Source organism: Microtus oregoni, unplaced genomic scaffold, assembly GCF_018167655.1.
Source record: "Microtus oregoni isolate MIOR12 unplaced genomic scaffold, Mior012 000019F_ref0000042, whole genome shotgun sequence".
Classification (NCBI taxonomy): Eukaryota; Metazoa; Chordata; class Mammalia; order Rodentia; family Cricetidae; genus Microtus; species Microtus oregoni.
In genome coordinates this window covers 39,887,746-40,029,674 of record NW_024543078.1, presented here as the reverse complement: position 1 = coordinate 40,029,674, position 141,929 = coordinate 39,887,746, and the positions used below count along the sequence as shown (strand labels likewise).

General features: G+C 51.0%; 3 protein-coding genes across 4 annotated transcripts; 1 reads left to right on the top strand and 2 right to left on the bottom strand.

The window, feature by feature from the left end:
* Nucleotides 1-73,914: 73,914 nt before the first annotated feature.
* Nucleotides 73,915-87,947, top strand: LOC121459575 (alpha-2-macroglobulin receptor-associated protein). The gene is made up of 8 exons (XM_041669472.1): nt 73,915-74,177; nt 78,225-78,369; nt 80,890-81,011; nt 81,797-81,917; nt 82,392-82,550; nt 84,948-85,030; nt 86,249-86,425; nt 87,551-87,947. Exons 1-8 carry the CDS (start codon nt 73,965-73,967, stop codon nt 87,611-87,613), a joined length of 1,083 nt encoding a protein of 360 aa, XP_041525406.1. The 5' UTR covers nt 73,915-73,964; the 3' UTR covers nt 87,614-87,947.
* Nucleotides 87,948-100,938: 12,991 nt separating this feature from the next.
* Nucleotides 100,939-125,642, bottom strand: LOC121459457 (protein Dok-7). The gene is made up of 7 exons (XM_041669242.1): nt 125,533-125,642; nt 125,384-125,429; nt 117,255-117,485; nt 115,489-115,689; nt 107,330-107,449; nt 104,683-104,802; nt 100,939-102,877 (listed from the first exon to the last, which is right to left on the bottom strand). The coding sequence occupies exons 1-7, from the start codon at nt 125,584-125,586 to the stop codon at nt 102,135-102,137; spliced, it is 1,515 nt and encodes a 504-aa protein (XP_041525176.1). The 5' UTR covers nt 125,587-125,642; the 3' UTR covers nt 100,939-102,134.
* Nucleotides 125,643-134,192: 8,550 nt separating this feature from the next.
* On the bottom strand, nt 134,193-140,850 carry LOC121459579 (hepatocyte growth factor activator-like). Of its 2 annotated transcripts, none has more exons than XM_041669480.1 (14): nt 140,682-140,850; nt 139,946-140,117; nt 139,751-139,847; nt 139,503-139,582; nt 138,793-138,915; nt 138,539-138,670; nt 138,255-138,365; nt 137,993-138,167; nt 137,633-137,736; nt 136,985-137,240; nt 135,947-136,086; nt 135,587-135,727; nt 135,351-135,499; nt 134,193-134,436 (listed from the first exon to the last, which is right to left on the bottom strand). In XM_041669480.1, exons 1-14 carry the CDS (start codon nt 140,796-140,798, stop codon nt 134,257-134,259), a joined length of 1,977 nt encoding a protein of 658 aa, XP_041525414.1. In that variant the 5' UTR covers nt 140,799-140,850; the 3' UTR covers nt 134,193-134,256. The 2 variants fall into 2 exon arrangements, with proteins under 2 accessions (XP_041525414.1, XP_041525415.1); XM_041669481.1 differs by having other exon boundaries at nt 137,651-137,736; nt 140,682-140,849.
* Between the last annotated feature and the right edge of the window lie 1,079 nt (nt 140,851-141,929).

Here is a 141,929-nt window from a genome sequence, read left to right as displayed (position 1 = left end):
CCCAGTCGCCGGTTAGTAGTCATTGGATCGCATCCCCACTCCTCACCACGGTCCTCAGTTCCCCAGAAGCAGCTTTGGTGACTGTCGCTTTGACAGCCTCTTCCTACTTGTTCACACTGAACAGTGACTACTGGCTGCTTCCGGCCATGATCTTGCCAGCTCTGGCCTTCATCCCTGCCTTCTTGAGGGTGAACTGAGCTGTGGTTAGGTCTTGTCCTGTCTCTTCTGCTGGTCTATAAGCAAGCTCATCTTGATTGGTGGCCAGGCAGCCTCTCTGGCCAGTGACCTTGTTCTTTAGAGCTCCTGCCCTCCATGGTGGCTCTCCATGCTGAATGGCAGTGGTGTCCTGAACACCATGGGATCATACAAACTTGATTGAGCAGTCTGCCATCAACAACCCCTAAGGACCACACACACACACACACACACACACACACACACACACGCACGCACACAGACACACACACATGCACACAGACACACACACAGACACACACACATGCACACACACACGCACACACACACCTTAGCCACCGCCCTCGTCCAATCACCCTTTAGACCTCAGCTCCTTGTGGGCACCTCCATGCTCCACACGTGTGATGCGTTCTTACTTCTCAAACAGCTCACCCCCTGCTCCTGCACCACACCAGACCTGGGCTTCACTAAGAGCCCAGCTATGTCCCCGACCTGGTGCAGGATACAGTGAATGCTGAGAACAAGTTAGCTGATCCGTGTGATCTGGGACCTTCCTGCTGGGAAAAACATGCACGGTGGGAAGCAAAGCACCCTGGCTTAAGTAGGCTCATAGGCGAGTCCCAGCTCCGCAAGTGCCCAGCTGTGGAAACAGGAGAACACAGTGCGAATGCTGACACCGGGGTCAGCATGCAGGGGTCAGAGTACAGGGGTCAGCATGCTGGGGTCGGCGTGCTGGGATCAGCGTGCAGGTGATGAGCCAGCCACATGGACCCCAGTCAAGTGGCCTAAGAAACTTCTTCATCTGTGTGGCGTTGCTAGGGGCCACCTCCCTGGGTTTCTCTGCAGACTCAATAAGCAGGTGTGTTTTGGGGTCCCCCCCCTCTTCTCCTTGGTTTCAGTGTCCTCCGCTCCTCCTGAGTCCTGCTGTGGATCAGTGAACAGGCGTCTGGCACAAGCCGTCAAGCAGTCAGTGATTGGGCACGAGAAGTGACAGGTTATGGAGGTCTTTGGCATGGAGTAAGGAAGCACCGTGGGGAAGATGGGGAGGGCCAATCGGAGTGACTGTGTAGCTTGCTTCACAAGGGCTTGGGCACAGACTCTAAGGAAGTAGCTGTGGTCATACCTGCCTGTCAGAAAAGCTGCTTGGTGGACTGTGACAATGAGGCGGGGGAGGAGGGTTACTTGGGGTCATGGCTGGGGGCAGTAACTTGTCCCAGAGACTGCAGACAGGATGGGCACTGACCTGGTTGCAGGCAGAGATTTCTTTCATGACAGCTGTGATGGGGATGGGGGGGTAGGGTATATGTATATACCCTCTTCCTTGCCTTTGACACAACACCCTTAAAGTCTTTGCAATCTCCAAAGATGCAAGAGTATCTTGAGTACCAGTAAGGTGGCAGGTGACTGGACTCAAAGTGTCTACAGGATGTTGTTGGTATTTCAGGATCAGAGGACTGGATGTTGAAGCCCTCTTCCTCCTAGAGGCTGAGCAGACCAGTGGGGGGGGGGGTAGGATGAGTGGACCTCCCAGGTCACTGATATAATCATTGGTGCCTATGAAATAAAATCACAGGAAACCCCAAAGTAGTTCCCTGTGAGTTTCAGGCTGTCTGAACAGCTGGGAAGTGTCTGGGGTGGGTCCCAGAGTGGGTGTAACCTTACTCTGTTCATCTCTTGTGCGAGATCCTTAGCAGCCAGCCAGTGGGTAAAGATAGATAATACGTTTCCCTAGGGTTTGAGACCGGCTCTAGAAAATTAATCCTGGACAGGGAACCCCTATTTGTCACTTATGATGCAGAGGACCTGACCCTCACCCTGTGATGCTTGGCATCATCTCCAGTGGGTGGTGTTGGGACTATAGCAGATGTGGGGCACCACTGGGCTGCTAGACATGGCGGTTTGGTGGTCAGGCAAAAATGGGAGCAACGGCTTGGGTTGTTTTCCTTGCTATCTACAAGGGTCTGTGGTTCACCATTCCAGGGAAGATCCAGCTTCCACCATCAGCCTCTGCCCCTTGGCCGCAGCCTCTACTGTGAGGTTCAGATCCTGGGAGCTGAGTTGTTTTGTTTGGTCCTGAGTCGAACGTGCCTTTCAGATTCATAGAGACAGGTTTGCAGACTAGAATTCCACAGCTTGTTCCTAGAAATGATTGTGTTATTACATAACACGGAGTCGGCATCTTTAGACACAGAGAGCAGCCTGCACCTCACTCTACCCTACAAGTTATGCCCCTACCTCTTGGAACCCCTCTGTCTGGACCCCATCTCCAGCCTCTAAGGTGGCTCCAGGCAGGTAGCCTGGTGGACCCAGGCTTGTCTCGGTCAGAACTCAGAAGCCAATGGGAGGACCCCTGAGGAAGCCAAGACCAGCCCCCTCACCTCCTCATCTGGTGAGCTGAAGCCTGTCCCTTTGGGTGTGAGAGGACAGGAAACTGTGAGATGCAGATGAGGGGTGTGCTCAGTGGGAAGATGGGGGAAGGAGGCAGAGGGTCTGTGCACAGCTCCTAGCAGCACAGTGCCCCTGACGGAGGGCCACTGCCCTGGCACTACAGGCTTCTGAGTGCCCTTTAGAGCGCTCTGTTTTCAGCCCCAGCCTCCGAGATGTGTTCGCCTAGGTCCCCCTAGCCAGTGCAGCTCTGATAACTTGGGAGGCAGGTGAAGCTCACAGAAACGTCTGTAGAAAGGGCCACACAGGGTCAGAGTGACAGTGACCAGGGACATGCATGGAAGCTTCCCTTGTGTCACAAAAGCCTCCAAGCGTCTCCTTGTCCAGGAGCCTGACCCAAAGGGTTTTGTCATGGGTGAACACTGGATGTCTTCAGTTTTAAGGAAAACATGGAGATTCCAGGAGATCAAGAGAGAATGTTCCAGGCCTAATCAGTGACTGTGGCATAGACTCCAGCCTACCTGCTCTAGGCTCACAATCATGGCCTCTGAGTGCTTGCTTGTCCATCACCCAGCCCCAAGGGAGAGACCTCAGGACACAGGCTCAGGACACAGGGTGACAATGCTGTGAGATGCTTGACACGGAGGTCCTAGAAGCCCCAGATGCCAGAATTGTCACTCTGGGGAACCAGGCACCACCAAATTCCACCACCCGGGGTGGGAGACACATAGGGGGGCACCAGTTAGCAGCTCTGTTTAGTCCACCCCCACTGGTCAGTGTGGACCCCCATCTTCAGAGAGCAGTGGTCTAGGGATGAGAGCATGGAACACCGTCAGATGAACAGTGCCCAGCAAATCACAAATAATATGCAAAATGGCAGGGGTGGGATTACCTTAGGCTGCAGTGACCAAGACAGAGTGCCAGCAGCAGGGAGACCAGACCAGCACAGACACCAGCAACCTGGGGAAGGGAGGGGGCTGCTCCTTAGGAACCTCCAGCCAGCTAGAGCTGAATTCTTGGCTGCTGCAGAAAAGAACTTCAGGACAAGCCTGGCAGAGTTTACTGCACTTCTGAGTCGTCTAAAGAAAAGACCCACACGGTCCCACATAGGCATGGGTTCCTCGAGAGAAAGTTGTGCTTAGGGTCCTTTGTCGGGGTTGGATATGTGGTCTGTGGCTTTCTCCATTACAGTCCTTAAAGCACATGACCTAAGAAGTTTTAAAGATCAAGCAGAGCTTAAAATTCATACAAAGGTTAAAAATTAAGTGAAAATACACAAGCTTGTTCACTTATTTTTTCTTATCTTAAAAAAAAAAATGTCCTAGGCTGGCGAGATGGCTTATCCATTAAATGCACTTTCCACCAAGGAGAATGACCCGAGTTCAGTCCCCAAGATCCACATGAAGGAAGGAGAGAAGCAGCTCCCCCACGTGGTCCTCTGGTCTCTACGCTTGTGATACAGCTAGTGTTGCCATGGGAACTCTCTGTGTGCAGGTGCACACATGCACGTGTACACACACACACACATACACACAATAAATCAATTAAAATAATAATTTTTTTCTTAGTGAAATTGCAAGGAAGTGTTTATGAGGAGCAGTGTTTGGACTTAGGAATGACAGATGCTAATGTGGTTAAACGCTGGGCTGTAGTCACACGGCCCTAAGTAGGCATAGCTCAAGCTTGTGTCCGGGTTGTGTCCTGCTCTAGATGACTCCTCAATGCATGGAACAATGGCTTTCAGGCTGTGCCCTCCTCTGGGTGATCTGTTTTGAGAGCCGGTGCAGAGGCGGGAGTACTGTGCTCCTCCTTCCAGGTGTAGCAGACACATGTCCAGCACCACCCATGAGACACAGACTGAGAGGTGACTTACTTCTGTAAGTAGAAAGTATGTATCCGTTACTTCTCTGTTGCTGTCACAAAACACCTTGACCAAATTAAGAAACAACTTAAAAAACAAAGCATATGTTTGGCTCACAGTTTCAGAGGGTGCAAGCCCATCACTTGGGGGAAGGGCTGGCAGCAGGAAGCTGGGCTGGGTGGCCACATCTCATCTGCACACAGGAAGCAGAAAAACAATAGGAAGTGGGGGTGAGGCTGTAAACCCCCAAAGCCCATCTCTAGGTACATACTTCCTCCAGCAGGGCTGCACCTCCTAAGGGTTCCATAACCTCCCACTAACTGAGAACCAAGCTTTCAAATACATGGTTCTTGGGGGCATTGTCACTCAAGCCACCACAAGGGGCAGAGCAGAAACTCGGGAGAGGAGTGGGGCTAGCATGCACACACGAGAACTGAAGCCATGCAAGAAAATCAGGGCTGAGAACCTGGCAAACACATCAGGCCAACACATTCACCTGCATCCCATAAAGAAAAGGACACCTCACCCACATGTCATCTGACCACCCAGCGCATGTGACCATCAAGGGACCAACAGGTAGAGAACTCCAATTGTCCCAGAGACTTCACCTTGTCTCGGAGATCTTCCCCACTGCAGCCTTCTTGAATCACCATCAGTCTCTCCATCCCTCTGTCCTTCTGGACCTGGTCTTTCCCCTAACCTCTACCCTCCTGTCTCCGGCAGCTCTATTCAATGCCCAGCATCCCTGACTCCAGCTGTTCTCTGACTGGGCTGTCAGTGTCATCTGACCCTGACCGTGGCTCTCTGCATCTTTTAGTTTTCTGCCTCTGAGGCGCCTTGGGCCTCCAGAAACTCTCCCACAGTCTCTTTAACCCTCTGAGTCCATTCTATGCATACATACATATATAGATACATTTGCCATGTGATGTGTCGTGTGTGATCTCAGAGTTTATATTAGTAATTAAGATTGGACTAAGAAAAAATGTTCTCCTCAGCCAGTGACCAAGGAAAATGGAAACTGCTTAGCACATTGTCACAGAGGAAACCTGGAAACTCGTGAGCTCACTGTTATTCAATTAATTGTTATTCAATCAATGACACTATGGGAACACACAGATGTGTCTTTATTTCCGCCATTGTGTGCTCACCAAGTTTTGTTGTTCTTAGCATGCTTGTCCATGAGGTTTTTCAGAAAATAACCATTCCTTGTAGCAGCAATCTCGGCCTTAACGGATTGTACTGAAGCTCCATGGCTCCCATTTAGCAGGGAAATCTTTCCCTTCCCGTGTTCCTGAAGAACACACCTGTCTCAGATCAGGGTCACCTCTGCTCAGAGCTTGCAAGGAGGAAGAGGCCTTGGGGGATCGCACACTCTCATCTCCTCAACCTGGGCAGACCAGCCATGGAGGCAGCAGGCTGAGCTGACTCTAACCAGGAGAGCATGTGACATGGGTGGCTGTTTCTCGATTCCAACTTCAAGAAACGAACTCCACTATGCAAGGACAGAGCAGATGCCGAGAGCCAGGAGGATGGGCTCCTGCCTAGAGCAGCATAATCAGAGCTGCCCGAACCTGACACAAAGGTCTTCCCCTGACGTTCTAAAACTAGAAACTCAAAATCAAGGTGTTGGCAGAGTCACCTACCTTCTGGAGCTCTGAGGCTCCTTCCTTTCCCAGCCTCCAGGAGCTCCAGGTGTTCCTGGCTCCTGGCCACATCCCTCCTGTCTCTACCTCTGTCTGCAAATGACCTCCTGCTTCTCTGTGACTCTGTATAATCCTCCCTCCTGTGAGGACATCTGTCACTGGATCAAGGGCCAGCGCAAACAAGTTTCTCATTTTCACTCATTTCATCAGCAAAGATTCCATTTCTAAATAAGGTCCAGTGAGTTCGAGGGACACACAATGAATCTGAGGCCAAACTGGCTCCCACCTTTCTGCACTTCCTGTGCCAGCTGAGAGCCACAGGATGCCCCCACCATGCCCGGCTAAGCAGAAACCATGGGCAGAGGTCCTGTCAGGCCAGACAGTGGCTGGAGGCAGAGGCTACTTTCTCCTCTCTTCCTCTTCCTCCTCTCCCCTGCTGATGGAAAGTTCCAGGTGAGTATCATTTATAGGTGAGTAAGGATACCCTGGGGAAGCTGCTCTGGGAGTGGAGGGCAGGGAGGGAGCCTGCGGCCCACTCTCTGCTCTCAGGAGGCCCTCAGGAGTGGGAGTGGAGTGTCTGGGAAGAGAGACTATCTCCAAACCATGCAGAAGTCTCCAAGGACCCATTGTTAAAAGGCAGTCACTTTGCTCCAGTTCCAGACTTGGCTTGATGATGCCAGGCACTCAGAGGCATGTTTATTTCCTGTCTGGATCACAGAGCCTTGAAGCATGGGCAATGTCAGCGCTGGTAGCTATACCTGTGGCAGCTTAGTGTAGGGGGCTTCCCCTTACAGGTGCACGGGACAAGGTTCAGAGGCTCCATGTTACTGTGAGGTTCAGTGGCTCAGGACTGACGGCAGTTCTCATCTGTCACCACACAAAGTAAGTTTGGATCTCAATGAGCTATTTCACTGTGGGAATGTCGTCCCCCATCAAAGGACACCAATCTCACTGGCTCGTAACCTCTTGGTCTTACTGGTTTCTGCCCTAAATAAACAGTGACCACTGGCTTGGGCCACAATCAGGTTATGACCCAGATTTATGTGTCCACCCTCAACCCCACCCTCCTTCTCCCACAACAAGACTTCCCAAAGCAACATGAGACCATCCCAAGCCCTTGAAACTTCTGGAAGCCATAAGACCCTACTCCACTTTGCTCCACCCTGCCAACCCCCAGAGGACTTTAAACATGACTGTTGCTTAGTGAGTCTGACTCACTAAGGACTCTCTAGATCCAAGAACTACCTGCAGGAAACTAACCCCGTTCCCACTACCCACCTTCACCCCTTACCCTATCTCCATTGCACCTCAGCTCATCCTCACGAGGGTCCCACTCTGACCCACTGCCTAGAACAAATCCACAGGCCCCCAAGTGAACACCTCTACCCTCTAGGACTACCAGCCCAGCAGAGGGCAATCCAAGGGCATACAGCCAGGATGAGCGTTGGATGGAAAGCAAGGAGCCGCTAAGAGCCACCGCCTGGGTGGACCCCTCCTTGGGCTTGTCTGAGCAGGTCATAGAAGCCCACCTGTCACAAAGCATGTTAGGTCTGGGAGCATCGAGCCTTCAGTAGGGTCTTGGCCAGTGTGTAGAACTTCTTCTTGTCCTGATTCCCAGCCACTTGTACTTAGACCGGATCCCTGCTCTGTGTGCCTCTCTGCATGTGCTGAGTGTGTCCTTCTCCATGGGGTCATCAACGGCTCTGACCTCTGAGGGCAATTTCAAGCCTGCTGTCCTGTCCCCAGGAGGTCTCCCCCTTAGGATTCTCTTGGCTTGCATCAGCAATGCTCACAGACCCTCCCATACTCCACTCCCTCCCTCACCCCTTCCTTAAAAAGCTGGGCTCAATCTTTTCTTTTAAAAATTCTTTTATTTTTATTTTATGTGTCTAGGCATATAGCTTGTGTGTGTGTGTGTGTGTGTGTGTGTGTGTGTGTGTGTGTGTGTGTGGTGTGTGTGTGTGTGTGCCTGACGCCCATGGAAGCCAGAAGAGGAAGTCAGATCCCCTAGGACTGGAATTACAGAAGGTTGTAAGCACCATGTTGGTGCTGAGAACTGAACTCATACCCTGTGGATGAGCAGCTGGTGTTCTTAATCTCTCCAGTCCCCCAACAGTTTTCTTACAGCCTCGTGAACCCTCTGTCACAGCTCTGACCTCCCAGAATTGCCACAGCCCATGGTGCCGTGCCCACATAGGGTCTGTTTTTCTCTCACAGCAGACTGAAGACTTGAGAAATGGGGGTCAGGAACAGCCTCTCCCTGTACTCCTGAGGAAGGCCTGGGCCAGGATGGGACCCAGGGAGGAATGCCGTGGGGCTCGTCTCAAAGTTGCATGGTTGAGTCAGCACAGCTGCTGCGGCTGTACAGTCAAAACTCCACCTGGGGAATATTCTCTTTCTGTTCTGGCCCAGTTATGTCCCTGGTTTCTGGAAAAGCTGCTGAGTGATGTTCTGAAGATCTCTGTGGTACCAGCTGATAGCTGGCAGCATGTGCGCAGTGGGGGTTGTCTCCCCACATGCTGCCTGGTGGCACCCCATGTCACAAGGCCCCTCCTCACATCCCCTGCCTCTGCCTGTGACACCTTTACACCCTGGGGCAAGAGACGAGCCTGTCTGAATCCCTGTGTCCTTTGAGGTCAAGACAGGACTGGTTTTGAGGTCATGAGATCGTTCATGAATTAGCACATGGCAGACTCAAGTGGAGATGCCAGAAATGGACTCTGTGGATCCAGAGAGCTGTTTCTATAAGCTAAGTGGTCTGCCTGGAGGCAGCCATATGCCCCAACTGAACCCCAGCTTCCGTATAACTAGCACCTTTCCCAGCTAAGAAGATCCAAAGGCAACAGCTCAAGAATAATCTAGATACTAGGAGGGCCAGGGTAGCTGAGAGGTTGTCCTGAAGCTAGGGTCGTGATAAGGACAATAGTCCTTTATCCTTTGACACTTCGGGCCTCAAGGAGCCCAAGATTGGCATAAGAGACACACGTGTCCTAAGAGACTTGTGCACAGAGGCACCTGATGCACTTGCACACATGCTCACACATGCACAGGCACACTAGCCAGCTCTCTAGAGCTAACAGGTGAGAGCCAGCCTTGCCTGGACAGCCTGGGAGGAACCCCAGGGAGGAAACAGCATGTTTAGGACTTAGGGGCTCCCAGGACAGGGCACTATCCTGGACCGGGCCAGCCTACTCTAGTCAGAAGGAGATGGGACAGGGGCTGCCCCTGTCAGGGCAAAGCCCCTTCCATGTAGAGGAGGTGACTTTCAGTGCTCGGAGAGAGGCAGCTCAGGGACAGTCACACACGTGTAGAAGGTCAGGAAGGCCCCACAACTCTGGCTGCTGCGGGAGGAATCGTCGAACAGTCTCTGAGAGCAGGTGGGGGAGGAATCGTCGAACAGTCTCTGAGAGCAGGTGGGGGAGGAATCGTCTAACAGTCTCTGAGAGCAGGTGGGGGAGGAATCATCGAACAGTCTCTGAGAGCAGGTGGGGGAGGAATCGTCGAACAGTCTCTGAGAGCAGGTTCCTGACCCTTTGGCAACTGTGATTTGCAGCAAAATGACGACTCCAGTTTCACCCCCTAGTTCCCGGGCAGCTCAATCTCCGGCTCAGAAAGCTGAGGAACACTATTTCTGGGTAACCAACAGTCACCTAATGTGGCCTGGTCACGGCTGTCTGAGCAGGCCCACTCCCTGATTCCCCATCGCTTGGGTCAGGACCTTGCCAACAGTCAAGCAGGGCTAGGGAAAGGGAGTGGGGAGGCAGAATGTCCCATCCAGGTGCTGTAAACCCTGAGGTACAACAACCAGGCAGACTGTATGGTGGATCTGCTCCTGCTGGGACAGCTGGCCAGCTCCACAGCCGGCTCCCTCTCTACCAATCTTCTCACCCAACATCTATCCCTATGGCCCGTAGCCCACTCCCCACACATCCACTTAAAGCCTGTACTCTCGGTCTTAACTGTCAGGCACCCTTCACCAGCCCTACTCCCCAGTCCCCCCGCCACCCATTATGGCCACATTTCCCTCCAAATATTTCCACCCACATATACACAAACCTATCCATCCTCATATGTTCCGACAGCCACACCCCCAAACACCATGAATATGCAACCTATCTATTCAATGCTCACCTAAAAACTCACTAGCCAGTCACTGGGCACAGCACCCACCTAGTGACAGTATGCCATCCCACCACCAAACAGTCCGCTGGTGCTCTCAGGCATCCACAGACTTGTGTGCCCCAGTTCTGACCACCAGGACAGCCATCTCCTGAAGAACACAGAGACATACCAATTAACGCACCTCCCCATTAGCCCAAGCGGTACCTACCCATCCTGCCACCCACACCCATTCAGACAACTGTCACCTTTTCACCAGCTACTTACCCACCCATCAACCCATGTCTTTCCTACACTTGGCCACTCAACACGCATTCTGTTTATCCATCTTCCAGAACCTGTTTGTTTGACCGTTTGCTCACTTGTTTTGGTTTTGAGACAGGATTTCTCCATGTTACAGCTCTGGTTGTCCCAGAACTCACTTTGTAGACCAGGCCGGTCTTGAACTCACAGAGATCCACCTGCCTCTGCCTCCCAAGCACTGGGATTAAAGGCATGTGCCACCTTTACCCAGCAGAGAGCCTGCTTTGAAATCCCCCAGGGGGTTAGCAGGTCTGCCCCCACTGAGCTATGTATCAGAACAGAATGACCTGCTTTTCTCTATGCAGCAAAAGGCAAACTCTCTCCAGCGTAGACGGCAAAACGTGACAGATCTCAAGGAGTCTTTGGAAGCGGTAAGCATCTGCCTTTAGCTGCAGAAATGAAAAACTGGGGAAAAATAAAAAATAACATTTCTAACTGGAACTGAAACAAAAGATGCCTCTGGGCTTGGTTGTACATTCCTATCAGCCTAGCAGTTCGGAGCCCAAAGCAAGAGGCTCAGGAATTTGAGTCCAGCCTGGGCTATAGCACAAACCTTGTTGAGGAGGGAGGAGGAAGGGAGGGAGAAAAGAAGGAGGGAGCAGAGAAGCAGGTGAAACAGGCACTTAGCAGACAAGGTAAAGTAAGAGAACAAAAAGAATGACCACAGACATAATAAAAGAAAACTTTGTAGCTGGGCAGTGGTGGCGCACGCCTTTAATCCCAGCACTTGGGAGGCAGAGGCAGGCAGATCTCTGTGAGTTCGAGACCAGCCTGGTCTACAAGAGCTAGTTCCAGGACAGGTTCCAAAACCACAGAGAAACCCTGTCTCGAAAAAGCAAAAAAAAAAAAAAAAAAAAGAAAAAGAAAAAGAAAACTTTCCAACTCTTGGAACGTAAATTCTGGGAAGAATAATGTAGAGAGCAGTGTGGGACAGCACTCGCGTTTCATGAAAAAGGCCTATGAAAAATCAAAGGCAAACACAAATAAGTTTCCTTAAAATCAGCCAAAATGAAGCCTAATCATATGTCCTCCACTGAAAGGTACCTGGAGACTGCGGGGTAACTGACCCTGGTATAGCAGGCCTATAAAGGATCCAGAAGGATGCCCATTCCAGAGGGGTTGCTTGGCCAGGGAACCCACTTAAAGGAACCACTCCGGGCAGTCTCTCAAGCAACGCCATTGGGATTCCTAGGCTAGAAACAGACTAAAGCAGCAGAAACAGGGAGAAGGCTTGCAGCTGACACAGTTAAGTAAAATAACAGCAAAGCCAGCAAACTGGAATTCATTATACAAGAGCAGTGGGCTTAAATCTGAGGCAAGAGGGTTTGTAGATCTGTGGAAATCGGCACACCTAGAAAGGGGAGGGCGGGCACAGAAAGGAGAGGGGCTGGCTCCTGCTTCCTGCAAAATGGAACCCGAAATAGCTGCTTGGATTTTGATTATTAACTAAATAAAGACTTTAGATTATTTTAAAAATAAGAGTAGAATCATGGATAGAAAGGAGAATGATAGAAGCCGTAAGTCTACAAGATGGAGAAGCAGAGAAGGAGGGAGGGAGTGGGAGGGAGGGAGTGGGAGAGAAGGAGGAAGAGTGGGAGGGAGAAAGGGAAGGAGGGAGAGAGGAAGAGTGGGAAGGAGGGAGGGAAGGAAGGAGAAAGGGAGGGAGGGAGGGAGGGAGGGAGGGAGGGAGGGAGGAAAAGAGGCAGAGAGGAACAGCATACCACTTAGACAATTTCAATTCAGACTCAATCCATGACCTCCCACCTGTGAGAGACACCAGAAAACAAAAGAACACCAAGAGTTTAATATGAAAAGATGGTAAAAATCAAGAAGACTGGTCAAGGAATTTACATCACGAAATTGAGGGTCCTTCTCCATTTTCCAAATAAAGGTGGTAACCAACCATTGTGAGCTAATTAAGTCACAGAAACACACAGAGGGAAGAGAAAGGGAAATAATGATTACAAACACAGTCCCCCTCTCTATCCTCTTTCTATTCTCAATTCTGCTCTTATGTCAGACGCAGGCCGAGACAAACAAACCAGGCTTGAGGTAGGAGGTGAGACGCAACGCAGTGCCATGCTGCAGAGAAGAGGCCCGGGTGCTGCAGCATCGCCACACACAGCCGTTCAGATGCAAAGGAAGTCGCGATAAATATTTAAAATGAAATTTTACACAGCTCCTGTTTTCCTAACACAACAAAGCTACAAATAATAAACATGAAAACAAAACCCTAAAAGATCCACCCACCTAGAAAAGTAGGGGTTTCAGAGCACGGCAGATATAAAATGATATATTTATAATAAAATAAACATAAGGTTGTCCCTCAAGGAAGCATGAGAAATAGAGCCAAGACTGTAATTAGGCCCCATCCGCAGCTTCAGCAGCTAATGCGCTTTTGAAAGGATGCACTTGGCATTCACCTTGAGAACTCAGGGAACTTCTGTCTTAAAGGGAGTCTGGCAAGAGATTCCGACACAGACCAGCTTCACGGGACCTCGCAGTCCTCAGGGATCTGAATGACATGAAAAGAAACAATGAGATGGAGCAAACCACTCCTCTATGACCACATACCACAGTCAAGGGCAGAGAGAAAAATCGCCTTGCTAGGGATGCCGCACATGCTTCCCAATCTAAGTGTTTTTAGGGAGACGGAGAGAGGGCTCAGTGCTTACGAGTGCTTGCTGCTCTTGCAGAGGGCCAGAATGTGGTTCCCAGGACTCACATCAGGCAGTTGACAGCTGTCTTTCACTCCAACTCCAAGGGATCCACTGCCCTCTTCTGGCCTCCATGAGCACCTGCACTCATGTTCTCATACCCACACTCAGACACTGACAAACACATAAATAAAAAAAGCAGAACAGGCTGGGCGGTGGTGGCGCACGCCTTTAATCCCAGCACTCGGGAGGTTGAGGCAGGCGGGTCTCTGTGAGTTTGAGGCCAGCCTGGTCTAGAAGAGCTAGTTCCAGGACAGGAACCAAAAAGCTACGGAGAAACCCTGTCTCGAAAATCAAAAACAAACAAACAAACAAAAAAGCAGAACAGCCAACAGTGAGGCAGCAGAGGGATAGGTGGGCTGGTGGGCAGAGAGAAAGAGGAGGAGGAGGAATCTAGACTCAAGGAAAAGAGAACAAGGGAGAGAGAGAGGGAGACTCTGGGGGCCAGGCAACCATCAGACAGAAGACAGACATGGAAGAAGCAGGAAAAGCAGGACATACAGAATGAAAGAAAGGTGAAAAGCCCCCTCCGAAGCAAAACATAGATGAAGAGAAACAGGTTAAACTAAATTATAGGAGCTAGCATTAGATAAGGCCGAGCATTCATAACTAATACTAAGTGTCTGTGTCTCGATTTGGGACAATCAAGGTTGTTGGCCCAAAGAGAAAGCCTGCTACCGGAGTCAGGACCGAAGAAAGGCCCTTGAGGCGGGAAGAGGTGGGCCCAAATTGAGGCTTCTCTCTTGGGAAAGTGCAGGCTGCCAAGGGAGCCGAAGCCTGGTGGAGGCTGAGGCCCAAGGCCTTTTACCAGTCATTCCTGCTGCATGACAAGGACTGGGTGTGGCCTGAAGAACTGCTGATACCAGCACGTGAGGCCAGGTCAGGTTTTTCTCTCTGTGGACGGTAGGCAGGTGAGATACCTATTGGCTCCTCGCCCCGTGTTCTTCATGATTGAACGAGTTCTGGGCCCAGAGTGTGTCCTCTTCCCCCAGGACTTTGAAGAGTTCTCTGGCAGAAGACCTGGATACAAGAAAGATCATCTCTGTCTATGTGCCACCTGTCATACAGCCTGGATAAAGCTGGACTCCATCCTAGAGGCAGCAAGAATCCACTAACAAGTGTCATGGGAAAAGGATGGCAGAGCAGAAAGTTGGGGACTGGGAGCAACTGCAGTCATCCCCAGGGTGGGGGAGCAAATGGGAAGCCTGGATCAGGGTGATGGGCTGCATGAAGGACATAGAAAGAGTGGCTTGATGGGATAAAACTGGACTCGCTGAACATAACGGACAGTGAGGACTACTGAGAACTCTAGAAAAATGGCACTGGGTTTTTGATCCTAGTGCACTTACTGGCTTTATGGGAGCCTAGGCAGTTTGGATGCTCACCTTACTAGACCTGGATGGAGGTGGGTGATCCTTGGATTTCCCACAAGGCAGGGAACCCTCATTGCTCTTCGGGCTGACGAGGGAGGGGAACTTGATCGGGGGAGGGGGAGGGAAATGGGAGGCGGTGGCAGGGAGGAGACAGAAATCTTTAATAAATAATAAATAAATAAATAAATAAATAAGAAAAAAAAGAAAGAGTGGCTTAGAAGGCAGGGGCCTCTGTATTAGAGAATGGCTGGAGGCCAAGTGGTACAGGCAAGGCCAGGCCAAGAATCTGGAGAGAGGACACAGGCCAAAACAACAGGCAGTGTGAGCGGCCCTGCTCTCTGGTGTCCTGGGGTTCCTGTATCTGCAGTGGAGCCTGCACTGGGGTGGGCAGTGGTAGTGGTGGTGATGCCTGCCCAGGACACCATCCCAGAGCATGCCGAGTCTCAAAGGGACCGCAGCCCTGACTGCCTCCTCAGAGAAATACTCAGAAAACCAGCAGTGGGTTTCCACAGCAACCTGAAAGTCAGCTAGACCTCGCCCAGCAGCCTGGCTGCAGGATCCTAGGTGGGCAGGGGATGGCACACACAGGTCCCTGTCACTAGGGAACTACCGCGTGTGTGCCCGTGTATGCTCTGATGATAACAGCAGGGTCTCCACAGAGCTTCAGTCTCACAGGAAAGCAGAGTCCAGAGTCAGGGGCAACAGCACTGTCCCCTCTGTCCTGGTCACCTCTATACACCGAGGTACTGCCCTTCATACATGTTCCCAATCTTCAGAACCACTGCATGCATGTATACATACATACACACACACACCTTTAGAATAACTCAAACACACATGCATGCACACACACACACATACACCTTTAGAATAACTCAAATAGTTTTTATGTCTATTTATGGCAAAATAATCCAAGTCTTGAGAGGTCTATGAGACCCTAGGGTTCCCCACATGCAAAATATGACACTAGGGAGCCCAGTGTCCTCAGAGCATCCCTTTCACCAAAGAGGGTCCCATTTCTCCCCAGTTCACATAGACACATGTTCCTACAGAGCTACAAGGTCCTTTTATGGCCAGATTTCCTTGCCAGGCCTCTGTCTTAGGTGGATTTCTACTGCTGAGACAAAGCAGTGGCCAAAGCCAAACTGGAGGAGGAAAGGGTCTGTTTGTCTTACATTTCCCTGTTACAATCTATCACTGAAGGAAGCCAGGGCAGGGACTCGAGCAGGAGCAGGAACCTGGAGGCAGGAACGGAAACCAAGCCCACAAGGAGTGCTGCTTACTGGCTTCCTCTCCGCAGCTTGCTTTCTTTTATACAAACCAGGACCACCTACCCAGAGATGATACTATCCTTAGTGGGTGGGGCCTTCTCACACCAATCATTAATCAAGAAAACACCCCCACAGACATGCTCACGGGCCAATCTAAAGGAGGCTATCCCTCAAGGGAGGCTCCCTCTTCCCAGGTGACTCTAAACTAACTGGCACACTCTAGCGCTCTCTGAGGATGCCTCTCTGTCTCAGCTCCAGCTCTCCCATCTGCACTCTGGCCTGCCTGCCTCTTCAGTCCCCGGGTCTGGTGCCTGAACCATTCCCGTGGGATATGCCCCAACACAAAAGAAGATTCAATACCTCCATTCTCTTCCTGGTCCTCACACACTGCAGAGCTTCTGACGTTGGCTATGCCCCTCCTCTGTCCTGTCCAACCCTTGGTGCAGTAACGGCAAAGAGTGCTTTGCCGGGCAGCTCTACACTCAGCCCTGATTTGGAGAGGTCATCAAGAGGGGGCCCACCATACTCACCTCAGAACCAATACAGCTCAACAAGGTCAGTGTGGACTCCTTCCACACCCACACAGGGTCATTCCTGGTAGGAGAATCCATAGAATAGTGGCTGCCAGTTAGATAGGGATCCATGCGAGGGAGAAAGAAATACATAGATGGTGGAGAATGGACAGTCAGATGTACGGTGAAGGAAGGTAGACGGGGAGTGGATAGGAGCAGATAAACAGGGTGATGCTCGGGTAGTGGGTGAGTGGCCAGGACGGAAAGGAGGGCAGGAGGCTGGATGGGAGGCTGATGGACCATACATAAATATGTGATTGATGTATGAGAAAGCACTTGGCAGTGAATCCATCAGAGACCCAAACTGCAGCTGCATCCCATCTGCCCATAGTATCTCAGTGTGGTCAGAGAGCAAGGCCTGTCCAAGTAGCTCTGGTGGAGATGCTCAGCTATCAGAAACACCCCCGAGGGGCAGCTGGGGGCTAAAGGAGTCAGGATGAATGGCTGACTTTCACCTGCTCATGGTTTTCTGTGTTACAATATAGGTGAGAAGGTGAGAATGTTTAAGTTGGGTTGGTGTGTCCTCATGTGCATGTCTGTGTGCCTTGCCCATGTATGTGCCTGTATCTGCAGGGGTGTGTGTGTGTGTGTGTGTGTGTGTGTGTGTGTGTGTACCTGTGTCTGGATGTCTCTGTGGGAGTTTGTGCATCTTGGTGACTCTTCAGTGTCTGCATGAATCCGTCTGTCTGTCTGTCTGTTTGTGTCTATTTGTGTTGCTGTCTTCACGCTCCATAGCTGGAATATCTGCTGTGTTTGTCACCAGTTTCTACTGGTGCTCAGGGCTGGTAAATGTTTGACAACTGGCTCTCAGAGCAAGGGCTGGGGAGCCCTGTGCCTTATGTTTGCTGATCTTCATGAATCAATCGCCCCTGGCACTCTCCATGGATCTCCAATCTCTCCACCCAGAAGGCAGAGTTGATGGTCAGAGCAGGTCCCGCCTGCCTCCAGGGTGCTTTGGTCTAGGCTTAGCTCCTTGTCTGACAAGCCTCTGTCACCCCATTCTCCATTGGCTTCCTGCCCAAGAGCTCCTCTTGTAGCCTCAGCCCTGTCATAACTGTGCAGTCAAAACCAGTCTAGACAGTTCTTTCCAGCCTGCCCCATGTAGTGGGCTGCAGAAACGTGGGCGAGTCTTCAAGGGGAGGGCACAGCTCTGCCGCAGGACCCGGGGCTCTCCAAGGACTGAGCATGCACCTGGCCATCTCCCTCACTGTCTCCTTCTAGTCCCCCCTCAACAGACAGCTGCTGTCCCACCTCTTACCAGACAGCAGCACTTCCCATGAAGTATATGCAGAGAGTAGGATCTCGACATGGTGCCACCATTTGTTCACCCATTCCAAAAACCAAATCTTCCCTCCTGGATCCCGCCTGCCGTGTTAGACACAGAGCTGTAGAAACAGGGGCACAGCCTCACCCAGAAAGAGAGCCTTGACTCCGGCCAACCTATCCACAGGCGAGCAGGAGCCCTGGGCTCTCTGTTCCTTGGTCACAGAGATAAGGAACATGCCCACTCTCAGCAGGAGAAGGTGGACCAGGCGCAAATAGAGGAGGGCCCTCTCTCTTCTCCACGCCCTATCTGTTCCTTTGGGCTAGCATCTCACCATCTTCAATCACTTGGCTGCCAGTTCTCCTGCCTTAGCCTACCCAGGTGAACTTCATCCTGTCCTCCCTACTCACTTCACCTTCAGTAGCCACCTCTTCCACTGGGGTGGCCTCATATACCTTTCCATAGCCCTCCATGGCTCCCCAGGCCTGGTAACCTAAGCTTCCCTCCTGGGCCCAGGCTGACTCTGCCCTCCCTTCCCAGGCTCTGGAGAACTTGGCTTTTGTATTCTGTGGGTCTCCCTGGTCAATTTCACCTGGCTAAAGCAGCTGTCATTCCCCCCCCCCCCCGCGCCCTTCTCCACATACTTTAAGTGCTCAGCATATCCAGGAAGTACTGAAGGAGGGAGCCAAGAACCAAGGTCCAACAACAAGGCATCCTGGAAGCAAGGCCACAAGTAATGAAGAGCTCAGGCTGGCGGTGGCCAAGGGCACAGAGGAGGATGGAGGGAGGAGAGGAAAGGGGAAAAGCCTGTGAGTTGGGGGTTGGAGACAGGGTGGAAGTCACCTGGAACGGTTCAAGATTGCAATCGGAGGAGACCTCATCTGGAAGATAGAAGGAAACAGACCTAAGAGGAGAAGCAGGCAGCAAGCCAAAGAACGGGGCTACTGAGCCTGCCAGCCAAAGGATGGGGACAGTGTCTCAGGCAGCCAGCAAGCCAAAGGATGGGGCTACTGAGCCTGGGAGCCAAAGGATGGAGACAAGTGTCTCAGGCAGCCAGCGAGCCAAAGGACGGGGGCTAGTGAACCAGTGAGCCAAAGGATGGGGATGAGTGTCTCAGGCAGTAAGAACAAAGGACTGGGGCAAAACTTTTCGAAAGAAATCACTGAAGAGCCAGAAAGTCAGAGGAGAGTGAGGCAGGGTCTACAGAGGCCACGCTTAGGAGATGATGGACAGCTGGGAGGCTGGCTGAGCGCCTAAGAACACTCAGCAGACATTTTAGCTGCCCGACTCCCTCCCTCCCTCTTCTCTCATTTACTGACTCCCTCCCTCACTCACCTGATCCCCTACTTGACTGCTCCTTGTGACCCTGGCTCCCTTCGCTGTCCCTTGCAAGGCTGAACCCTGGGGACACAGAAGACATGGGAGCATGGGGAACACAGGTCTATATGTGCTTTGAAAGCATCTCTCTGACGGTTCTGTGGGTGGGGTGAGGTGCCTCTGAAGCAGCTGCAGCTTCTGTCACCGCTGGGCCCCTGAGCACAGGACCGTTGTCACGTGACCTCCTGCTATGCATGCCCTGGGCACCTGTGTCTCTCAGATGCACAAACTCCAGGAAGGGATCTGGATTTGAGAGGCAGGAATGGGGACGTTAGCTTTTTATCTATACCCTGGCTGGTCTGGAGCTGAGCTCCTGCCATCCCCAGGAACGCTGAAGCTGCCCCTTGGAGGTGGACAGGGATGAAGGACAGGTGGACCCCGCCTCCCCTAATCCGGGAGCCCCCAAAGAGCATCGTGAACTGTGTGGTGTGGTTGAGCATTGTCTGCAGGGATCACACTACCAGCAGTGTGACTTTGGCCATTCAGTGAGATGCCAGTTCAAGACCCTTGGGAACCTTCTGGGGGACAAGACAAGAGGGGTCTGCTAGGACCTAAGACCTAAGGCCAGGCTGTGCAGGATAGGGACCAGGCCTGAGAGTTTCAGAGAGGCTGGGAAGACTGGGATCTTCATGGGTAGAGAGAGGAAGGCTGGGAGGGACCTGGTGCCTCCATTGCTCTCCCAGAAGGCCCATGGATCCTGGCAAATCCAGCTACCCTACCAGTCTGCCATACTGGCCCCCCATTCTTCATTGCACTTGGTGGGTGGTCACATTTCCCTTGTCCCAACATGGTCCCTTGTGCTGGACCGTGAGGGGTTTGGAGGCCATGTTGTAGGGGACTATAGGCCGCTCTGAGCACAGTCTCAGTGTATGAATCCTGCAGACCTAGCAGTGAATTTGAGGCTGGAAGTGGCAAGTGATAATCAGGAAGCCAAAGTGTTCAGTCACGGCACCATGTCAAGCACTCCCGCCGCCATCCTGAGCAGTCCTCCACAGGGTGGGCTCCCTCTGGCTTCGGCTCCTGGCCTAGAACCCTCTTGGTGAAACAAACTTAGCTGTGGCCCACTTGGCCACCTTTGCTTTCCTGTTGGGCAGAGGCCAGGTCATCTGGCCCCTTCCCACTTCCAATTGTCTTGGCCGTGAGACTGACCCAGTCCCTGCCTGAAATCTGGCCTAGACAGACCCTGCCTTCAGGCATCTACCGAGTGTCTGCCAGGTTCTGCTGGACCCACCTGTCTGACTAGTCACGGCTTTAGTGGTTCAGACAGGTGGGCTGAATGCCATCACCATATGCGTGGAGCCAGACTAGGGACACATAGGAGGATGCATTTGGAGCAGGTATCCTCAGAATCTCCAGTGTCCCTTAGACACCCAGGAGAGTGACCTCTGCCTAGAGGAGAGCCCTTCTCTGAGTTTAGCTACACCTGGACTTTCCATCCTGTTGGCCTTGTCTGATGTCACCAGGCAGGCTGGGGGAAAGAATGATGTGTCCCAGTGTCTCCTGCTGACCCCAGGAAATGGACTGGGTCAGGATGGTCTGGGTGAATGAAAGATGAGCAAGTACGTGAATGGATGAATGAATGAATGAATGAATGAATGGGTGAATGAATGAATGGGTGAATGAATGAATGAATGAATGAATGAGTGAATGAATGAGGGAGGGAGCGAGAGAGTGAATGAGCCAATTCACATGCGGTAACAGATTCTGTTCACAGGTTCAGAACCAGCTCTGGGTGACCCACTAGGCTCTGGGCAGGGAACTGACCATGCTCCATCCATTCAGCCTTCATCACTGGTCTGCTGCCAACTGAGGGCTCTGCCCCTGGGTCCCTCTTGCTGCTGTGACTTTGTACAGATCAGCAGAGAATTGGGGGTACAGCATCTAGAGGACTCAGCAGGATTTGACCCAGAGGCCCCCAACCTTGGAAATACCACTTGGCCCTGTGCACAAATCCCCACACACATTCTGGCTCCCCCACAGAACCCTCCCTCTGCTTGCAGAGACTCAGACTTCAGCACAGAGGGCCACGTCCCCCAGGAAGTCTTCCCTGACTGCCTGTCCACATGGACTTACTTGGGCAGCTGTGTCTCACATCCCCCTACACCAGCAAAGGCCCTTCCAAGGAGAATAACTCACTTATTAGACACAGTGTGTACCACACATGCCTCTTCCTCCTGGCCACCCCCTGTGCACAACAGGCTGGCACCCCGCTGGTGGCCCTGCTAGATTTGTCCTGATCTGAATAGCTCCCATCTTTGGGTGGCTGTAAGTTTCCAAGCCCAGACTTCAGCCAAAACCCTTTCATTAGCTATGTTTGTTTGGGCTGTTTTCTGCCCTTTTAAAGTGAAAATAGTTTATTTTTAACATATGGATGCTGTTGCCTTCTTTTTAAGATTGGTGTAAAAATAAAGAAGCTCCGGCCTGCTTCTTTTCTTGGCCTGAGTGTCTGAGCAGCCTTCTTCATCAGACACCCTGGGCTCTTTCAACCCCACCCCCTCCCCCAGTCCACCTCACCCCACCCCCAGCACCCACTGCTCCACTGGCTTCTCAGAGAATAGTTTCTTAGGTACAAAAGAAGGTAGGAGATCAGAGGGGCCCAGAAGAAGTCCAGGGACAGAGGCCTATGAGCAAAACTAAGTGTTGGAGCTGTCATGTGGCTACCACAGCACAGAGCCCAAGGGAACAGGCCTGCCTCTGCCCTCGAAACCACAGGGCAGAGGGCAAAGGGGACAGGGAAGAAGAGAACAAGGAGTGGAAACAGAAGACACAAGAGGGCAAAGGGGCAGCTCCTGAGCTGAGTCCTGAAGGTTGAGTGGCATGGGTGGATCAGCCAGGCCCAGGCCCAGGACCAGGACAGGGCCATGGGGCCAGTCCAAAGGGGAAACAGTACCACTCATGTGCCAAGCATGAGGGGGCATCCTTGTAGTACCAGCCTTTAGGAGGCAGAGGCTGGAGTCGGAGGCCAGTTGGGATACATACAGAGCAAGAAAGCAAAAAGGCCCTGATGGGGATGGGAGGCAAAAGACAGAAACAGCCAAGCCAGAGAAAGAGCCGTGACCAGGTACACACATGGCCCTCATAGCCCATGGGTTGAGCCTGATTTCTAGTGTGGCACTCACCTGGGAACACAGAGGGCAATGCTTCAGGGAGTGACTGAAGCACAAACACAAAGGCCTCCTGGTGCCAGCGTCTCCAATCTCCCCTAAAGATGCCTGGCTTCAGTAGGAAGAGCACACACCAAGGACAGCCATAGCCATGTTTGTAGTGGCAGCACAATGGATTTGCCTCCGCTGTCCTTCAGCAGATGACCAAGATGCAGCCACACAATGAGGCTCATAGAGCAGAGGGGACATCGGCTCTACCTGTGTCCTTACACTGTGTTCTCTGGAATGTCGTTCAGGGAAAAGCATAAGGTGCAGACTGAGGTGTGCGGAATGCCACCATCTGAGAAGAAGAACACACCTGACATACAGTTCCTGCTATGGCAGGCACTGGTGGCACCTCCCACACAGCGGAAAACCTGACAGTACATTGCAGGTAGTAGAGACTATGCTCATGTTTTACCATTTCCTGCCCAGAACATTTCTAACACATCAGAAACAGAGGTGGCCCCAGGAAGGCAGGGTGGTACTAGTGAATAGAATGGGGGAGACTAATTCAGCTGGGGGAGGAAGGTGCTGAATAGGTCGAGGATTCTGATCTGTGTACAAGGGCCCCCAAAGTTCTTTACACAAAGCTGCCTGATCAAGCGAATATGGAATGGATCTCAGTGTGTTCTGGGAGCAGGGGGCAGTTTGGAGGCTGCACAGTGCTGAGAGACACTTGCACCCTGGCCTGTTGGCCCCAGGTACTCATCAGGAAGGCCAGGCATGAGGAAGAGGCCACTGGCCACAGAGCAAGAAATATACCAGTTCCTCCCCCTTGGGAGTTGCTAACAAGGCTCCAAAGGGCAACACTGACCGGAGGGCAAACAGCAACCAGAGGGACTCACTGCAGCTAACCCCAGACTACGGTTAGCATCCAGCAGTCCAGCCAGAGGAAAGAACAACTGTGAAGACCCAGAAACCGTGAGCATGCCTGGGAGGCAAGCTGCCCAAGAGGGGCGCTCAGAGATGTGGGAAGCAACTTCTTCAGCTAGGCTCAACGCGGAACGGTTTTTCAAAGAATTCCGAAAACCAGATGGTCACAATGAGAGAGCAGATGGAGGCTGTCAGCAGAGAGGCGCAGTGCCCCAAAGAACAAAACAGGAATTCTAACCTGCAAAGTTCAGTGTCTAGAATGGAAATACCACTGGGTGGGCTGCAAACAGCAGACAGCATGCTGGGCACAGCAGCAGCAGAGGGCCTGTCTAGAGGGCACCAAGCTACAGAGCCATGGGCGGGTTCCACAACACTGGGAAAGAGACAGAGAAGTGCAAGTGATCCCATCTTAGAAATTCAGAAAATAAAGCCAAGTGTGTTGTGGAACTGACCTCTGAGCAGAACACGGCTATCCTAGACTGGACCTATTAGCATGTCCTCATGGAAACGGAGGGCTTAGCACACAAGGTTGTGTGTGAGATCTTGCTCTTCCCAAAAAACATACAAGCAGTTAGTGATTGATGGCGGGGATGCTTTTCTTAAGTACTGTAGCCTCATGCATGTAGCCCAGTGCACATGTGGAGGTCAGGGGACAACTTTTGGGAGGGGGACATATGGAGGTCAGGGGACAACTCCTTCCACCATGTGAACCCAGGGGATTGAACTCAGATCATCCGGCTAACACACGTGTCACTGGTGTCTCAGAAGGAGAAGAAATAGAGAAGGGATAGGAAGGAATAGAAGGACTCATGACTAACATTTGCCAAGTTGGTGACAGACACCAGATCACAGAGCCAAGAAACCGAGGGAACCCCAACAAAGATAAGACACCAAGAAAACAGTGGCATGCCTGCACATATTTTCATGCCACCGAAAACCAGAGACAGAAAACCTTCAAGGCAGACAGCAAGAAAGGCCGTGTTATCTACACAGAAACAAAATCAGGGCTTTACAGATTTCCCATCACCAACTGTGCAGGCAAACATGAAAGAGAAACCAGCTTTCTCCAGCAAAAACTGGGGGTGATCATTACCGGAAGATCCACTGGAGGGGAAATGCCTCCACCCTCCAGACAGGGGCAATGCTGAGTGGAAGGGCTGGGAACTGGAGGCCCTGGAGGTGGAGTCACAGCAGTAAAACAGACCCATGTTTTATTTTAATTGCTTTGAGGAGTCCTGACTATTCAGGATGCGTTTACAGCAGAGGTCAGACTTTATGCTAGCAACAGCACAAGGACAGCAGGAAGGAAGCCCTAGTGCTGCCCAGGGAGAGACATGATACCCTTTGACTGTCTGCATGAGACGGGCCTTTTACCCAGCCCCTCCACAAGGGTCTATAGGTAGTTAACAGTTAATGGCAGAAGAGACATGTTCTATGATGGTGTAGCTACTGACAAGGTGTCCATGCTCCTGAAAGAAACTCTAATTAAACTCATAGAGGGGGGGACACATGAAAGTAAAAAGCAGTCTACTTAGGAAGAAGGAAACATGAGGGCAGGAGAGCCATCAAATACATTGCAAACATGTATGAAAATGTCATAATGGAAACCATTGTTGTAAACAATTAATGGATGCTAATAAAGACATCTTAGCTAAGCACCCCTGGAGAAAAGGGTCTCATTTTCATCTGAAGCTTTCCATCTGGAAAGAATGGGGCTATTCTCACCCAAAAGACACTACAGAGACACACCAGTGGCCAGTGTGTGACTCTTGTTGAGCTTTGGTCACAAGAGGATGTGAAGGACTTAAGGACTTGTCAGACACTTGTAACCTGGAGGGATATTATGAGCCTGGAAAACTGTTAACCTGCCTCAGAGTGGAAATGGCTCTGGCTTCTATGAAACGTGATCGTGCTTTTGACAGGGGTGAGCTGATGAGTTAGGGTACCAAGTGCCACAGTGCCTGATACTTATGGTGCCATGCATGCTCCGCCAGTCTCTGGGGAAGGGAAGGGCGCTTCCCTCTCACTAACTGAACCTGGGGTGAGGGGAAGGTCAGCGCGGTTGTATTATTCTTCCATAGTGTTCTACCAGCATGACAATTTTCATAATTAAGAAAAATCCTCTAATTTCCCACAGATCATATTTCCAGGCGGCGCAGCCATCTGGCGCATAGGCATATGCCCAAAAGCAAGCAAGAGAACTGCTGAGCATCCAGCCATGCCACCACAGAGCCTAGCAGGCTGTGAGCCCGTGATGGGCACTTATTGATGGAACCTAGCATCCACCCCTCTTCCATCTGCTCTGATTTCCACTAAAGGATCTGTGTGGTTTGAGAGAGGCTGACTGCACCCCGACCGGGACATTCTGTCCCCCGACCAGAGACTCAAGGACACCGCGCACTCTGGGCCAGCCCAGTCCTTTCAGAGTGGGCATGAATGAAGCTTGCACCACCCAGCAGGTGCTGGCAGACAGCCAGGAAACACAAGGGCCTAAGACAAACCCAACTCCCAAGAAAGTGGAGCCCAAGGGTACAGCTTTGGTTCTGGGGCACTTTGGAAGCTCTGAGCCTACTTCACCTAAAACCAGTATCAATCCACTTATTAATCTGTGGCAGAAGAAGTTGACAGAGTCGCTAAATGATGGCATGAGGGCCTATGATTCTGTAGGAGGTGCCAACCCTCACTGGCAGGCTCCAAGCAGGAGACTGTGTTATGCGTTACACACACACACACTTTACAAATGACCACTCTGAAATCACTTCCTAAGGGTCAGGAGCACTGACCCTGCAAATGAGGAGGTAAAAGGGCAGCTGTAAGCAGGCACGCCACCAACAGCATTCAACATCAAGCCCTGGCGGCACGCGAGCAGATGGGCTCCTGGCGAGGGAGGGAGCCCAGATGCTCAGCCACATGCAAAACTGGGGAAATGCAAATTAAAGCCACAACAAGACGCCTCTTTACGCCCACAGGCTGGCAGAACCCCCAAACTAGGATAATATCAAGTGCTGGCAAAGACACCCAATGCTCAGAATGCATCCATGCTGCTGGGGTAGGGAGGGGTGTATGGAATCCACTAAGACAATAACAATGCACGTGTAGGGGCACGTGCATCCATGTGCATGTGGGTGACAGATCTATACACGTGTCTATACATGGGTGTGCAAATCTGTATATGTGCTATATGTATATGTACATGTGCAAACATACTGAATATGGGTTTGCACAGGAATGTTTGCATTGTCTATATGGATGTGTCTACACACGTGTGTATTAACAAAAGTATATGTGTGTGGATCATGAGTATGTGTAAACAAGTAGACACGGGCATGTGTGCATGCAAGTGTACTCAATAGGTTTGCATATATGTGTATACATAGATATGCCTCTATACAGATGTGGCAAAGCTTTAGCAGCTGCGTATCTGCTTGGAGAGTGTGCAAGTGACCTCTGTTCTAATCTTCCAATTTTTCTGTTTGCTTGAAAACTATCAAACAGAAGCTGTGGGAAAGTAATCTAAAAGAAGACAAAAAGAGAAAGGTGTTGTTCACAGACTCAGTGAATAAAACACAAAAGAAGGCAGAACCTTAACCTCACCTGTGTCTCCCAGTACACTCGATACAACAGACCTATCGCTCTAGTCAAGCCAGCACAAGGCCAACAAGATGTCTAGGTAGGTAAAGCCCTTGTCACACAGCCTGATGACCTGGGTTCAACTCCTGAAACCCATGGTGGAAAGAAAGAACTGTGTGCCATGAATGTACACACACACACACACACACACACACACACACACACACAATGAACTAAGCTAATAAACATAATTTTAAGGCTGTTGTAGGTGGGTTCAGTGGGTAAAGGTATTTGTAGTACAGACCTGATGATCTGAGTTCCACCCAGAGCCCAAGTGGAAGGAGAGCTGGGAAGGGTGGTGTACACCTTTAATCCCAGCACTCAGAAGGCTGAGATGATCTCTGTGAGTTCTAAGACCAGCCTGGTCTACATAGTGAGAGAGACCCTGTCTCAAAACAAGTAAACAAGAAAGTGGAGGGAGAGACAACCCAACTCCACCAAATCGTGCTTTAACCTCCACACATGTATTATCACATGCCCCCACCACACACATCATACCCAAGTACTCACAAACATGCACACGAACAAAAAAAATAAGTGCAATAAAGTGGTTGGCTGTTTTTTTTCTTTGGAAGAGTGCTGTGGGCCAGGCGGTGGTGGCGCACGCCTTTAATCCCAGCACTCCGGAGGCAGAGGCGGATCTCTATGAGTTCAAGGTCAGCCTGGGCTACAAGAGCTGGTTCCAGCTCCAAAGCTATAGAGAAACCCCGTCTCAAAAAATAAAAATAAATAAATAAATAAATAAATAAATAAATAAATAAATGAAAAGTGCTGTCCTCTGCAGCTGTCAGGGAGGGGTGCACTGGTGGGCAGATTCTCCCCAGGTGACATTTGGGACAGTTTTCTCTACAGTGACTAAAACTTCAAAGCCAGTGTTCATAAGCCATGATATCTCAGAAACCATTCCTTACTGATCCTGGAAAAGCCCAACTCCTAAAACAGTCATCAGAGGCAAAGGTAAGAAAGGGGGAGAGATATGCTTGGTATGGCCCAGTCCCTTTGGCCTAAAAAGTTACCTGGGAGTGCAGGTGCACCAGAGACTATCACCTGAGAGGTCAGATGCACCAGGGAGTGTCAGCTGGGAGTGCAGGTGCACCAGGGACTATCACCTGAGAGGTCAGATGAACCAGAGAGTGTCAGCTGGGAGTGCAGGTGCACCAGAGACTATCACCTGAGAGGTCAGTTGCACCAGAGAGTGTCAGCTGGGAGTGCAGGTGCACCAGAGAATATCACCTGAGAGGTCAGATGCACCAGAGAGTGTCAGCTGGGAGTGCAGGTGCACCAGAGACTATCACCTGAGAGGTCAGATGCACCGGGGAATGTCAGCTGGGAGTGCAGGTGCACCAGAGACTATCACCTGAGAGGTCAGATGCACCAGGGAATGTCAGCTGGGAGTGCAGGTGCACCAGAGAATATCACCTGAGAGGTCAGATGAACCAGAGAGTGTCAGCTGGGAGTGCAGGTGCATCAGGAATTGTCAACAGGTACATCAGGAAATCCGGGAGAGAGGATAAACCAGGAATCTCACTTGGAAGAGTGGTCATACTCGGAAGTCAGCACACCTCACCCAAGGTCATTTCTGGTCCCTTTTAGATTCTTCAGCCTGCCAGCCTTCATCAGAAGCTCTCTGCTCGGATCCCATGAGCCCCTCGCTCCTCCTCTGGCCTGGCCTGTGCCTCTTTGCTCCCCGGCAAGAAGCACTGAGGAGCAAGCACTACTTCTTACTATTCGCTGTGGAATGGATCATGAGAAGTTTGATGGGCACAATGCTGGGACATGTGCTTCATATAAAAAAAAAAGAAATTCAGACAGAAAATAAGCAAAAGCGAGGATGTGAAAGCTCATTAGTTCTGGAGAATGTGCAAGCCAGAACCACACTAGCTCTCATCCGCAGCCACAAGATGGTCCAGACTGTTAAAACCTGGAGCCGGAGATCAGAGGCAGAGCTCTGCACGTGTGACAATGTGGGTTCAACTCCCAGCACCTGAAGGAAATGAAAAGGAGCTGTACGCATCTTCGCAGTTTACAATAACCATAGGGCCCAGTTTCACACCAAGCTATCAACGCTGTGAAAGCAAAAGCTCTTCATTATTTAAGATTGATTTTATCATAAGATAAAATAACATGAAGGAAGAAGCTTCATGTTGATTCTCTAAGGTTGCAAAATTCTGGCACCACCAGCTAGGGGTTGGCTGCATTCCCACCCACTACACATGGGTTGGCGTGGCCCTGTTAGGTGCCATTACAGGGACTTCAGGTCATAGAACTGGATCTGGTGCCTTCTGCCTCCTGTTCCTTTCACATGTATCCACCAGCCCTTCCCAGCAGTCCAGGTGGCCTTCACATTAAACAAAGTTCTCTGAGACCAGAACGATCTTCCTGGCAAGCCCAGAGGCCAGCGGTGGGAAGATGACTTCTATTGAACACCGCACATCTCAAGGCTGAGTTTGAATCTGTGGATGAATCATCTAAGATCATACTGCGGATGTGTGGTGCTCAGGCAGATGAATGGAGGGGGTAGATGGGAAGTAGAGAGGCAAATGGTGGGTGTGTAGAGAGATAGACAGGAGAGTGGATGGATGGATGGATGGATGGATGGATGGATGGATGGAGAGGTTTTTGAGTGGGTGAATGGAGAAACAGAAGAGGTGGAGGTAGTGAATGGATGGATGGATGGATGAATGGTGGATGGATGGATGAAGAGGGTGGTGGGTGAGTGAATGGAGAAACAGATGGATGGGTAGATGGGTGGGTATATGCATTGGTGTAGGAAGGTAGGTTGGTGGGTGGGTGGATGTGTGGGTGGAAGATGAATGGATGGATAGGTGGATAGATAGATGGACAGATTGGTGTATGGATGGATGGATGGATGGATGGATGGATGGTGGATGGATAGATGGATGGATGGATGGGTAAATGGGTGGATGGATGGATGGATGGATGGAGGCTAGGTGGCTGATGAAAAAATAAACATTTATGGTTTAGAAGACTATCATCCTCAAAGAACTCTCTCAGAGGCTCTGGGTACCATAAAGTTGCTTTCTAACTCTTCCCTCTCTATGCTCAGTTTCCCCCATCTGCTGCCCCAAGGTGCCAAATCATTTGGGTTGGTTAACTGAGCCTGTTTCCATTCTTCAGCCCAAGCTTAGGTGTCTGGAGTCACTCTCTAAGACACTTGGCTTCTACCACTTGATGTCAAGGTCACCAGCCTCTGGCCAGCACTGTCCTTTTGGGACAAGCTCAGACTGAGAGAAACCCTGGGTCCTGTTGCGGGTTGCCATGGGAACCCTTCATCTCTTGTGTTTGTCCCGGACTGATTAAGGAAGGAGACTTGTCAAATGACAGCACGTTACTGAGCCTTGTCTCAAGCCAGCTCCGATTTATCCCTGACATTTCCCAAGAGCCAGCTAACCTTTCCGCCACAAATAGACTGATGTGAGCTCCTTGGGGCAGTCTAGCAGGGACAGAGTCCTGTCTCCGAGGAGCTGGAGACCCAAGGGACAGAGAGAAAATAAAGGAGCTGCATAAGGATAATAGCCAGGCCAGAAAAGAGGCTGTCCTGTGGGGCCAGGGCCACTGCTCTGCTACACTGTCCATGAGCAGCCCCATCTTTATGGCATCTCCTGGCTGAACCCTGAGGACTCTCAGAGGCCACAGATGTCTGCCTCCTTCTCTGTTTCACTGATTGAGGGCTGGGGTCGGAGAGCTGTCCCACCCCTTGTTGAGACCCGATGCCTGCTTCATTGCACACACACAGATGAGGGCTCCTTCACAAGAGCTCACATCCAGCTACTCCTGGGGCACTGAGGGAAGGGCTGAGTAGGGCGGGGCCTCTTCTCAGAGCCATGTCCTCCGGCCCAGCTTCTCCAACCATTGGCTTTCATGACTGTGCCTCAGTGAGGGGACAGAAAGCTGCCCCTCTCAGGTATGAGGCAAGTTAAGTAAGGATTGCCCTGTTGAGCTAGCTAGTCGTATGTCAACTTGGCATAAGCTAGAGTCATTTGGCAAGAGGGAACCTCAACTGAGAAAATGTCTGAATCAGACTGGCCTGTGCACAAGACTTTGGTGTGTTTTCTTGATTGACAATTGGTGTGTAAGGAAGGGCCCAGCTCACTATGGGTGATACTATCCTGGGCTGGTGGCCCTGGGTGCTAAAAGAAAGCAGGTTGAGCAAGCTATGAGGAGCAAGCCAGTAAGCAGCATTCTCCATGACTCCTGCTTCATTTCCTGCCTCCAGGTTCATGCCCTGATGTCCTCAGTGACAGATTATTACCTGAAAACTGTCGGGAGAAATAAATCCTTCCTTCCCAGTTTATTTCCCTCCAGAGGCTGCACTGGGTCTAGGAACGGGGTGGTGGGCTCACTGAGGTGGGGTGCTGGGACAACATGGAAGGGAGCAGTGCCATCGTCGTGGCAAGAACAGGACCTGGGACTTTCTTAACGAAGGCAGCAGAATAAAGCGGATAGTACAGGCACTGAGCTGAACAGAGAATTCTCAACAGAAGAAGTTCAAATGGCCAAAAGACACTTAAGGTCATGCTCAACTTCCTTAGCGATCAGGGAAATGCAAATCAAGACAACTTTAAGATACCATCTTACACCTGTCAGAATGGCTAAAATCAAAAACACCAATGATAGCCTTTGCTGGAGAGGTTGTGGAGAAAGGGGTACCCTCACCCATTGCTGGTGGGAATGCAAACTTGTGCAACCACTCTGGAAAGCAGTGTGGCGGTTTCTCAGGAAATTCGGGATCAACCTACCCCTGGACCCAGCAATACCACTCTTGGGAATGTACCCAAGAGAGGCCTTATCATACAACAAAAGTATATGCTCTACTATGTTCATAGCAGCATTGTTTGTAATAGCCAGAACCTGGAAACAACCTAGATGCCCTTCAATGGAAAAGTGGATGAAGAAAGTATGGAATGTATACATATTAGAGTACTACTCAGCAGTAAAAAACAAGGACTTCTTGAATTTTGCATGCAAATGGATGGAAATAGAAAACATTATTCTGAGTGAGGTAAGCCAGACCCAAAAAGAGGAACATGGGATGTACTCACTCATATTTGGTTTCTAGCCATAAACAAAGGACATTGAGCCTATAATTAGTGATCCTAGAGAAGCTAAATAAGGAGAACCCAAAGAAAAACATATAGGCATCCTCCTGAATATTAACCTTCATCAGGCGATGAAAGGAGACAGAGACAGAGACCCACATTGGAGCCCCGGACAGAAATCTCAAGGTCCAAATCAGGAGCAGAAGGAGAGAGAGCACGAGCAAGGAACTCAAGACTGCGAGGGGTGCACCCACACACTGAGATAATGGGGATGTTCTATCGGGAACTCACCAAGGCCAGCTGGCCTGAGTCTGAAAAAACCTGGGATAAAACCAGACTCGCTGAACATAGCGGACAATGAGGACTACTGAGAACTCAAGAACAATGGCAATGGGTCTTTGATCCTACCGCACGTACTGGCTTTGTGGGAGCCTAGGCAGTTTGGATGCTCACCTTACTAGACCTGGATGGAGGTGGGTGGTCCTTGGACTTCCCACAGGACAGAAAACCCTGATTGCTTTTTGGGCTGACGAGGGAGGGGGGCTTGGTTGGGGGAAGGGGAGGGAAATGGGAGGCAGTGACGGGGAAGAGACAGAAATCTTTAATAAATAAATAAATTTAAAAAAAAAAAAGAGCTAGTTCCAGGACAGGCTCCAAAACCACAGAGAAACCCTGTCTTGAAAAACCAAAATAAATAAATAAATAAATAATTTTTTAAAAAAAAAAAAAAGCGGATAGTACAGCATTCACAGCTATCTCTGAGCCCAAGGACAAACAGGAGAGCTGCCCAGAAATCTGGAGGGGCCCAAGGGGTGACAGAGACACTGGGGAATCTAGACACTAGAGAGACTGCCCCATGGGACGCTTCCCAACCCTGCAGCTTCATCCAGAGATTTCTCCGGAAAATAGCCCTGTTGTGATTTTGTTTAAAGGGTCAGAAAATAGGGACACGATCCCAGATAGGCCAGTTTCACACTTTGGCACCTTCTCTGCCATCCCAGTGTAAATCAGGAATTTGTGGGAAAGGCAAAGATGGAAGAATAAGTTAAGCGGAGCCTGAGTCTCCCTCCCAGAGCGTGGTTTCAGCATCCAGATAAGAGGCTGAACCCCTGAAGACCCAGCTCACCGTCTGCCTGACAGCCTTCAACTGGGCCTGCTGAGAGAAAAGAGCTGAGGTCTCAAACAGGACACCAGAGGCCTCTGCCAGAAGAGGGCAGCGCTGAGACAGAAGTCAAAACCCACCAGAAGCAGCCTGCGTTGTGTCTAGCCCTCTGCCTTACCAAAGCCAGAGGAGACTGAAGCCAGGCAGGCACTGGGGTGGACAGAGGACAGGAAGGGGTGTGGGAGCGCTTCCCAAGTGGGAAGTGAGTGAACCATGAAGAAAGAAGGAAAGGGGCGGTTCCACAGCCCAGCCCAGCAACTCCTTTGCCTGAATGTTTACTCTCAGCAGGTACAGGCTGCAGGAGCAGGGCTTGGCCTACATGTTCTGGGCTCTTGGTTTTGCCAATAAGGAATCAGGGCTCAGGGCCTCCACAGAAGCAGTGAGGCCAACAGAGCCTTTTGGTATCCTCAGCCAGAACCACCTCTAGTGTATTCAGCAAGAGGCCTTTTTCCCAGCATCTAAGACCCCCCAGCTCCCAGGTCCAGGTAGGCAAGCTGACAGGACTCTGGAAGTGCCCGTTACCCCTGCCTTCTATGGTGGGGAACATGCTAGACCCTGCCAGCTCCAAGGAAGGCTCAGCAAGGCTAGCCTCTACCAGATGGGTCCTGAGCATCTCAGGGAAAGAACTCTTCAATGTGCCTGCCATGCTGAGCACTGGGGACTTGACCACATGCTTTCTACAGCTAGAACACTAAAAATGTGGGTCTCTCGGAGCATTCTGTCTCCCCTCCAAACATACCCTTTGGACACCAGGGCCTTCCTATCTTAGGCCTCTGTGTTGGTCAGCTTTCTGTCATTAGAAAGAATCACCTGGGCAAGGAAGGTGGCTCAGCAGGTAAAGCATTTGCCGCACACCTGTGAGGAGGTGAGTTTGAATCCCTAGAACACACATAAAACCAGGCCAATAGCACATGTTTATAGTCCCAGCCTTCCTACCATGAGAGGAGAGGCAAACAGGAGAATTCCTGGGAGCCCAGAGACCAGCCAGTCCAACATATGCAGCTTCAAACAAGAGACCCCGCCTCAAACAAGGTGGAAGGCAAGGACTGACAATGGAGATTGTCCTCTGACCGCCATGTGTATGTATGTGATATGCATGCATGCTGCACACACACACACACACACATAATATGTGCTGTGGTGTACATGCACGCTGCACACACATGCACACGTATTCACAGAGAGAAAGAGAGAGAGATTTTAAAAAGAAAAGAATTACTTGAGATAACCAACTTAAAACTCACAAAGCATCAGGGCAGCAGAGGGCATCTTACAGGGGCAGGGGAAAATATGGCCACTACAGTCCTCCATCCTCCCAGTAAATCCTCCTCCTCCCTCTTACCACCTCCCAATAATACTGCCATAGTAGCAATGAATTCCCCTCAAGGAATTAACACATTGATTAAATCAGATCCCTCACAGTCTGGTAGACTCTGAGGACAAAGTCACTCAAAGGCTACTCCAAGATAAACCATCACCACCAGGAAAGGGGACTGGGCTCTAGTACCCTCTTCAAGGGGCACCCAGTGAGCTAACTTCCTGCAGATTTACCTCTTACAGCTTCTACTTCCCGGTGGCACTGCTCTGGGGTGTGAGGGGCATGACTTTGTCACGTGGCCTCTGGGAGAAAGTCATCCAATAGCACTACACAGCCCCTGAGCCTAGGACTGAGAAGGCGTGCAAGCAGGTACTTTACTGATGGACAGAATAGAAAAGGTGGCGAGGCAGGCCCCACCCCCACTCAGTGATAGTGCTCCTCCACTGCATGTGGTGAGCACACTGGGAGTGCTGGGGAGTGTGAGGCAGGAAATCCTGAGGTGCATGTAAGGGTCTGTTTCAGGAAACAAAAAGTGGAGTCTTGGGCCTGGGCATAGCTCCACAACAGTGTGCAGCATGCGTAAAGTTGCCTCTTCTTCTGCCCTGGGTGGACGCTCGGCCTGCGACCACTCTAGCTGACGATGGCAACCATGATGCCACAAAAGCATGGGAAGCCCCTGTGCCCAGGGTTGGCTCTCCCTTGCTCCTGCAGAGCCTGGGACACCTCCCTGTGTGAAGATGCTAAGGCTGGTCCCTGCTTGGAGAAACTCCAGCCAAGCTGTCCTCTTCCCACCAGCTGACACAGGGCCCAAAGACGAAGAGTCGTGGAGAACAACCATCTCCAGCTGAGCCACCAGCTGACTAGGAGCGCCAGGCAGTCAGACAAGTTGCCCACTTGGTCTGAACCATCGCGAGGGTTGTTCCCGGCTCCCAAGCCTCCAGAGCATCCGACCGAGTCAAAACTGACTAGCATAGACTTTGTTTCTCCCAAGCTGCCCACAAAGGAGCTGAGCTTAGTGGCAAAGCGTACCACTAGGAGGTATAGACAATGCGGGGTAGACACCTTCCCCCACCTTTGTCTCTTCCCCAAACTTTTCCACCACACCTCCCCTCCATGACTATGGGACAGAGAAGCCATTCCATACCTCCCCTCCATCCTTTCCTTGTCTCCCTGCCTTATCTTCTTTCCAACACCTTCCCTTCTCACCTCCTCTCCACACCTCCCCTCCTCAACTCTCCTGACCACTGCCCTCCTCCCCTCTCTTCTTTTCCTCCCCTCTCCTTCACCTCCCCTCCTGGTCTCACCCCCCCATGTCTCTGCTCCTCATCCCTCCTCCAGCCTACCCTCCTCACTGCCCTTCCCCTCCACACCTTTCCCTCTCACCTTCTGTTTTACCTCCCTTCCCCATTTTTTCCTCCTCTCCTGGATTCCCCTCCATACATCCCTGTCAGGACCAAGTGGGCACCCCACACTCTGCTGCCACATCCCCTCACTGGGAGAGCTCAGTTGCCAGGTTACTCAGCAGAAGAGTCCCACGCTACGACGTAAACATGCTGCCACTTGACGTCCGCCACGTTTTCGCAGCCAAGGACAGATGGTGTAGCGAGTTTTCATTTCCCGGCTCTTCGGTGAAAGCACTGAAGAGGAAGGCAGTGGGAACAGCAGGTGGAGAGGGAAGGGCACCCCACTCAGCCATGCTGGCATGCTGCACATGCCGGAGAGGTGGGAGGCAGCTGCAGCCAAGAAACACACGTGGGCACAGAGCCTTGGGCCAGGCAAACCTGGGCTGCTGCCTGTCTTCCTAGGGTGAGGTCACACACACACACACACACACACACACACACACACACCACTCAGGCTACCAACCCTGACTGCTATGACTAGGCCTTGATCTGGTGGGGTGAGCACACAGAGACCCTTGACAGGAGGGAGCCTCCTCCCTGCACGACCCTCACCCCCAGGAGCCTGCACTGCTCCCATGTACACCCCAGCTCCTCCCCAAATCCTCACTGCAATGCTTCTGCCCCTAGGCCTCCCAGGCTCAGGGTGCCAACTATTTCCTCAGGGCCAGGGCCTGGCCAGACAGAGAAGGCAAATCCCAGAAAGCAGGGAGAGGCCCCAGGGAACAGCACAAACCCATAGCAGCTTAGAGCTGGAGGAGCAGCCCCAGGGTCAGCACCAGACCTAAAGAACTATAGAGCTTCAGATGCCTAAGCAGTCATTGGTTCACACATTATAGTCAAGACACGAGCAGAGGTCGGAGCTGCGAGCAACCTCCCACCCTTGCTTCATATACATAATACAGCTGGCCTCCCCGACACAGGTTCCCCATCTGGATTCAGGCAGCTGAGATTTAAAAAACATCTGAGACTGCCCCCCACTTGAGGCACTCTAAAAATCAGACTGCCACTGTTTACTCAGGGCTGGGGTCACATTGGGTCCCCATTGAGACAGCTTAGAGTCATGGGAAACGAATGTGGGTTTATGTAAACAGGACGCTATCCCTATAGAGGGCTTGGGTTTGTGAATCTTGGTCACTGTGGAGGGTCCTGGACCTTGGGGCTCTGAGGAGTGAGTGTTCGTATATATTGACACATACACGAAACTGCTAAGTCGGTGAGACACAGATCAAGAACAGCATAGAAAACAGGCATTCAAGGGGCTGCAGAGATGCCTCAGGGGTTAAGAGCAGTGGCGTTCCTCCAGAAGGACCAGGATTCGATTGCCACTGCCCACATGGCAGCTCAGAACTGACTGTGGCTCCAGTTCCAAGGAATCTGACATCCTCACTCAGACATGCATGGAAGCAAAACATCAATGCACATGAAAAGCAAAACAAAACAAAAAGGCATTTAAACTTTACAAACATCCCGTCCACCTACGTGTGTACACATAATGTGTGTATGTATTACACACAAGTGTGTGTGCCTGTGTGTGCACATTGATGAGTGTGTGCCGGTGCAAACGTCATGTGCATGTGTGTAGAATACACTAGTGTGTGTGTAGATATTTTGACCCATCAAAGAACACATACCACCTGGTGGTCAGGGCCCCTGGGTCCCCCTCACACTAGAACACCTCTTCTCCAGTGACCCTGATGGCATCAATAGGGCCAGTTCTGGAGGATTCTGGCTCACATGGGGTTCAAGTTAGACATTTGGGGAGCCAACACTTGTAAGAGTCACCATGTCCACATCAGCTCACCACACAGGAACACTTGACATCTATCTAGCCTGTGTGAGGGATGCTAAACAGACTTCTTTGTTTATGTATCCCACTGGCCTCATGCTCCTCTGGTTCTGCTACAGTTTCCTAGCCTGCTGGCTGTCACTGCTGAATGAGCCGCCTGGCTCTTACCTCTCACTGTGGGCTTTCTAAGTTTTCTAGGTCAATTTCAATAGTTCCTGCACAGTGACTTGGAGCAAATCAGATCCGAGCAAAGCCCACAGAAAAGCAGTAACTCCCTCACAGAGGCACAGGAGTGGAACGCATGTCGTTGGCTCTGGAAGCTCTAAAAGAAAAAGGAGAAAGAAACTCTAGAGAGTTCTGGCCACACGCCTGGGTCTGCAGAGTGGGGCACTATTCATACTTGTTGAGTAACCCCAAACACCAAGCCACAAATCTCAGCTGAGAACAGCCTTGACAGCAGTTTTCAGAGAAAAATATTTGAGACTCTGATCTTAAAATTCCCACAGATGTAAGTTCAAGGGGTGGGCTCACGGTGAAAAGCCACAAGGAGAAAGCTCAACATAAGACTATAGAACCAAGCCAGGCAGTGGTGGCACACACCTTTAATCCCAGCACTCGGGAGGCAGAGGTAGAGGCAGGCAGATCTCTGGGAGTTCGAGGCCAGCCTGGTCTACAAGAGCTAGTTCCAGGACAGGCACCAAAGCTACAGAGAAACCCTGTCTCGGGAAAAAAAAAAAGACTATAGAACCACACCCACAGACGGTATGTACAAGATAAGAAATTAGTCTGTTTGATTTGCTTAAAGAACTAAAAAGATATTAAATATACAGACTGTTCAAAACTCCTGAGCAGATTTAGAGGGAGACCAGAAGCTGAAATTAGAAACTCAAATGGATGAAGTAGAAGATAAAAGCTGTCTCGAAAAACAAAAAACAAAAAAAAAAAAAAGAAGAAGAAGAAGAAGATAAAAGCTGGCTGTAGAGAGAACTCAAGAACTAGTTAACAGACCTGAAGAAATCACTCAGAACAGAACAAAAAGGCAGAAGGGTGAAAAAACGAGAGACCTGCAAGGACTGGTCTGAGGGAACTCTCCCTGCGGAGTTCTTCCTGGGCTGATAGTTCACAGACAGACCTCCGTCTGGAGACCCTCTGGGTCGTTTGAATGTGAAATGTCTTCCATGGACTCAGCTGTCTGAACACTGGATCCCCAGCTAACAGTGCTGTTTCGGGGTGTCATGGCACCTTTAGGAGATGGAGCCTCACTGTGAGTCACTAGGAGCATTCACTGAGGTCCCATAGTCTGGCTGCACTTTCTATTCTGACTGAAAACACAGTTTTACCAGCCACCTCACTCTCCTGCCACCAGGTCTTCCTCACTCTTTCCCTTCAGAAACTGTGAGCCAAAATCAACCCTTTTTAGATTGTTTTGTCAGACATTTTTGCCAAAGCAATGAAAAAAGAAACCAAGCCACAAACTGAGACTACCCAGGCACCACCCAGGAACAGACCACACAAAGGAAATTCCTAACCTTCCAACCATTGTAAATAGGATCACCTGCCAGCACACACCCCCATTGCTTTTCACTGGGACACCCCCTAGACAAATGTCAGCCAATCAGGCTGTTACCTGACAAATGTCAGCTGTTACCCCAAACCCTGCTAATATAACTTTCCTGGTTTTTGCCTTTAAATAGTGCTCTCTAGAAGGGTAGACTGCCCCCTCTCACTGCTGTGCTGTGTACAATAATAAACCTTGCTTTTGCATTTCGTTAAAAAGAGAGAGAGAGAGAGAGAGAGAGAGAGAGAGAGAGAGAAAGAAAGAAAAGACAAGAAACCAAGACACTCTCTGAGGATACTTCCCCTTAGGAGGGCTCCCCAAAGAGACTCTCCTTGGAGAGATAGCCCCAGAGAGAACTCTATAAGAGACCTTCTCTGAGAAGACCCACCATGAGGAGCCTTGGAAAAAACTCCCCAGTGAGATCCATCCCCAAACTATAAGCTTGAGACAAACCTCCTTGTTGTGGAATATTACTTTAATTAGACAAAGATGTGTTCCATTTGTTTGTGCTACATTTGTTTAATTATGTAAAGATGTGTTGCATTTGTTTTGCCTTGCCTGCCTGAAGCACCTGATTGGTCTAATAAAAAGCCAGATGACCAATAGCTAGGCAGGAGAGGAATAGAAAGAGCTGGTGAGCAGAGCGAATAAGTAGGAGGAGAATCTTAGACTCTGGAGAGAGAAAGAGAAAGGGGGTAAAAAGGCCCCAAACAAAGCATAGATAAAGAGAAACAGGTTGATTTAAGTTCAAAGAGCTACCTAGAAACAAGCCTGAGCCAGGCTGAGTCTTCATAACTGATGAATCTCTGTTTCATGATTTGGGACCTGGTTGGTGGACCCAAAGAAAGCCTGGTACACTTTCTTAAGGAGGACCTTCCTGGAAATACAACCATATAGAATATTTAACTATAGAGAGTTCCTGGAGACTCTCCTTCAAAGAACACCTTCCCAAGGAAAACCCCTGGAGAACTCTCTCTCTCTACCTTAAGACTACCCTTCCCCCAGACCTCCCCAGTGACACCCTCTCTAAGGAGACCTTGCTGAACAGATGTGCCTAAGGGGACCTGACTAGAATTCCCAGTTTGACCTCCCTCAGTACATCATCCCTGAGGAGACTCTTTCTGGGGACACCTCCCCTGAGAATTCCCTGGTAAGTTCACCCAAAGGAGACCCTTTTAGAGACCTGGTGTTTCCTTTCTTTTTAAGGAAATGGAAATCCTTTTTTTTTTCTAAGATGGGAAAATATACGGAAGAGAAAAAGGGCTTTTTTTTATTGATATTTATTGAGCTCTACATTTTTCTCTACTCCCCTCCCTGCCTCTCCCTCACTTCAACCCTCCCCCAAGGTCCCCATGCTCCCAATTTACTCAGGAGATCTTGTCTTGTTCTACTTTCTACTTCCCATGTATATTAGATCTATGTAAGTCTCTCTTAGTGTCCTCATGGTTGTCTAAATTCTCTGGGATTATGGTTTGTAGGCTGGATTTCTTTGCTTTATGTTTAAAAACCACCTATGAGTGAGTACATGTGATAATTGTCTTTCTGGGTCTGGGTTACCTCACTCAAAATGATGTTTTCTAAGTCCATCCATTTTCCTACAAAATTCAAGCTGTAGTTATTTTTTTCTGCTGTGTAGTACTCCATTGTGTAAATGTACCACATTTTCCTTATCCATTCTTCAATCGAGGGGCATTTAGGTTGTTTCCAGGTTCTGGCTATGACAAACAAAGCTGCTATGAACATAGTTGAGCATGTGTCCTTGTGGCACGATTGAGCATCATTTGGATATATACCTAAAAGTGGTATTACTTGGTCTTGAGGAAGGTTTTTTCCTAATTTTCTGAGAAATCGCCACACTGACTTCTGGGCTGTACCAGCTTGCATTTCCACCAGCAATGCAGAAGTGTTCCCTTTTCCCCACATCCTCTCCAGCATAAGTTGTCATCAGTGTTTTCGATCTTGACCTTTTTTACAGGTGTTAGATGGGATTTCAGAGTTGTTTTGATTTGCATTTCTCTGATGACTAAAGATGTTGAACATTTCCTTAAGTGTCTTTCAGCCATTTTAGATTCCTCGGTTGAGAGTTCTCGGTTTAGGTCTGTACTCCATTTTTTTTATTGGATTATGTGTTCTTTTGATGTTCGATTTCTTGAGTTCTTTGTTTATTTTAGAGATCAGACCTCTGTCTGATGTGGGGTTAGTGAAGATCTTTTCCCATTCTGTAGGCTGTTGGTTTGACTTGTTGACTGTGTCCTTTGCTTTACAGAAGCTTTTCAGTTTTGGGAGGTACCATTTATTAATTGTTTCTCTCAATGTCTGTGCTGCTGGGGTTCTATTTAGGTAGTGGTTCCCTGTGCCAATGCATTCAAGTGTACTTCCCACTTTCTCTTCTATAAGGTTCAGTGTGGCTGGCTTTATGTTGAGGTCTTTGATCCATTTGGACTTGAGTTTTGTGCACGGTAATAGATATGGGTCTATTTTTATTCTTCTACATGTTGATATCCATTTATGCCAGCACCACTTGTTAAATATGCTTTCTTTTTTCCATTTGATATTTTTGGTTTCTTAATCAAATATCAGGTGTGGATTGAAGATGTGTGGATTTATATCCAGGTCTTTTATTCAGTTCCATTGGTCCTTCTGTCTGTAGTAGGTTCAATAATCTACCCTTTTATCCTATCATATCTATACCCCTGCTTTTCTTTTCAAAACAAGAATCCTGAATCTAATCTTCTTTGTTCAATTTTTTTTAATTAATTTATTTATTTAAGGATTTCTGCTTCCTCCCCACCACCGCCTCCCATTTCTCTCCCCCTCCCCCAATCAAGTCCCCCTCCCTCATCAGCTCGAAGAGCAATCAGGGTTCCCTGACCTGTGGGAAATCCAAGGACCGTCCACCTCTATCCAGGTCTAGTAAGGTGAGCATCCAAACTGCCTAGGCTCCCACAAAGCCAGTACATGCAGTAGGATCAAAAACCCATTGCCATTGTTCTTGAGTTCTCAGTAGTCCTCATTGTCCGCTATGTTCAGCTAGTCCGGTTTTATCCCATGCTTTTTCAGACCCAGGCCAGCTGTCCTTGGTGAGTTCCCGAAAGAACATCCCCATTGTCTCAGTATGTGGGTGTACCCCTCGCGGTCCTGAGTTCCTTGCTCCTGCTCCCTCTCCTTCTGCTCCTGATTTGGACCTTGAGATTTCTGTCCGGGGCTCCAATGTGGGTCTCTGTCTCTGTCTCCTTTCATCGCCTGATGAAGGTTAATATTCAGGAGGATGACTATATGTTTGTCTTTGGATTCACCTTCTTATTTAGCTTCTCTAGGAACGTGAATTATAAGCTCAATGTCCTTTATTTAAGGCTAGAAACCAAATATGAGTGAGTACATCCCATGTTCCTCTTTTTGGGTCTGGCTTACCTCACTCAGGATAGTGTTTTCTATTTCCATCCATTTGTATGCAAAATTCAAGAAGTCCTTGTTTTTTACTGCTGAGTAATACTCTAATATGTATATATTCCATACTTTCTTCATCCACCTTTCCATTGAAGGGCATCTAGGTTGTTTCCAGGTTCTGGCTATTACAAACAATGCTGCTATGAACATAGTTGAGCATATACTTTTGTTGTATGATAGGGCCTCTCTTGGGTATATTCCCAAGAGTGGTATTGCTAGGTCCAGGGGTAGGTTGATCCCGAATTTCCTGAGAAACCGCCACACTGCTTTCCAGAGTGGTTGCACAAGTTTGCATTCCCACCAGCAATGGGTGAGGGTACCCCTTTCTCCACAACCTCTCCAGCAAAGGCTATCATTGGTGTTTTTGATTTTAGCCATTCTGACAGGTGTAAGATGGTATCTTAAAGTTGTCTTGATTTGCATTTCCCTGATCGCTAAGGAAGCTGAGCATGACCTTAAGTGTCTTTTGGCCATTTGAACTTCTTCTGTTGAGAATTCTCTGTTCAGCTCAGTGCCCCATTTTATAATTGGGTTGATTAGCCTTTTACAGTCTAGTTTCTTGAGTTCTTTATATATTTTGGAGATCAGACCTTTGTCAGTTGCGGGGTTGGTGAAGATCTTCTCCCAGTCAGTGGGTTGCCTTTTTGTCTTAGTGACAGCGTAGTTGCTTTACAGAAGCTTCTCAGTCTCAGGAGGTCCCATTTATTCAATGAGGCCCTTAATGTCTGTGCTGCTGGGGTTATATGTAGGAAGTGGTCTCCTGTGCCCACGTGTTGTAGAGTACTTCCCACTTTCTCTTCTATCAGGTTCAGTGTGTTCGGACTGATATTGAGGTCTTTAATCCATTTGGATTTGAGTTTTGTGCATGGTGATAGATATGGATCTATTTTCATTCTTCTACAGATTGACATCCAGTTTTGCCAGCACCATTTGTTGAAGATGCTCTCTTTTTTCCATTGTATACTTTTAGCTCCTTTATCGAAAATCAGGTGTTCATAGGTTTGTGGGTTAAAGTCAGGGTCTTCTTTTTTTTTTTAAATTTATTTATTTATTAAGGATTTCTGCCTCGTCCCCACAACCGCTTCCCATTTTCCTCCCCCTCCCCCGATCAAGTCCCCCTCCCTCATCAGCTCGAAGAGCAATCAGGGTTCCCTGACCTGTGGGAAGCCCAAGGACTGCCCACCTCTATCCAGGTCTCGTAAGGTGAGCATTCAAACTGCCTAGGCTCCCACAAAGCCAGTACGTGCAGTAGGATCAAAAACCCACTGCAATTGTTCTTGAATTCTCAGTATTCCTCATTGTCTGCTATGTTCAGCTAGTCCGGATTTATCCCATGCTTTTTCAGACCTAGGCCAGCTGGCCTTGGTGAGATCCCAATAGAACATCCCCATTGACGTAGTGTGTGGGTGCACCCCTCGTGGTCCTGAGTTCCTTGCTCGTGCTCCGTCTCCTTCTGTTCCTGATTTGGACCTTGAGATTTCTGTCCGGTGCTCCCATGTGGGTCTCTGTCTCTGTCTCCTTTCATCGCCTGATGAAGGTTAATATTCCTGAGGATGCCTATGTGTTTGTCTTTGGATTCACCTTATTTAGCTTCTCTAGGAACATGAATTATAAGCTCAATGTCCTTTATTTATGGCTAGAATCCAAATATGAGTGAGTACATCCCATGTTCCTCTTTTTGGGTCTGGCTTACCTCACTCAGGATAGTGTTTTCTATTTCCATCCATTTGTATGCAAAATTCAAGAAGTCCTTGTTTTTTACTGCTGAGTAATACTCTAATATGTATATATTTCATACTTTCTTCATCCATTCTTCCGTTGAAGGGCATCTAGGTTGTTTCCAGGTTCTGGCTATTACAAACAATGCTGCCATGAACATAGTTGAGCATATACTTTTGTTGTATGATAGGGCCTCTCTTGGGTATATTCCCAAGAGTGGTATTGCTAGGTCCAGGGGTAGGTTGATCCCGAATTTCCTGAGAAACCGCCACACTGCTTTCCAGAGTGGTTGCACAAGTTTGCATTCCCACCAGCAATGGGTGAGGGTACCCCTTCCTCCACAACCTCTCCAGCAAAGGCTATCATTGGTGTTTTTGATTTTAGCCATTCTGACAGGTGTAAGGTGGTATCTTAAAGTTGTCTTGATTTGCATTTCCCTGATCGCTAAGGAAGTTGAGCATGACCTTAAGTGTCTTTTGGCCATTTGAAGTTCTTCTGTTGAGAATTCTCTGTTCAGCTCAGTGCCCCATTTTATAATTGGGTTGATTAGCCTTTTACAGTCTAGTTTCTTGAGTTCTTTATATATTTTGGAGATCAAACCTTTGTCAGTTGCAGGGTTGGTGAAGATCTTCTCCCAGTCAGTGGGTTGTCTTTTTGTCTTAGTGACAGTGTCCTTTGCTTTACAGAAGCTTCTCAGCCTCAGGAAGTCCCATTTATTCAATGATGCCCTTAGTGTCTGTGCTGCTGGGGTTATACATAGGAAGTGGTCTCCTGTGCCCATGTGCTGTAGAGTACTTCCCACTTTCTCTTCTATCAGGTTCAGTGTGTTCGGACTGATATTGAGGTCTTTAATCCATTTGGATTTGAGTTTTGTGCATGGTGATAGATATGGATCTATTTTCATTCTTCTACAGATTGACATCCAGTTTTGCCAGCACCATTTGTTGAAGATGCTCTCTTTTTTCCATTGTATACTTTTAGCTCCTTTATCAAAGATCAGGTGTTCATAGGTTTGTGGGTTAAAGTCAGGGTCTTCTATTCGATTCCATTGGTCAACTTCTCTGTTTTATGCCAATACCAAGCTGTTTTCAATACTGTAGCTCTGTAACAGAGTTTGAAGTCAGGGATGGTAATGCCTCCAGACAATCCTTTATTGTATAAGATTGTTTTGGCTATCCTGGGTTTTTTGTTTTTCCATATAAAGTTGATTATTGTCTTCTCCAGATCTGTGAAGAATTTTGATGGGATTTTGATGGGGATTGCATTGAATCTATAGATTGCTTTTGGTAGAATTGCCATTTTTACTATGTTGATCCTCCCAATCCAAGAGCAAGGGAGGTCCTTCCATTTTCTGGTGTCCTCTTCAATTTCTTTCTTCAAAGACTTATAGTTCTTGTCAAATAGATCTTTCACTTCCTTGGTCAGAGTTACCCCAAGATATTTTATGCTATTTGTGGCTATCGTGAAAGGTGATGCTTCTCTGATTTCCCTCTCTGCTTCCTTATCCTTAGTGTATAGGAAGGCAACTGATTTTTTGGAGTTGATCTTGTATCCTGCCACATTACTAAAGGTGTTTATCAGCTTTAGGAGTTCTTTGGTAGAGTTTTTGGGGTCGCTTATGTATTCTATCATATCATCTGCAAATAACAAAAGCTTAACTTCTTCCTTTCCAATACGAATCCCCTTGATCTCCTTATGTTGTCTTATTGCTATTGCTAGAACTTCAAGCACTATATTGAAGAGGTATGGAGAGAGTGGACATCCTTGTCGTGTTCCTGATTTTAGTGGGATGGCTTTGAGTTTATCTCCATTTAATTTAATGTTAGCTGTCGGCTTGCTGTAAATAGGTAAATAGCTTTTATTATATTTAGGTATGACCCTTGTATCCCTAATCTCTCCAAGACCTTTATCATAAAGGGGTGTTGAATTTTGTCGAATGCTTTTTCAGCATCTAATGAAATGATCATATGGTTTTTTTCTTTTAGTTTATTTATATGGTGGATTACATTGATAGATTTGCGTATGTTGAACCAGCCCTGCATCTCTGGGATGAAGCCTACTTGATCATAATGGATAATTTTTCTAATGTGTTCTTGGATTCAGTTTGCCAGTATTTTATTGAGAATTTTTGCGTCAATATTCATGAGTGAGATAGGTCTGTAATTCTCTTTCTTGGTTGAGTCTTTGTGTGGTTTTGGTATCAGAGTAACTGTAGCTTCATAAAAGGAATTTGGCAATGACTCTTCTGTTTCTATATTGTGAAATACATTAAGGAGTATAGGTATTAGTTCTTCTTGGAAGTTCTGGTAGAATTCTGCATTGAAACCATCTGGTCCTGGGCTTTTTTTCGAAGGGAGATTTTTGATAACCGTTTCTAATTCTTCACGAGTAACTGGTCTATTTAGATCGTTCATCTGGTCTTGGTTTAGCTTTGGTATATGGTACTTATTTTTAAAAAATGTCCATTTCTTTTGTATTTTCCAGTTTTGTGGCATATAGGCTTTTGTAGTAAGATCTAATGATTCTCTGAATTTCCTCTGTGTCTGTGGTTATGTCCCCCTTTTCATTTCTGATCTTATTTATTTGCGTGTTCTCTCTCTCTCTGTCGTTTAATTAGTTTGGATAGGGGTTTGTCGATCTTGTTGATTTTCTCCAAGAACCAACTTTTTGTTTCATTGATTCTTTGGACTGTTTTCTGTGTTTCTATTTTGTTGATTTCCGCCCTCAGTTTTATTATTTCCAGTCTTCTACTTCTCCTGGGCGCGTCTGCTTCTTTTTTTTTCTAGAGCTTTCAGGTGTGTTGTTAAGTCCCCAATGTATGCTTTCTCCGTTTTCTTTAAGTGGGCACTTAGTGCTATGAACTTTCCTCTTAGCACTGCTTTCATTGTGTCCCATAGGTTTGAGTATGTTGTCCCTTTATTTTCATTAAATTCAAGGAAGACTTTAATTTCTTTCTTAATTTCTTCCTTGACCCAGGTGTGGTTCAGTAGTTGACTGTTCAGTTTCCATGAGTTTGTCAGCTTTTTGTGGGTAGCATTGTTGTTGCCTTCTAACTTTAATCTGTGGTGATCAGATAGGACACAGGTAGACACTGATATTTTTTTGTATCTGTGGAGGTTTCCTTTGTTTCCAAGTATGTGGTCAATTTTCGAGAAACTTCCATGAGCTGCAGAGAAGAAGGTATATTCTTTCCTATTTGGGTGGAATGTTCTATAGATGTCTGTTAAGTCCATTTGGTTCATTACCTCCAATAATTCTCTTAATTCTCTATTAGGTTTCTGTCTGATTGACCTGTCCCTTGGAGAGAGAGGTGTGTTGAAGTCTCCTACTACTAGTGTGTGTGGTTTGATGTCTGCCTTGAGTTCTAGTACTATTTCTTTTACATAAGTGGGTGCTTTTATATTAGGGGCGTAGATATTCAGGATTGAGACTTCATCCTGATGAATTGTTCCTGTTATGAGTATAAAGTGACCATCTCAATCTCTTCTGATTGATTTTAGTTTGAAGTCAGTTTTGTTAGAAATTAGTATGGCCACACCTGCTTTTTTCTTAGGACCATTTGCTTGAAACACCTTTTCCCAACCCTTTACTCTGAGTAGATGCCTGTCTTTGTGGTTGAGATGTGTTTCTTGCAAACAGCAGAATGTTGGATCCTGTTTTCGTATCCAATCTCTTAGCCTGTGCCTTTTTTTAAAATATTTATTGATTGATTGATTGTATAGGAGTGCTCTAACTGCATGTGCATCTGCACACCAGAAGAGGGCATTAGATTTCACTACAGAGAATTGTGAACCATACCATGTGGGTGCTGGGAATTGAACTCAGGACCTCTGGAAGAACAGCCTGTGCTCTTAACCTCTGAGCCATCTCTCCAGCCCCCAGCCTGTGCCTTTTTATAGGTGAATTGAGCCCATTAATATTAAGTGATATTAATGACCAGTGGTTGTTTACTCCAGTTATTCTTATTGTTTTTTGGTAGTAGAGTTTGTGTGTCTCCCTTCTTTGAGATGTGCTGGTGAAGGGTCGCTAGATGCCTGAGTTATTGTAGGCAATGTTGGCAATGTTGGATTCCTTGGGTTGCGATTTTCCTTCTATTACTTCCTATAGGGCTGGATTTGTGGCTATGTATTGTTTAAATTTGTTCTTATCCTGGAATGTCTTGTTTTCTCCATTGATAGTGAACGATAGCTTGGCTGGGTATAGTAGTTTGGGTTTGCATCCATGGTCTCTTTGCTTCTGCAGTACATCTATCCAGGACCTTCTGGCTTTCATTGTTTCCATAGAGAAGTCAGGTGTAAGTCTGATCAGTTTACCTTCATAAACTACTTGCCCTTTTTCCTTTGCGGCTCTTAATATTCTTTCTTTAACCTGTATATTTTGTGTTTTGATTATTATATGGCAAGGAGATGTTTTTCTTTGATCCAGTCTGTTTGGTGTTCTGTATGCTTCTTGAATATTTAAATGAATATCTTTCTTTATGTTGGGAAAGTTTTCTTCCATAATTTTGTTAAAAATATTTTCTGGGCCTTTGAGCTGTGACTCTTCTCCTTTTTCTATTCCTATTATTCTTAGGTTTGGTCTTTTTATTTTGTCCCATATTTCCTGAATGTTTTGTGTTGAGAATTTGTTGGCTTTGCTGTTTTCTTTGATCTGTGCGTTTATTTTCTCTATGGTGTCCTCAGAATCTGAGATTCTTTCTTCTATCTTTTGTATTCTATTGATTATGCTTGTTTCTGTAGACTCTGCTCGTTGACCTAGATTTTCCATATCCAGCTGGTCCTCAGTTTGTATTTTCTTCCTTGCCTTCATTTCAGTTTTCAATTCTTGAACTGTTTCCATTACCTGTTTGATGGTTTTTTCTTGGTTTCCCAGGGTATCATGTACGTATTTACTCATTTCTTCAAACTTTTTGTTATACTTCTCATCCATTTCTATAAGAGCGTTTTTTACATGTTGTTTAAGGGACTCTATTGCTTTCATAAAGTCAATTTTTTCCACTTCTTCTGTGTTAGGGTGTTCAAATACTTCTGTTGTAAGATCATTGGGTTCTGGTGTTTTCATGTTGTTTTTCAGCTTATTGGGTGAATTCTTGCCTTGGCTCCTGCCTATCTCCTCCTATCGATCCTATCTAATGGTTCTTTTAAAACTGGAACAGGTTTCTCTGCTGGCCAAGGGCTCCGCTTACATAATGCCCTCGCTCTGTTTCCTGGTTCCTGCCGCAGGCCAAGAACCCTCTCACCCCTCCGAAGGGTCTTCAGGACAGAACCAGGCTCCCCGTTTGCCAGTGACCTCGCCAACAAAAGGCCTACCTCTTTCTTTGATTTAATTGTGGTGGGGCAATCTGCTCTCGTTATTGCGCGCCTGTCCCTGCCGCTTGCGTCTGCCGCTGCGCCTGTCCCCCAAAGCCTATTCCTGATTGCTGCACCTCTCTGCTGCATCTGGATGCCGCGCCTCTCCCTTTGTTCAATTTTTTTCTGACCCTTACCAATGACAACTTGTAACCACCTGGCTAAACAAAGACAAATATCCATAACCCAATGAAAGACTAAAAAGCCTACCTCTTGGGAATGTGGGCGTCTGGGGAGTGGTGACATCTTTAGGGGAACCTGAAAAGAAGAATTAGTGTTAATTGTCAAATCCTGGGAGAGGTAACTGTATCATTTGTTGTCCAGTCTCTGCATAATAAGAAACTGCAGGGCTTATCTCACGTCCTGGCTAGAGCAGTCTGTGAGGCTGGATCATCTCAGCTAGCCACCTCGAAATGGTCCTGAGCAGTTTGTAGTCCAAAACCTATTTTTAAGTGGTGGTTTTCAACTTAGTGGTGTTATCATAGTCCTGGTGGAATCGTCATTGTGGGATCCCATCATCTTTTTGGCGACTTCAGAGATCACATTAGGTCAGATTATTCCTTTTCTTGGTGATTTTTTTCTGGGTAGTTTGCAAGTTCTAATTGTTTTGGGGGGGTTTCTTTTTTTTTTTTTAATTTAGGTACCTGGAGGGACAGCCGTGGGTGCTGGGAACCGAACTCTTATATTTTTGGTTGTGAGCCTAGCCTTTAACGGCTGAGCCATCCCTCCAGGCCTGGGGGGTTTCTTGTTTGTTTGTTTGTTTGTTGTTTTTCAAGACAGGGTTTCTCTGTAGCTTTGGAGCCTGCCCTGGAACTCACTGTGTAGACCAGGCTGACCTCGAACTCCCAGAGATCCACCCACCTTTGCCTCCTGAATGCTAGGATTGAAGGTGTGTGCCACCACTACCCAGCCCTAACTGGTGTTAATAAAAACCTAGGACCAGATATTGGGGCAAATGCTAAAAGATCTGAGAGAGAAAGGAGCACACCACAGCCAACTCTTACTAACTCCTCACCCAAAAAAGGGCTGACCTCATGTCTCCTCCTGCATTATATTCCTCTCTTAGTCCAGCCATATCCTGTTTGTACGGTCCTCCAGACCTCTATGATTAACTAGTAGCTAGCTCCACCCTCTTATCTTCAGGCAAGTTTTATTTGTTAGAGTACAAGCAAGATTATCACCACAGGGCATCTCCCTGAGGAGACCTACCTGAGAAAACTCTCCCTGAGGAGATCCTTTGATGATCTGCCAAAAAAGACCATCACCATGAAGTCTCCCCTGAGGAGACCTATGTGTGGAAATTCCATCTCCATGGAAGACCTGTCTGAGAGACTTTCTAAGGCGATCTCTCTGAGGAGAACTTGTCTGTGGACAGTCTCCATAGGACCCCTCCAGGAGGAGGTTTGCCTTGACTAGTCTCAGGAGGGAAAACCTGCTCTTAGGAAAGCTGCATGAGTCCTACCTGTGGATCCCGGTGAGAAGGTAATCCATGACAAGATGTCCTGAAGAGATGGCTATGATTTGAATATATGATGTGCTGAATGCCTGGTGCCCAACTAGTGCCACTATTCTGAATAATTCTGGAAACTTCACCAGGTGGGACCTAGCTAAAGGAAGTAGGCTAGTGGAGGTCCCCCCCGCCCCGTGTATGTGTGTTTGTCTCTCTCTGTTGCTCTGGTCTTTCTATGTGTCTTGTCTGTCTGTCATGGGATCTCCTTCCTATCCCCCGTGAGATAGACAGCTTTTTCTTCTGCACTACATGATGTTCTTCCACAGAATAAAACCTCTGAAACATGAGACAAAATAAATCTTCCCTTCTTTTAGGTGGTTTGTCAGGAATTTGTGTCACACTGATGGCAAAAGCTAGCGCTGAAAACTGATACCCAAGAATTGAGATCATTTCTGTGACTGACCCTGAAGAAAAGATTTGCAAGCCTTTGGAGCTGATGTCTAGAAGAATACAAAAATATTCAGAGATGCAGGCTGGGGAATCCCTACATGGTTGTGAGGACAGCCCCATGGGTGATTCTAGTAGGCGCTCAGAAGAACACCGACAGAAATGTAGATGGGGCTAGAGAGATGGCCCAGCGATTAGGAGTACTTTCCAAAAACTCACATGGCATCTCACAACTGTCTGTAACTCCAGATCCAGGGATCTGATTTCCTCTTTTGGCCTCCACAGGCACAGGCACACATTTGGTGCACATACATAAATACAGGTGAAGTACTTATACATATAAAATAAAATGTTAAGAAAAGACTTCACGTTTCCCTGTGTCTTGAGATCTTGAGACAGAATTAAAAAATAATGGACTCTTGGGCAGAGAAAATTTCAAGGCAGAATATCATGAAGCTGTTGTTTTGTTTGGTTTTGTTTTTTTGTTTTCAGACAACCAATATGTAAGTTTTTGCACCTACCAAGATTTCAAAGGTTGGGGAAGGTTGGCAGGTGATGTATAGCAAGGTCAGGGTCCCTGCAAGCATCCCCTGGGGGCATTGCACAAAGTCATTAGAGTAAACTCCTAAACTTCAGTGGGAGTTCCAGGTCATTAGAAATGCCAGGAATGTGGGATGTCTTTTGAGAGCCAGGGCAGCTGGTAGAGCCAGACCAGGAAAGGGGACGTGTGGATGCAAATCTCGAGGCCATAGAACAGGACTGCCCTTGCCTGTTAGAATCTGCACCACAACATTACAGAGATCCTGGCCATGGTAACCGGGGTAATGTTTACTCTGTTGGGATTTGGGATTACTTTGGTTCTTTTGGAACAGGGACATTTACTTTATTGTGTTGTGGGAGATTATATTTATAAACTTCCTTTATTGTATAGTGGGAGATTATTATATATAATATATGACCTCAGTGTTCTGGTTTGGCTTTCTACTGTCGTGATAAACAGCATGAGCTAAAACAGCCAGGGAAGGAAAGGGCTGATTTGTCTGAAACATCGTGCAGAGCTGACCGCTGAAGGTAGTCGAGGGCAGGAACTCAAACAGGAGTAGAGGCACCAACCATGGAGGAAAGTTGCTGAGTGGCTCGCTCCACGGCCCACGTTCAACTACCTTCCTTATACCACCCAGGATCCCCTGGGCCAGGCCGTCCCACATCAATCACTAATCAATGAGATACCCCACAGTCTTGCCTATAAGGCAGATCTGATGGAGGAAATCCCTGGGTGGAGTGAATCATTCCCTCTTCCTGGATGACACACTCAAGCTCGCGTCAAGTTGACAAAAAAACTAATCGGCACACGCTGCTTTTTTTTTAACCCTTTTTCTTTTTCTGCCTTGATTCTGAGAGGAAACTTTGAACTAACTTTTGTACATTGTTGGGAACTATTAAGACTTCAGATTTCGCTGGGCAGTGGTGGCGCACGCCTTTACTCACAGCACTTGGGAGGCAGAGGCAAGCGGATCTCTGTGAGTTTGTAGTCAAACTCACAGCACAAGTTCCAGGACAGGCTCCAAAGCTACACAGAGAAACCCTGTCTCAAAAAACAAAAACAAAACCAAGCAAAGACTTCAGATCTCAGGGTTTAAAGAGATACTTAAGTGGTCAAGAGCACTTGCTGTTCTTCCAAAGGATCCAAGTTCAGTTCCCAGCACCTACATCTGATGGTTTACAGCCTCCTGTAACTCCAGCTCCCGGGGAGCTCCATCCAGACAGAACATGCCCATTATCCCAGACATGCCACTGTCAGTCCCCACTCCTGCCCCCATTAGAGCTGAAAGCCACCCTGACTCCCCACCATAGACAGTGCGGCCTCTTCTGGAACTTCATGCAGTGTCTCATGGACCTGGCTTGTCGTGGCATGCAGGGGCCAGCTGACAATGTACAGTGGCACATTATAGTGGTTCTTTCTTGTCAGGACAGCCAGCTCCCAAATAAGGACACAGAGACGTACTATTAATTATAAAAACTCAGCCTTAGCTTAGGCTTGTTCCTAACTGTTGTAAGGAGGCTTCTTGTTTGTTCCCGGCTTCTCAGCCCCAAAATAATCACACAGAAACTGTATCATTTAAATCATTGCTTGGCCCATTAGCTCTAGCTTCTTACTGGCTAACTCTTACATCTTAATTTAACCCATTTCTATTCATCTGTATATTGCCATGTGGCTGTAGCTTACTGGCAAGATTCCAGGATGTCTGTCTCTGGCAGGGCTACATGGTTTCTCTCTAACTCCTCCTTCTTTCTTCCAGCATTCAGTTTAGTTTTCCCCGCACCCGCCTAGCTAAATTCTGCCTTGCTATAGGCTCAAGCCATCTTTCTTTATTCATTAATGGTAATCACAGCATACAGAGGGGAATCCCACATCACCTAACTAGTTCCTATAACTTAAATTAACCCATATTTTTAATCTATGTTCTTCTACAAGGCTCATTACCTCATCTCCATACTGCATGTGCTTCCTACTTCCTCCGTGTCTGGCTGGTGACTCTGCCTTTTGTCCTCCCAGAAGTCCCTCCTATCCTCTCCCACCCAGCTATTGGCTGTTCAGCTTTTTATTACACCAATCATAGCAATGCTTCTCCACCAGTGTACAAATATCCCACGACACACACCACAGCTGTAACCCAGGAGATGAGGCCTGAAGATTGAGCCCTTCCGGTTTTCAGGTATATAACAGGTCCCTAGACCTTAGCATAACTGACACATGGTAGAGGCACCAAAGTGCCATTCTGACCTAAGACCCCAGCATGTAGACCCCAAAATCTGCCAAAATGAGAGCAAATATCCAATCCATCATAGTCCACAGTTTTGGGAAAGTCCTTAAATATACTAACCTTATCTTTTGCCTTCCATAGCTTTGCTTATTGCTAACTGTTCTTGCTAATTGGAGTGTGTCAATCAGGACATAGCTTTTGTGCATAAAAATCCAAGAACAGTAAAGCTCAGGACCACATGATTTGGGCCTGTGTAGCCCACTGACCAGTGAATAAAACCTTTCTATTACCTTGCAGCAGGTAGAACCCACTGTCTAAACTATAGTCCCACACTGTTTTCCTGGGCTGCACAAGGATGTGCACACCAGGGATTTGAGGGGTTGATATATAATGATCGATCCAGGACATGCCATGACACATCCCCTGGGTTTTATATGCTAAAGACATAATCCTTTGGGCACTACAGCCCAAAACTGAACGTTATGTAGGGGAAGGAAGCCATGTTGGCATCAGACTCCTGCTCAGTAGCAGTCAGTACCAGGAAGTAAGGAAATGATGCTCTTTTCTCTGAATGACACTTGTCTTGAGTAGAATTATGCTCTCCCTGCCCCCCAAATATGCTTGAGTCCTAACCTCTGGCCCTGTGAATGTGACCTTATTTAGAAATGGGGTCACTGCAGATATAATCGAATTAAGACACAGTCATGCTCCATATCGTGAGTCCTAGTTCCATATAACTGTTGTCCTTATGAAAAAAAAGGGGAAGAGCCACAGATACGGGGAGACAGCATGTGACAACAAAGTAGGTCAGAGTTGATAAGCAATAGGACCCAGAAGGAACACACACAGAATTCAGCACCCCCAGCTAGAGAACACAGTCCTGCTGGTGTTTGGTGGTGGAGCTGTGGCCTCCAGAGAGGGAGGGGAGAGAGTTCTATTATTTCAGGCCCAGAAACTAGCACAGTCCTCATAGGGAAAAGGTGAGGGCTTTGCCTGTCTCTCCTGATCGGCTGTCCTTAGGCACAAAGGTTGCTGTGAGGGTTTTGTGTTTGAGGACATTCAAGAAAGCAAGCCCCAGTGCACATGCATGTTCCTGAAGAGGCGCCCTCCTACTGCCCAGAGCATGGTGGGAAGTTTAGAAAGGGCTGGCAGCAATCGTTAAATGTAATTAATTACACACCAAAAATAAAAATGATCAAAAATAGGGATGTAGGCTGCTGAGATAGCCTGGTGAAGAACACCTGGCTAGCATACATGAGGCCCAGAGCTTGATCTCCAGCACCAGAAAAAAAAAATGATAGAAATATAAAGTAAATGTGAAATAAAAGAGCAAAACAGAAATTGGATAAAAATGTTGCGCAGTCCAATGATACGGGAAACAGTAACAAGACAGCAAACACAGAAGGAGGTGGGACACATTTAGCCAACGGGGCTCCTTGATGACTGCCAAAAATTAGAGGATAACAACATGGACAAATGGAGGACACCAGATGGCCAGTTTACAGCACAGCTCGAGCACTGCAGACAGGAGTGACTAATGGAGGAGAAGGTGGGGCTAGGAGTAACACGTGAACCTCCCCACACACACAGCAACACATATACACAAAGCCTAGATGGGTAAGCCTGGGACAGAATGAAAGGACTGCCCAAGGAACAGAAGGGTAGGCACCACCAAGGTAGGAGATGCACTTGGCAACCTAGGACTTTACCTACAAGCACTAAGCACACACACCCCTCTTCTAACAGCGCACAGCATCCAACTACACACACACCCATCTCTAAACAATGGGAAAGTGCTGGGCGGTGGTGGCATACACCGTTAATCCCAGCACTCAGGAGGCAGAGGCAGACAAATCTCTGTGAGTTTGAGGCCAACCTGGTCTACAGAGCAAGTTCCATGGCAGCCAGGGAAACAACACCACCGCAAACCATGGGAAAAGTTTCTCTATTTCCTAATAACCATCGAACTTGGGCAGTTTCCATAAACATATTCCCAGCATGTCCAGTAGAAATGTATCAGGGCTGATCTGGCCTGAACTAGTTTTGAGCACACGTGCAGCAGAAGGACAAACTGTGTCTTTGAAGTAACTTTTAGGAAAAGTCCCTGTTTACCGTCTTGTGGAGGCCTAGAGTCAGATGAACTGAAGGAAAGGATATGCGCAGGGAGCAAAATCAAACAGAGAACTGCCCACCCTGTACCCCTTGGCAACCAAACTCCTCCTCTCCTGAACCCCATAAAGGGAAGTCCTAAAACAGTAATCAGTGGCCTCGAGTACTCTCTCCCATGTGGCCTTGTCCCTCTTGACAGAAATAATTATTTCTTTTTTTTTTTTTTTTTTTTTTTTTTTGGTTTTTCGAGACAGGGTTTCTCTGTGGCTTTGGAGCCTGTCCTGGAACTAGCTCTGTAGACCAGGCTGGTCTCGAACTCACAGAGATCCGCCTGCCTCTGCCTCCCGAGTGCTGGGATTAAAGGTGTGCGCCACCATCGCCCGGCTAGAAATAATTATTTCTTAAGTTGTAATTTGTTTTTATCTATGTGTCTGTGTTGTGTGCCGTGTATGCAATGCCTGAAGAGACCAGAGGAGGCGTCAGATTCCCGAGAGCTGGAGTTAGTTACAGGGGCTGGGAATTAGGCTTCGGTCCGCTGCAAGAGTGGCATGCTCTGCTCTCTTCATCGCAAGTCAGCTCTCCAGCCCGAGAATATAGGAACTGAACCTTCCCCGAATAGACATCAACACATACACAATGCCTAGATAAGTAAGCCTGGGACAGAACTGCCCAAAGAATAGTAGGGTAGGCACAGCCAAGGTAGGAGATGCACTTGGCAACCTAGGACTTTACCTAGGTCTCACTAAACTTTTCCTTCTGAATTTTCATTTGGGGTGTTATGTGTGCATGTGTGCACGTGCACACAGTGAATGTGTATATGATTTCTTTCTGATCTCATTGCTTTATTGTGACTATAGTTTCCTTGTTACTTTGTAGTCTCTATTAGCTTTTGTTTCAAGTCTTTGAATAAGAGCACAAAATCCTGGAAACAGAGGCTCAGACCCAGATCACCAGTAACGTGGCCGTGAACAAAGACCCGCAGCAACTGGTGCACCACCCCAGTTGTAACCAATGGCATCCCTCCCCAACCCAACTAAACTCTTTGACCCCATCTCTCTATATATGACACTCAGACAAATAACGTTGAGGGGCCCATGGGAACTGAAGAACTGGGGGCTCTCTTGTATAGAATCCTAGCACTGTTATACCTTCAGGACACCAGCAACTCTAGAGTCACAGACCTGAGAAGAACCAGGCATCAACCCTGCCCCCTGACTGGCTCTGCCAGGCCAGCTGGATGGCCTCAGAGCCAACCAGCTGGCCTGGCAGAGCCAACGCTTTCTCTCCGGTGATGGTACGCTGCAAGGCCCAAGGAGCTTGGGGTCTGAGACTCTGGGTAAAGGGTCCTGATGTGGGTAGGAGGCTGGACCCCTACCCACCAGGGCCCAGAGAGTGGACTTGCACTCCGTGTCTCTCCAAGGACAACAGTTTCCAGCTCATTTCCAGAGTAGATACTCAGGAGAAGACAGGGCTCACCGCAGTCCCAAAGCACCATCAGGGATGGAAGGCCCGGAGGGGGACAGATTCCAGATCAGGGTTTCCTGAGACACGCCTGATGCCCACACCCAGCTGCCTTTGCTTTAGGTCAGAAAGCAGTACAGAGAGCAGGCTTAGACCACAGGAAAGGCGCGAGCCCCTTAAGCTTCCACTCGGTCCTGGAATTGATAAACACCAAAGAGAAAGATTCAGAAGCTTTTTTTTTTTTTTTCTTCGAGACAGGGTTTCTCTGTAGCTTTGAAGCCTATCCTGGAACTAGCTCTTGTAGATCAGGCTGGCCTCGAATTCACAGAGATCCACCTGCCTCTGCCTCCTGAGTGCTGGGATTAAAGGCGTTTGCACCACCGCCCAGCCCGGGATTCAGAAGCTTAAAGAAACACAGGTAGGGGGCTGGGCGCTGGAGAGATGGAGCATTTGTTAGGAGCACTGTTTGCTTTTCCAGAAGACCTAGATTCAATTCCCAGCATCAACATGGTGGCTAACCTTGTAATTCAAGTTCCAGTAGATTCTCTGGCCTCTACGGGCTCAGTGGTGCACAGACATACATGTAGCCAAAACGCCCATACACATGAAAAATTTTTGAAAAAACGGAAACACAGCTAGAATGTGGAAAGAGCCAGAAGGTTCTAATGGTGAGAAGAGGGGCCTGGCTTACTCCTCTTCTTGCCCAGGGAGTCTGGGGGCAGGTCTCTGGACTCTGCCTTTTAGAGAGGTGCCAGAGGAGGTCTGTCTCTGTCTTTGTCCTTGTCCCTTCCCAGAGCCATAGGGATTCTCACAGTCAGCTCATGAGGCCATCTCAGTAGATACAAGAGAGTATTGGATAAAATTCAGTTTTTATTCATAAGAAGTGTTACCCATCTAGAAAGAACAAAGATTCACTGTCCCTCTGAAAAAGTCTGTCTGACAAAGGCATAGCCAATAACCATAGTTAATGAGAAAACGCTGAAAGCTCACGGGGTGAGATTGACAAGCAAAGATGCCCATGAGTCCCCTGCTGCCCACTGTCAGCTGGGATGTGGCACACAGCTCAGGGAAGAAGTCAGGGAGAGCCTGTAAAGAAAGCAACAAAAACCCTTTGTTCAAAGCCTGTGTGACTGGGAGAGCAAAAGACCCTAAGGAATTCACGGAAGATTAAAAGGAGAGATTAAGAGCCAAGGTTGTAGACAAGGTGAGACAGCTGGCTCTCTGTGTTGGGCAAACTTGGCTGGCCGGGAATCCACCCTGGCGCTCTGCACGGCCACGCGGAGTCAAGCACAGCAGTTACCTAAAGCCCCAGGTGCAGGACAAGGAAAGGGTGCAGTACAGGAAAAGAAGAGGCGGGATCAGCTGAATGGATGGAGGGAGCCCTGGCAGAAGCCAGAGGTGACACCACAGCAACGGGAAGCACCAGGAAGCCTGCTCTTTAGCTCCTTCAGCTCCTAGGGAGGAATAAAGCTTTGCATTGTGGGAAGAGATGTGTGTGTTGGGGGAGAGGTGAAAATTCATTAGGAGTTTAGCAAACTGATTGGATTGATTGATTGATTGATTGATTGATTGATTGATTTTGGTTTTTCAAGACAGGGTTTCTCTGTGGTTTTGGAGCCTGTCCTGGAACTAGCTCTGTAGACCAGGCTGGTCTCAAACTCACAGAGAAATTTTAAAATCCATAAGCTTGATTCTACTTACTTCTCTTCTATTAGCAACAATGTTAGGAAAGAAACCTCTGGGGAGATGGCTCCAGCAGTAAAACAAACCATTGCCTCCTAGTGTGTGAGGGCTGGAGTTTGATCCCAAGACCCTGAGTTTACAAAGCTGGGCCGTGTGGTAGGAGTGTAGGAGTACTGAAGAGGCAGAGACAGACCCTGAGCCCATTGTCTAGTCCAGCTACCCTACTTTATATGTTCCAGGCCAGTGAGAGCCCTTGTCTTAAAATGCGACCAGAGTGTGCACCCCACAAAACCATCAAGAGACCAGAGTCAATGCAAAAGCAAAGAGTCGTTTTAATTATGAGTTAACTCTGGCCCTCTGTCCGTCTGACACAGCAGGTGAGTAGGAGAGACCCCTAGCTGCAAAAGGGCAGGACATTTATTGCAGAAAGATTGCCATACCTGGAGGCCATTCAGAGACAGTTGCTGTATACCACAGTCCATTATTAGTAAAACATATCCAGAGCCTGCCAGCTAACTTCTGATTGGTTCCTTAATACAAGGAGGATACCTGGCAATTTCTTCCCGGTAATTAAAGCAAGATCAGGCAAGGTTGGGGTCTGGGGGCTACATCTTGTTGGGTCTTATCTGCAGCGTGTCACGGCTGCCAAAGGGGGAGTGGAGGGGAGCTGGGTGAAGGGCTGGGCCCTTCAGAAACACAAAGTGGATGGATCCTAAGGAATCACACCCTAATCTGGGCTGGTGAAGCACAGTTTAAATATTCCAGCATTCAGAGGCAGAGGCAAGAAGATAGCTAGGAGTTTGGGGCCAGCCTGGTATGCACAGTGAGACTCTGTATAAAATAAACAAACAAACAAACTTTTTTGAATGAGAAAAAATAAAACAATATACAGTGGAAGACAAATAATACTTGGAAAAACTAGCAGTTTTCTTTTTCTTTTCTTTTTCTTTTGTTTTTTTTTTGAGACAGGGTTTCTTTGTATTGCTTTGTTGCCTGCCCTGGAGCTAGTTCTTGTAGACCAAGCTGGTCTCTAACTCATAGAGATCCTCCTGCCTCTGCCTTCTGAGTGCTGGGATTAAAGGTGTGTGCCACTACTGCCCAGCCAGTTTTCTTAATTTAATTTTAGTTTAGTTTAATTTTAGGTTTTCAAAACAGTTTATTTGTGTAGCTTTGGAGCCTGTCCTGGACCTTGCTCTGTAGCCCAGGCTGGCCTTGAACTCACAAAGATCCTCCTGCCTCTGCCTCCGCAGTGCTGGGATTAAAGACGGGTGTCATAAGCACCCGGGTAGTTCTCTTGATATTTTACTGCAATAAATATTTTGGAGATACTGGCAGGTTGGGACAATTGGGAAAATGAATTGATGACTAGGGAGGGCTGCATTGAAGGTGACATTTAGGAGACTCTACAGCTAAAACATTCTAGAAGTGATAAAGATGGGGTGTGCTCTGTCGGATATCAGGGTATATTTACAAACCCTTCATAATCAAGACAGTACGGAACTGGGTAGAGAAGCCTGCAAGAAGTCCTTCTCATGACAACTAAGGCAGGCACACATTGGTCAAAAGCCACTCTGCAGGAGTGACTATGGACAACAGGTCTCTGATATGAGGAGAAAGTAAAGTTGTTCTCTGTCCTCGGTGACCAACATCGGGGACAATAAGTCATGGCATGAAAGGCAGAGCCGTAGTTTAGAAGGAAGAAAAAACTGTATTCATGACTTCGAATCTGAAGAGATTTCTAAACGGTGCAAGAGCCAGGCGTGTCGGCCCACACCTTTAATTGCAGCACCCAGGAGTCAAGGGCGGGTGGGTCTCTGAGAGTTCAAGGCCAGCCTGGTTTACACCGTGGATTCTGGGACAGCCAGGTTTATATAGAGAGACCCTGTCTCAAAAAGTTAAAACAAAAAGAAAAAAGGAAGGAAGGAAGGAAGGAAGGAAGGAAGGAAAAAAGGACTCCTGCCAGTTCTGCTCTTGTGCCAAAGCTTGAGTGAGAGCTGCCTTTCCCCGGAGCCACCTCTGCAACCCCATAAGAGCCTCTGGGTGGGCTATCCCAGGCTTTGCTGTGCTGCCGTCCGGATATGGAAGTAACACCTTGAATGTCAAGTCCAGGTTCTCTGTCACCCCACTGACGAGATCCCCAACATGTCTTGTGCACAATATGTGCACATTGTCGATGTGTCTGTGGCAGGAAGCAGAGTGTAACAATTTCAGACATCTTGGTAGTTGCTTTCCACCCCTAAGTGGCCACATGCTCAATACCCCAGCCAGATGTCCCATCAAATTCCTGCTTAAGGACTTCTGCTACGCATGAGAGTCCCAGGACAGACCATGCAGGCTAAAGGGAGTCTGACCAGGGACCTATGCCCCACTGCATCTCAGCACTTAAAGGTCCTTAATTCTTGCCCCAACTGTGAACCACTCTGGAAATACATTCTGTTAATGTTACATTGTGTCTCCTCATTTACCCAGGAGCCTTTCAGTACAGTCTGTCTGTGTCCGAAAGAAGCAATGTTAATGATGTTTCAATTCGTCACCAAGTCACACCTGCATGCCCATCCCTGTTTTTAAGCTGCTTTCACATCTATGCCTTGTAGGTGACCTCAGAGCAGAGCTGGGAAGCAGGAGGCCCACCCACTGGCAGGTGAGGTATGAGAAGCCACAGGGTGGCCAGGGCACTAGTAGAACAGCACTTCCAATCCCTGGGGCAGGATCCCAATAGGGAAGCAGGCTACAGGTCAAAACGGAGCAATACAATTGTCCATGGCTGTTTTCAGCTCCTTAGCAGACACTTTGTATTTTTATACACTGACCTTGGCAAATGAGCATCCCTAGCACAGGACTGATCTCCTTTGTTACTGCCTGGCACACAGGAATGGCAGGAATGTTTGTCTGATACAAAGCAGTGAACCATAGAATGGCCCCAGAAATGAAGATCTTGGCACAGCTGGTGTAGTGTTTGCCATGCAAGTCTGACCACCTATGTTCAGACCCTGGAATTCACGGATAGCTATTCAAAGTTATCCTCTGGTCTCTATAGCTGCAGCCTGGCACACAGAGGCCCACATATATACACCAGACACACACACACACATCATCATCATCATCATCATTTAAAACGAAAAGAAATGGGGACCTTGAGCTAGGATGTAGCTCAGTTGGTAGAGTACTTGACCAACACAAATAAAGTTTTGGGTTTCATGCCCAGTACCACATAAAACCAAAGTTAGTGCTTGCCTGTAATCCCAGCCCTCCAGAAGTTCAAGGTCATCCTCAGAGGTTTAGGCTAGTTTGGGCTAGAGTTCCTATCAAAAAAGCAAAACCAAAAACAAAACGTAAAAATTGGGGGAAAAAAAGTGTGAGGATCCAGGTAGGAATAGGAGGCACGGAGGGAGGCAGGAAGGGATGAGAGAACCCACAGGGTATTTAGTCTTTAGCCTGGAGAGCATCTGCTGGCATGGGTTCAAATCCTGCCTGACCCTGAAGAAATGAGCTCACCTTTCCATCCTTAATTTCATATGTAAATCTGTAAAACTGGGTGTGGGCAAGCCCTTCCCAGAGCACCCCACACTGCTGCCTCTTCGAGCTGCTGCAGTCCACACCTGTGCAAGCTGCAGGCCCATCATTGTTCCTCTATAGCGTGACCTTCCTAGGGCCTCCTAAAGTCACTCCTGGCCTCTGAAAAGGAGCCTTCAGTGCCTGTCTTAGTTACTGGTGTCATAATGAGGTCCTCCCTTTGCTTGGCACAGGAAGGCAGCCCTGGCGGAGGGCAAATTTCCCAAGGGAGTAGTGTAGGCCACTGCCCCCCCCCACACACACACCTAGGCAGAGGGGAGCAGCCAGAGCCAATGTAACTGCAGCTTTGGAAGTCAAGCTCACGCAGAAAAGACCTAAATAGCAGCCTCCTCGGGTAGGCTGGGAGCGGGGGAGGGCGAACTCTCACAGAAACGTCAACTTTTTTAAAAATATGTTTTCAGTAATTGCTGTTCTGTGTCAAGTTTCAGCCTGGTGGGAGTTTCCTGTCAGAATTGCTAAGTAGGTGTTCCTAACAGACAAGATAATCACCCCTATGAAGGGGAGAGATGCTGAGCACCGATCCCGATCCCCATGACCAGGTGAGGTGCCTCCTGCAGGCTCTGGGCCAGCAGAGAGGCCTGTGCAGGGCAGAGGAGACAGGGAGTATGAGAACAACTCCACACCAAAGTGGAGGATGCGGTCACACTCCAGCCCCTCAGGACTTCCTTGCCCGTGTCCCCAGCGTCCTAGAGGAGGAGGGACGTGTGTCCTGAGAGGCCTGGAAGGGCCTTCTTTCCACACCTCAGCCCCAGCTCCTTTCAACAGCAGCAGAGTCCACCTAAGTGACCTCTGCAGTTTCCGAATCTGAGGTAAAGGGGTCACTCACTGTTCAGCCCTCTCTCTGCCACTGGGGACTGGAAGGGGGTTTTTTTTGTTTTGTTTTGTCTTGTTTAGATTTATTTTTATGTATATAAATGTTTTGCTTGTCTGTACACAGGTGCTTGCCTGGTACCCAAAGAAATCAGAAGAGGTCATTCAATCTCCTGGAACCTGAATTGCAGATGGTTGTGAACCACCAGGTGGGTGATGGGAATTGAATCCTGGTCCTCTGCAGGGACAGCCATCTTAACCACTAAACTATCTCTCCAGCCTTTGGAGATTTTTGGGGGGAGGTGGTTTGTTTTTGTTTAGGATACAGGATCTCACTATGTAGCCTTGGTTGGCCAAGTGCTCACTATGTATATCAGGGTGGCTTTAAGTTCATAGAAATCACCTCCCAGTGCCACTGCTGGTATCAAAGGCATGTACCACAATGCCCAACATGGCAAGTTGTTTTTTGAGAAAAGGCAACATACTCTGTGATAGAAATTATAATGAGAGGAATTTATCATTTGTCCTGCCATCTGTCTATCTACCTATCTACCCATCCACACAACCACCTGCTGTCTACTTACCCACCCACTTGAGGATTCATCTGCATGTCTACTTATCTACTAAGCTATCATCCGTCCCTTTATCTATCCACCTTCCTAGCCATCCATCAACCCATTCGCTTACCTGCTATCCATCCACCCACCCATCCATCCACCTATCCATCCACTCACCCATCCACCCACCCACCCACTCATCCACCCACCCGCCCGCCCGCCCACCCACCCACCCATCCATCCACCCGCCCACTTATCAACCCACCCATCCACCCATCCATCCACCCACCCACTTATCCACCCACCCATCCATCCATCCACTCATTCATCCATCTTTGCATTGTTGGGGAATGTTATTTTCAAGTGTGTTACTTTTGTTTACGTTGCATTTGTTTAACTCTGTGAAGCTGTGTTACTGTGCCTGCCTGAAACACCTGCTGGTCCTAATAAGATGAAAAACGGCCAATAGCGAGGCAGGAGCAGGGATAGGTGGGGCTGGCAGGCAAAAATTATAAATAGAAAGAGAACTGAGGAGAACAACAGGGGCCAGCTACCCAGTCAGTCACAGAGTAAGAAGGAAAGTAAGATACACTAAAGTAAGAAAGATAAAAGCCCAGAGGAAAAGGGTAGACAGGAAAATTTAAGTTAAGAAAAGCTGGCAAGAAACAAGCCAAGTTAAGGCCAGGCATTCATAACTAAGAATAAGCCTCTGCGTGTGATTTATTTGGGAACTGGGTGGTTAGACCCTCAAAGAAATAGCCAAAAGAGTAAAAAATGACACAATAATGCATGGATCCACTCAAGCATTCGTCCGTCTGCAACCCTCTCAACCAGCTCTCCACCTACACAGTCATTACCTGCTTATCCATCCACTCATCCATCCCTCATATCCCTTTCCTGAGGAAGCAGCTATAGAACCACAATCCCTGCCCTTGGAGAACACACATGCTAGGAGGAGAAAGACAGACAGAAGCCCCACAGGAAGATGCATAAGGGATATATATATATATATATATATATATATATATATATATATATACATATATATAATCTTGATTTCAAAATATGGGTCTAATGATATGTTGCTTTGGAAAAGAGGGTCTTCTTTTGTTTCCACAGAAGATGAGAACCTATACATTAATTCCAGGCTCATGTAGTTTGATGGACCAAGAGCCCCCGAAAGGTCTCTGGGAACACCCCAAAAAATTACTTTACCCAATAAACAGCAGGAATCAGTTTGGAGAAAAACTATGCCCATATCCCCAAATATTGTTTATAAATGTTTTCTTACATTTAAAGGGGTATATGTTATAGAGATTTGCATTGGTATGAATTTTGGTTTATTGATACAAATTTAAGATCAATTTTATCATACTGTGTATATGTATTTCTGCTTTTGATTATGATATTATGTTTATACAGCTCATTTAAAAATGTAATGTTGGAACCGAATAGAAGACCCGGATATCAATCCACACATCTTTGAACACCTGATATTTGATAACGAAGCAAAAAATATCAAAAGGAAAAAAGAAAGCATATTTAACAAGTGGTGCTGGCATAAATGGATATCAACATGTAGAAGAATGAAAATAGACCCATATCTATTACCGTGCACAAAACTCAAGTCCAAATGGATCAAAGACCTCAACATAAAGCCAGCCACACTGAATCTTATAGAAGAGAAAGTGGGAAGTACACTTGAATGCATTGGCACAGGGAACCACTTCCTAAATAGAACCCCAGCAGCACAGACATTGAGAGAAACAATTAATAAATGGGACTTCCCGAAACTGAAAAGCTTCTGAAAAGTAAAGGACACAGTCAACAAGACAAAACGACAGCCCACAGAATGGGAAAAGATCTTCACTAACCCCACATCAGACAGAGGTCTGATCTCTAAAATATACAAAGAACTCAAGAACCAAAAGAACATATAATCCAATAAAAAAATGGAGTACAGACCTAGACAGAGAACTTTCAACAGAGGAATCTAAAATGGCTGAAAGACATTTAAGGAAATGTGGTTTTTTTTGGGTTTTTTTTGTTGTTGTTGTTGTTTTTGGATTTTCAAGACAGGGTTTCTCCGTAGCTTTTTGGTTCCTGTCCTGGAACTAGCTCTTTTTTTTTTCTTTCTTTCTTTTTTTGCTTTTTCGAGACAGGGTTTCTCTGTGGTTTTGGAGCCTGTCCTGGAACTAGCTCTTGTAGACCAGGGTGGCCTCGTACTCACAGAAATCCGCCTGCCTCTGCCTCCCAAGTGCTGGGATTAAAGGCGTGCGCCACCACCGCCCGGCAAGGAAATGTTCAACATCCTTAGTCATCAGAGAAATGGAAATCAAAACAACTCTGAGATTCCCTCTAACGCCTGTAAGAATGGCCAAGATCAAAAACACTGATGACAATTTATGCTGGAGAGGTTGTGGGAAAAAGGGAACACTTCTGCATTGCTGGTGGAAATGCAAGCTGGTACAACCCCTTTGGATGTCAGTGTGGCAATTTCTCAGAAAATTAGGAAACAACCTTCCTCAAGACCCAGTAATACTACTTTTGGGTATATATCCAAAGGAGGCTCAATCGTGCCACAAGGACACATGCTCAACTATGTTCATAGCAGCTTTGTTTGTCAAAGCCAGAACTTGGAAACAACCTAAATGCTCCTCGACCAAAGGAGGGATAAAAAAAGTGGTACATTTACACAATGGAGTACTACACAGCAGAAAAAAATAACAACAGCTTGAATTTTGCAGGAAAATGGATGGACTTAGAAAACATCATTTTAGCCGGGTGATGGTTTCGCACGCCTTTAATCCCAGCACTCGGGAGGCAGAGGCAGGCGGATCTCTGTGAGTTCGAGACCAGCCTGGTCTACAGAGCTAGTTCCAGGACAGGTTCCAAAGCCACAGAGAAACCCTGTCTCGAAAAACCAAAAAAAAAAAAAAAAAAAAAAAAAAGAAAAGAAAAAAGAAAAGAAAAGAAAACATCATTTTGGGGCTGGAGAGATGGCTCAGTGGTTGAGAGCATTGCCTGCTCTTCCAAAGGTCCTGAGTTCAATTCCCAGCAACCACATGGTGGCTCACAACCATCTGTAATGAGGTCTAGTGGCCCCTTCCGGCCTGCAGACACGCACACAGACAGAATATTGTATACATAATAAATAAATAAATGTTTAAAAAAAAAGAAAACATCATTTTGAGTGAGGTAACCCAGACCCAGAAAGACAATTATCACATTTACTCACTCATAGGCGGTTTTTATTTTATTTTTTTAAATATTTATTTATTATGTATACAATATTCTGTCTGTGTGCATGTCTGCAGGCCAGAAGAGGACACCAGACCTCATTACAGATGGTTTTGAGCCACCATGTGGTTGCTGGGAATTGAACTCAGGACCTTGGGAAGAGCAGGCAATGCTCTTAACCTCTGAGCCATCTCTCCAGCCCCATAGGTAGTTTTTAAACATAAAGCAAAGAAAGCCAGCCTCCAAACACAATCTTAGAGAACTTAGACAACAATGAGGACACTAAGAGAGACATACATAGATCTAATCTACATGGGAAGTAGAAAGTAGAAAAAGATCTCCTGAGTAAATTGGGAGTATGTGGACCTTGGGGGGGGGGGTTGAAGTGGGGAGGGGAGAGGCAGGGGGGGAAGCAGAGAAAAATGGGGAGGGGAAAGGGTGTGGCTTGTCTCTTAAAGAGACCAAAACCATAACATTCCCAGGTCTTCCTTATAATAAAAAGCACGCATGTCAAGGAAGCAGAAAAGGAAGGGCCCAAGATGGCAGCGGGCAGGTCAGAGGTAATGAAAGTGGGCGCGGCTTGTCCCTTAAAGCGACAGGAAAGCACAACAAAAAGGAAAAAGTCAAACCTTTCCCTACAACCCAGGGGGCCGTGGCATGAAATACTAATGGCCCTGGCCTTGAAGTGGGCTGACGGGGAGGTGGATTTGGGTCTCCTCAGTTCCAGTTTGATTAGACTGAGTGGGTCACATCCTGGAAGGAACCTCAAGTTCTTTTTACTTGTTAGTGTCCTCCCTCTCTCCCTCTTTCTTCCTTTCTCCCTCCCCCTCTCTCCCTCATCCCCTCCTTCCCTCTCTCTTTCTTCTTGGGGAGAAATGAGTGGTTCTTCAACTTTCCAGTAAGGAGCTGGAGGCTATCTTTTTGTTTTGGTTTTGTTTTGGGGTTTGTTTTTTTTTTGTTTGTTTGTTTTGTTTTGTTTGAGATAGGGTTTCTCTGTAGCTTTGGTGCCTGTCCTGGAACTAGCACTTGTAGCCCAGGCTGGCCTCAGACTCACAGAGCGCTCCACCTGCCTCTGCCTCCCAAGTGCTGGGATTAAAGGCGTGTGCCACCACCTCCAGGCTAGGAGGCTATCTTTCTGTTTATTTATGTTTTTGCTTTTCGGGATAGGGTTTCTCTGTGTAGCCTTGGTTATCCTGGAATTCACTCTGTAGATCAAGGTGGCCTCAAACTCACAGAGATCTGCCTGCTCTCGAGTTGGAATTAAAGGCCTGCACCCCCGCCCCCAGCTGGCATTCTTTCTTAAGGTTAAAAAATACAGATTAGAAAGACACTAAAGAAAATACTCGGGGGCTGGAGAGATGGCTCAGAGGTTAAGAGCACTGACTGCTCTTCCAGAGGTCCTGAGTTCAATTCCCAGCAACCACATGGTGGCTCACAGCCATCTATAATGAGATCTGGTGCTCTCTTCTGGCATGCAAGCATACATAAAAGGAATGTTGTATACATAATAAATAAATAAATCTTAAAAAAAAATACTCAACATCCTTAGCCATCAGAGAAATGCAAATCAAAACAACTCATATTCCATCTCACACCTGTTAGAATGGCCAAGATCAAAAGCACTGATGACAGCTTATCCTGGAGAGGATGCGGGTTTAGGGGAACACTCCTCCATTGCTGATGGGAGTGAAAACTTGTACAGCCACTTTGGAAGTCAATATGGCGATTTCTCCTAAAATTAGGAAACAACTTACCTCAAGACCCAGCAATACCACTATTGGGTATATACCAAAGTATGCTTAATCATACCACAAGGACATGTGCTCAACCATGTTCATAGCAGTTTTATTCATAATAGCAAGAACCTGGAAATAACCTAGATGCCCCTCAACCAAAGAATGGATAAAGAAAATGTGATATAGTTACACAATGAACAGCCGGGCGGTGGTGGCGCATGCCTTTAATCCCAGCACTCGGGAGGCAGAGGCAGGCAGATCTCTGTGAGTTCGAGGCCAGCCTGGTCTACAAGAGCTAGTTCCAGGACAGGAACCAAAAACTACGGAGAAACCCTGTCTCGAAAAAATCCAAAATAATAATAATAATAATACACAATGAAGTACTACACAGCGATAAAAAAAATGACATCTTGAAATTTGCAGGCAAATGGATGGATCTAGAAAAAAAAACATATTAAGTGAGGTAACCCAGACCTAGAAAGACAAATATAATATGCACTCACTCAAAAGTGGCTCTTAGGAGCTGGGCGGTGGTGGCGCACGTCTTTAATCCCAGCACTCGGGAGGCAGAGGCAGGCGGATCTCTGTGAGTTAGAGGCCAGCCTGGTCTACAAGAGCTAGTTCCAGGACAGGAACCAAAAAGCTTCGGAGAAACCCTGTCTTGAAAAATCAAAAAAAAAAAAAGTGGCTCTTAGATATAAAGCAAAGAAAAACTAGCCTACAGGTCACAACCCCAGAGAAACCCAACAACAAAGGGGACCAGAAGATAGACATATATGGATCTACATAGGAAGAAGAAAAAGCCAGGCAGTGGTGGCTCACGCCTTTAATCCCAGCACTTGGGAGGCAGAGGCAGGCAGATCTCTGTGAGTTCGAGACCAGCCTGGTCTACAAGAGCTAGTTCCAGGACAGGCTCCAAAACCACAGAGAAAACCTGTCTTGAAAAACCGAAGAAAAAGAAGGAGGAGGAGGAGGAGGAGGAGGAGGAGGAGGAGGAGGAGAAGAAGAAGAAGAAGAAGAAGGAAGAAGAAGAAGAAGAAGAAGACAAGATCTCCTGAGTAAATTGGGAGTGTGGAGGTTATGGGAGCAGGCAGAAGGGAAGAGAAGAGGAAGAAAAGGGAGTGGAGAAAAATGTAGAGCTCAATAAAAACAATAAAAATAAATAAAGTGACACCTGAAAAATATCCAGACAACAGCATCGGCAGCACGTGATCTGATTGTCCCTGGAGTGACCTCAGCCCAGCCTGCCATTCCCACCCTCAGGGATTCCTCTTACCCCTCCCTCCAATACTTTCCATCTGGGTCTGAAACCTGTCTGCCTGTTTTTGATTTATTTCCCTACTTTGGCGGAGCACTTGCATCTAGAGTGTAATTATTGACCTTTTTTTTTTAAATATTTATTTATTTATTATCTATACAATATTCTGTCTGTGTGTATGCCTGCAGGTCAGAAGAGGACACCAGACCTCATTACAGATGGTTGTGAGCCACCATGTGGTTGCTGGGAATTGAACTCAGGACCTTTGGAAGAGCAGGCAATGCTCTTAACCACTGAGCCATCTCTCCAGCCCTGTAATTATTGACCTTATATCATGAAGTTCTCTCATGTTTCTTAGTAGTTTGACTGAGTATAAAATTCTAGGTCAGAAGTCATTTTCCTTCTAAATACAAAATTATTGTTCTACTCATCTCTCTGTCTTTCTCTCTCTTTCTTTTTTTAGTTTAAAGACAGAGTCTCGCTGGGTGGTGGTGGCACACAACTTTAATCCCAGCATTCGAGAGGCAGAGGCAGGGCGGATCTCTGTGAGTTCGAGGCCAGCCTGGTCTAAAAGGGCTAGTTCCAGGACAGGCTCCAAAGCTACAGAAAAACACTGTCATTCAGGTTAACCTCAAACTCACTATGTAGCTGAGGATATCCCTGAATTTATCATCCTCTTTTCTCCACTTCGCAAAGGCTGGAATTGCAGCTTCTGCATGCATGGTGGCACCAGACAAGCACTTAACAACTAAGCTCCTGCCCCTCACCCACCCACCGCCTTTCTGTTGTAAGTATTGTTACTGGGAAACGTAGAGACAGTTTATAGCCTTCTGTTTAGTTATTGTTCTCTTTTTTAAAAGGCTTGCACAGTCTTTCTGCCTCCTACAATGCAGACTTTCACGGTAACGTGTCTGACTGTAAGGTTTATTTTCACTCATTCTACGAGTCATCTCAGGGGCTCTGTTTATCCCTTTGGGGTCTAGATATTGTCTGAAATTAATTTTGTAGTCTACTAGCTCCCATTTCCTCTGTGCTTTCTTAGGGTGGGGTGTAGGTAGGTGCAAACATTCTGAAGGGCACATATGTGGCCATCAGAGGACAGCTAATGGGTAGTTTCTCTCTTTCCACCATGAGGACCCCTGCGTTGGAACTCAGGCAGCACGGCTTGATGGCAAGCACCCTTACCTCCTGGTTCATCTCACCGACCTGTTGTGCTTTCAGAAACTCCCGTTAAGCAAATAGTAGGTCTCTTGGACTGGAAATCATTTTTTTTTCCTTCCTGTTGACCATCTCCTTGAAACTTCAACCCAGTTTCTCAGAGTTTTCTTCAATCATCATTTAGGTTTTTTTTTTTTAAATTTCTGCTCTCAGTTTGTGGGTTGCTAGCTCTGCTCTCTAGCATGTTTTATGTTCCTTATAATTATGTGTCATAGACATCCATGACCATGTTGTGAATTCATTCCACAGTCTCATAGTCTCTTCAAGGGGAACATTTCTTCCCATTTTTTCTTAACTATCTGTGTTTTATCTCCTGTTTCCACTTGTGTTTGTTTTTTTGTTTGCTTGCTTGCTCTGCTCAGGACCAAAGCCCAGGCGCGGAAGGCCCCAGCTTTGACCTTGCTACAGCCCCATGTTCCTCTCTGCTTTTCCGCAGTTGCTTTCCTGTGGTCGCCTGTTTCTGTCAGCTAGGAGCATCCCTCAGCTGTAGGCATCTTAATCTGACTGCACATGCTAAGGGCTGACAGGAAGCTGCTTCCGTGGTACCCATCCCTGTGGATTCTCTTCAGACTATGACAAAAGCCCACAGCTTCCCTTCCTCTCATCCCCTCTTCTCTCAGAACACACCGTTCCCAGCCTTTAAGGCAACCAGGAAGATCTCAGAGGTGAACTCTAACAGGGGTAACATAGCTAGCCTACCAACCGCTTCCCTCTGCCTGTGGGAGGCTGTCTTAGAAACTGTGGTGAAGGTAAGAGGCCTGGCTCCAAATCACCACCGGGAGTGCATCTGTAGAGTGTAGACTGTAGCAGGGGAAAGCAAGATGAATCTCTGTCCTTGTTACAGTTACACTAATCTGAGCAAAGAAGCAAGGGTAGTACATTAAACATTAGCCCAATGAGCAGCTGGGAGTCAACAAAACAGAGGACTAGATACTGACTTTACATTCTTTTCTGAGCCAACTGGAAAAAAATAACTCGGGTGACTGCCCTTAAGATCTGGGAGGTAGATAAGGATGGATCTCTGTGAATTCAAGGCCAGCCTGGTCTACTTAGTTCCAAGACTACTGAGTAAGATCCTGTTTCATCTCAAAAAGCAAGACCAAAAAGTCACCAAACAAAACCCCTTCTATCTGAAGGGGAGATATTTGAGGCCAGCACACCTTTACTCCCAGCACTTGAGAGGTGGAGGCAGACAGATCTCTATAAGTTTGAGGCCAGTTTGGTCTACATAGTGAGTGCCAGAATAGCCACAGCTACATAGTGAGATCCTGTTTGAAAAACAAAACAAAATCTTAGAAAACAAGTGCCAACGTCGGCAAATCGCCAGGGTTCCAGGCATCCTGAATCATTGCTGGGAAAACACAAGATACGGCTTAAAATAAAACAAAACAAAAAAATTAAAATAATAATAAACATTGACTCCCCCAAAGATCCCCTCCCTTTTATCTCTATGTTCCTCCCCATTGGAGACCCTTTTGGGCTATCCTCACAAGATGACTCTTCTGCCTGCATCTCCCGGGCGCTAAACTGAGTTCATATCTGTACCAGACTCTAAGACCTTAAGTACCAGGCAGTCCCCAGGCCAGGCCACGCCCCCAACGGGTTGGCCACGCCTTGTTCTGTACTCTGGATTTTCTTTAGGGTTGCAGGTGGGAGGAAACTAGGTAGGGGCACAAAGCCTTTCAAATAGAAAGTACGAGGAGGGGTAAGAGTCTGGGATGTGTCCCAAAGACTAAGCTGAGATAGCTGCTCCCGGGTCGACGGGCAGAACCGTCTCCCACCGCACTTCTGGCATGATTATATGAGAAGCGGGACGGTGCAAGAGGGTGCAGATGAGACCGAGCAACCCCAGTTCGACAGCAGGGCCCGACTTTCCCAGCTTGCCCTCCTTGGAAGAGACCAGGAGCCTGGCTGATGAGCTCTGCAAGACGCAGCTGCAGGCCAAGAGCAAGGAAACCAGCTGGGACAATTGCGCTCCGCAGGAGGTGGGCGGGGCTTGGAGGAGGGCGGGGTCGGGAAAAAAGAGAAGCGGGGTCTGGAGGCGGGCCTATTTGGTGGGCGGGACTACGGGGCGGTCCTACGCGCTCAGGCCTGTCAGTCGGCGAGACTCTGGCTCTGCAGAGGAAGATGGCGCCGCGACGAAACAGAGTCTCTACGCTGCCTCGGCTCCAGCTGTGGGTGCTGTTGTTCCTGCCGCTGCTGCTCGTGCCTCAGCCCATCGCCGGCCATGGCGGCAAGTACTCGCGGGAGAAGAACGAGCCCGAGATGGTCGCCAAGCGCGAGCCCGGGGAGGAGTTCCGCATGGAGAAGATGAACCAGCTATGGCAGAAGGCCCAGCGGGTAAGCAGGGAAAATGCACGGGGCTGGGGGTGAGGAGCTGCTTGTGCAAAGGAAAGTGGACCCCTGGTCAAAAGGCCGGCGTGGGTTCTAGGCCGGGGGGTGGCCTACCTTTTGACTGCCTCCCCTAAGTGGCAGGTGTGTCACCCTGACTTCACAATAAGGAGAAACCCAAAGGCCCAAGAGAAACTTGGTGCTGATCTCATGGGACTGTAGTTGCCTTTAGCGTAGCTGGGGACCCCAAAGAATGAATGATGCTTACTCTTCCTAGCTGTGCACCCCAGATCGCTCTGTCCGGAAATCCAGTTTTCCAAAGAGCCAGCTATTCAGATGGAGGTAGCCGAGCGCTTTCTACCTGGGGTCTGGCTTGCGAGCCTTTTCTTTTCTCTGTATTCTCCCCATGGAAAGAAGAGCAGTTGACCTGAGAGGTGACAGACCTGGAACAGCAGAAGTCTCAGTGGACCCTTTTCCAAGGGTGTGAGGGGTTAACACCACACAGGTACTACACAGACCTGCAACAGCAGAAGTCTCAGTGGACCCTTTTCCAAGGGGGTGAGGGGTTAACACCACACAGGTACTACACAGACCTGCAACAGCAGAAGTCTCAGTGGACCCTTTTCCAAGGGCGTGAGGGGTTAACACCACACAGGTACTACACAGACAGACCTGCAACAGCAGAAGTCTCAGTGGACCCTTTCCCAAGGGGGTGAGGGGTTAACACCAGTCAGATACACAGACCTGGAGAAGGCCTAAATCAGAGTCCTTTATCTGATTCTCTTCCTTTTGGAATGGAGATAGCCTGAGGGCTGACCTGGAACCTAGGTCCCCTCCCTGATTGTGACTCTAAACAAGTCCTTGGGCTTTTGTTTTTGGTATTTATAAATAGACCCTCAGGGCCACAGTATCTTCCTCTCTAGTTGAGGGTTGCACTTTAGCCCTTTGAGCTTGAACATTCCTAAGGTTGGAAGGATAGTAAATAATTTGCAAACAAAGAGTGAGTTTTTTGTCTTTTTTTTCTTTTTTTTTTTTTTTTTTTTTTTTTTTGAGACAGGGTTCCTCAGTAGCTTTGGAGCCTGTCCTCTTGTAGACCAGGCTGGCCTCAAACTCATGGAGATCCGCCTGCCTCTGCCTCCCGAGTGCTGGGATTAAAGGTGTACGCCACCACCGCCTGGCTGAAGAGTGAGTTTTAAAAGAAAGCTGTGGAGAAACTTTGGCCCTGGAGGATTAGGGCAGAGAGATAGGAGGTTGACTTCTGGGGCCAGGGGCGTGGTACCTTCTGTATAGCTGCTCCACTGGCCCTTCCTGAACTGCCACAGGGTCCAGCTTGAGGCCCAGCCAGTGTCTTTGAGGTGCTGCGGCCAGAGTGGGACAATTGCAGTGTCCAGCCTGCAAAGGTTTGCTCCTGAAGAAGCAGTTCAGCTCCCTGGAGAAACAGGCCAGGAGCACAGCTGGGGGGGGGGGGGGGGATGCGAGAAGAGCAGCAGGGCAATGGGAACCATCTAGAGTAAAAGGGCCTGCTGTCCGTGACAGCTGTCGCTGTGTCCCCACTGTTAGGAACACCATGTGTGCACCTGGGATTACCCAGGATGACAGCGGCCCTGACACACTAATCTGATAGAGTAAGGACTGCTGGGGAAATACAGTCCGGTGCGCATAGATCCTGGGATCCCCTTTTGCTCAGAAGCTGGCCCCCAAGTCCTCCACCTGCATGTCCAGGTACTTTCTCAGACCTACTGTGGCAGGTCACCTGTCCTCATCTGTGCCTATGTGGTTCGTGTCCTTCCCTGTCGTGCCCACTGATCTGTTGGGCATCAGGTTATGACTTTCCTCATTGTTCCCAGCTCCTTGTCACTGCTAGGGTGGCTGCTCTCCTCATCTGTCTAGGCCTTGGGCTGCCTGTCCTTCCAGCCTTCTAGCCTTAAAGCTCTGCAATGAGGGGATTTTCTGCTAAACAGAGAGGGACAATTTTCCAGGTGGCTTTCCCTTTTAGGATGTCTTGTGTCTACTCCCCACTTCCAAAGAGCCTAGGCCTTAAGGACACAGGTTGAGTATAGCTGCTTTTCCTTCCAGATGCAGAGGCTTCCAGCTGCTAATTCCTCTGCTTTGAGGCTTAGCACTGGTTCTTATCTTTCATGTAAACCTTTAGAATTGGCCTTCTGTTCCTTCAGGAGGAGATGGTTATCAGTGCTGTCTCTTCTGTGCCCAACCCCACTGCTTTAGGTAGATTGGTCCTCACCTAGGCCCTTCCGGGTTGTCTCAGGTTCCCAATGATCTTCCTTCACCATCCGGGAGGTTTTAACCTTTAAAGTCTGTGTTTCTTTGTTTTCCAAACACAAAACTACAGAGTAGTGACTGGAATATAGTTTATCACATATGAAGCCAAAGAAAACGTAGCAGAGCTGTGTGCCTCACCCCATTTCCAGCCTTTTGAAGACCCGAGGTCTCCTTGAGACCCCAGGGAGTGGAGTGGGCTATGGGAGGGTTCTGCAGAGGCAGGAACCCACCTCCATCTTGTGAGATTGAGCAATTTGAAACTTGGGGGGGGGGGGGGGAGGCTGGCTCATTGCTTCATGCCAGACTAGCCTTCATGCCCTGACTCTGGTATTACCCAGTTCCTGTTTCATAGACATGCTTAGGATGAGCTATGAGCCGTTCAGTGGGGACTCAGGGCACATCCATCCTGACTCAGTGCTGTGACGTGCCTAGTGTGTTGCAAGATGAAGACTCCTGGCAGTGTGGAGATCAAAGGACTGTCCCTGGAGTTGGGGTAGGGAAACCTCTGCAGGTTGTTACATACTCCCAGAGACCGAGTTTTTCACACTTGTAGAGCTGCCAGTATTCAGATGACAGGAGTTGACTTCTCAGGTCTCCTGGGAGCCTGGCCTGGAACTTGGTCTGTAGACCAGGCTGGTCTTGAACTCATAGAGTTCACCAGCCTCTGCCTCCCAACTGCTGGGATTAAAGGCATGGACCACCACTGCCCGACTTTTTTTTTTTTTTGACAGGATCTCTCTGTGGTAGTATGAACAAGGCCCTGGATCAGGGTGTTATGTTTAAAAATAAAACGCTGCAGGTCCCCGAGTGGCGGCAGTGGGCAGCGGGCCGTGAGACCAGGGCGGGAGACAAAGGCAGCCAGGTCCCAGGCTGGGAGCCGCGTGGTGGGTGAGAGAACTTGGTGGGGCAGCCAGTCCCATGAGGAGCCGCAGCCCCTGTGGATGAGAGACAGAGACAGACAGGCACGCCATGCAGAGTGAGGTTGGTTATTTAGTGCCTTATGGAAGGGAAAAAGAAAGGAGAGAAGGGAGGAGAGTGGAGAGAGAGAAGGAGGAGGGTGGGAGAGGAGCCACGGCAGCAGCTACCTCTTTGGGAGAGAGACCGAAAAGAAAAGAGCTCAGACTGGGAGCAGAAGGAAGATCTGCCTGCCTCGGCAGTGGAGGGGGGGGGGGGAGTGGGTGGGGCTTGTTTCTTAAGGACAGGACAGTCCTAGTACCTCAAAAAAAAAAAGATTAAGGCTGGGCGGTGGTGTCACACATCTTTAATACTGCACTCGGACGCAGAGGCAGGCAGATCTCTGTGAGTTAGAGACCAGCCTGGTCTATAAGAGCTAATTCCAGGACAGGCTCCAAAGCTACAAAGAAACCCTATCTCGAAAAACCAAAAGAAAAAAATTAAAATATTATTAGAAAGATATGTATAAATTCCGTCTTCTACTCTGGTGGTTCTTTTTCTTCTCATACTTATTGTAAGAAGACGCCATTTCTTCACAGAGTCAGTGCTTGACTGGTGTACCCTTTACCCGTGTCAGGATAGGAAGGTGCGGTGCCCTGCTGCTGGAGGCTGCTAACAGCTATGAGCTTCTTACCTGGCCCCGGGACTTCCAGACCTTGCTCTACTGTGTCTCTAGCTGGGTTCCTGACATAGGGTCTCAGTCTTTGAAATCCTTGTGTGTCTGTCTGCAACCTCTAGCCCTGCGCACTCCGAACGCCCCCAGGTCTGTTGCCCATGTCTGTCACACAGTAGATTATCTCGTGTTGCTTCTGTCTTGGGCAGCTTCATCTGTCTCCTGTGAAGCTGGCTGAGCTCCACTCTGACCTGAAGATACAAGAAAGGGACGAACTCAACTGGAAGAAACTGAAGGTGGAAGGCTTGGACAAGGATGGGGAGAAAGAAGCAAGGCTGATCCACAACCTCAACGGTACCTTCCTGCTCTCATAGCGGGTGCAACCACAGCCCCCAGGCCAGGCTGAGGGAGGGGGCTGTTGGGACAGCTTCTTCAGAACTAGCCCTCAGAGTCCCTGCCTCAGGCCTGATCCTGAGTGTGGAGCTGGTCCCTCAGGAAAGGAGGCCGGGAGCTGTCAGAAGGAAGTAGGCAGCCAGCTCTAGAGATGGGTGCACTCAGAGATAGAGGAATGCAGATGTCTAAGGAAGTGGGCTAGTGAGCATCATCTGGCTATCTAGTGTCCTGGGCAGGAAGTAGTTTCTTCCAGCTTGGCAGAGCATGACCCACGACTCAGGTAGGGCAAGGTTGCTTAGGTGATGGTTTCTTCTCACCTGTGTGGGTAGCCTGGCAGCAGACTTAGCGGGACTTGGAGTTGACACCTGAAGCTGCCTCTTCTAAGCGCTTAGTAGGTGGGTGTTTACTGAGGCTTCTTCCCACCATGCGGGCCCCTCCCTTCACTGCTCAAGTCATAGTCAGTGCTGGCCCCACACCTAGAGGACCAGAGTGCAGAGTGCAGACCCAGAACCTGGGGGTAAGAAGCAGACACTGCTGGTAATCACTTGAGGAAGGCATTAGGCCTCCAAGCTAGAACCAGCTCCACCCTGGGCCAGAACAGATCCTAGTCCCATGGGAGCGGCCTCATCTGGACCCTCAGCTCTTGTGCAAAACCCTACATGGACTCAGTCCTACGGGGCAGCAATCCTGCTGGTCTGTTCAGGGACATGCCCACTATCAGCCCCAGGGCTACCTCACTCCACACTGGGCCTGGACATTGCAGAGAACTATGTGAGACCTCTTCTGAATAGTCTTGAGCAATTTGTTTTATGAACCCGAGTCTGATAGAGCCCAAGCTCCTCTCCTATCCCGCCCCAGCTCAGGCACCAGGGTTACCCAGGTTGAGGGTGACAGAGACAGCTCTTTTCCATGGTGGCAAGAAATGATCAAGCTTGGGCTAGGCAGCAAAGCTGCAGAGGTGATTCCAGGTACCAGCTCTCTGAGGCTAACAGGCATCTGAGCATACTGATTTACCATGTTGCCCAGGCTGCCCCCGAACTCCAAGACTTAAGCAATCCTCCTGCCTCAGCCTACCAAGAGCAGGGCTTGCAGGCACCAGCCGCTGTCGGCTAACTGGTCTAGGTTAGACTCCAGATCGAGTCATAGTGTATGTACCCACAGTGTCTGCCCACGGATGCCTCCTGACCTGCCAGTAGAAGTGACATGGTCACTGAGAATGCTATAGAGGGGTTGTGACTGGAGCAAGGCCATGTGCTCACAGACTGAACAGTAGGTATGTGTGCCTCACAACACATTATCCCAGCTTCCAGGCAGAGTGAGGTACCATAGTTCCTAGGCCTGTGAAGAGAATAGAAAGCCCCCAAAGACAGGTACAGACTGAGCAACAGGGGCCCTTTGCCTGGCTGGCCATGACTGAAAGCAGACCCAGCAGACGGAACGGGATGGGGGCTGCGTGTTAGCCATGTATTGCCAACTGATCCACTAGAACGCGGAGGCCACAGTGACATGTGAACTGCCCAGTGAGAGTTGTAGGGCCCCAGAGGAATGCTGGGATCGGTGGGTCACCAGCTTAGATACACTAGGGTAACACAACAGAGATTCTGTGCCCTTTCTAGAGAAGACAGGGTTACAGGTGAGGGGACAGATCCCCACAGCTAAGTGAAAATTAGGCCTAGGAGTGTCTGCTCTGAAGAGACAAGCAAACCCTCTAACAGGCTTTATGGGTGGCTGCTCACGGCATGCGAGCTCCATGACAGCCTGTCTGGCGGGGGCATGGAAGTTAGAGGACAGACAGGCATTTTGTTTTTGTTTTTTGTTTTTTTTTTGTTTTTTTTTTTCTTTTTCGAGACAGGGTTTCTCTGTGGCTTTGGAGCCTGTCCTGAAACTAGCTCTGTAGACCAGGCTGGTCTCGAACTCACAGAGATTCGCCTGCCTCTGCCTCCCGAGTGCTGGGATTAAAGGCGTGCGCCACCATCGCCCGGCCTCAGACAGGCATTTTGAAGTCAGCTGGCTGACTTGCCCCTGTTGTGTGTTGGTGATAAGAAGTGTCAAGTCCTCCGGAGTAGAGAGACTGTGGTGTGGGTATGCACAGAGCCTGGGCACCTCAGAGGCTAGGTGCCATCATCCTGACACCCAGGAGACTGTTCTCTGCTGGCTTTTGCTGGGGTTTGGCATATGCCAGAAGTGGAAGCATCATGATGCGGTCCTAAAACTCTACATCAGGCCATACCCTCCCTGCCCATGAGCTCCTGATTCAGGAAGGCTCAAGCTGAGGTTGTCTGTGGTGGAGCCCAGGATGTCTGTGAGGTCACGCCCAGGACCCGAGTACCTGACCGTCTTCTCCCCAGATCTTGTGTGGTCACTTAGGAGAGGGGTGGAAGGAATCTTCTAGAAAATGAACAGACTCACCTTCTGGCTCCTGTGGCAGCTCCTCCCTATCTTGGGAAACTGTCCAATAAAAATCCAATGTCCCCTCTCTAGTCATCTTGGCCAGGTATGGACTAGATGGAAGGAAGGACACCCAGATGGTGCATAGCAACGCACTCAATGAAGACATCCAGGATGAGCTGGGGGACCCCAGGCTGGAAAAGTTGTGGCACAAGGTACCACTTGCCTTTTCCCCCTTACCTTTGAACTTGAACTGACTGTCTACAGAGTTAAGATGTGGGACTGTGGCGCTCTCTCTCTCTCTCTCTCTCTCTCTCTCTCCCTCTCTCTCTCTTTCTGTCTATGGAACACGATCTGTGCTGTCCTAGTTGGTCAACCTGGGACTTCTCCACTGCTCCTAGCTGTCAGGACCACAGGCATTAGGCAGGCTCTTCACAGTGTATGGCCAAATCACATAGGTGTCTGGTCAGGCTGATTTGTCTCTGGTTCTGGCCTGTGGTCCCGCTTTTCTGTGCTTAGTGAGGAAAGGGGCCCTGTTGGTGTGGGCTCTTGCTGTGTTGGGTTGGGTCTGGTCCATCTTTGCTTTGGGTACAAACCTAAGCAGAGAACACAAGTGTGGGGAGGAGCTGAGGCATGTCGGTGGTTCAGTTCCACCGGCTTCTCAAGTAGCCTGTCTGGGGTTAACTGATCTGGTCCCTGTTGGACCGTGGAGATGGCCTGCTGTCCTCACCATCCACACAGCTACAAGAGTTAAGCAGATGCCAGGGTCCTTCCTCTCCCTTCTCTGACCGCCCTGTCAAATCTGGGGACATCACGTCAGGAGCGTCCAATTTGATTTTTCTTTTCCTGGTGCACCTAGTCGAGGGTCACAAGGCTTGCAGAGGATGAGAACAGCCCCAAGCTCTTTGCCCTGGAGCAAGGCCTGCTGACAGGCGCCTGAACTCCCTGGGGTGTACTGACGACAGGACAGGCGTGGTCACGCCAGACTGTTTCCTCTTAGGCAAAGACGTCAGGGAAATTCTCCAGTGAGGAGCTGGACAAGCTGTGGCGGGAGTTTCTGCACCACAAGGAGAAGATCCACGAGTACAATGTGCTGCTAGACACACTGAGCAGAGCTGAAGGTACCTCCACGCCCACCTGAGCTGAGCAGGTTCCCCGGTTCCCGAGGGTTATTGTGGGGAGGGGACAATTTCCTCATGTTTCCACCCATGTTCATGAATGCAAATGGGTTTTGTACCAGTTGTGTAAGGCCAGTACGGCCGCACAGATGAAAGGTGTTTCTGGGGTGGCTGAGGCACCCCGACGTAGCACAAGCCAGCCACCATCACTTCTGACTGGTATGACCTTGCCAAGTATGGGACCTGAGAAAGTCAGTCATTGAGGGCCACGGAGGTCCCTGGGGTGGGCCCTTGGGTACAGATACTGAGACATCCACCCTTAGATGTCTGTGTGAGAAAGCACAATCCTCAGCCAGCACTGAGGGTTGCAGAGGCGTGACCCAGTGGATGGGCTCAGGGCCATCTTGGCCCCTAGGACCTCAGGCCTACAGGGGAAGTCCTTGTCAGACATTCTTCTATGTCTCGTCCACTCCACAGAAGGTTATGAGAACCTCCTCAATCCCTCTGACATGAGCCACATCAAGAGTGAGGCCCTGAGCAGCAAGCACGGGGAGCTGAAGGACAGGCTGCGGAGTATCAACCAGGGCCTAGACCGCCTGAGGAAGGTCAGCCACCAGGGCTACAACCCCACCACTGGTAAGCCCTTGCCCCTGTGTGGCCTTTACGCCTGCTGATGCCTGATGGGGGAATTGTCTGCTTCTGTCTGATGAGGGCAATGGATAAATACATGCTTAGGGGACAGGGGACAGGTACACGGACTCAGTAGTGCTGGGAGACTTGTCAAATTCAGTCCTTGTCTGTGTTAGAGTGGCCTGTCCTGGGTCCCACTTCCTGTAGCTGTAGTATAAATGTCTGGGCCAGAAACTGGAGAGATGGCTCAGTGATTAGGAGCACTGGTCTCTTCCAGAAGACCCAGGTTCTGTCCCCAGCACCAACATGGCCGTTCACAACCATCTGTAACTGCAGTCCCAGGTGAGCCAATGCCCTCTTCTGGCCTCCGTGGACACTAGTATACCTGTGATAAGTAGACGTACATGCAGAGAAAACACTCATACACATAAAAACAAAGGTTAGCTTTTTAAAAAATGGGCCGACCCTCAGCCCTATCACCAAATTTGGTTTGAAGTGATAGCAAAATGGCCCTCTAGTTGGCCCCATCCAGGCTGTTGGTTCAGTCTTAATCTCACACAGGACCGTCTCCCCATCCCCTTGCCAGTGAAGGCCACAAGCAGGATGACAGCTTCTGCTGCAGGGACAGTCCCACCCTCTCGGGACTTACAAGTGTTAGGGCAAGGCTTGCTGCCCATCCTTGCAGCGAGTGCCTGGTTTCATCCATAAACATGGGGCAGTTACCAGCCATGGGCCAAGTCCTGCTTGCACAGCCTTAGATAGCATGGGCCCAGGCAGAACCTCCTTCTGGGGCGCACCTGCAAGGCCTTGCTGGCAAGTTTGGGCTGGGCTTGAGGCCTGTTATGAAATCATAGCACCCTATCCCAAGACTGCTTGCTGTGGAAGTGACCAGTCTACCTTTAGGCCAACTGTGAGGTTCTGTTGCTGGGTTAATAGGGGCTGTGCAAGGGAGTCTGGCCATGGTCAGTGTGCGGGATGTCACCCCTTTCTCTAACCACAGTCCCACCCTGTAGTTGGAATTTTTTCTTTGGGCCACCAACCAGCTCCCAAATAAAGACACAGAAACTTGTTATTGGGTGCTGAACAGATGGCTCAGAGGTTAAGAGCACTGGCTGCTCTTCCAGAGGTCCTGAGTTCAATTCCCAGCAACCACATGGTGGCTCACAACCATCTGTAATGAGATCTGGTGCCCTCTTCTGGTATGCAAGCATACATGCAGGCAAAACAATGTATATATACATAATAAATAAATAAAAATAAATCTTTATTGCTGGGCTGTGGTGGCACACGCCTTTAATCCCAGCCAGCCTGGTCTCCAAGAGCTAGTTCCAGGACAGGTTCCAAAGCTACAGAGAAACCTTGTCTCGAAAAGCCAAAAAAAAAAAAAAAAATCTTGTTATTAATTATGAATGCTCAGCCTTAGCCTAGACTTGTCCCACTAGCTCTTTTAATTTAATTTAACCTGTTTCTGTTCATCTACATTTGCCTTGGGACTTTTGGACTTTTTACCTTTCATTCTGTATGTTCTACTTTCCTCCTTCCTCCATGTCTGGCTGCCAGGCCCCTGGCATCCCTTTTTCTTCCTTCTTCCCCACCCCCCCAACCTAAATTCCTCCTCCTCCTTACTCTGCCAGGATGTCCTGCCTAGACCTCCTTCCTCACTATTGGCCATTCAGCTTTTTATTAGATCAATCAGGTGCCTTAGGCAGGCAAGGTAAGACAGCAACACATCTTTACATAGTTAAACAAATGCAACACATCTTAAAATAGTTAAACAAATATTCTGCAGCACAACCCTCCATGAGCCATCTCCTAGGGAGCATCCAGACAGTCCCTTCACTTCTCCCACTGGCCTACCTGTTTCCAACCCCTACACTCCCAGGAAAACTAGGGTTCCCTTGGGTCCTAGACAGGAAGGGCCCTGTGGAAGACTAGGATCTTCTGCTGTGACTCAGGGGTAGCCAGAGCCAGGGAGCCTTGCTGGATGGCTATCTATTTACGTCAGAGGTGCTTTGACATCAAAGGTTCATGGGAGCTTAGAAGGTGAATGGCCAAACCCCAGCCTTAACTCAGTGACTCTCAGCCCTCCCCAATGCCCAGCTAGTTTTCATGATCCTACCACACCCCGCTCTCCCTCACTCTCAACCTCAGAGGCAGCCGGGACATGCTAATGGTACTGGCCAGGCCTGGCAGGTGATTCTGAGTCCCGGGGATGTGACCCCGTCACTTGAGGAAGTGAGGTTACATCTAAGCTGGAGCTGTGAGCACAGACCAGGTACTTAGTGCTCCCAAGATGCAACACACATACTATTCCCTCAGGCTGACAGGCCACGTGGGCGCCCAGCACCAGGTGTGTCCTGCCTTGTGACCTACCCAAACAAACAACCCCTTGCTCTCTTGCAGAGTTTGAAGAGCCCCGAGTGATAGATCTGTGGGACCTGGCCCAGACCGCCAACTTCACTGAGAAGGAACTGGAGTCATTCCGGGTAAGGGAACTGGGAGGCAAAGCTGTGTCACCTTCTGCTGTGGCCTCCATCTCTTGCCAGTCTCCAATGGCATCAGGCTCTCTGTTCTTTCCCATCATACTGGAGTGCCTTTGTGTTTTTGTCCTGACCCTTTTCCTTCCTGCCCCTGGCCTCTGCAGCCAAGTGGTAGCAGGTGGACACACCTCCCACGTCAGCAGTCTCAGCGCCTGCTGTGTGGTATCTGGCTGTCGGGGTGGAGGTGGGGTCTGCCCGGCATTGTGCTGTGAGGTGCTGAGAGGGCCGATGACCAAGGTGTGAGGTGTGGGCAGCACTGCAGGAGGCTGAGAGGTGGAGTATCCTCTAAGGATTGTTGATAGTTAGCTGCTGTTTAGGGTAGGATAGGACATGCTTGGGACCTATATGGTTTGAGGCTTCCAAGTTCAAGGCACCTCCAGTGTCTCTGTGCTCACGAAGTCCAGGGTGGCGCTTCTAGAGGCCGCCACTGACCTCCCAGAAAGCACTGGACCCACGGGGCAAAAGAGAGCTGTCAGGGGAGGTGCCAGCAGTAGGCAGCCTTTGAGAGACAGGGAGCCCTTGGGAGGCAGGGCCGTGAAATGGACGTGAGCCTGTTCTCATAGAGGTTGAGTTTGTGGCCCTGGGAAGAGACTTTGAATCCCAAGATCCAGGCTGCCTCAGTCATAATCTCATGAAGGCAGAAGACAGAGTAACCACCAGGTGATGTGCCTGTTGGAGGAGGGGCAAAGAGGGTAACAGAGCTCCTGGTGACCCCACCACTTCTGCCAGGCACAGGGAGCTGTTTTCTGACCTGCTGAGATGTGGGCTAGACTCCTAGGCTGGCCACACTGCAGGATGACTGAGGTGTCCTGCAGCAGTGGTGGGGTCACCAGGAGCCCCTTTGGGCATCAGCCTATACATGGGACCAGGAAGGAGCTGGATGCCCAGCAGGCACGGCTGCTGTTCCCAGAGATAGCATGTCTAGATGTGGTAGGTGGGAGCAAACTCAGCACGGGAAAGAAAGTATCCAGGGATGAGAGTACAGAGGTCCCTGCTGTCACCAGGTTCTGGTGGACAACCCATTCAGAGATTCTTAGCAGTAAGCAGGTACCAGTTCTCAGGCGTGCAGCCTGGTGGTTGCCCGCAGTGGTCAGGACCGGTGCTGGACAAGAGACAGGCACCTCCGGTCTCTGTATTGGAGACTAAGTTGTTGGCACCTTCTAGGAGGAGCTCAAGCACTTTGAGGCCAAAATCGAAAAGCATAACCACTACCAGAAGCAGCTGGAGATTTCCCACCAGAAGCTGAAGCACGTGGAGAGCATCGGGGACCCCGAGCACATCAGCCGCAACAAGGAGAAGTACGTGCTGCTGGAGGAGAAGACCAAGGAGCTGGGCTACAAGGTAGGGCACGCCGTCCCTTCCACCCAGTCCTGGTCAGCCCTGTCGGGTCTCGGACACATGACCTCCTGACTCAGGGAAACACAGATGCTGTCCATGGGAACTGTGACTAGCCAGGTGCTCCGTGGGGCAGATGCTGGCACTGCCGACACACATGATGCCTGTAGACATGTAGGATAGAAAGCATTGTTGCAGCCAGGCACAGGGAGCTGTTTCCTGGCCCTCTGAGATGGGGGCTTGAATTCTAGGCTGGCCATGCTGCAGGGTGACTGAGGTGTCCTGCAGCAGCGGTGGGGTCACCAGGAGCCCTTTTGGGTTAGTTAAGGCAGAAGCACCTGAGGCTGTAGCCAGCATGGAAAGCCCCTCCTGCACCTTCTCAAGTTAAGCCATGCCGTGTGGTAGCTACGCAAAAAGAAGTAAAATCTGGGAAGTTAAGTGGCACAAATGTGCCAACAGAAGAGGAGGGCAGCTTCTGTGTAGAGCGGGGAAGCTCAAAGCCCTGAGGCTCAGGGCATCAAAGTGGTCACTATAAGGATTTGGGGGTTCACAAGGCTAAAATCCGAGCACATTCTCAGATGCCCCTGGCTGCCAAGGGACTTGTAGCAATGTGTGAGGGGCCCTTTGAATCTGGACAACTGACTGGAGGTGCTGGGGTCACAGAGTATGTTTGGAGACCTGAAGCAACTGACTCTCGTGGAGGGGTAGCACCAGCAGCCTCCACTTTGATAGAACTCATTAGAAACACAGATCAAGTCTGGTCCTGACCTGGCAAGCCACTAAGGTTCTGTGCCCATGTGTAAGGGTCAGAAATGGAGTTCTCTGTGTCCCCTTGCAGGCATCCACTACTGTGAGGGGGAGTCAGTGTCTTTATGGCTCACTCATAACAGGTCTCCTAAAAATAATAGGGCAGACAAATGCCCCAGTGCCATTGCCTTTGGGAATGAACTACTTCCGGCTGTTTGTTTAGTATTCCTCTTGTTTTTGAGTCTTCCTTATGACGCGCTCTAGACGGTTATATGAGGGAAGGTAAGCCAGAGTGTTTAGCGTTGGTTTTCAGCTGTCTTCTGTGCCCTCATGAAATGGCAGACTTGCCCTGCTGTCCCTCACTGACAGGTGTCCCTTCCACAGGTGAAGAAGCATCTGCAGGACCTGTCCAGCAGGGTCTCGAGAGCTCGGCACAATGAGCTCTGAGGAGAGGAGCCAGCAGCAGCAGTCCCCAGAGGCTCTTGAAGACCCCGGGAGCCGCCAGCGTGTCATCTGCATGCAGAGACCTGTGGTAGCTGGTGTAGCTGGCCACAGTGACGTGGCGAGGACGATTTGGACACATCAGTATGATCCTGCCATGTGGTTGGCAAGAACTTCTTTCAAGTGTGGCTGTCATCACCCTGGTTGAGGGCCTTGGGTCCAGCTACCAATGAGATGTGACTATCCTCCATGCTGCAACAACCCAGTTTACACTGAAATTATATAAATCTGTCACTGGAATGTTATATATGGAGTCCTTAAATACATGGCAGGATTTTGAGCCATCCAGTCCTTGCCTGGTATCTCGACGGATTGGGTCCACTTGAGTCAGAGCTGGCACCGTGGCCAAGTAAGTTACAGGTGAAAGGAGGAGGGGTGGGCTTGTCTACCCACTTGAAGCATTTGCCTGAAGGCTCATCCTTTCTCTTTGGTCCCCAGACAACTGCTCCCCGGTGTCCCAATCCCAGATGGTTTTAAATCAAGAGCCCATAAGAGGTGAGATTTCAGGAAAAAGATGGCATAGGTGAAAGCCAGGTGGTTAGGGGGAGGGGCATTTTCTGCCTCCCAGAATATCCCGATGGGCTTCCATGTCCAGACTCAGTATCTGATCCCTCACACAGGAAAGTAGCCAAAAGGGTCTGTGACCCCTTCAGCTGATCCTGGACGATCAGGCCGTTTGGGTTCGAGATCTTCTGGATCTCAGCTCAAAGTTGAAATCTGCCTAACAGTGCAATGTTGGAGAGTGTCAGCATCAGAGATAGGCCTTGGTGAATAAAATGCTTGCCCTGCAAGCTTGAGGTCTAGAGTTCGGATCTCCAGAACCATGTGAATGCCTGGTGGGTGTGGTGGCCTGCCTGTAATCCCAGCTCTTGAGAGGCAGGGAAAGAGGACAGCCAGGGAGAGCTGGCTAGATGTATCGGTCAATTAGCAAAAGTAGAGCATGATGGGAGAAGACACACACAATTCTGATTGTGCACACACTTACACGTATACCTATACACAAGTGAACACACGTAGATGTTCATACATGGGCAAAACTTCCAGGGCAGCATGCAAGAAGCCTGTGGGTTAGGACAGCAGCAACAAGGAATAGCATGTCACACTGGCTCCCTCACCCCACAGTGTGTGCCACTATCCCTGCCAGCTAGGATGTGTCCCTTTCAGAACTAGTAACTATCTGCCCAGTGCTCTCAGCGGTGTCTGAGGCCCAGAGAAGTGCTTGTCACCAGGGTCTCAGCTCTGCCTTTCTGGTTCAGCGCAAGACATACGCTCAGGGCCCCCTGTGCCACACAGAGCTCAGGGCCTGGGATGATGCTGGGTCCCAGACACCAGGCTCAGAGTCAACTGCAGGGGGAATGCCTGGTATCAGAGATGCAAGAGGAGATGGGGCCTTTACTTTGGTTTGTTTCTGTCCCTAGAGCCAGAGGCCATGGCTGCATTTTTTTTTTATTTATTTATTTATTTTTTTGGTTTTTCGAGACAGGGTTTCTCTGTGGCTTTGGAGCCTGTCCTGGAACTAGCTCTGTAGACCAGGCTGGTCTCGAACTCACAGAGATCCGCCTGCCTCTGCCTCCCGAGTGCTGGGATTAAAGGCGTGCGCCACCATCGCCCGGCCATGGCTGCATTTTTGTGTTGAAATATAAATGTGTTTGTGGGAGCCTAGTGAGCCATCTCAGTGTGAGTGGCGCAGAGCCCATACCTGAGCTGGGAGCAGATGTGACCAGCATAGGAGCTGCCTGCTCCTGAGAGCTGACCTCTAGATATGAAATCAGGAGGCTACTCCTGGCTAACCCTTGGAAGTCAGTCCCTACAAACTGCTCCCTGGATCAGTGACTCTTGGCAAGGAAACCACCTCACGCTACAAACCTAGACAAGGGGCTGGAGAGATGGCTCAGTGGTTAAGAGCATTGCCTGCTCTTCCAAAGGTCCTGAGTTCAATTCCCAGCAACCACATGGTGGCTCACAGCCATCTCTAATGAGGTCTGGTGCCCTCTTATGGCCTGCAGACATACACACAGACAGAATATTGTATATACATAATAAATAAATAAATTTAAAAAAAAAAAAACCTAGACAAGGTGGTTCTGGTTGGCAGTGCTCTGCCACCTAGCAGAAGTGACTGAAAGTCCTCAGGCTGGCAGGTTAAAGCATTTGCTGCTAAGCCTGGTGACCTAAGTTCAGTCCCCAGGGACCGTATGGTAGAAGGAAAGAACAGATTCATGGAAGTTGTCCTCTGACTACATGTGGGCTGTGACATGTGTGCTCACACAATAAATAATTTTCAAAGTGTTCTTCCTGGGAAGATGACCCAAAGGTAAGGTCCCATGAGCCCATGGTAGCTCACAGTTGAAAACAAAGACAGCCATGCCCAGGAGTGAGTGAGAACTTGTAGGAGGGGTAGGAGAAAGGGAGGCACTGATGCTGGATGATCTGTGGTGAGACAAACAGGGATGCGGGCATCTGAATGGCACCTCTGGATCCAAGAGACATGTGCATTGAAAAGTGTCTTCACACCCGTGGTGGTGTAAAGGGAGCTGGAGCCACTTGGTTCATTTTTGGAAGACTAAAGCCACCTTGCATCATACACAATGCAATATGTGCCATAGCCAGTGTGCAAACCGTACTGATAATAACAAAAAGATGGCCAGGCAGTAGTGGTGGACGCCTTTAATCTCAGCACTCTGAGGGAGGCAGAGGTCAGGGGATCTCTGAGAGTTCAAAGCTAGCTTGGTCTACAGAGTGATTTCCAGGACAACCAGGATTACACAGAGAAACCGTGTCTCAGAAAACCAAAAAGACCAAAGGAAGTTTTCCTGAAGGGAGACCAAGTCGAATGGTTTACTCATGGAGGAGAGGTTTAAGTTAGAATTCGTCAGAATCGGAAATCTACTCAGCAAAGATGCCACTTAAGGAAGTCAACAGATAAGGAAGGGCTGGGGCTCAGTTGGCAGAGTGCCCACTTAGCACGCACAGAGCCCTGCGGTCAGTCCCCAGCCCCTCCTGTAATCGCAGCCCTGGGGAAGCAGAGACGAAAGGGTCAGAACGCTAAAGTTCTCCTGGGCACTTGAGACCTTATTTCCAAAAAGTATTATTTACAGTGCATGAGAAAGGACTCGCCTAAACCTTAGAGAATTGTCTAGCCAGTTCTTTTAATGAGCAAAAGGAGCATGTAGGCTCTTTGCCAGGGACCAGCAGCATGCACAGGTGGTGAAGAAATGCAGATTCTCCTAGTGAGATGCCACTGTTATCCCCTCCTCTGAAATGGCTGAGCTCAGATCCTCCAGGCCCTGGTGTGTGTGTGTGTGTGTGTGTGTGTGTGTGTGTGTGTGTGTGTTGCAGTGTGCAATGGTGACACCTCCTTTTTGAACACCACTCCACCATACAACCTGAACTGGCACCAGCATGAATGCATGTCCTAAGATAAGAATGCCATATAGCAAGTTTGCCTATAGCTGTCCTGGCTGTAAACAACCTGAATGAGTGGGAGTGTTAGAGGCCTAATGTATGGTGTGTTTGTGTGCTGGGACAGCGACTTGCTTACCTAATGTGTGAATCCAAGCCCTTGGCTTAGCTAACACCGCTGAATGCAAGACAAAATGGATCTCTAGAGACGGGCGCCAAGGCATCAGCTGCACACTGACTCTGCAGTGGCTGATGGAGGGTGTGCTCCTGAAGATGAAAGCTGAAGTCAAGGAAGCGTGGGACCCAGCCCAGGAAAGGTGCCTGAAGGCTGCAAGGTACCAACAGCTGCTAACAGAAAGCCCTTGACTAGAATGGTTCAGAAGTTTCAAGAAGAGAATCAACAATAAAAAGGGTTGCAGCCTGCCGTGGCCATTCTGAGATGAGATTACACAGCTGGAAGAGTGTTTACTGTGTATGAAATGGGAGTCACAGGAGATTGCCTCCCAAGGAGAGCTGAAGTTTAGCAAGAAGGGAAGCGGAGTGATGGGCATCACTGCCCTGGAGTTCTCAGTCACACTGGGTAAGCACGAGAGCGGGCCTAGCCAGGCCTGCATGCGGCAAGCACAGGGGATGTGTGTGTGTGCAGGTGGCACAGAGCATCCTCATGGTCCACATGGAGAACAGATGTGCAGGAGCTGGACTGACAGGTGACCACAGATGGACACGTTCATATAGTGACAAACACAAGAAATCTTAAGACAATTGAAAGTGAAGGCTGCACGGGGTTGCTCTCTTTGGTGATAAATCTAGATCTAGGTGCTAGGCAGGTGGAATGCTTGCTTAGCGCACACAAAGCCCTAGTTTGGTCCCTAACCACATAAACTGAGTGTGGAGGCACAATCCTGGGATCCTGGGACTTGGGAGATAGAGGCAGGACGATCACTTCAGGCTTGGCTACACTGAATTCAAGGCTGGCCTGAGCTACGTGAGATCCGGTCTCAACAACAGCAAAAAAATCTGACTTCAGAAACGTCTCTGATGGAAAACATCAGGAAGTGCCCATCTATGGTGTCATAATAAACATCCCAGTGCAAGAAAGCTAAAAACACAAGCAGGCTGTACAGAGGGGCCACTCTGAAGCCATGGAGCTGTGGGAGTGCCTGGGAATCTGCTGCTCCTCTGATCATGGGGGAAATGGAAATAGGACTCACCAGCACACACCCTGATGGCAGAAGGCACGTTACCCAGTCCTCCAGACATTCATTGCAACTAATGAGGAATAAAAATCTGACAGAAGCCAAAGGTGGGCACCTGCTCAGCCTAGCAGAAAGTGTACCACCCACCAGAAGGCAGCATCTTACAGCAGGACAGGTCACCTGAGCCTCCATACCCATCAGTAATGCCCAACGACCCACCAAGGCCCACATGCACAGTGTGTTACCAGATACACGGAGTCACAGTAGCAGCATGGCTTCTCACAATGATTGACAGCAGATGGGCTAGGGTGGCAATGCATCTTCTCAGTGTATTGATAGAAGATAGGCAATGCCTACTTAGAATGCCATTTGTATAAGATAAAAATGTTGGGGGCTGGAGAGATGGCTCAGGTTAAGAGCACTGACTGCTCTTCCAGAGGTCCTGAGTTCAATTCTCAGCAACCACATTATGGCTCACAGCCATCTATAATGAGATCTGGTGCCCTCTTCTGGCATACAGGCATTCATGGAGGCTGAATGTTGTATACATAATAAATAAATCTTAAAAAAAAAATGTTGGCATATGAATGAGGTGTGTAAGTATGCGCGTGTATATATTTACACGTGTGGGCAAATAATGTGGAGGTTGCATGACTGCATGTGTGTGCGTCTAGGTGGAGGCCCAGAGTTAATACTCAGTGTGTTTTCTCAATCATGCTCAGCTCTGGGTCTCTGACTGAGCTTGGAATTCAGCAATTCCACCGTATCTGGCTAGCCAGCTCTCCTGAACAGAAGCCTCTGAGGTGCCAGAATGACAGGAGGGCCACTAGACCCCCCCGCCCCCGCGCATTTGTGTGAGTCCCGGGGTCTGAACTCTGCTTCTCATCTTTGTTCTATAAGACTCCTGACGGTTTTAAAGTACACCAGTTTAGCCAGGCTGCCTCAAGTTCCTGGAAATCATTCTGCCTCAGCTTCCCACGACCTGGTGTCAATAAAGAACCCACCACACTCAGGTCCTAAACGTTTAACTCCTTGGAGACAGTCACAGAACTGCATCCTGGTCTAGTGGACAGACCCCAAGGCCCATCCTCTAGATATAGCATCCATCCTGACTGCCAGGCTGGCCCGGGGATGTCAGTCCTCTCGATTCCCATGGTCACAGTCTACCAGTCAGCAGGCGAGGCACTAGGGCTAATGCTCTAGAAGCTGCCAACACCAGGGGCCCCGCAAAGAAACAGAATGCTCTGACCCCCACCACAGCCAACCCCAGACCTGTGGACTCCTTGGAAGCAGAAAAGAGAAGGACTATGATTGGATCCTGGGTGGGGGGCCCTGTCGAAGCTTCTCCCGACAGGGCTGAGGCAGGGCAGATCTGCTACCCCAGAAACTCAGTCCTGGAAACACCAAGAGCTGCCCCAAACAATGGGGGCATCTGTAACTGCCATCATAGCACCACCATATACTCCCATCCCTGAGCTGCTTGGTCCAGCAGCAAGATGTTGATCCCAACCAGTCCAGAGCAGAAATCTCACATGACAGACCTCACAGCTTTGGAAAATAATATGGATTATTAAAAATATAACAGTAGAGATTTAAAACAATTTACCCAACTGGTTGGAATAGGTCCCAACAAGATGACAAGTGGGAACAGTCCTGTCCCCACCATGGCCTTCACCCCAAGGTACAGGGCTTGTCTCAGGAGAGACGCTGCAGGAGGAGGTAGGGAGGGGAGGCTGCAGGGTCTCAGCAGCAGAGCCAGTCAGTGCTGCAGCAGTTGCAAGTCACAGGTCCCTCTGCAGTACAGAACTAGCTCCGAGTGTTCTGCTAGTACAAGCTGTCATCATGGCCACCTCATCTGGGATGGCTAGTACAGCTTGCACTCCGGGCCTGGGGGACTGTTCCCAGTCTCCGCTGGCTGGCTTTGGCTGTGTTGTTTGTTGTATTGTTAGCACAGACTGAGGCTACCAACACCTGGAGATAGGTCCCTTGGTACCCCATGGCCTAGCAGAACTTGTTCAGGCCAAAAGAAGGGTCAGTCTTGGGTTCCAATGAGGCAAGGGACCCGGATGGCAGAGAGGAGGCTGCTATGTGGCTTTCACACATTGGAATGAGCTGATACGGTGTGGAGCCAGAACCTCTGACCGCTCATTCCAACACACAAAACCCCACCGCAGCCTCCACTGCAGCAGGAGGCCAAGATTCAGCGTCAATCACTGACAACCAGAGTACACAGACAGGCCAGGGCCCCCAGCCACAAAGGCCATTATCCACAAAAGGGGATGGCCTGCCTGGCCACATCAGACAATCCAGCCGGCTAGGTGCCCAGCCAGCCCCACCCTGAGCTACAGCTTCAGGGCCCTTTCTTCCGCTGCTCCAACTCTGGCAATCGTTCCTCCCGAGTCTGCGCATGCCGGACCCCCACACGATGTGCTGTCTCTGTAGCTGTGATGTCAATCTGGGCATAGCGGGAGGAGCTGGCCCCTGAAAGCAACCCACAGTGAGTGGACTGAACAGAAACAGCTCCCTGCCCAGCTGCCTCCGGCCTAACCTACAGGTGCCTCAGGTGATAGGGCCAATGGGCACTCTGATCCATCCCCACTCCCACCCACCCCAGTAATCATGTCAGGAGACCTGGGTGGCAGCTCAGGGGGCAGGGGCTGAGGGTCTTGGCTGTTTGGAAAGGTCATCTGCAGGCTAGAAGGATCCCTAGCCAGGGCCGACATGCTTGGGGCTCAGGCTCACAGCTAAGGTCACAACTCACCTATGAGGCTTCCCTGTGGGAGCTCACCTCGCACACTCCCACTGGCCCCTGGGAACTCCAGGCCCAAGTAGTGCAGCTGCAGTCGGGAGGTGGGGCTGACAGGGATGTTCACATACGTGGGTATTTCACCGCGTGCTCGTTCTGGCCTTGGGCTGTCAGCAGCCGTGGGCCCTGGAGATCCTGTGGAGAGAGGGCCTCTGAGTCCCTGAGACGTATCTGGGAGCTGTACAGCCACCCTCGCAAGGCCACTCATCAAAGAACTTCCCCTCCCTTCATGGCCCAGGCCCCTCCTCCCACCTTCTGCCTCATCTTGGAGACCCTCCTCGGCTATGATCCTAGGCCTCACACACTACCCCCTCCCTGGTCTAGGCACTCACTCCCACAGGCCCCACAAGGCCTGTTCTCTGTCCTGTCAAGCCTTTCTTACATCCTCCCAGGCACCCTCCAGTGCAACGCCTCGTCTCCTGCCTCTCCAGAGCCAGAGGATCTCTGCTGTCTCTGTCTGACCCTCTTCTGTGTCCTGGCTCTTCTACCTGCTACAGGCTGCTGCTGGTGTAATCTTCCCTAGCGTGGGTAATTCCCACCAGGACCCCTCTGCTGACCATAGCCAACACCTCCATCTGTGTTCCCAGCAAAGCAGGCACTCCCTCCCTCCACAACACCTCAACAGTTGGAATTTTCTTCTAAGAGTCCATCCTTCGCCCTTGTTCCACATCCTAGCAGTTGAACACCAGTGTGTGCAACGCCAACGGTGTTAGCTGCCAAGGAGCAAGGGATCCTCCATGCCCAGCAGGTGGGGCTCAAGGAAGACTCACCCCAGCCCCTTCTGTGCAGGCCCAGGGACCCTACACACAGTTGGCAAAGTCTAGACCTTTCTCCAGAGGCACCTTCACAATTCTGTCCCTATGGGGTGGGAACAATCACACAGAATGGGACACAAAGTACGGTTTCAGAGTGACAGGCAATGGCAGGCATTCCTCAGTCCTCTATTCCAAATGCCAACAGACTAGACACAGACAGGCTGGTGAAGTCCTTGTCCCATAGAATATGCCAAGCCCCACAGCATCCAGTTCAGGGCTGGGGTTCCAGTTGCGGGCATTGAGAGACCCACAGATAAGCTTGTTTCTGCATCCCATATGCAGAGAGAGGCCTGGCTCTGCCTGTGTGCCTCAGGAACCTGACCACTCAGCCATATCCCTGATACAGCTCCATCTGAAAGTGTCAGTCAGCACCTCTCCCCCTCCTCCACTCCTGCCGCCAACCCGGCTAGTATAGAACGTGACAATTCTCTCTTCGCGAAGAGACCAAGGCAGAGAGAGCCCAAGTTCCCAAGTCACCCATCCATCAGTCAGTACATCCATATGAGACCCCAGGGTTGTGGGACATCCACCTCTGACTAGTCACTGAAGCAAGTGAGCAGTTCTGTCCCCATCCCCCAGACGTGGGGACCCTACGGCAGACCCTTACTACACAGGACATGTCCTTGCAGGTCTTAAGATCTTTGTGCTGTCAGTCCAGCAGCTGCCCAGGGCCTAGTGGGACGCCCATCTTCTGGCCTCAAATCAGGGAGCTGGCTTTTCTTGCTCCCAGAACGTCCTGTCTTAGCCCTTGGCAAGCCAACGCAGGCTCAGGGCTTTCAATCCCCAGAAAATCTCTGATCTGAAGCAAAGGATTTCTGAGATTCTGATGTATTTGTAGCACAGAAAATCCATCATAGCAGAAGAAAACCTCCCCAAGGAGATTTAACCAGCAGGGTGGAGGGAGAGCTAGTGCCAGCCTGCACTGCCTGGCCAGGCAGATAGGCAGAGTCCACACAAGCCTTCCCAGGGTTGGGTTAGCAGTCTTGAGAAGGGGCATGGCTAAGGGAAGGTGGAGAAGGGATAGATGAGTCAGGGCTGGGGTCTGGGGTCTGGAGACTAGAGATGCCAGACCTCAGCACTGAGCCTTTGAAGGCCAAAGAGGGAGAGCTAGGGCTGTGCCTATGTGGGCTTGAACATGTGCCCTGAGTCTGGATACTCTGTTTGGGCTTGGATTCATCGTTTCCAAGATTGTTTGGACAGTTGACAAGGAACAGGGAAAAGCTGGAGAAACCTGAAGTCTAAACTCTGGGACACAGATGAAAAGTTCCAAACCAAAGGACTCTGGTCAAAGTCCAAGGCCAGCGGGTGCTGTCAAAACTCCATGAGGTGCCTCGTCTCCAGCTAAACTCACCATCCTCCCAAGGGGACATGACCAGTTGGTCAGGAAGGTGTGGGTTCACTATGTCCCATGTCCTTCCTGGTGCTCGTTTTAAGACTCAAATACTTAACCTAACAAAACAGACACCAGGACATTATTGCCTGACTTTCCCTCCTGCAGCTGCAGGCTGATTATCACCCAACTATAACTGAGTCCACGGCAAACTCACACATCCCTCATCAATGTCAGGGTCCTACTTCCTATGCCACCCCACCCTTGCCTTCAGGGGGAGAGGGCGCTGTCCTCAAGTGGTACCTTCTCCATCTCTGCCTCTTTGGTGCTGGGGTGGGGTATGCACTATATCTGCATCCCTGGTGAGATGGTAGTAGACAGTGAGGACCACCCCTGCTATGCCATGATATCAGGGAGGACCCTGGACCTCTGGCTCCACATGGACCCAGTATCCAGGCTGAGCATCCCAGACAGAAAACCCCAGCAACAGATGGGATTGGGGCTTTCCTGCTGGCCAGTGTGCTGACCCTGCCTGCCTGTGGCCCCACCCACTGCTTTCTCCTGGGATCTGATTGGACTTTATCTAACCTACAGGGCTTGGCCCTCCAAAGTCACCACACACCTCTGAAAATAGACCCAGGGATCTATAGTACCCACACATGAGGAGACAAGAAGAGAGGTACCCTGGCCGCCAGCCACTTGGCTCAAGGTCAGGCACACGGGGCCTATAGCTTCTCCTAGCCCTCCCAGGTTGGGTCAGCACCCTCCAGGCTTCATTCGCTGACAGCCAGGCTTCTTCCAAGAAGTTTCCCCTGTTTTCTGAGTACTCTGACATTCCCATCCTCCCACAAACTTATCCTGAAGAGTGGGAACCCCTGCATCCAATGCTTCCTTGTCTATTCGCTATCTGGTACACACTTAGGGATGGGGCCAACCCTCTCAAACTTGACTCCTGAGCTACAGATTATGGTCCAGCTGTACTGGCCACTTCTAGACAAGCCAGTCAGTCATGCCCTAGAACCACGCACCTGCCCTTAGCTCACCATCTCACCCTGCTCACCTGTTCCAGGTTCCCCAAATGCCACTGTCACCCCACTGCCCATTCAACAGGGCCACCCCTAACTCTAAACCCTTATCCCTGTACCGTGAGTGCTGGGTTTCAAAGCCAGGTGCCTACCTGGATATGTCACAGTGAGTCCAGTGGGTGGCGAAGCCATGACCTAGACCAAAGACAGCAGGAGTTAGTGTATACATTGTACTTGTCCTTTTCCCTGCCCCCTGAACCCCTAGGAATGGAATGGTAACTCCAAAAATGACATAGGCCTGAAGGTCTGGACAACCCACAGCCTGGAGGACGCAGCTTTGTCCTCCAGACTCTTTTGTCCTTAGACCCCATAGCCCTGAACACCTAAGCAATGGTTTGACATGACAGTCCAGGAGACAGCTGAGGCCAGGGGGTGTTCTGAGGAAGTTTGCAAACAAGGGTCTCCAGGCTACCCCCTTCTAGCTTGAAGTTCAGCTGGACTCCAAGGGTCCCCAGATTGCTCCTCATCCACGCTCATGGCTCAGCTAGACCCTACTGCTCATGACCTGAGCAGCCCATGATTGCTGAACAACAAGGCTACATGGCCCATAGTGACCACAGTGATACTCTCTGGCTCTGGCATGTTGTACCATACCTTAAAGAGCCCTCCTGGGAGCCTACCAGTGAGACAAACAGCCACCCAACCCCAGAATGAGTCCTGGACCTGTGCTTCAGGTGGAGCTGGACCAGAGAGTAGATGGAACATGAGCAGAAACAGCTTAGGGTAGCCGCGTGGGCAGGTGGAGGAGGATGAAGGCCAAAGCCAGGCACATTTGCTATCTCATGCACAGACCTCCCCGCTCCAGCTGGAAAAGAGTGGAGGCTGAACCTGCCCAGGGCTCCACACATCCCCAGCACCTGTTGTAACAGGGCTGGTCCTGAGCAAGAAACATAGAGTCCCGCCATCCCAGCAACTCTGAAGGAGCAAAGTGGTAGTGGGGCCTCATGGGGGCAGGGCAGAAAAGGGAACATGACACCCAGCACTGTTCAGGTCAGCCTTGAGAGTGACAGTCACATGCCCAGGGTACAGGCAAGGACACCCTAAGTAGACCATGCAGGTCCGACTGCATCAGCATTTGTAACAGAGCAGCCCCCCCCAAACAAAAGTTGGACACCCTAGAGCCAACCATATGCAGGCCTCTGCGGGTGTACTTTGCCACTAAACAAGAGGCCACATCCTCAACAGCCTCCACAAAGGGCATCTGCTCAGGGGTGGGCATGGCTACAGGGTCAATATGAGACCAAGGCAAGCGTGGACCACATGGGACAATAAAGCACATCATCAGCTTAGGCCCTTGGGTGGGCTCTGTGGGACCAGCGACTACCCATCTGCAGGCCACTGACCTGAGGTGAAGCCCCCATCCTATTAGCCACCCCATCTCTCGAAGAGGAGTCATAGCTGGGAACCCTGGGTCCATATAGGGCCCTAATCACTGACAACTTTGCCAACTGCTAGGGCTTCTAGTGGCTTGAGGGGACTGGCACAGGAGAAGAGCCTGGGATAGCCTTCCCCTGGAGACTTTCCACCTGATGTCCCCCTTCTCTCAGTGTGTCACGGTGCCCGCAGACCAACCCCCACCCACCCAGGTTCAGGGGCCAGGCCACTTGGCCTCAGGTAGAGAATGAACATCCAGGCTCCAACAGCATGGCTTCAACCTTACCAGAGCTGCCCACCTGGGCATCCCTCTGCCTGCCGCAAGGAGGACACATGGGAGCAGAGAGAGCTAAGAGAACAAGGGTGTCGGAGCAGAGCAGTGCCTACCACTCTGGCTGGCCATCTCCCTGACTCCTCGGTCCTTCTGCGGGAAGAATGCATGTCTCTCCTTGTGAACACGCATCTGCTGGGTGCTTACATAGGATCTCATCAGACCCCAGGGCCAGCCCATGAGGTGAGGACGGTTACCCATCAATGGGGGAGGAAACTGAGGCTCACAGAGGTGCAGTGACTTTCAGGGTCACCCAGTCAGTGGGTGGTGATTGTGGACAAGCCCCCAGAGCCTGCTCTTCCCTACACAGAAGCTTGGGGGAGCCAGGCTCCCCAATTTCCGGCAGGGCTGCCAGCGAGGATGGAAACAGGTAGACAGGGAGGCGCTGCTGCCTAGAGCTCTCTCTAGCACAGAGGGAACGAGATGAGTGGGGCCCGGTTAGGGGTCGGGTGAGTCTGAGCTCAGAGCAGGCCTCGCATGCCATGGGGAGATGAAAACGCAGCACAGCACATGGGCAGCCCTGGGCCTGAGGCTGAACGACCACGGCTCACCTCAGTGTGGTTTCCACAAGTCACACATGATACACACACAATAAGCTCCCCCCTCGACAAACACACACACAGAAACACACACAGACACACGCACACAGACACAGAGACACACGCACATACACACACGCACACACACAGACACAGACACACAGACACACGCACATACACACACAGACACACGCACATACACACACGCACACACACAGACACACGCACACATACACACACACACACCACGCCCCCAGCCCCAGGGCTATCCAAAGCCACTCATCCTCTTTCCCGTGTCCACGACACCCAGACCTCAGGCTGAGGGCCAGACCCCTGGAGTTTCCTCAGTCCTAGGCCTAGGAGCAAGGTTGGCCAAATGGAACAAGGCAAGACAGTAAGAAAAGACAGCTTTATTTCCAGTCTGAGAATGTATTACAAATAGATTTTAAAAACGCAACAGAGCAACATGGATTGGCCGACGGTGCCAGGTACAGATGGAGGCATTGACAGGTGAGTTGGCCTGCCAGGTCAGGACTGCAGGTGCCAATGGAGGGACTCACAAAGGGTGGGGCACAGCCACACCGACCTTCTGACACGGGGAAGCAGAGCCCCTCTGCTCCACACAAGGGAACACATAGCCTGGAGTGGGAGACACCCAAATACAGAGGCAGGGTGAATTGCGGGTAAGGCCAGAGCCCCCCGAAAATGCCAGTGGAGCCCTGATTTCTTCCACCTGGTCCTGGCCACCAGCTTCCTGGTCCCAGCAAGAAGGCACAGGGGTACACTGCTGGGAGGTTCTGCAAGAGACCCTCCGGCAAACTGATCTCGGGCATCTGGGGAACACTCAACCTCTTGGTAGTGCTGCAGACTCTGGCAGCCCACTTCTCAGAGCCCTCCGGGAGCCTGGGAGCAGGCTCAAGTGCAGAGGGGGTCAAAGTCACAGACCCCGCAAGTCATGGAGCCTCCTGAGCGTCAGTTTCCTCCCCATGGGATGGGACACCGACCCCACCTGTGGGTGCTGCAAGATGACAGGCTAAGCAGATCATATACAGACCGTGCCCAGTCTGTGGGCTGCATACGCAGAGCTGCTGGTTCACAGAATTAGGGAGTCTAGAGCAGTTGCAGCAGATTTGATTTGGGGTAGGAAGTATGTCTGTACACTGCAGAAATGACCAAGAATGACAGAGGGTGGTTATCCAGGAAGAGACAGTGGACCAGGCCAAACCTCGCTGTCACTGAGAACTGACCCCAGCCATGGAGATCTTTTGCCCCCGGCAGTGAAATACATGACTGGAGCCCACGGGCATAGCACCCCCATGCGTGATGCACAAGGTAAGAAGATAGTGGGAGAAGTTGGATCAGTGGCTCTCCTGACCCCAACCTGCCCAGCCTCCGTCACTGGCACTCACCGCACCCACCTAGGGGAGGACAGCCCTGTGGTTGTCATCCTGCCCCTGAGGCCCCTGCTACACATCTGGCAGCTTCTTACAACAGCACAGAGCATCCCCTCTGCAAAGAGGCTAGGGCCCCTCCTCTCCTATCTGGAGGGGCCATATCCAGCCCTTGGCAGCAGTGGCCAGCCTGCTTTCTCAGGAAGGGGGCTTTACCTTGAGTCCGCCACAGACTGAACATGACAAAAAGAAAGCCGGAGGCGGCCCTGCATGTGGGCTGCCTGCTTCCCAGGGCTCGCCAGGGGATGGACTGGGCAGCATGGCTTCACTGCCTGGGCCTTCTGTTGCCTGCCCCCGTCGTCGAGCTCCCAGGCAACTGGAGGGACACCCCATGGGTGGCTGACCACCCAAGTCCATGGCCGAACTGTGGTCAGAGCTGCCTTGAGAGGCTGGGCTTGGGTCTCTGGGGGCCTGGCGCAGGCTTCGAGGTGTGTCATAGTGATGTCGTAACGAGGTGGGCACCTGGTATTCGGCCACCCCGGGTGGGCAGGCGCACAGTTTGGGCTCAGGTGCACTGGCTCCAGAACGCAGGCTAAGTAGAGAACCAAACTCCTCTCCGGCCCGCCACACGTCCAGGCTGCTGCCAGCATAGGATGAGAAGCTGCCAGAGTAGGAGGAGTGGCTTCCTGTAGCAATGCCACTGTCAGAGGAACTCTGGCGGCCAACCTCCTGTAACTGTCGAGGCCGCAGTGGCTTGAGGGGTGGCCTTGAGGCGCCCAGCATGGCTTCTCCTGGACCCTGGGCAGCCACCAGCCCTGGCCCTTCCTGTGATGTGCTGGCTGAGGATGAGGACTGTTCCGGCCATGCAGTGAGCCGGCTGCTGGCACTGACGTCTGAGTGGCTGGCCTCGGAGGAGGAACTGGATAGGCTTCGATCATCCCCTGAGACAAAGCAGAAAGTGAGGCTGCTGGGGGGGTCCAAGCAGGGGGTGTGGTCAGTGAGTATGCTATGACAGTCCGCTTCTCCCCAGCCCCAAGCCTGGACTCTGGAGCAGCAGGTCAGGGTCTGCAAGGCAGCCTCTTCCTCACCCAACCCCCAGCCTACTCTCAGTAGCAGTCTTTTGGGAGCCCCTATGCTCCCCCCTCCTCTCCAGGCACTTCATCAGTCTGGTCTGACTCTCTCTACCTGGACTCCACCCTCACCTATACAGTCCCCTCCCCCAAGGCAGGCACCTGCCTCCAGCCCCTCCACGTTGTGTGTCTATGACCCAGACCTGAGCTCCCTCCTCCTCTCCTGGTCCAACTCTTTGGACTACTACCCTGGCCAACTTCTAGCCCAGCCAAGACCTGGGGCAACCTATCCCCCTTCAGCATCCTGCGTGTGCTCACATCAGGCTGCCCCATCCAGATTGTCCCTTTCTCTGACTCCATCACTGCGTCCTCCCATCATGGGACTGTGAGCTTCTAAGGACAAGAGCAGCCTGGGATCAAATCTTGTCCACCGCCCATCCCTCCCATCCTGCCAGGGCTCTGCCTTGCCTCACTGTGTGCATGGAAAAAACTCACGCCATCTCTGCTTCTCCTCTCAGCTTGCCTGGCTTAGCTTGCAGGGCTCCCTGAGCAGATACCAGAGGTGAACCCCGCAAGGAGATAAGACAGGTTATTGCAACCTTGAGAGTCCCTGTTTCTAGAGGGAGGGACTGGGAGGGGAGATGGCCACTGTCCCGCTGTGGACCTCTAGGAACGGTGAGAGGCACCAGACAGTATTTCTCCAGCCTAGGAAGACCTGGTAAAGCCCACCTGCCAAGGCTCCCTTGCCAGGCTTCCAGGTTCGTCCACCAATGGTAGCTACAGAGAACCATTCGCTCCTGGGAAGCCAGCTCAGGTGGCCCCTGAGCATTTTGTCAGAAAACAGACAAGAAAGCTAAATGTAGAAGACTTGGGCCTTGCCCAGGCCACGCAGCTAGTGGGTGGGAAGGGATTCAAAGTCAGGTCACACTTCCCATCACAGCTGCTGTTGGCGTCTGGTAAGTTTACAGGATAGTGAGTGGATGAGGGGAGAATAAATGAATAAGAGAAAGAAGAAAGGTGAGTAGGAAGGGGAGCAATGAGTGGCTATATGGGTGGGTGACAAAGGAATGAAAGAGCAGGAGGAATGGACTGGATGGATGGATGGATGGATGGATGGATGGGAGGATGGATGGATGGGTGGGTGGATGGATGAATGGATGGATGGATGGATGGGTGGATGGATAGATGGATGGATGGGTAGATGGGTGGGTGGGAGGATGGATGGATGGGTAGGTGGACGGATGGATGGATGGATGGATGGATGGATGGATGGATGGGTAGATGGGTGGGTGGGAGGATGGATGGATGGGTGGGTGGATGGATGGATGGATGGATAGATAGATGGATGGATGGATAGATGGATGGATGGGTAGATGGGTGGGTGGGAGGATGGATGGATGGGTGGGTGGATGGATAAATGGATGGGTGGGTGGATGGGTAGATGGGTGAGTGGGTGAATGGATGGGTGGGTGGGTGGGTGGATGGGTGGGTGAAGAATGAGTGAACAAGAGGGAGAAGGATGCCTGAGATGGATGGCAGCTACCTGCACAGGGCAGAAGGGTCATGAGTGTGTACACAAGGAGACTCCATGCGAACAGACCACTGCCCGAACTGAAGCGGAGTAGGGAGGCAAGTACTTAGAGGTCCCTGCAGATAGAACCAACCACTGACTCTACCTCCACTGCCTGGCTGGCCAGAGTGTGAAAGCAGGCTTAGTCGCTTCTCCAGCTGCAGGGCTTCCAGCGCTTCCTGGGCAACACGCTCCTCTGAGGCTGAGGGTCCCCCAAGGCTCGGGTCTGTGCAGAGAAAAGGACCAGTGAGGCGACAATCACCCCTGCACCCCACCCCTACACCACCAGGATACCTGGTGAGTCTAGAACCTTCAGAGCCAAGGCATCCTGAGCTAGCCTCTAGGAGGCCTAGCCCTGCCCTGCACCTTGGCCCAGCTCCTGGGCATCAAACATAGGCTACTCAGACCCCCTAGATGCCCAGATGAGGTCTCTCTCTGTGAACAAGCCCCCATCTATCCAGTCCATGTTCTTGTCCCTGTGGGCATACCCCTGAACTTCTCAGCTTCAGTCTCTGGCCATGAAGTTGGTCCCCTATCTGTCCAGCATAGGTGCCTGTCTGTGTATAACCCCCAGCTCAGGTCCTTGTCCCCTAAGGATAGGCACACAACTGCCCAGCCTGGCTCCCTGTCCTTGTGACAATCCTCACCCTCCCCAGGTATGAGCCTCTCCTTGCTGATGACGGTACCTCCTCAGGACCACACCTATTTTCTCTAGAGAGGTCTGCTCAGCCCTAGCTCACCACACCCACTTCTCAGAGCTGAATAAAATGCCTCCCTGGATCTGTCACTGCCCACAGGAACCAGGTTGGGTGGGATCTTTTCCTGGCCCCTCACCATCTTCCACCTCTGAGCCATACCATTATAGCTGACAGAGCAGGAAGGTGGCCACCCTGTTCTCCCCAGGCTTTCCTGTCTTTGCTGGGGTGCTCATGCAAGGTCCCCCTTGCCCATATCCACACTGCCTATTGAAGCCCTTGACAATGTCAACATTTGGCTGAGAGGTAGCCAGGCTGGAAGCAGTGGGGACCTCCTCCTCTGGCCACCCTGTTCTAGCTCACAGTACCCTCCCTCCTTCCTTCAGAAATACCTTGGAGCACAGTGGGCCCCAGAAACCCCGGGGTGGGGGGAAGTGTTCTATGATTGGCATCTTGTTGCCTGGGGCTTCCCCAGCTATGAATGCCAAGCCTCCAGCAATAGTGTCCCCCAATTAGAAATAGCCATAAAAGCACCATGAATGATATCCTCAGAGCCGGAGTTCCCAGAGTCCTCTTTCTTCCTCTTCCCTCCTGCCCGCTTTGGGGTCAGGTCTTCATGTGGAGGGCTGAGGCTGCAGTGGGTCTGACCCCAGTGAGAGCCCACACAATAGCACCTCCACAAACCTAGAGAGTGGGGCACTGCTCAAGTGTGCATTCTCGGAGCCCCTCGGGGCTGTGGGACTTGAATGTCATGCCATCCACAGGGTCCTTGTCTTCCCATAAGCCCTCCCCACATGGGTCAATGCTGTAGGACTCCACAATTGCCCTAGCTGGATACTGACTCTGATCCACACAGTTGCCATGCCGGGGCGACCCAAGGCCCCATATACCTGAGCAGGACCCCTAGGATACAATGCTTGCAGACCCAGGCCCTGGCAGTGGCATTGTTTGAGCACACCCAGATGACCTGATTAAGACAGCTGTGGAACAGGCCAGGGTACCCCACCAGCCCAGCCCTATCTGGGGACAGCCCACTCCCTGCCTGGGTTGGGGTACAACTCATTTCTAAGGGTAGCCTTCTATGTCATCCTATGCCCAGTGCTGTGTCCAGTACTCCCTTCACCCAGAATCATTTAAAACAAGTAGGAGAGTAGATACCCCTAAGTCCAGGTCCTGTTTCTGGGCACACCAACAGTAGCACATACACCACTGCGAGTCGGGGGGGGGGTGCATATGCTCCAAGGAACCTCTAGAAATGTGTGTCTCTGGGGAGAAAACACAGTCCCCCCCCACACACCCTGTGGCCCACTGGCATTTCCCCCTCCACACTCTACATCTGCAACTGCAAGGCAGAGAAACACCAGCAGGGGGCACTGCAGGAGGGCCCAGACCACAGGGACAGCTCCAGGCTCTCCTGCAGCTCTCTCGCTGGCTACAGGGGTGCAGGGAGCAGCAGATTAGGAGGGCCTGGTGCCCAAGAGTTTGGCTCAGCATTTGAAACTGTGTTCTCTACCCTCGCAAGATGGGTCCAAGGTGCCCTCAGCCACGCTGGGGATTAGAGGTTAAACAAGAGGCACGCTTAAGTGGGGCCCACCCTAAATACATCTTGAAACCCCCACACATACCAGATAACCTCACAGAGTGGCTCCGAGCCAAATGCCAGGCTCAGACACCATGGTCCTGACCCCAAGCATCAGAGAAAGATCAACTGTCCCCATGTCAGTGACCTGGAGCCAGGATGTCTCTGCTCCATCTCCAGGGTCTTGGGCCACTTGCTGTTCAGCCTCAGCAACTGTGGCTCGCCTGGGTCAACCAAAAGGCCACAAGCCCCGGTGTTCCAATGGTCCATGTCCATGAAGGAGGGGCAACTGCAGGAGAAGTCGACCCCCTTAGGGACCCCAGGCTGCACGGAGCCTAGAGGGCTACTATCCTAGCCCAGTGAGCTCTAGGGTTCTTAGTTGTGGATGGGAGAGGGCGGGCCATATCACTAGACTGATGAAGCAGATTACTAGCCCCAGACCACCAAGGGCACCTCCCCTGCCACATTCCCATACACACCTGGGAGAACTGGCCGAAGCCCAAACGGGCCTTTGGTCGGGGAGATGCCTCGGACAATGCAGTCAAACAGAAAGCTGATCTGCTCTCCCTCAGCTGAGGACAAGAAGAAGACTCCAGCCCCTGCAGAAGAAGGACAGAGAGACACAGGGGTCAGCCAGCCCCAGCAGGGGTTGGAGAGACACCCAGAGCTGGTCTGGGGTTGAGGTGCAAGAAACCTGAGCAATCTCCAGCCCAAATCCAAGTGACTTTATATCTTCACGAAGCCAGACTCCTAGGGCCCCAGACCCCACATGCCTCTTCTGTGGCCTAGGGAGCCCATCAATGTGTCCTGAGGGTACTGAGTTGAGTGCAGTCTCTTTAGCAATGCCTAGGAACTGACAGGGAAACCTGTGCCAAAACGCCAGCTGGGTGTCCTTCCCACACAGCATCGTGTGTCCTGAGAACAGCAGGCCCACATCTCATGAGGGCAACCTGTCCTGACTTTCTGTCCAAGACTACTCTCCTGAAAGGATCTTCAGCAACCCACTGCATGCACCTCCTGTGGGGAGACACGCAGGCCAGGCCACCCTCTGCCCTCCAGGCTCCCTCAAGGCTTCCGGAGGCTCTTCCCCAGCCTGTGCTAATGACAAGGGAGGCACTTCTGGGAGATTTCCTTGGGTCTCTCAGTGTGGCCAAGACCTCACCCAGGGCTGTGTGAAGTCACCTGCAGATGTTTGTCCCACTGTGGTGCAGTGTGGTGTGCCACACCACAAGTGTTCAGCTGTCACTCTGACCAGTACAGTGTCCCCACACACACTAAGAGTGACCTCTCCCTTGCTCGGATGTCAAAGGGTAAAGACGAAGCCCTGAGGTCGCACCTGTGTTCCAGGGCTGACTCTGCCCCTCCTGCCCACTCAGCAGAAGGAAGGAATAGTGTGCAATCAGCGCAGGGTCACTTGGGCAGAGGGACCACATAGGTGCTCAGAGCCTCTGTGCCCAGAGGAGGCAAGAGCAATGAGTCAGCAGGGAGGGCACCCCGAGGCCATCTGCCATCAGGCACCAGGCCGGCCCTCCTGCTGGGCTGTGCCTCCACCAAGGGTGAATGAAATCCCTCCCTGGCCAAGTGAATGAGAGAGCAGCCAGGCTGGCTGCACCCACCTGCTGAGCCAAGGCCACGGGACTGGACACTCGGCATGTCACCACACAAGAATCTCTCTCTGCTCCGGACCTCTGCCCGTTGCCCAAAGAAAGGCAGGCAGGGTCCATGCAGAATTCTCAGGGACAGAAGGCAGGGACAGCTCTAGGACTGGCGAAAGAGGTAAGATCTGAGAAGTCCCCTCGCTAAAATTTCTGCTTCTAGGCCACTCTTCTTTGCTGAACATGAAGCTGTGGATTCCAGGGACTCAACCAGTACCAAGACACGTGGAAATGGCCACCCCAGGGCGCAAAGGCAATGACAGCACCTGTGATTGCTGCTGCACCCCTGCATGGCCGCCCCAGGGCGCAAAGGCAATGACAGCACCTGTGATTGCTGCTGCACCCCTGCATGGCTGCCCCAGTGTGCACAGGCAATGACAGCACCTGTGATTGCTGCTGCACCCCTGCATGGCTGCCCCAGTGTGCACAGGCAATGACAGCACCTGTGATTGCTGCTGCACCCCTGCATGGCTGCCCCAGTGTGCACAGGCAATGACAGCACCTGTGATTGCTGCTGCACCCCTGCATGGCTGCCCCAGGGTGTGATTGCTGAAGCTTTGTATTGTCTTAAACCACGTGGTATAGCAATGCCATTCTTGTTTTAGAGATATGGGAATAGAACCCATAGCAGGCAAAAACGTCTATGATCCCAGGCAAGAGATGGACTCAAGCCTAACACAAGGCTGCTGGGACATTGCCCAGCACCATAGAACTGGTTCTACACTGGGAAGCTGGGGACCAAAAGAAAAAGTGAGACATGGAGCAGAAGTGGACAGCTACCCTGAAGCCCGCCCAGGAGGCCACCCCCAGAGGCTTACTGGCTCCGAAAGGCCCTGGTGGATCTGGTAGACGGACTCTGCAAGCCAAGAACTCCGCTGGGCCTTGGTTAAGCAAAGTATGCTCATCAGCCTGGCTCCCATCTGCTGGCCAGCTCACACAAAGCATCCCGTGCTTGCTCCCTGTCCCCATCTACCACCCCACCCACTGTAGGGCTCAGTCAGTCTGGCCCCAGCTCTCATGGAAGGCCAGGCCTCTAATCCTGAGCTTACAGGCAGCTGGCAGAAACTGCAGGACAATCAGTCCCCCGACTATAAAAAACCACATTACCGAAGGGAGTGGAGCCGGCCCTGCATTCCACCACGGCGGCGTCTGCGGAGTATCATGCTGCCCAGGAGATGCGATCAGCCAGACAAGGCCCAGGAGCCCAGCAGCTACCAACCTGGGCCCCAAATGCCCATGTGGCATCCCTACTAGCCACCCCATCTATAGCTCTGAAGGACACCTCTCTTCAAGGGACCATTAACCTGGGATCTCAGAGTTCAGGGATGAGGCTTCCTTGGAATACATTTCTATCTCTGACCCTGTCCCCTCTGTCCTCCCTACCTGTCAAAGGGCTCCCTAAACATGCCTGCCCCACCTAGCATGCCTCCACATGGGAGATGCCCAACCATACTCCTTAGGCTGTAACAACGTCCTTTAAGATAGCACCTTTTATTAAGTTGTGCCAAACCTCGACCCTTACCCCTATCTAAGGAAGCCAGATGTTCATCCTGAGATGCTTTTACATCTGATTCAGACCTCGTGATGCTTACTCTGCCTCACATCCCTGTACATGTCTGCTGCACTAGACCCCAGACAAAACACCATGTGACAGTGGCCCCGATGACCTCCCAGGACCTGCTGCCCGATGAGTCTCCCTTAGGTAAGTGTAAAAAGATGCCTCCAGGACCGTCTCTGTGTTGCTAATTGGGTTGTATGTTCTAAGAAAGGCTGGAACCCAGGTTCTCTGTCCAGCCGACTGCCCACCCAGAAGGCTAGGTCCCCTTCTCTTACTGCCCCAGGGCCAGCCTGAGACTCCTCTAAATAGTATAAAGTAACCAAGGTAACATGCTATTCTTCCAGTTCTGGGACGAGGCCCCTGAGGGAGCCGAGCTCCACCCATTTGTGCTCTCTTGGAACCATCCACCACATAGAAAAGCCCAGCTATTCTGCTAGGAAAGGAGGTCCCAAGAGGAACTGCGGCCTCCCTACCAAGCCCAGGACCTGCACCATCTGTCTTTCACGGTTCGAGTGACCCATTCTGTCTCGTGGGACAGAGATGAGCCATCTCACTGAGCCCTGCTCTGAATTCTGACCCAGCACTAAACAGCAGAACAGACACTACACTCGGGGTGTTTACCACACGGCAATGGGTAATACAAGGACCCGAAGATGAAGAACCAAGAGTTCCTGTGTAGTGATATCTTGTTTGTATCTTAATAAATAAAGCTTGCCTGAAGAGCAGAGAGTAAAACAGCTCCACTGGTCAGTCTACACACCAGGCAGTGGTAACAGTAACACACACCTTTAATCCCAGTAGCCACACCAGTTTGCCATAGAAACCAGGTGGTGCATGCCTTTAATCCCAATGGTGCTCGCCTTTAATCCCAGCCCTAGAGAGGAATACAAGATGGGAGGAGACAGCTCTCAGACACAGCCTCATTCTGAGATTCCTGGAGGCAGGATCATCATTTCAGACTGAGGTAGAGGTAAGGGCCAGCCGCTGGCTGTTTTGCTTTTCTGACCTTCAGGTTAAACCCCAATTTCTGTCTCTGAGTTTTTTATTAATTGCATTACATTCTTGGGGTGTACCAGCTTTTGCTCTAGTGGAGAATGTCCTTGACATCACTATGACAATGACCTCTAGATATACACACACTTCAAAATGTCCCAGGCTTGGCCCAGCGGGGACCAGCATCTTCCTGAGAAGAGTGAGGGCCATCAGCTAAAGACTCTGTCACTTGTCACTGGGCACCCTTGGTGGCACCTGCATTGACCTGTGGAACATTCTGCAGGCCTGGATGCGGTCATTCCTTCATTCCTCTGCCTGCTTCCACTCTCTTGCACCTGCTTCAAGCCTTGGGGGTTCCTGCTCACCTATGCAGCCTACACCAGGATCCTGATAGGCCCTCACTCTTCTGTTTTTTGAAGACCAAGCTGAGGTCCTGGTCCTCAGGAGGACAGTGAGCAGCCAGGCTCAGGCTGGGCATGGGGTGAGGTCACTTCCAGACCTCAGGAAGGGAGACCCCAAAGCCCAAGTTCAGGTACACTGTAGGTGCATAGGCACACCTCAAGAGGGTGCTACGTGGTGGGGATTGACACCGGCTCTCCTGTCCAGATGAGGAAGTCAGGGCACTGGGCTCCATCCCAAGTGTTCTGAAGAATGACGTTGGTCACACACCATCACTGGCATCCCCAAAGAGTGATGTTTCTGTCTAGGAACCTAATTCTCCCATGCAGCAGCCTGGGCTGAGACACGAAGTCTCCTTGTACCCCAGGAGGTCACATGGCCTGTCTCAAAGGTCAGAGGACACCGTGCCTCTCCTCTCTAACAGCTTGCGGCAAATTAGCCCCCAGAGGACGCAGCTGGTGGCTGCTGACAGCTGGCAGTGTCTGGATTACCTAGCAGCTGGTCCTGCTCCCTGGCTCCCAGCTTGGTGCCCACTCTGCCCAAGAAGGCCTTTTGTTCCTCAAGAGGAAGAAGGGCTGGCACGTGGCGGATGGAGGCCTGGGGTAAGCAGCCAGCCCCACCCTTCCCCAGGAACAGCTGCACACACAAACATGAACTGGGTCATTTCTGCCACTGCCTCCACATGATCATGAGTACCCACGGCAGCCCATGCCTCAGTCTCCTCTTCCTCAAAACTGAGATAGGGTGGAAGCCCCATGGGTGGAGCCCCATGAGCTAGGGAACATCTGAGCACCTAGACGTGTCCCTCTCAGTGTCCGGTAGGGCAGGTCTCAGGAAGCCCACCATGGCCGGCCTGGACCTTTTATGACAGCAGATACCACACTGATGGTACCTGAACTCACTCTGTATGCTGTTGTCACCATATGATAAAGGGAGGTCAGCAGAACTGTAGAGACACGACCACGGGTCTGAAGAATCGTGACAGTCAGCCCCAGGGGCCTGACTCAATACCAGTCACTGAATGCAGGAGGCCTATGGTAGACTGCAGATACCTGCCGCTCCATGAGCCACACTGGGCTGGAGCTCCTTCCCAAGGTTTGCCCACAGGTAGGGCAGATGTGTGGCCTCCAGTCACCTCTTCTGCCCACCTGCCTTGTGTTCCACATTTTGTCAGGGAGTCGCAGCTTGGCTGCAGCAGTTTCTATGACCAGCTACAGCAGAGCCAAGCTTGTCCCTATTGGAGAGCAGAGCTCCAGGGCACCTGGCAGGGACAAAGGGGTGGGCTCTCCTAGTCAGTCCTCCACACTGATCTTCCCAGAGAGAGGAAGGCATCAGCCCCAGATCCTTGCCGATGCACCCAATCAGGCCATGCTGAGCCTGACGATGCCGTACAGGGGCTGAGCCCCAAACTCCTACATCTCACACCCTCCTACATCTCACGCTCTCCTCCTGACCCCAGCACAGGTGGGGGTTACACCCCTGACGAGGGGAGAGTGGGTGGACAGGTTACAGGAGTCTCCCCTGCCTGACCTAGGAATTCCACTACTCAAGGTCCGGGCATCTAGACAACAGGGGCTCCCTGGTCCTAATGCAGCACCTACCCATGGTCACCACACAGTCTTTTCCAGCAGCCAGGGACCTATGGGCCAAGTAGGCTTTGGTCTGGAGGGAGAGAGTCCCAGCAATGCCAGTGCCAGGGTTCTGAAGCAGGACCCAGACTAGCCGGCTCCAGGCACACTGGTTCCAGGCAAATTCCTGCCGTTGACAAGCTAATTCAGGACCTTGCTCAGAAGCCTCCGGTCAGCCCTGAATAGTTCACCGCAGATGCAGGGAAAACACAAGAGCCCAGGTCAGATGCTTGCTTTCTCGATAGCACTAGCACCCAGTGCCCAGGACGATGACAAGCAGAAAGGAGCCTGCTGGCACCAAGAGACCAAGCTGTAAACTCAGAGGGCCCAGAGGAGAAACATGCAGCAGGCCCTAATCCACTGGAGCCTAGATAAAGGGAACAGGTCTCCATGGAAACGGATCCTCTGGCCCAGCCCATCTGAGAGACCTGCCCGGCCTGGAGGGCATGCTGGCCAGCACCACAACAAACCTGTACCTGGGAATCCCACAGACCAAGCAAGGAATCTACCCTCCTCAACTGGTGTGACTCCAGGAACTCCCAGATCGAGAGACTCCCAGAGGGAGAGGCCACTGTGTGACTGACTGTAGTTCCCACCTGTCAAACGACAGAGGGGACCAACCAGACATTCCACCACCCCAACCACAGGCCAACCTGGAATCCCCCTGCTCTTGAGACTTGCCAAGGAAGAAGACTAAACGCCACAGCTGGCATGGGAAATGGTTGTGCTTGCCACTGCGCTGTAAGGTCATGCTGCCACTGCGCTGTGAGGTCATGCTGCCACTGTGCTGTGAGGTCATGCTGCCACTGTGCTGTGATGTCATGCTGCCACTGCGCTGTGAGGTCATGCTGCCACTGCGCTGTGATGTCATGCTGTCACTGCGCTGTGATGTCATGCTGTCCCTGCGCTGTAAGGTCATGCTGCCACTGCGCTGTGAGGTCATGCTGCCACTGCGCTGTGATGTCATGCTGCCACTGCGCTGTGAGGTCATGCTGCCACTGCGCTGTGATGTCATGCTGCCACTGCACTGTGAGGTCATGCTGTCACTGCGCTGTGATGTCATGCTGCCACTGTGCTGTGAGGTCATGCTGCCACTGCGCTGTGAGGTCATGCTGTCCCTGCGCTGTGATGTCATGCTATCCCTGAGCTGTAAGGTCATGCTGTCCCTGTGCTGTGAAGTCATGCCGCCTCTTTGCCCTGGGAGGAATGTTGCCTTGCCTCATTGCTTCGTAACCCTTTGCTAAGCACCTCTACACATCACGCTTTAGCTCCTCAAAGGTCCCCATGAGACTGCCTCCCACTCAGAGGCCCACTGTTTGCTCCTAGTATCCAACAGAGACTGTGGAGCATGGTGTCCAATTCAGGTCTTTGCAGAACGTGGGGTCCAGGCAGTCAGTGACCAGCACAACCCATATCTACAACACCCCACAGGGAGGGAGGCATCAGCTCCAGAACCCTGCGGATGCACCCAATCAGGCCATGCTGAGCCTAATGATGCTGTGCAGGGGCTGAGCCCAAACTCCTACATCTCACTCCCTCCTCACGCCCCAGCATAGGTCAAGGTTACACCCCTGACGAGGGAAGGGTGGGTAGACAGGTTACAAGAGTCTCCCCTGCCTGACCTAGGAATTCCACTACTCAATGTCCAGGCCTTGAGACAACAGGAGGCCGGGTGGCCAAGAGGATGAGCACCTTGGGCAGTCAGCGCACATGCAGAGTAAAGATGGCCTCTCAAGAGGGGAGAAGGGCTCTCTTCCCTCAGGGACTGCAGGTCCATACTCCACCAACACGTACACAGTCCCCTTAGAGAGCAGTGGAGGGGAAGGTCAGTGGGACACTTCAAACACCACCCCACCACTGAGCTCCCATCCTGGCTACCAGACACCAGCCCATTATGGCCATCCCAGCCTCTGCACCCACCTTCCCCTGACTTCATACCTCTCGGGAGCCACACCCACCCTCCCCACATGCGGCCACCTCACTGCTGACATCCAGGCAGCTCTGAGCAGCTCAGCAGTCTAAGCAGCTGATGTGTCTAGAGGAATTTTGTGTCAGTAAATGGACTTTGACTGGGGTATCCATGGGATGTCACTCATGAACTGGTTTTTTGTATTTTTTTTTTTTAGTATTTTTGTCATTTAACTTGAACAGAAGGAACTCTGACACTGTGATCTCATACACAAACCACACAGTGACACTAGGCTGTTCTCTGTAGTTTCCCAGGACCCAACATTCCCAGAAACAGTCAGGGTCCGGGCTCAGTGCTCAGTGCCATTCACAGCTTGAGTGGCTGCAGCCCTTTTGCTTGGGGACACAGCCCACAGTCTCCTGTCAGGTCCCCAAGCCAACATGTGTAGGCCGTCAGCTCAAGTGTCCCCAGTATGCCCCCGACACAGCATACTTACAGTACCCACACCTGGTCCCGCCTTCGAAGATGAATCCATTTGGCACGGCCCCGTAGCGACGGAGATCAGACAGTTTCCACTGCCCCATGACAGCTGGAGGGATGTCTCTGGCGAGGACGAGGATGTCATTGCAGAGGTGGAGAGTGGCTGGACCACTCTCCAGCTTGGTGCCAGGAGCTACCGTCACGTGGAACCTATGCACTGAGGGCAAGAAAGTGGGCAAAAGGGCATTACCAAGGGTTGGCTGAGGTGGGAGGAGTATCCCCAGGTCAAACTGATGGAGTGCCCTTGCTGCCACTCAATCAAGAATGAACGGCAAATGTCGGGAAGGGCTAAGGATGTCTGTGGGCCCCACTTACATCCTGCCCAAACTCCAGGATCTTCCTTAGTCAGAGGCAAACGAATCCTCGGAAGGCAAGGACTACTGCCTAGCCCTCCCCAACATATTCAGGGCAGGTCGCAGGCACTAAGGCCACTCCTTGGGGACCCTTCCCATCAAGTCAGCCAACGTGGCCCAGTTTCAGAAACGGGAAAGCAAAGTTCAGGAGGTCCCACGTCAGAGTGTGGAATGGAGTATGTTCCATCCTGTGTTCAGAGTAGGAGGTCATGATTGGCAGGTCTCCCTGAGACTAGTATGGCTCAGAGGCTGCTAGATGCTGCCATGGTCCTGCCCACGAATTCAGCTCCGTCCTTTGCCTCGAAAGCCAGAAGTCAGTCTCTTCCTCCCAGTCTCATAGATCACCCAGTTCAGAAGTCCCCTCCTCCCCACCCTCCTAGATCACTCAGTTCAGAAGGCAGCTCATGCGTGTGAGCCAGCATCAGCCTGCCCACCTGCACTGCCCATGTGCCAATCCCCTGCCCACTCCATCTCCAGACCCCAGAGCCAGAGGAAGCCTCGTAATGATGCCACCTGGTCCTCTTCTAAGCTGGTAGGGTTTGTCCTACCCCACCCTTGGGTCTCCAGGGGGTCTGTCAAGCCACACCAGTTCTCTTTTGACATCTGTGGAGAGGCCTGGGAAGCGCGCTGCTTTGTGGGATGGCCTTGCCCTACCCGGATGGAGGAGGGGCTGCAACCAAGCTGTGAACCACCATCAGGAAACTCTCCAGAAAGATGAGAGCTTCTACGCTAATATTGCCTGCCCTGTACCCTCACTGCACTGTCCACTCCACGGCTCTAGGACTGTCCACCAGGAGGATTCTGAGGAATCGGTTCTCTCCTTCCACCCAGAGCCTCTAAAGTTCAACCCCAGTGGCTCCCTCTGCATGGGTTCTGGGATGGCACAGAACACATGGGACATCGTGGGGGAGGTTGTGGCTACCTTGGCTAGATAAGGGGGGGGGTTGGTGGCATCAACCAAGCCCTCAGGTATGTGCGCCCTGTGGCTTTCTTCCATCCTCTGCTTTACTCATGTGTGTAGATACTAACAGTCAGCTTGTCCCTGACTCACGGTGACCCAGTGTCTGGTCTAGGAGTTACAAAATCTTGCAAGGTTTTCTGTCTACCCTTGAGCAGCTTGGGGGAACTTCCTGGTCCCTGGGAGGACTGTTTTCTCTCAAGGTAGACGGAGGGCCCCAGTTTTAACAAGGCCATTTTAGGGGCCTCAAAGGGCTATGGCACTGGCCCCCAGCCTGAGCACCCCAAGGGCCCACCTGGCTCTTTCACTCAGAGACATGCACCCATTTTCATCATTTCTACAAGATTCCCTGGGGTGTCATCCATCTCTGCAGTCCACATTGACAAAGGGCCCCGAACTCATGTCACTTACCCTCGCCCAGTGCGTAGCGGATACGGGTGTCCCAGGCACACATGGCCTCATGGCTATCGAAGCCCAGCATGACGGCCTGCGACAGGCAGATGATGGCCAGAGTATGGGCCAGGCCCTCATAGGGCAGGGCAGGTTCCAGGCCACAGATGTCCTCCAGGGTGAGACTGCTGCGCTCCCGCAGGCCCTTGGTGCGCTCACACCTGTCCTTGTATACCAGCATCAGCAGACAGTCTGTCCAGACAGGCGAGAAGCCATCAGGGTGCTACCTCCACTGTTCACTGTCACCACCCTTTACCACGGTCCCCAGAAGGCCACAGCACTGCTGGACAGAGACTAGGGTTTGAGGCTGGCCATGAACAAATGACTTACCTAAACCAAAAGAGCCACAGGACAAGAGCAAGCCCAGCCTACCCCTGCTCTGGTTATGAGGGTACCAGATATTCATCCCGTCAGGACCCTAGGGCCCACTCCTAGCCCGTGCTTTTGGCCCCCTTTTGCCCAGCCTGTGGTATGGAGAGTGTGCCTAATCTGGCCAGAGTGCAGAGGACTGCTTGTCCACTCCCAGGTCCTCCAGAGCAGAGGCATCTTGGCACTCCATTCCCAGTGGTTCCCATCTGTCTTGGCGTTGTCCACACTGCCACTGTGCTGCACCCAGGGGTGTCATCCCCATGGGGCCTCAGGCAGATCTTCCTGGGGAAGCTGGGTAGTCTGATGGAAGCCATGCTCAGACCTCCCTCCCCTCTACTGCACTATCAGCCTCAGTCAGAAGGTCCCCCAGCTGCCAGGCCTCCACACAGCAACACCGGGACCGCAGGATGATTCCCTATGAGGAGGGTGTAGGCTCATGGGCCCAATGCAAACACCTAAACGCTTCATGTGAGGCAACCCTAAATAACACGTGGCACCCAGTGAATGGATATATTGGTCTATACTGAGGAGAGGATGGAGAACGCCCCACGAGGACCACAGAGCAAAGCCTCTGACCTCTGAAAGCAAGACATTTCTGCAAACAGCCTCAGTAAACCTATACGACAACCCAGATCCCAACGGGGACCCCCAGAGCCTCTGGTGTTTTCATTCCTTCCCTATCCAGAGTCTGAGAACTGGGACCATGGAGGCTGATAGCAGCTAGCTTTCCATGAGATCTACAAAGTCTCTTCCTCTGCTACCCAACAGGGACCTGCAGTGGGCAAGCAGCCGGGCAGCACGCTCACCAGTAGACACAGCTGTGTGCCATCTACCAAAGCAAGGAAGGAAGGCAGAAGAGCCAGGAGCTGGCGTCCAGCCTCAGCTGCTCAGACCTTATCTCCAAAAGCAGCTAGGCCCTCAGTTTCCGGTCTGTGGATGGAGATGTGAGCCCTCAATCCCTGCTCCAGCACCAGACCTGCCCGCTGTCATGCTCCTCAACACGATGGCAAAGGACTCTTAACCCCCTGAAACTGGGGTTACAGTTAAGAGATTGTCTTAAGTCTCAGGTGAGATGTGGGACTCTGGGCTTTTCAGCGATGTTGGGACTGAAAGAGATGGGGACTTTTGAAGTTGGACTAAATGGATTTGGTATTAGCATACCGTCACAAGTTTGCAGGGGTCAGAGACTGGAGTGTGGTGGTTTGAGTAAGAACGGCTCCCATAAGCCCAGATGTTTTCACACTTGGTCTCTAGTTGGTGGGTTATGTCTTGGAGGTGTGGTCTTGCTGGAGAAAGCATGTCCTATGTCATATGTCACTGGGGGGTGGGCTTTGAGGTTGCTGTTTGTGGAGGTAACTGTGAGCGCTCAGCTTGTGTTCCAGCTCCGCCTGCCTGCTTGCTGACATGCTCTCCACCATGATGGTGACGGATTGCTATCCCTCTAATCACAACACCAGATAAACCCTTCCTTCTGCTGAAACAACGAACAGGGTCGGGGCTTCCACTTACTGTCCAGGAACTTGTCCATTGTTTATAACATAAAAAGCGGGAAATCATTCTCAACCGGGGGAGAAAAACTTGCAGAAACCCAGGGAATTTGGGGGCTCAGTTTCTCTCAGACACAGGTGAGGAGGGCCTAGACTCACTGCCACAAAGCAAGAAGCTGGGCCCAGAGACAAGCAAACCCAACAAGGCAACAAAAACAGAATGTGTCCCCCAAAAGCATACCCAAACATGAAATGAAAAAATGAAAGCCCAGGGGACATACATGGGGGTCCACAAGGGAGATCATGGGAACAATGAGGGTGAGCACAGCCAAATCCCTGTATGTCTCCAGTGTCAGGTTGGCAGGGGCAGAGGACACGCCCTTCCTCCTGTCAACTTGTGTCCTTATCTGCAGAGACCTCAGGACCCCACCTGTACCAATGCCGTGAAGACCGAAGGTGGGAAGGGGTAAAGACCCCACATGTGGTGGGTACTTAACATGTGCTCACACATCCCACACCACTTCCACCTGCAGCCCGCCTGGATGTCTGCTGGGCTATGTGAGATGTGGCCAGTGTGTACCAATGACGCCCTGGCTCCTTTCACCTCTCAGGTCCCTGGCAGACAGGAGAGTCCACCCTGATGGTAGTAGCATCTGAGCCAATGTCCTGCTTCTGCTGCTGCCCTGAGGATGACCTTGCCACCCACCCCAACCCAGTCCATACACTGGCCCGGCCTTCAGGCCTCAGTGCTACCACCCTGCTGACCTGCTCAGCCCCTGCCAGGGCTCACTTACCGGCCACCCCAGGCTAGCGCCCCCCGACCATGCCCCTCACGTCCTACTCCACCTCTGCAATGCCAGCATCCATCAAAATCAGCATCTACGCCCTCTTCTAATTCCTTAAGTGCCAATGGTAGCTCAACCTTTACCTGTGCTAGCATAGAAGAGAGTCGGACATTCATCCGGGAACAGCCTGCTGCTTCAGGGACAGCAAATTGTCACCTACTTTGTTCAAAAAGCTAATGCTCCCGATGATAGCATCAAGAATGGTGTCATGGGGGCTGAAGAGATGGCTCAGAGGTTAAGAGCACTGGCTGCTCTTCCAGAGGTCCTGAGTTCAATTCCCAGTACCCACATGGTGGCTCACAGCCATCTGTAATGAGATCTGGTGCCTTCCTCTGGCATGCAGGTGCACATGCAAGCAGAACACTGTATACATAATAAATGAATTTAAAAAAAAAGAATGGTGTCATAATTTTTTTTAAAATACCAGACAGTAAATACCTTAGCTTTACAGGGGTGGCAGCTCCATCACGACCGCCCAGCTCACTAAGGCCACAATGCAGCATGGGAAGGCTGTGGAGGCTTCTGGTGACTCCTCAGAAGCAGGCAGTGAGCTGGGTGTAGCCTGTCTCTACCCTAGGGTAGAATTTATTCACACATGGTGCTGAGTCTGATGTCTGATTGATTTAAAGAGCCACAAGGAAGGCCCTGTATCTAACCCTGAGACCTTATCCCTAGTAGACTGGTGCCACCCCTAAATCTACCTGATCTCTGGGGACACAAAATCCCAACCTGTGCTGCAGGACACTAAGAGTCAGTGAGTCCCTTATTGCATCTATAGGGGCTGAATGGTGGCCACTTTCAGTCTGAGGGATGTGGGGGGACATCAGGCAGATGACTTAAACTGCAGATTGGGAGACAAGCTCCTTAGTTATCCTGGCGACACTGGCACATCCTCAGATGAGACAGAGGATGAAGCACGAGAAAGGTCATATGGTCACAGGCAGGAGGTGGGGCCATAAGGTCTAAGTCAAGGATATCCAGAGTCACAAGGAGCAAAACAAGGCAGAGAGCATCTGGCCTTGCCATGGCTTAATCTCACTCTTCTGCCCTTAGACCTGCAAAGGGATGACCGCCTGATCTGGACGCTCGTTTGTGGTGCTCAGGTTTCCAAGCTGCAGTTTCAGGCTTCAGGACAGTGTCTGCATTTCCAGCAGAAATAGGACAGGGTGGCATTCAAAGCTGCAGGAAGGGCTCCTGAACTGGCTGCAGAAGCCACGGCTACTACCAGAGTCTTCAGCCTCTGGCAGTGACTCCATGGGCTTGTGCACGGGGCAACTGGATGGAGAGCTGAGAAGGGCTCCCTCAAGGCAGGCCTGAGTCACATCAATGCTCCAGATGCCCCACCCCTACCCTACTCTGCCTATTCTGTCACCCTGTCCCATCTCCTATGAACCTGGATCAGTGGGGACACTGGAACATACAAGCCAACAGCTAACTATCAGCACAGTCCTATGTGAAGAAGAACAGGCATCATGATGGTGGGCAGGGCCCTCCTGAGTGTGTGTGTGTGTGTGTGTGTGTGTGTGTGTGTCCAGCTTAGCAGCTCCACAGGAAACAGGACAAAAGCCCAGATGTCTCTAGAGAGACCTGAAGGGCCAGGAGGATAAGAAGACCAAGTCACAGGCAGGTGAGCCAGGAAGTCTTGGTGCCCAGAAGCAGCTCTAAGAGAACTGAGCCCAGCCTTGGCTACGGCATAGAGAATAGACTCAGAATAGTGACAGCACAGCTCCAACACTCCTGTCCCATTAAGGGACACCTTGGGCCTGGGAGCACAGGAAGAAGCAGCCTCAGTACCAGCTCTCTGAACTTGCCCATCCTCCAGGCAGGAGCCACAGGACTGTCGCTAGGTTGACAGCACAGTGAAGACCAGCAGATGGCTCCTGGGATGCAGTGGCAAGAGGATGCCTGGCGAGGGCTTTCAGGGATACAGCTGGGACCAGGGTCTTTCCTAGATGGACGAGGCTAAGAAGCCCATTGGACATTGAATGGCCATGTGGGCAGGCAGCTGGAAGGCGTCTAAAGATGTAAAAATAACCATGGAGTTGTCATGAGCTCACAGAGGCCTTCACAGCCAGAGCCCAGAGCCATGCAGAGGGCAGGAGGGACAGGCAAAGATGAAGCTCTGTGTGGAGGGACACGCCACCGGGAAGACTGAGTGACCAGGCCTGGAGGCTACAGGACACAGGGAGGGTGGAGCTGTAAGGCAGTAGAGTGGAGTGGCAGTGGCTGTGGGGTGGCTCTAGCCCTAGAGGTCACAGTGACCTTGGGGCAGCACCCCAGAAGTGCTGTGCATAGGAGCAAGCAGCAATTTGGGATCACCATGATCCTGGGGATGCTTGGGGGCAAGATGTGAGGTCCCAGGCCTGAAGTTTATCTTAGGGAAGATTCCGTGTCCACTGTGGCACACGGGTGAGGGAGTCTCACAGGCATGGGCGTCCCCAAGAGTGTGTACAGCACAGAGCAGCCAGTGCTCAGGGCTGAGGCCCAGCCCCACCTTCTGTCCTCCCAGTCACCCTCCAGGCAGCTGTGGGAGTGGCCAGGCAGGGACCAGGCTAGAGCATCCTACTAAGGACAAAGACACCTAGGGAAGATATGGCTCTCTGGGTCACACAGCACAAGAGTTGAACCAAACCTTGAACCCAGGTATTCCAATTCCCTGTGATGCCCATGAAGAGAGGGGTCTGCCTGCTATACTGTCCTGTCCCCAGCCTTGGGCTGAGGTGTCGCCCCAATCCCTTTGGGAAGAATGCGGAGCTCTGTCTAACCCAAAGGCAGAGGTGCCAATTCAGGGAGGGATTGGGTCACCACCAAAGGATCTCAGTCTTACTGAAAGACATCTGCAATTCTTACTGAAAGACATCCCAACTTCAAAGTTAGGGTTTCCTAAGCAGAGAACTGGCTGGCATAGGACTCCATCTTCAAGGCTCCCTGTTCCTATGTGTGGGCTGGAGGCCTCTGCTGTCACCATGAGCCTGTGGGTGGGATATTCCCCTGCAGGTAGAGTTCACTGAACCTCTCTGGGTCAGCCACACCCTGGCTGTCCGAGGACAGTGCTGAGCTAGGGACCACTAGCTTTCAGGAATGGAGAGCAAGGCCCTGGAGACAGGGCATGAAACCTCCCCACCATATGTCTGGACCTTGGCTTCTCTGCCAGGTCCAGGACTTGGGTCCCCCCTGGTAGCTTTCCCAAGCTAGGTGAAGGCCCTGATGCAGCCCACATGGGAAGCAACAGATTAGCACCCTGTGAGGATGCTGTCCAGCTGTCTATAACCACTGCTGGGGACCCTCCATGGGCTGTCTGGAGCACCCCATCGGGAGACCACACCACTGAGAAAGAAGACAGGCTGAGACTTGAAGTTCTGGTCTCAGCCGCTGGCCAGGACAGAACCCAGAGCACCCCCTTCCTGAAGGTCCTGCCCCGTGGGAGAACCAGAGGCACATCCTTCACTCCCAGATCCCACAGAGACAGGCTTGGTAGGAAGAACTTCATACTAGCTAGCCCTCAGGGCCACCGTGTCCCAGTGGATGTGCTGGGAGCTACAACTCTTATTCTCTTGCTTAACCACTTCCTTCCATGAGCTCATACTGCCCACCAGAGCCCGAGCACTGTGCAACACACCTCTGATCAAATGTTTTCCCCTCTTCTGCCAGCTAAACCATTCCTACAGGACAGCTACCAGTGTTGGCAGTACCTAGAGGAGTGAGGGCATGTTGGCCAAGAAGTCGTTGCTCCCCAGCCTCCTGGTCCCTCTCAACCACCTCCCATGAACCTCTACAACGGAAGTCACAATTTAAAAGCCAAGGATCCCTTGTTCTCAAGGCAAGAGAACAGGACCTTTCCCTCCCTTCCAGATCAGATCAATGGCATTCAGACTACAGGTCCTCAAGGATGTAGGTGCCGGTCTCCATCTAGAGGGAGGGCAGGGGTGGGGCAGGGAAGAGCCAGTCTCCAGTGGGACAAGATGGGGAGATGGGAGGAGAAAGTCACAGTGAGGTGGCTACAGGCTCAGGTAGCTCAGGAAGAGGTCGCGCAAAGCCCAAGAGGCAGTGGGACAGAAAGCAGACTCAGGACGGACAGGCCACACCTCCCACTCTTGGTCACCCTCCAGTCACCTCCCAGCCCTAACAAATTCCAGCCCAACTTCAGAGCCTCCTCTTGGGACAGCATTAATTCATGTTCCTTTGCCAGTCCCTCCCCTGGGGCTTCTAGTCTGCTCCCTGCCTGGCACACGGGAAGCTCTTGGATCCCAACAGTCAGTGAGCACAACTCAGGAGTCTTCCCTATAACCCCTCACCAGCTATTCCAGTGCTCTTTGCACATGGGTCAGTCTATCATGGTTCCGCTCTCTGGACACAGGTCATCAAAGCCTCTTACCCGTCCTATCTCTTTCCCTCCCCTGTGACCTTTACCTCTCTACAGATCCACACCCCCAAGCCTGGCAGTCTCCAGGGCCCCTTCCTCTACCCACTCTCCAGTCTTCCTCTTCCAAGAATTCCAAGGATGAGGACCCCCAGGCTCTGAGCCACAGAGTGTCCAGGCTTGAAGGACTGATGAAGACACCAACAATTTGTGGAGGCCAGCTGAGGCCAAGGCCAGAAGAGACTGACCACAAAAGCAGCTAGTACATCGCGCCACCCCCTCCTGGGAGCTAACAGACGCCCAGCATCCTTGAAGTCGCTCTGGCTGCCTGCACATGTGTGAGACTGCCACACACACACACACACACACACACACACACGCCCCCACCCAACTTCCCTTACAGACCCCTTGCCTGGGCCAGCTCCAAGGCACCTGTCTCCTGAAACAGCTGCAGTTCCAGGCTGAAGCTGCCGAATTGCCCTGGCTCCTTGCTGGCCCTCCCTATACAGAGGCCACAGACCCTGGTACCAGTCTCTCTTCCCAGAAGTGTGTCTCTCCCAAACAAAATTAGAAGTCAATTTTCTGGGACACAAAAGTAGGACTCTTCCTACTCTTGCCCTACCTGAGATGGTGGGATTGGGGAAGGGTGGCACAGCCTGCAATGCAACTTGGGAACTCCTGATGCAAGTATTTTCATCGTGGGGACACCTATGTCCCATGACACAATATGGGGTCTGCCCGGTGCTTCCCTCTGGGTCTCTGCTGGTCCAGGAAAGGGATTGGCCCACTCAGGAGCTGGAACCCCCTAACTCCACACCCCGGACTAAATTGGGGCTGTGTTGCGGGTGTCCAGATCTCAGGGTCCCGGCGCCCAAACGGCTGCGACTCTCCGGTTACCGCCGCGGGGCCAGGTTTCAGCGGCTCCCCCGCGGCTATTTCGGGCTAGCTGGCACCTCGGCCACGCGCAGCAGGGCCCGCAGGGTCCCGCCGGCTTGCCGCAACCCGCCCCCCGCCGGCCCAGCCGCTCACCTGCCACCGGCGATGGCTTGCGCAGCACCAGCCACCTATTCTTCCACTGCGGAGACAGGACAGCGTGAGAGGCCGCCCGTGCGCGCCTGCCCCGCGCCCCCGCCCCCACCCGCGCGCGCCCCCGCCCTGCGCCCCCGCGGCGCCCCAACCTTCTTGCCGTCCCGCAGCTTGACCTGGCCCTCCACCAGCGCTGCCTCGGTCATCTTCTGTCATGGTTCCCGCCGCCCGCCGCGCCCTCTCCACGAGCCCTGGCGCCCAAGCCCAGGGTCACTTTCAAAATAGCTCCGGGAGGGCCCAGGGCAGCGCCAGGAGGGCGGGCCCGGCGGCGTGGCGGGCGGGGCGCAGCGACGACACCGGGACCTGGGTGCGGGGGAGACTGGACGGGGTGCCCCGGGGCCACAATCTTTAAGACCCTGACAAAGTGCAAGCCAAAAATGGCAGTGGGCTTGGGCAGCCTCTGCACTCAACAGGCTGCCAGCCGGCACTGCTCCTGCCAGGCCTCCGGACCACTACCCAAGACCACCTGAAGCAGCCTCTCAGGGAAAGAAACTCAGCCTAGCGGGGGATGGAAGTTGGGACAGTGGCAGTTTCCCAAAAAGAAGGTAACTGTCCCAAGACAGCCCCTCCTCCCCCAAGGCTTTGTGACCATGTGTCTGCCTGCTCAATCTCTTTTAGTTTGGCTTCAATGGCTTCATCCTTTGCACCTGCCCTTCCCCCACCTCATGGAGCCAGGAGGCACCCTTGATGACGGACCAACCTAGAACAGCCCTGGCTGAGGCCATTCCCCAGCCCCTAGGTCTTCTCCGCCACCAGAGGTAGCCATTCTCTGGGCAGATACAGAGGAGGTGGGCGCATCCACTCTTTAGGTCTGACAGAACAGACCTCTGTGCAGGCGGCTGCCAGGACCGGGGTCACTGTGTCACCTCATTGCCCCATGTCTCCCTGGCTGGTCTCTCCCCTTCTGAAAGCCAGCTTGCACCAGTCTTGAAGCATGGAGGGCCTAGGTGGTTGTGCTGCTTGACAACAGCCTTGCCTAGTAGCCCCCTGCCCAACCAACTGGCCTTTGAGCCCCTGAATTTCTGCTCCTCAGCCTCTTGCTCAGGCTAGGGTCGATTAAGGTTTCTGTGAGCTTTCTATGGCCATCCTAAGTTACTGTGGAGGTTAAGTGCTTTGTCAACCTATGTCATGGGTTCCCCAGATGTAAGTTCACCTTAAGACCCATGTCCTAGGAGCAACTCAGGAGAGAGCAGTCACAGTTGGGAACTGACTGCCCCCAACAAGATCAACTCAGACACACAATGAAGCCCTGTGTGTTTGCCCGTTCCAGTTCCCAACCCCAAGGAGCTATAGTCCAGCTAGAAAGGGGTTAAAGGCCAAACTATATTCCACTCGCGTGCGCGGTATGCATTAGTCTTCATCCCGCACAGATTCCTATCTGCTCCATAGAAGCTGAGGGTCAGAGTAGTGTGAGGACTCGCGGCCACATGCAATGACCCCAGAGCAGTAGTTGACTTGGGAGCCCTTGCCGCAGTCCCTCCAAGGAATCTGCAGGACAAACCGCAAGTGGACCATACAGCTGATTAGAATGTTTTCCTCATGTCTTGCTGTGGCCTGATGCAGGGAGGGAGGATGCTTTGCCATCCATCACACACGCAACACCCCAGGGCCTTCCGCAGAACAGTTGCTGGCCACAGAGCCCCATTCATACTCCCCACACATCGAAAGCCCCTGGGGACTGGCTCCGACAGCCGGTATGGAGTCAGTTGGGGGTTGTAGCTATGGCCACATCCTCCAGCCCAGAAGCCTGGCACTTGCTCTTCCCTGCAGGGAGGGGCCACGTCCTGCCACATTCCAAGTGCTGGCCTTGGCCCAAACCCCAGCCACGCCTGGCAGCTGCACCTGCTCCCACACTGGCCCCGGAAATGCAGGCGCCATGGGGATAGACAGCTTCCTTCTCCCACTCCACATGACCCAGGGGACAGCACTGTGGTCACCAGGCCTGCTGAAAGGTAGGAAGAAGTATCTGCCCAGTAGGGGAGAAGGTGGTCTGGCCAAGAATTCTGTGACGACCTTCTCTGTGCCTCAGGTTCCCCAGATGTTATAGCCAGAGTATAACAGGGTATAGCATGATGAAACGATCTCTGGACACTGAAGGATGGCTAGCTGACCAAAAGGATGACAAGCCTCTTGAAGAATCAGGGTGACATCTGGGAAGAGCAGGATGACGGGAAGGCAGTCACGTGTAAGGCAGGATGACACTCAACCCCACAGCCCTGCCTGGCACCACTGCACTCCAGATCCCGCAGGACTTTAAGGACGCTTACAGCTGTGGCCACAGCTTCCCCCTGTCTGAGTGCCCATCCACAGTGCTGCAGCCAAACCGCCACGCCCCATGACCTCGCGATGCCGCCGTTTCATCAGTGGCTCTGCAGCCAGACCTCTGTGAGACACTGTACTTGCCACTTGCCAGGCAAGAGCATGCGCATCATTGTGTGGCCTGAGCTTCCTGTTGCAACCTGGGTTTGTTACCATTGCCAGGAGTGACTTCATATGCAAGAGGCTCTCAAATGATCAGTTACACGCATGGGCGGCTGGGACCAGATGGCCTGCTGGCTTGGCATCTCTAGGTGACTGGAAATGCTGGGCAGACACATGCTTACAGGCTATGGCAGGCACCAAGCCCCATGTCCACCTCCACTGGGTGAAACAGTACAGATGACTCCAAGCAGTGGAAAGTGGAGAGAAGTGGCGGCCACGTCTGAGCCCAGCATTAGATGCACTATGCTACCATGCAAACATTTGTCACTAGTCACATGATAAGAGGAAGGGTATTATGGACTGGATATCCCCCCATCCCCAGCTCCTCACGCCCATGTGACCATGGAGCCTCTAAGAGGGTATTTAAGGTAAATGAGATCATACATGGGGACCATAATCTGATAGGACAGGTGTCCTTATAGAATGACAAAGAGATCCCAAAGAGTGCTTTCTCCTCTGCACACAGGAAAAGTCACAGAAGGATACAGCAAAGAGGCAGCTGTCTATACACTGGAAGGAATTGGGAGCTGAATTTGATGGCCCCTTGATTATGGACTTCCACCATCAGTCTGTCTATCTATCTATCTATCTATCTATCTATCTATTTTTTTTTTTTGGAAACAAACTTAGTGTGCTGCAAAGAAAACAGGCATGGCAGTAACAGAAAAGGAAGAGCTGCCTGCTTAGATGTCTGCTCTTTTATGTGCTACTCTGTCAGGACAACTGCTGTCCTTGAGACCTGGAGTGGCTCCCCAAGATCAAAGCCTTGGTCCCATCTCCTATTGATATTGGGAAGTAGTGGGAACTTTAAGAGGAGGGGCCTGAGAAGGGCCTTCAGGGCCTGACAGGGCACACCAGGAGGGCACCAGCAGGACCCCAAGTTATTCCCCTTTCTCTTTAGTGTCCTAATCTTCAAGCCAGTGGATTGCTTTGCTGCATGCTTCTGCTGCAAGCTCAAGGGAAATGAGGCCAAGCGTGGGCTAAGCTTCAAAACTGAGCCCAAGACCCTTCTTTCTCTATAAGCTGAGTTCAGATCATTAATGACAGCCTTTGAGTGAGAGCAATAGAGATAACCAATGCCAGGGGCAGCAGAGTAAGAAAGCAGCTGTGCTGGGGTTGGAGTGAGCCTTTAGGAATGTAATACTCAAATTCCTGAGTTAATAGCGTTTGGAGTGGTGGGGCGGGGCTAATTAGGATTACTGTGATCATGGGAACAGAACTCCTTGGTGGACTTAGTGGCTTTACAAGAAGAGGAGGCGCTCTATCCCACCCTGTGATGTCCTACGCCACATTCCACTGAAGCACAAGGCCTCAGCAGAGACCCACCAGACGCCAGAGCCACACGCCGGGACTTACAGCCTCCAGAACTGTGAGCCAAGTGACCTCTTCATAAATTATCCCGTCTCACTTATTCCACTACAGCAACACGAAATGACCTCAGACCCCTGCAAACAACTCCTTCCTTATACTTACACCCCTTAAAACACGGCCATGCGTCCCTCTCACTAAGAGATGGACATCTTTTCCGCTCTCAAAGTCAGGCTTACTTTGACTAAAGGAAAACAGAGGAAAGCTCACATCCATGTCCCCTTTTGTAGTATTGCCTCTGTCATGTGAACAAGTCCAAGACAACTTGCCGGGTGATGAGATTCAGTGTCCTCCCACCCTGGGCTCCAGCCGATAGCCATCCGTTCTTAATAACCCACTGATAAGTCCATAGCCTACACCCTGGAGACCCCAGGTCAGCACAGAGAACTCACCCTGCAGAGCTTAGCCCAGGTTATCAACCCTAAGAACTGTGAGCTAAATAAACAGAGTGGCTTCTCGCCTCCGAGTTCTGAGTTCACGTGTGGTATAGAAAAGGCTTTCTGAAGTAATCGGTTATCAGCGGAGGGCACCAAGATGGGTGGATCTCCGGAAAACTGGAGAGATGAAACCCGAATCCCTGAATCACTGTGGGAACTCTATGGGAACATAAGCCGATCACATAGAAGCAGGAGGCGATGATCTCACCTCCACATGTATGCCTAGTGCTTCATACCAAGATCAGACAGCTTAGAATGCATCAGGGCAGGGCGTAACCCACGGAACAGTAAAAGTTGTGGCAGACTGCTCAATGGGAGCAATGAAAGAGAGAAGCCAGTGGTAGGGCTTCCGAATGACAGAGAGTAACTTCAGATTCAGAGAGTAACAATTGCAACTCGGTGGTAAAAAGAATCCCATTGCCACGGCCAAATGGGTCCCTCAAAGTCCATGTGCTAGAACCTAACCCTCAAATTTCCATGATTCTGACATCTGGAGGTAGAAGGTAATTGAAGATAAATTAGGTCACAAGGATGGGGCTCTTTAATGAGATTAGTGCTCTATAAGAAGAAGGGAGATCTGAGTCAGCAGGTTGCTCTGTCTCGCCATGTGATGTCCTGCTCCATGCTACAGTGTAGTGCAAGGCCTCAGCAGATGCCAGCACCACAGCCTTGCACTCCCAACCTCTGGTCTTTGTAATTTAGCTAGTGTCATCATTAACCTCAGCTGTTATGTCAGCTAGGAAGAGGGAACCTCAACCAAAGAAGAAGTACCCAGGTTAGACTGGTGTGTGCATTTTCATAACTACTAATTGATACAGGAGGCCCCAGCGCAACATGGGCGGTGCCAACCCTAGGCAGATGAGTCTGAAGTTGCATAAGCGAGTTAACGGAACATGAAAGAGGGACAAGCCAGTAAGTGGACTTCTTTCATGGTTTCTGTTACATTCCCTTGCCTTGAGTCCTACACTGGGTTATCTCAATGATGGACGGCAATCTGAAAAAATGAAACGAACCCATTCCATCCCGAGTTGGCTTTGGTCAGGGTCTATCCCAGCCACAGAAAGCCACTAGGACAGCTGCTCTCAGTGTTCAGTTATAGCAACAGAAAGTGAACAGAAACGTCCGCGTATAATTCCGTGACCATAAAAGTGAGATTTAGACAAACTTGCTGCTCGTTTCTTCAGCTCTTAGTTGATGTGGGGCTCATCTTCACTGTTGACTGGATTTGGAATCGCCGAGGAGATGCACCTCTGGCCACATCTGTGAGTCCATTTCCAGAGTCAGTTTGACTACATCTGGGATTAACTGGAATCCAGAAATAGAGGGCACACCTGTGAGGGATTTTTTGCTTGGTTTGAAGTAGGTGGACCCACTGCTACTCTGGGTCTTCACGCAGGAAACAAGTGCCTTTGATCTGGCTCTTGAGGCAGGAAGATCCATTTTTAATCTGGGTCACATTTGTGCTGGAAGCCTAAGGACATGAAAGAAAGAAGTTCTTGCTCTTTGTCTGCTTGCTCTCTCCTTGCCAGCAAGTCCATTCCTTCACCAGCATTAGTGCCTATTTCGGGGATTCCAGCATCTGCTAAGATCAGCTGAGACATCTAGCCTGGTGGACTGGACAATTATGAGACTCTTGGACTTTCTGTTCACAGCCAACCACTGTTGGATTAGCGGGTCTGCAGCCTGTAAGTCGCTCTAATAAATCCCCTTTATATATGTGTGTGTGCATGTATATATGTGTATATATGTGTGTGTACATATATATGTATATTTTATAAGTTCTGTTATTCTAGAGACCCCTGACCAATATACCCATCCTGAATATAGCCAGAAGCATTCCATGGGTTGAGGTTCCAGACTGAATAAAAAGAACAAAGGAAGGGTTGAAAGGATGGTTAAGCAGTTAAGAGCATGGGCCCTTCTGTCAAAGGACCCAGATTCAATCTCCAGCACCCACATGATAGCCAATGAGCATCTGTAACTCCAATTCCAGGGGATCCAATGCCCTTTCTTGCCTTTCTGGGCACCAGGCATATACATAGTGCACAGACACAGATGCAGGAAAAACGCTCATATACATAAAAATGAAAAGAAAATAATAAAATAAAAGAAGAAAATGAACTGAGTGCCATCATTCTCTCTCTGTGCCCAAGTGTGGACTCAGTGCCACCAGCTGCCTCAGCTCCCAGCACCACGGCTTCCTGCCATGGTGGACTATACAGGAATGAGCTGTGAGCCAGAGAGCATCCTCCTGTCTTTAGCTCACTTGCTTCCACCAGGCCTATTGTCACAGCTACAAGAAAATGATACAGGGGCTGGAGAGATGGCTCAGCGGTTAAGAGCATTGCATGCTCTTCCAAAGGTCCTGAGTTCAATTCCCAGCAACCACATGGTGGCTCACAACCACCTGCAATGAGGTCTGGTGCCCTCTTCTGGCCTGCAGGCATACACACAGACAAAACATTGTATACATAATAAATAAATAAATAAATAAATAAATAAATAAATAATTTAAAAGAAAATAATACAGTTAACTTAGAATCTGAATTTTGGAAAACACAGGCTTCAGAATAAAGATTATCCCCCAGCTAGTCCTAGAATGGTTTAAAACCACAAATCAGGAGATACCGCCCTAAAGAAAATTCCAGATTATAAATGCATTCTACCAGCTCCCAGAGAGCAGATCATCCCAAGCATGTCTAGACTCTCAGAGAATTTTGAAGAAAGAAGGAATGCTCAAGAACTTACTGAGTCTAGAAAACAGTCATTTAAAGGAGATAAGAAAAATGATGGGCAGATTCCACACATAGACATAAATAAATCCAAAGTAGTAAACAACAGAAGCGGGATATGTCTGCCACGTCCCAATGGGCTGGTCCTCGGGTAGTACCAATCCAAGACGTGGTCAAGATGAGGGGCCAGGGATGGTACAGCAGTCCCGGATGGCTATGGAAGGGCGCAGGTCCATAGCCCTGGGGTCATTATCCTTGGTTTATAGGCTCATGTCTCCCCAGATCCACACACACTCGGCCATCTGTGAGTACCTGAGTCCTGTCCTTCTCCTATGCTGACCCCAGCCACACTGAGCTAGGGCTGTCACCCAGGAAAATCTAAATCAGCTCACCAGCTCCACTGGCTCTTAGAGGACTTAAAGGTCACTATTTTTGAACATCACACAGATGGGGACTTGCTGTCCCTCTGCTTCCATGGAGCAAACTGGACCAGAAGACCAATGTCAGCAAGCAGCTGGCCGCCGGGCTTCTGTTGCCTGGGTAGAACACACTGTCTTGTCTGACTACACCATCCAGATTTCTGGATGCTGTTCTGTTCTCAATTATCCAGGACCCAGAACTGAGGGCTTGGCAGAGGCTGGGTCCTTCTGACCAGGAAGACTGCACCGGGAGAGGGCCGCGTTGGACCAGTTCCCCCAGAGTCTCACAGGGTGTCACGAGAGTGGGATGAGGGTCATCCACAGAACCTCCTGGTTCTTCAGGCAGCAGTAGAAGGGCTCACGGGTGGGTAGTGAGCCCCCAGGCTGAGCACTTGAGGCTTTCTGGGAGGGTTAGGGCAAAAGCGTCACCTAGACTGAACAGACTCTTGGTGGGGCATGGTGAGACCCTGCTGCCACTGTAGACGGAGAGTAGGAAGTGCCAGGTCACCAGGGGAGGACAGGCATGGGAAAACCTGGTCCCAGCTAGAGACACTGAACGAGGTGCTATCTGCTGCCCCACGCAGGCCATGGGTCAGGAACCACGTGCTTGGTCTCAGTCTGACTGTGCCTGCTTTGGGCTTTCTTAGAGACAGCAGGCCTCAGACCCACCCTAACCTGTTTCCCTTACCTGCCCAGCTTGCTTTCCAGCACTTCAGTGCCCTTCCGCAATTGGTCATGAATTTTCCTGCTAGAGACTCTGAAGACCCTTGAGACATATCCAGCGCCTCCCACAGTCCACGGGCTCAGGGAATCTGTCCTCTGCTCCCCCACCACACTGTCTACTGTCTCTGGCCCCAGAGATAGAATAAGATAGCTCCATATCCTGCCTGGATGGAAGCAAGCCTGGCTCCCATGTGCTTAGTACCAGCAGTAGCCAGTCATGGGCCCTGCTCCTCAGGTCTCCCTCAGAGCTGCCACAGCTGATAGCAAACTGTTGGCAGGCTGCCATCTTGAAGCTAGGTGCACGTTTTTGTTCATGGCCTGGGGAAATGGACTTGGCTTCCATGTCCTGCCTTAGAATGCTTAGGGTGCCTGGACCCTGGCCTGGTATAAGGTCTAGAGGAGTCTGACTTTGCTCGTCCCCTGGAGCCATCTTTGTGAGGCAGAAGGCTCCTATCCACACTCAGGAGCTACACTGGCTTTCAGGCCCCAGCCCTGAGGCCACACCATCTGCACTGAAGGCCCAAGACATGACTTGGGGAGGCTAGACCCAAAGCACTGTCCCAGCTTGAGGCAGTGCTATCGTGAGGCCAGGTCCTTAGAAACAGTTTTATTGTCTGTAGTAGACAGGGAATTGTAAGCAGTCAGTCCAGAGGATCTCAGGAGGCAGCTGCTGGTCGCTTGGGTCGGATGCGGTCGTTGATCCAGTCCACGTAGTTGGACACACGGGTGTAGACTCCCGGCTTGTTGAATCGCCCACAGCCGTCACCCCAGCTGATAATGCCATACAGGTAAGCCACACCGTTCTTCTCACAGGCCAAGGGCCCACCTGAATCCCCCTGGAACAGAGACTCGGTTCAGCCATGCATGCACCAGCGGCCCGGAGCCTGACTTGGGAGCACACGGGCTTCCAACCCTGCAAATGTGCTGAAGTGATAGGTCAACGAAAGTCTCCAGTGCTCCCTGGAGACTGAGCGTTTTTCAAGGCCAACTGCCTGGGGATGCGGGACAGGCATTTCTGAGAAGTGTGGGCTCTCTTCCTGACCCCAAGCAGTTAGGAAGGCATCTTATTCTCAAACTGTTGGAAAGTTTTCTCACCTCCACACCCCGCAGCTCTCTGATCCTACTCCATGAGGAACACACGGGTACTCTAGGTCCCAGCATGTTAGTACACTGCCGGAAATGCCACTTCATAGCCTGCTAGACTTCTCTACATCTCTTGGAATAAGTGTAACAGCCCCCTTCCCCAGGAAGCCCTCCCTGATTACCCCAGAATCCTGTGCCATCTTAGAGATGGGATCTGGCCTCTCTGAGGCCCGTTCCTCACTTGTTTCAAAGGCAGAAAGCAGTTCCTTCACGTTGGAGCAGGATGACATGTAATCATGGCTATGGCCTGCTCTGTGAAGCCCTTCACAAACATTAGCTATTGATTGATTGATTGCTGAGTACACAAGACAAATCTGGGCAGAGAACTGTAGCCGTTGAGGCCTGACGTCACGTGGATGATGCTAACTGTTGCCTGGACAGCGGGGCTTTGTCTTGGCTCCATGTGATGCTGGGCCTGCCTTTGACTTAGTTTCCCATCTATTTAGATGGTTCTCCTACTGCAAGGATGCCCTCCAGGAAGTGCCAAGTGGTCCACAGTGGGGGACTTTCTGTCTTACTCTCCCTGTTAGGCCTTGAACTCCCTAGGAGCCAGGAAATTCTAAGACCCCATCTGTGTGGTCCCAGTGGGGGCCTGGCAATACCCTACCTGGCAGGCATCAGCCTTGCAATCAAAGTAGCCGGCACAAAGCATGTTGGGGCTGATGTCGGCACCATACACCTCAGGGCTGCTACACTTGTGGTCAGCAACAAGGGGGACCAGCGCCTCCTGCAGGAAGCTGGTATAGTCACTGGCATCTGTGGAATACCGGCACTTTCAGGGCAGGCAGGCTCACACTGCCTTGCCCCCCCATCGGGGTGACACGGGGGCTGCCCCCCACTCACTCTCTTTCATGTGGCCCCAGCCTGCAATCTGGCACTTTTGTCCGGTTGGGAAGGAACTGCCTGCCTCAGGCAGGCAGATGGGCTGAACAAACTGGGAGCGGACAGCACAGCGGTCCCCCTTCTTCTTCAGCCGAATCAAGACTAGACAAGAGAGAGAGGCCAGGGATCAGCCTCGACAGAGAGAAATACATGGCAGACAGTCCCATAAAATGGGCAAGGGGTGGGTGGCTGGTGGCCTAAGAGACCAAAGACGAAGCACCTCTGACATCTGACTTTTCCCCCTTGTATTCCTGGCTCTTATCTGGGCTCTGGTTTGGGGTACACAAACCACACCCCACCCTGCTGAGGCCCTGAGCTCACCAAGGTCATGGTTGCTGGGGTTGAACACCGAATACAGGGAGTAGGGCACATACTTCTCGATGCCAAATGTCTGTGTCACGTCCGTTGTGCGGTTGAAGAAGTGCTGACCCAGTACCACTGTGATGCTGTTCCTGGGGGGACTGGACAGAAAGCTGGCAGGAGTAGGCACCCAGTCCTCTCCTCAGTACTATCAGGTCTCCCCAACCTTGCTCCTCTACTTGTTGGTCATGGCCAAGCAAGAGAGTCAGAGCCCTGGGAGAAGTCTGCACAGATGTTTTTAGCACACGTGACGGCAGAGTCAAGCCCAACAAGGATGGCGAGGCCACACTGGTCCTGGCTTAGGAGCCCTGTCTTCAAGGGCAACTTCATTCACAAGCCAGCGGGGTGAGGTCTGCTCTAAGAATGGGCCACATGGGTGGAGATCTGGTCTGCCTAGAGGCCCTTCCCCAGCCTGACCTGGCCTGTGGGGTCCCCAGGTGCAAGTGCTTTACCCCCAGGACTCGGGGCTAGAAGGAACGGCTGGCACTTTATTTACTACGCAGTCAGGTCAGTCTTGGGGTCTTGAGGCTGCAGCCTTGCAGGGTAGGGACAGGAGTGGACCTTGGACACTTACTCCTGGGAGCCCATTCGATGGGCCGGGCCTTGGTTTCCCCAACTGTGCAGTGATCCTGGGGGGTTAATGTTGTAATTGAGCCCCCCGATTCCCTGCTCAGGTGAGCCCCTCAAACACCTAGACATAGGCAGAGGGTGGCGTATGGGACAGGCCCCAACTCTGGCCTTAGGATCTCCACCTCACTACCGTGCTCTTGGAAAGGCAGGGTCTATGTAGATGCCAGGGCCATACCCACTACTGCCCCTGCATAGGTGTACATGGAGATGCCTCACCCTCATGCTCCGTGACTACCTCAGTGCCCAGCACAAGCGTCAGGACACAGAGGGACTGAAGGTGCTAGGGGAGCATAAGAAATGGTGAGCCAAGGAAGGGAGGGAGGGCTGGCTGGGAGGTGGGTGCCCTGCGGGGCGGGCCAGTGTGCTCACTTGTTGGAGAAGCAGTGGGCTGCAGACACGACCCAGCAGGTGTGGATGAGGCTCCCAGCACAGAAGCTGTTCCCAATGTAGATGGCTGCCAGCCAGGGGTGTGAGCCAGGCAAAGATGACGAGCCACCAATGATGCGTGGTCTCAGGAACGTCCTCTTCTTGTGCCTCTTGCCACAGGTTGGGCGTGCAGCTGGGGCTGACTCAGCCAGTGTCATCAGGACCTCCGGGAGCTGGGACTGGACTCTAACCAGAGATTCTGGGAGTGGAGGCCATCAGTTCATACCCCTGGGTTTCCCTGGAGACAGGGAAGAGCCAGAGGGGTCCTACCTGGACCCATAGCCCAATTCCTCAGGCCTAGCCCTGCTCTGAGAAGTTACCCTGGGAGCCTCTGTCCCTACTCTACAGAAAGGGAGAGTAGAATGACGGGTACAGACCTTGGCAAGACCAGAGCACCTGATACAGAGTGAGCTCTGTCTCTCCTACAGTCTGGGACCCCACTGCACACCCAAGATAGCCAGATATTCCCAGTATGAGTGCTTGGGGCACAGGCCTCTGCGAGTTGACCATTCCAGGGTCTAACTACAGGGTGCCACTGAGTCCCCTCCACCGACCCATGTCTGAGGGTCCTCAGGGAGCACCACCCCCAACCTCTCAGTGTGCCCGCACCACAGGCTGCCAGGTGGCAATACTCCCACGACAGTGCGTTGTCCTTCACCACATAGCACCAAGGCCTCTCGTCCTTGTCTGGGTTCCTGGAGGCAGGCAAGGGAATCACACCACCACTCTCCCTAGACGACCACCCGAGCACCCAATGGGGCAGGCACCCACACCCACCCTAGAGCTATGTGCTTGCTCTGCAGACCCTGGTGGGCACACTTGACCCCACCCTCCCAAGAGGCAGAGGTTAGTGGCCATCTTGGCAGTGTGGGCCCTTGCTGAGTCTGGGGATCCATTCTGTCCACCCCTTTTCCCACACAGAACGAGTCAGAGTGGCCACTAGATGCTGACCGGCAGTAAGCATGAGGGCCCAGGCCGAGCAGGGCAGCAGCACCCACTGAGTCCACATGCAGCTCCTGGTAGAGCAGGTCAGAGTTCCAGGCCAGGCAGCTCAGGCCGGAGGCAGTGGTGCTGACCACTCCGCGGTACTCTGTACCATTTCCCTGGGTGCAGAGCTCGTTAGGAACTGTGGGCACAGTGAGTACGTGAGGCCACGCCGCATCAAGGCTCCCTGACACCATCGCCCCACAAGACAAGAAAGAAAGTGGCTCACCAATGTTGCAGAACCGCCCAGCATAGCCCAATGGGCAAGCGCAGATGCTGGTCCCGGTGCCCACGATCAGGTGGCAGGTGCCTCCATTCAGACACGGACTGCTCAGGCAAGCTAGGGGACAGCCCAGAAACTGAACCTGGTCTCCATGAACTCATGGAAAGGCCAGTTCTTTCCCTGTGCCCTTGTTGTTGGGTCACCTTAGGCTTGGGTGAGGAAGAGGTACCTGCTCACTACCCCCACATACCATGGTACCCGAGGCCTCCCCAAAGCTGGCCATGACATACCTGTGTGGCGGGTGCCTTCACACCGGGCCTGGCTCTCCACACAGCTGCACTGCTCCACACGTCCCTCACTCACACGGGCCCAGTGGTCGCCCACCTCAAAATACTCGTAGCGTGTTTCATCAAAGCATTTCTCTGCAAGTCACAGTGCGCTCATAGCACCTGCAGGCAGGCACCACCCAGCCCAGCCTGGACTCAGCAGGGGTTCCCCAACCTCCCGGAAGGGCCCCATTCCTGGGCCCCCAAGGTCCTCTCACCTGTGCCACAGTCCTTGCCTGTGAAGGCCAGAGGGCAAGCACAGTGGTAGGCGGCACGGTCATGGGTACTGGAACATGTGCCCCCATTGAGGCAGGGCCCAGAGGCACAAGGATCAAGGACAGCTGGATACACGCAGGAGGGGACATTATGGATGCTGGCAAGAGTCTTTGGGGTCCCTCCATAACCCTTGCCAGCCGAGGGCGTCTGGAGAACTCTCACACTGCCCTCTCTGGGTGAACAACTACCCACCTCCCAATGCTCCGCACCCAGCATCGAGGTGACACGTGGCTCTTCATTTCACACCTTCCACATCTACACACACTGTGCCCTCTGCCCCCTCCTCGCACCCTGGGACAGCAAACCCACAGGTTTCATGCTTTCTTCTTTCGGACTCCTGGCGCTACCCAGGGCTTGTCCCAGGCACCATGTATGGCTCCAGGGATAAACTTCACCACAAGAGGGCGCCCTGGTACCATCAATGGTCACCAAAGCCATTGAGGGTATGCTGCCGTCTGGGCTGACAGCTCTTTTGTCCCTAGATATCCCAGGATTCAGAAGGATCGAACTCACAGACCACGCCCCACTACGTGCAGAACCCCTTGCCCCACATCCCACTATCTCCATCCTGCTCTGTGACCCCTAGACCCCAATCCAAGCACCCCGTCAAAGCCCTTCCTGGGGGCTCAGGCTGGTCCCGCCACATACCAACCTGGACCATCCACAGGCAGGGTAGCCTCTGCACAGTAGCCCCAGGCCCGGTCCCGGTCGTAGTTATGTGTTGTAGCACACCTAAAGGGCCGAGTCTGAGGATGACACGGAGTCTCTGCCCAGAGCCCCACCCATCCCTGCCTAGGCACCCTGGAGCACCTGCTCACTAGAGCCACCTGCTTGGGATTGAGACCTACTAGCTGCAGGGCTCATCAGGGTCCTCAGTCCTTGTCCCACCCTGGGACTCACCACTTCCTGTAGGCACTTCCCTCAGAGGTACAGGAGTACAGCATGCGGCCGCCATAGCGGAAAGGGAACCTGCATGGCTGCCCGGACTCGGTGAGCACTTTGGAGGGGTGGAAGCAGCAGGGGTCAGGGGTTCCGCTGAGTACTCCACCTCTACCCCACGTCCCAGTTGCGTCCCAGTTGCGGGGTCTGACCTACCTTGGCCCCCAGGGGGGCTGCTGGAGGGAGGGAGGAACCTCCCACCTTGAGGTCCCTCAGTTTCTGTCTCTGGAAAACTTGCTATTGAGGAGTTGACGTCACCGGAGGTCACAGGGATCGTGGGAGTCACAGGGGTGACTGTGACATTAGGTTCTGGTGCTTCTGTGTGGTTCTAGGAGCCCAACGTTTGTCAGTGCGGGATAGTCCTTCACGCTTGGACAACAGCAGTCAGGCATGTCACAGCCCTGAGCCTCCTCGAGGCAGGTCCCAGGGACTATGGATGTCTCCAAGACCTCCTCTGACCTTTCTTTCCCAGTCTGAGTAGTTCAACAAGCTAGCCTGGAGTCACAGGCCCCCAAGTCACCTGGTCTTGAGATTCAAGCCTAGAGTCAGGTCTAGGGTGGACAGGAACGGCTAGAAGCACCAGAGGTCTTCTACACCCCATCTCAAACTTTGAGATACAAAAGAAGTCCCAGGGACTCACACGGCCTGCACTAGGCCAGAGGCAACAAGAGGATTCCATCCCAAAAGTTCAGGCCCCCAGGCCTTCCAGGTCAGCCCAACCCAGCACCCCACCTCTGTGTGAAGGATAACTTCACCCCACTAGGCCATCCCACCAGGCCCCTAGCCCACTCCTTCTGTGGGGCCCTTTCCTCTCTCTAGCCTCTTCCCAGGAACCCTGAGTGGCCACAGGGAGCCCTCGGCCACATTGTGAGGGAGAGGGGTCAGTGCTCACCCTGCCAACTTGGGGCTGGGCCCCCCGAGGCACCACCAGCAGCAGCAGCAGGAGCAGCAGGAAGGGACATGGCCTGGGTAAAGGACAGGGGCTAGGAACCCAGGCTAGTTGCCCCATGGCTCCTCCTGAGCTGGCGTGAGGGGCAGCAGGAGCAGAGTAGCCAGGGAACATGGCCAGGGCAGGTGGGGTCAAGGCTATAGGACAATGATTAACCCTGCCTCCCACGTGCATCCTGTTGGGATCCTCCTGCCAAGGCCATGGCTCCACCCCACTGTCCAGTTCTGCCTGCCGGCTGAGGCAGTCTTGTCCTGGTGAAGGCTTGCTCCTGGCCCCAACACCACAGTCTCAGTCTCACCTAGGAAGTCTTCCAGGGTGACTTGGGCAGGTCAGGGCCACGTCTCTCTGACATGGTTGCCTGGCCACACTGCTGGCCATTCCTGTCTGTGAGCCCTTTACAGGACCTGCAGCAGGCAGGGCCCTGGGGGTTCGAGTTCTTCCCAGCTTGCCACTGACTCAAGGTGGAGATGCTCCTGTCTGTCCCAAATCTACAGATGTCAATACAGGACAGAGGGTGCCTCCTCCACCCAGGGCCACAGAGCAGCTAAAAAGAGAAGGCTGCTCCCTGGGCCAAGGCTGTATTTGTCTGCTTGTCCTAAAACTGGGCTACGCAGGACCCCAGAGCAGACAGTCTGGGCACTCCCAGTAAGCTTCCCCAGCCCTGTGGACATAGCCTGCATGACTCATGTTGAACAGGCTACACCGAGCGAGCACCATTGAGCCCCATAGCCCTGTGGCTCTAGCACTGGGGGCCACTGGGGACCCTAGGCAAGCCGGAGCAGAAACTCCACACCCAAGGCTTTAGCTGTGGCAGGGCTATCTCGGGATCGCCTCTCCACTTCCAGAACAGACACCAAGCAGCACCGGACCTCGTTAAAGTAGGTGCTAGAAGCATGGTGGGCACTGGAAACATGGGAGCTCCCATCAGAGGTGTTGGGACACGGTGGTGCTGGGGAATGGCGGTGCCGGACATGGTGCTAGGACATGGTGCCGTGGGGTGTACACAACAGGGTAACTAGTACGTACATTCTCTGAGAAACCTTCCAGCCAGCCCAATTCCAGTTCTAGGAAGGGTTTCGGGATAAGCCCCTCAGCAGTGGGCTGCTCAGTGCTGGGGCCTCTCCTGAGGCATCCTGGGCCCAGGATGGTGTGTCTTACAGACTCAGCCCAACACCACCCTGCACTTCTGCC

Coding starts and splice junctions, on each gene's coding strand:
- LOC121459579 (XM_041669480.1), bottom strand. CDS start 140,798: ATGGGGCAACTAGCCTGGGTTCCTAGCCCCTGTCCTTTACCCAGGCCA. Junction 139,583..139,750: donor GGAAGTGCCTACAGGAAGTG/GTGAGTCCCAGG, acceptor TCGGCCCTTTAG/GTGTGCTACAACACATAACT. Junction 136,087..136,984: donor GCCCACTGCTTCTCCAACAA/GTGAGCACACTG, acceptor CTTTCTGTCCAG/TCCCCCCAGGAACAGCATCA.
- LOC121459457 (XM_041669242.1), bottom strand. CDS start 125,586: ATGACCGAGGCAGCGCTGGTGGAGGGCCAGGTCAAGCTGCGGGACGGC. Junction 117,486..125,383: donor CAAGCCATCGCCGGTGGCAG/GTGAGCGGCTGG, acceptor CTGTCTGGACAG/ACTGTCTGCTGATGCTGGTA. Junction 115,690..117,254: donor CCGCTACGCACTGGGCGAGG/GTAAGTGACATG, acceptor TCTTGCCCTCAG/TGCATAGGTTCCACGTGACG.
- LOC121459575 (XM_041669472.1), top strand. CDS start 73,965: ATGGCGCCGCGACGAAACAGAGTCTCTACGCTGCCTCGGCTCCAGCTG. Junction 82,551..84,947: donor GGGCTACAACCCCACCACTG/GTAAGCCCTTGC, acceptor GCTCTCTTGCAG/AGTTTGAAGAGCCCCGAGTG. Junction 86,426..87,550: donor CCAAGGAGCTGGGCTACAAG/GTAGGGCACGCC, acceptor TCCCTTCCACAG/GTGAAGAAGCATCTGCAGGA.